Source organism: Balearica regulorum, chromosome 3 (genome assembly GCF_011004875.1).
Source record: "Balearica regulorum gibbericeps isolate bBalReg1 chromosome 3, bBalReg1.pri, whole genome shotgun sequence".
Lineage (NCBI taxonomy): Eukaryota > Metazoa > Chordata > Aves > Gruiformes > Gruidae > Balearica > Balearica regulorum.
The window spans coordinates 58,956,608-59,076,596 of record NC_046186.1 but is presented as its reverse complement, the minus strand read 5'-3'; the positions used below and the strand labels follow the sequence as shown (position 1 = coordinate 59,076,596).

At 41.3% G+C, this 119,989-nt stretch overlaps 2 protein-coding genes and 1 non-coding gene across 16 annotated transcripts; 1 reads left to right on the top strand and 2 right to left on the bottom strand.

The window, feature by feature from the left end:
- Nucleotides 1–7,312: 7,312 nt before the first annotated feature.
- On the bottom strand, nucleotides 7,313–14,375 carry HINT3 (histidine triad nucleotide binding protein 3). The gene is made up of 5 exons (XM_075748028.1): nucleotides 14,188–14,375; nucleotides 13,492–13,609; nucleotides 12,088–12,157; nucleotides 11,132–11,258; nucleotides 7,313–9,068 (listed from the first exon to the last, which is right to left on the bottom strand). The coding sequence occupies exons 1-5, from the start codon at nucleotides 14,320–14,322 to the stop codon at nucleotides 9,021–9,023; spliced, it is 498 nt and encodes a 165-aa protein (XP_075604143.1). The 5' UTR covers nucleotides 14,323–14,375; the 3' UTR covers nucleotides 7,313–9,020.
- Nucleotides 14,376–16,547: 2,172 nt separating this feature from the next.
- On the bottom strand, nucleotides 16,548–118,005 carry NCOA7 (nuclear receptor coactivator 7). Of its 14 annotated transcripts, XM_075748009.1 has the most exons (19): nucleotides 117,845–118,005; nucleotides 117,316–117,369; nucleotides 115,513–115,703; nucleotides 106,913–107,062; nucleotides 91,236–91,367; nucleotides 69,839–70,092; nucleotides 45,709–45,788; nucleotides 44,774–44,881; nucleotides 43,257–43,358; nucleotides 42,078–42,203; nucleotides 39,514–39,698; nucleotides 37,031–38,097; nucleotides 35,410–35,578; nucleotides 26,326–26,473; nucleotides 21,750–21,875; nucleotides 21,115–21,267; nucleotides 20,465–20,560; nucleotides 19,724–19,797; nucleotides 16,548–18,811 (listed from the first exon to the last, which is right to left on the bottom strand). In XM_075748009.1, exons 5-19 carry the CDS (start codon nucleotides 91,283–91,285, stop codon nucleotides 18,676–18,678), a joined length of 2,874 nt encoding a protein of 957 aa, XP_075604124.1. In that variant the 5' UTR covers nucleotides 91,286–91,367; nucleotides 106,913–107,062; nucleotides 115,513–115,703; nucleotides 117,316–117,369; nucleotides 117,845–118,005; the 3' UTR covers nucleotides 16,548–18,675. The 14 variants fall into 14 exon arrangements, with proteins under 14 accessions (XP_075604124.1, XP_075604122.1, XP_075604123.1 ...); XM_075748007.1 differs by lacking the exon at nucleotides 106,913–107,062 and having other exon boundaries at nucleotides 117,845–117,959; XM_075748008.1 differs by lacking the exons at nucleotides 115,513–115,703; nucleotides 117,316–117,369; nucleotides 117,845–118,005 and adding an exon at nucleotides 111,029–111,162.
- A 206-nt stretch (nucleotides 118,006–118,211) lies between these two features.
- TRNAE-CUC (transfer RNA glutamic acid (anticodon CUC)) lies at nucleotides 118,212–118,283 on the top strand. Its single transcript has one exon. It is a non-coding gene; the product is annotated as a tRNA-Glu (tRNA).
- Nucleotides 118,284–119,989: the final 1,706 nt, after the last annotated feature.

Genomic DNA, 119,989 nt, shown 5'->3' with positions numbered 1-119,989 from the left:
AGAACATTGCTGTCTCTTCTGAGAAGGTGCATACCTCAATTTTCCAGTGATACTGTTTTCTATAGAAGAATTTAACTAAAGCCCAGTTTCATCCTGCTTTTGACTTTTGGATCCATGCAAAGTCTCCGGCAGTCTCTATATGCGGCTCAGCATAGTTTGAAAGTATGTATATTATTAAGATTTACAGAGTATTTGATCCTGACATAAAAACAAAGTGCTTTGCCGATGCTGCGTTTGTAAACTTAGCATACATTCCTATACTGCCCCTGAGAAGCATCAAGCAGTTTGTTAGCGTGGATTTGGGGAGTCCTCTTACGTCGACAACCTTACATAACTATTTTAAGGAGGGAAAGGAAGAACAATTATCCTTTTTAGCTTTCAGGGGAATTTTAAGTACACAAAATGTAATTACTCAAATTGAAATTTATCCAGGAAGCTAGAATTAACCACCCTTCTCTCACAAAAAATATAACAACGGGATCGTCTGACAATCATGAGTTTCAATTTAAAAGTGAAAGACTAAATTAAAAGCCATTCTTCAGTGTGTGCTGCTGGTTTTCTTTCTCAGTTCTCTTTGGCAGCCATGGGGTTGCCATCCTCTGCTCGCCCCATGCACAGACGAGCAGATCCATATGTAACACAAGCTTTTTTGACCGTGACTTGCACATTCCGCTGGGGCATTCAGGGAGCTCTGTCGCTGCTCATGGGGTTCACATGCAACAGCATCAACGTATGTATATGGGCACATACCCATGAAACCTTACTTTAAAAAAACCCAGTGGTTTTAAAATATAGAAATGCCTAATCTATAATTCAGTTATTAAATTGTTCAGAACTTGCATTTCTATCCATTTCCCCATAGAAAAGCTAGCACTAATCCTCTGTTTTATCTCCAAATGTCTGTAAGAAAAGTATCAGCTCTATTAACGTGCTACATGGAAACTCTAGTTTGTGTATTTCCACAGGTGAAGGATATGATCCAAAGACATGGTTATAACACAGATCTCTATATGTATAAAAAGTATATCCCTAATTCATCAAAGTAATTACATGCTGCACAGCTAGTCCATAATCTAAGTACGTGTAATTTTATAAGTGGCAGGCAGCCTGTGTGCCCAGGGCCGCCGGGCAGTGAGTGCACGCTCTCTTGCCTGCAGCCTGCCTGTAGGTTTTAGCAGGCAGACATGGCTGTGCAGCACGGCCTTTTAAGGGAGAACTATCTATTTTGGTTTGGTCTTCTTCGCTAAATAGGGCATTGCAAGCAATGCTGCGCTCACTAACTGGATTTCTGCTTCTCTTTTCAGCGCCTGATGAGGTAAATCCCCCTGCTCCCACCACATATTGGCATTTCAACTCCAGAGAATGTTTTCTGTGCGTAATAACTTCCACAGTCTGTGGGCACCTCGTCGGCACAGCGTGGGTTTGTCCACCTTTAATCAGTGTGCAGGCAGGAGAAAGGCTGCCCACCCCCGCGTGTGGGTTGGTGCGCTGGCTCTCCGGGAATGTCAGTAAGCCTGTGCTGGACAGGTCAGCCAGCTCCGCATCCCAGGCTTTGGGAAGTCTCCAGGGCTGCCGAGTGTAAGGATAAAGTTCTGTAAAAGGAGTCATTGCACGAAGAGCAAGTACTGCACTACATTTGTGTTGCGCGGGGGGCTGCAGGGTATGTACGGTAAACCTGTATCCAAGAACTGCGGCACTGCTACGTCTTGTAACCTTGGAAGCGTAACTTGCTGCCCTGTTTTACAAAGTGACTTCTGAATTTCAGCTGAATCACTTTTACTTTCTTCATTGCTGTAGAGTTATGGGTAGACTTGACAAAATTTTCAGATATTTAACATCTGTTTCAGCAGCCCTGCCTCTCACTTGGGCAAAACTCTCCCAAAAATTATCAGGCTGATTTATTGTTGTTTTTCCTTCACAGCTGACAGTGCACCCAAGAACCACAGCTACAACCAGTCATTGATTTGTTTCCTGCTAGAGCGTTGTAAAACATTCTCAAGAAATGGAAGAAGATAAAGGGCAGAGTGCTAAAGCTACCAGTGTGGTAGGTGACTTGAGGAAAAGTTGGCAAACCTGGGCAGAGGATCACACTGAGTATCAGAGAAAGAACCCATTCAGCAATGACAACTGGCTTGCAGCTAAACTGGTGCATACTCACAGAGGAGACCCTACCTACGGGAGACCCCCTGAAGGCTCCCAGACGGAGCAGAGAGGGAAAGATGCTCACTCACATGTGGGAAAGGAAGTAGAAGAGCTGTGCTTGATCATTAGGAGCACTGGAGAGGTGGGAGAAGATGGACACGTGAGTGTGACATTTGGGCAGCTGTTCGAAACTTATGTGACTATTTCCAATAAAGTAGTGGGGATCCTGTTAAGAGCCAGAAAGCATGGTCTGGTTCATTTTGAAGGTGAAATGCTTTGGCAAGGAAAAGATGATGACGTGATCATCACTTTACTAGAATAAGGCTTTGTCATCTAATAAATTCTGCTGCATGGTTCCATTTGGAAAAACATATCTGGATACCGTCTTGAAAGAGGTTTTCATTACAGAATTTCAACTCAGCTACTTACCGGGACATGAGCAGGAAAGAAAATAGGCCAGAAGGATAAAAAATATTTTTGACAAAATGGTAGAGATTTGGACATAAATCACAAATGATGAACTAATCCATCATGCTGCCATTGGATTGTCCTTTCATTATTATTATCCACTACCAAGTATATCGCAGTTCTTCAAATAACTCCACTGGCTTACTACGAGAGGTTACTGAAAGTATAAATTACTAACTTGCTACCATTCAGCACATTCTTGCAGGTTGTGAAATACTCACTGTGTGTGGGATTTTGATTTGTAAAACATGGAATTGAAAACTTTTATGAGAATTCATATACTTCTTCAAAAAAAGAGCCTAGGATATAGCAAAAGTTTAGGTTATTTTCACATGGTGAAACTGAATAAATGGAAGTTACCTTGACTTTCATGAAGTATATGAAAATTCCTGAATTTACAGAAATATCACAGCAAGGATATTTGATGGTTACTAAATTAATTGCATCTTGCATGTGTTTTGGAGAGCTGCGCTAGTCCTAGTATTTAATAGTCTATTCTTATCTTCATATCTTCTCCAAACCTTCTGTGTCTCTTGTTCTTTTTCCTCTCTATATCACACCATTTTTACCTGTTCTGTTCTTCTAATGCTGTGTCATACCCTAGCAGATCACAAAACTCTGTAGCCGCCTTGGTGAATTCAGCTAATATCTCTTCATAGAAAGTAGGGTGCCTCAACATAAAGAAGTGAAAGACAACTGAAACTGTATATTGGGGCACTGTGCATTTGTGGCTCTTCTTTCACGAAAGTGCAGCAATGTTGTTTACAACAGAGGGAGGGTAGAGTTCCTGTAGTGGCAAATGCATAAATAAAAGTATAGCGGTGCAGTCCCATACCTCACTTAGCTGAGGCAGAGCTGTGATTTCAAAGCACAGTTGTGAGTTCTCTGAACTGAGAGAAAAAATGATCTGCTGGTTGAAAATGGGACTGAAAGATGAGCGATAATGATTTTCTTCATGGTTCTTCTTGAGGAACTTTTTCTATGTTTAAAAAAAGAAAGGATTGGTTATATACAATAGTTGTAGTAATGCTATTAAAAATAATCAGGAGCTGTATTTACAATAGTCTCCACCAAGAAAACTGTATAATTAGGAATACAAAATTCTATTTTTTACTAGTGCAAATAAAAGCTTTTATGTGGTGTTACCTACACCACTTGATGGGTCTTTAAAATAGAATATTCTCTTGCCTCAAAAGGATATTGAAACCTAATATAAATTATGAACTCGATCAAAGTGGTAGATTATTCTATTAATATAAAAGAACATTTTTTGCAAAAAGCCTAAAAGATTTTTTTTGTTTTGACATTTTCATCCAATAGGGATTTGCATCAAAATAAGCCTTTTGACTGAGCAAATAAAAATATGGATTTCATTATCCTTCTGCCTCTTTTTCCTAGTGAAGAGACAATGAAAATAGAAAACAGGGAAGAAACAAATGTGCTGAAATAAGAATATCTGGGAGATAGGGGAGCCAGATGCAGGTAGAGCATGGAGGGGGAAACAAAGGGTGAAGTTTAATCACCACATAATTTTACCAGGCTGGAAACTGGGCTATATGTGCTGCACCAGGCACTGCTGGTGTGTGTTCCATTAGTTTTCAAATCCACTCCTTCTTCCGAAACAAATCTATGTCTTGCAGCTGCAAACAAGACACATCATGATTTGTGATCTTAACACGTTTAACATGCTTTGTTTTTTGGAAAAGCATTTCTTGCCAAAATGATGTGAGCACACCTCAGTGGATCTCAGCTCCTGTTAGATAAAGCCTGGATATACATTTTAATTTCAAATGAATCAAGCTTTTTATAATACAGCTATGGAATGCAGTTTGTTTAATTCACAATTCTGAAATCCAGTCAGTTCTGGTGTAGCATTAGTTCATCGCTCGCAGGAAGCAGTATCAGGTGGTTCTAGTGTCACCAGCTGACTAACAGGATGGTAGTATCAGGAAGAATAATACATTACTAGACATTGTACAAATAATACGTTAAAAGACACACAGTTGAGGCAGTGTGTAGCCTGAGCACCCTAAGATGCAAGTCCAGCTCATGCAAACTTGCTAGTCCTTAATTAAGACTGACTCAATTAGTTATATGTCAGGAATCTAGGCTTACACTGCCATGTAAGTAGCTAGCAATAGATGCTTACATGGCCTCTGCTGCACTCTCTCCTGCTGCTGGTTGGTTTAAATAGCACTTGAGTACATCTACAAGGGCTTTAAGCACATCTCTGATCAAAACAGACAGAAGCAGAGTAAGCCTTAATGAAATGGTCTTACCAACTTTGTAACCAACTAAAAGAAGCTTGCCCTATTGTGGTATTTTGAATAAAACCAAGGATTATTATAAAAAAAGATTAGAGAGGGATGGATTTTTTTTAAACAATTATAGGGCCAAATTTCCTACCTGCCAGCTTTAGATGAGCATTCTCTAAAGAGCAACTGAAACGTCTACGTGCCCGTGCAATGATTATACACACCAACCTGCCAAAGTGGGTATCAACCATACAGGTTGACAAACCCAGGCTCCCACTTCCAGTAACAGCCAGTATTTCAAACGAAGTGTAAAAAATAGATAATACAGTTGGTCAGCTTGTCCACTGGAACACTCCAGAATAAAAAAAATTACTCCTGAAGCCTGTGTGGTCACAAATGCGTCGTATCTAATGCACATGACTCAATTTAGCTACTTATTTACAAGTTTTACAAAATTCTGCTTTCTCTTCTGTTATGTGGAGATTAGATTAGCATCTACAGATGAAACAGGAATTTAAACTTTTCAATAGGCAACTTTTTTTGCAACAGGCTCCCATTAGAGTAAATGGAGCAGAATTTATTAAATTATTTTTTCAAAAATTGTAGCGTGTGAAGTTTTTTAGTATTAAAGATTATTTGTAATAAGTAAACTCTGACCTTCCAAAAGGTCAGAGTAACTTTCAGCTCTTCAAATCTCTCCTAAACTTCACTTCTTTGTGGCAAGCTCCCTCAGTGCTCTTTCCTCTTCTTCCACTTGAAGCCTGTGAATTCTGCATCTGTGTTGGACTGTATGTTGTATAGGGATTAACTGTGTTTTGTCAGACACTGAAAGCACCTTCAGCACTTCAATGAATGTTGTACATCAGTTTGAAATGACAGCAAGTGAGTTTTTACACAGCATTTTCTTGTTTCCAAGTTTGTCAAATTTCAAATATGATTTTCACTGGTTTGCCCCCATTTTTATGCTCTTATTTACAACTCACACTTAAGAAGACTTCAGAATAGCTTGACGAGCTATTACCAATTTAATCACATTGAAAATGCTGTCCTTAGTCAAAACACAAACTATTTTTAAATTCTATGTTTAACAGCATTGTATGTGTACTGTTTCATTCTTTCAGAAGGGGCAGTAAGTACTTCAGCATAAGTGTCATTCTCTGGGTTCGCATTAGGTTGGGAGTTTATGTAAAACAATTGGGCAAAAGAGTACAAATAAAGCTTTGTCTTTCCTAAACTTTGTAGTCAAAAAAGCAGCTTTTCTCAGGATTGCTAATACTGGATCAAACAACAACGGAGCCATGGGCAGTGGCTAAGCAACTTCCCTTTGCTTCTCCAGGCTCTTGGAGAGCAAGAGCTGCCGAGTTGACTCTCCAAGAGTACTTTATTGATCCTTGCTCGTTGGAAAGTTCTACAGATGATTTTGGAAGTTTTAAAATGATGCTGTAATGCTGCTGTAGAAGAGGGTGACATAGTTAATGGCGTCTGCCCACTGCCTCTTCCAGGGGCCAGCCAGTAATTCTGAAACATATTCAAAGCATTAGGATAGGCTCTTCAGAAAGTATTTCTTTACCTAATTAAAAAAATTATCTGCTGAGTCCAAGAACGCTTGTCAATACAGAAGGAAAATGGAACGCAGTTCTATGCTGAAGAACACTAATGAGATACTGAGCATTCATCTCAATAATTAATGTGGCTCTGTTTAATGCTTTGTTGTTTGAGCTGCTGCTGTCGGAGACAAGTTGAATTCCCCATCTTGCTCATCAGCAGAAGTTTGGAAGCTAGATTACATCCTGATTCTTACCTTACCAGTCTTACTGTCATTAGTGGGACCCTTCTCAAATGCAAGCTGTAGAAGTTGAGCTTTGTGCTTCTGCGTACGTTTGACAATGTACTGGGTCTGGCTGGGATGGAGATCATTTTCTTCAGAGCAGCCCATGAGGTGCCACATTGGGGTTTGTGACTAAAGCGGTGGCAGCAGGACAGCAGCGTTCTGGCGGTTGCTGAGTGGCGCTTGCACAGCATCCAGGCTGCTCTTTTCCCTGCTCTGCCCCTCCCGTGGGCAAAGGACTGGGAAGGGACACAACCCACGCACCGGATACAAACTGATCTGCAGGGGTATTCCATGCCATATAACATCATGCTCAGCAATAAAAGCTGAGGAGAGGCGGTTCTGGGGTTTTTTCTGGGGTGGGGACAGCCATTGCTGCCGGCCTGCTTGTGGGAGGCCATGAGTAGTTACCTTTGCATCACATACCTTAGGTTTTTTTCTTTCTCTTTCCTTCATTTATTAAACCGTCTTTACCTCGACCTGTGAGTTTTCTCACTTTTGCTCTTCCCATTCTCTCTCCCATCCCACTGGGGTCAGGGGTGAAGAGCAAGCAAAGGGCAATCCAGGGTCAACCCCCCCAGTCCACTATTCCATTGCACTGGAAGATCATTCCAAGATCAGCATTTATTCTGTTTATTAGTCCTTTTTGACAACAGTTCATGTTGATACTTTAAATATTACATGTCACAGTTAAGTACAGTTACATAAATTAATTACAAATCAGAACACATACACAGTAGTAACTCTTGAAAGATCTTAATGTTCAGGTATTTCACAAAGCTAGGAGCCAGCTCAAACCTCCTAATCTATTGCACAGAGGCAAAGTTCAGTGGCTTTAATTCACACTTTTCCTACCTAATGTTACAAATTAAACCCCTAAAGGGCTGCAAATGACATGTGAGCGCCCACTAAAAACAATTACAAGACATTATGAACGAGATTTTACTGAAGAGCGAGGTGTGAACTCTTCCGGGTAGAAAATGTTCTTCAGAAGGGTGTGAACTTTCTGAAGTATTACGTATAGTTTACTGTAAGAATACTACAATACATCGTACCACTAAGGCAACAGGTGCTGGATCAGTGGAAAACACTGAGAAGATTACCTTTGGGGAAGCTTGCAAGTGCAACAGATCATCATCACCTCAGCTGCATGTGTATGCATCAGCCGAGGACGCTCGATTGGTGAGGCACCAAGAGAGAGGCTCTGTGAACCAAGAAAATCCACTCCATGTTTTCTGGAGCCTGAACTTTCCCAACAGTCTGCCTTAATATGGTATTGACAAACAGAGTGCTGGCAGTACTGCTTAGAGGCATACAGCAACGGTTCATACAGCAACCCGACACGTTCCAGTTTTGGGCTGAGTCCCCAAATTCAAATCACATTGCTGTTACGCAAGCCTGCCACAGACTCACTGCACTAAGGACCCATTTCTCTTATGACTTCATTTAGAAATCAAACTTAGCCAAGGCATTAGTAATCTCCAAGGGACTGCCAGTGAGAACACTATCAGAACCATCTAAAATTTTGGATTTTTTTTTCCTACTGTCATGCAGAAGAGCGGTATATTATATCAATTCCTCTGAACTCTCACATCATTTTTTGTAAACATACAATAACTAACTTAAAATGTTGTGCACGTAAGAGGGAAACAAGTCCAACATACAACCACTTATGCATACATTTAAACTATATTCTATGTTATATAGCATTATCACATCTTGGGCACCTATTGTATTAACATTTAAAAGACAGGTAATATATTAAAGTGGTTTAGCACCACAAAGTTAGTAGTGTACTTTCAGCAATGTGCCTACCAATAACTACGCATAACTAACATATACAAATACAGATGGAAACGTAAAAACGTTTTAAATGTTGCTTGCAATCCCAGAACAATGCAGCTTTAAAATAGAAGCTTGATTCCACAACAAATATTCCCTTTGGTACCATGTACGTGCCGTTAGTAGCAGCTTGTTGCCTTAGTTGCAATACATTCTGCTGCTATACCCTGCCTTTAAACTAGGAAAGGTCTCTGCATGTGTGCATATGCGTGTGTAGGTATTATGCATGTACATATATAGACACAAATATAAAATTGTAATTAAGATACAAGGCCTTATTGTCAGAGAAGTATACAGACTGAAGTATCCGAATGGGAGAATTAGGTTGGCAGGTACAAATTATGTGTGTATCTCCTCATAAGGAATGAAAGCTTTTTTTTTTTTTTTGTCCTGGTATATTATTGGCAACATCAAACTGTGCAACCCTATATCAGAGTTCAAAGACAAAGAACAAACTGGCTAGCGACACAAGGCTAAGAGCACTTTCAACTGGCAGCATTTTCAGTTTGCAGTCGCTCAATCAGTTGTTCAGCCTATGAAAGAGAGAAAGCAATGCATTAACTACACCATGGACCTTCAGTTTACTGAAAATCGCACTTTAAAATGTAAGTTACACTGACAGAGCATTTACTTTTCATTTTTACAGACAAAGCATACAACAGAAGCAGAAATCAACGATTTCTTTAAACAGCAGACATCTTTTCACATCAAACTCCCATTAGGTGATCAGAAGACAAACCAGAACCTAGGAAGGTCAGAGGTTTGAGCAAATAAATAGCAGATAAAGCAGCGTGGTTTCAAAGACCTCAGAAGACAACAGTGGTCAGAACAACCAAGCTGTGAGATCTGGAGTTCTTTGGGAGATGCTCCAAAACAGCGCGTTGTGGCCTCTCATCACCCAACAAGCTGCACACCAGCCATGTGTGCTGCTGAGGGATGGAGTGCGTTCAAGTATGTGGTTCATGCCACGAGATACACATCCATTCTTTGGTTATGTCACTATGCTCACACACACTTTTCTCATCATATGGCTATTTGCGCATCTATCGCATAGCTGGGACAGCTGTATTTTGTGTATCTAACAGCACCAGCCCACAGAGCCCTCAGAAAGGCTCAGGGCAGAAGGAAGCCTGCCAGCGATATTCCAGCAGGCCAAACCGGGCACATGGAAGCTGACAAGGGCACTTCTGAAACAAATCAGTTCACTGTCAGCCTTTTGGTTTTTTGCCAGTCCCACTGAATTAATCTTTTAATTTGAATTAGCGCTTGAGGTTTTACTGAGATCTCCAAAGGAACCATGTTGAAAGGTAAAAAGCTTAAGTTTGGCATACTTTAAATACATGCAGTAAAAATGCAGTCAGCTACTTAGGGTAGGAACAACTTAACAGGACTTTTGCTTTTGAAGTTTATTTGCAAATAAAGCTAGATAACTTCCTTTTCAGTTGCTCCATGCTTTATCTGAATCTTGTTTTGCACTCCTAAACAAGAATCACATTCAAGCCATTATAATTTAAAAAAGAAACAAAACCAAAACCAACTCAAGAACATTTTCCAACTTGACAACAGGGCAAAATATCTTTTGAAGTGCATCCATACTGGAGAGCCAAACGTGGTACAGATCTCCCTGAGCTAATCCAAGACAGCAAGTAGTAAAACTACACAGCCATATTTATTTGAGGGCCAAATATCTGTGTGCTGCTCTGCAATACAGCAGAGACACATTTGCTTTTTTTAAGCTAGGTGAGAACTCCAGCAACGTACCACTGTGAAGCAGCTGAGTTTTTTCTCTTTAAGTAAGAGGCTGTCTATATTCTTTAGATGAGACAGACCTTTTTCAGCATCTTTGTTTTGGGGCTGCACAGTGACACCAGGATGCTGTGGCTACACTGCAAGGATCAGTTCTCTGCTGTGTCAAAGCAGTGAGAGTAAGCTTTAGTCCTCGAGAGAGAGAGATCTTCAAACAGTGATTTAGTCAGTGCCAGTTCAGTCTCATTGCTTATCTCTACTGACACAAATCAGTACAAACAATGTTTTTATAAAGCAGACACTTGTTCTAGTCTAAAGGTGACGAGAAAAAACATGTGAACTGATAAAAGCAATGATTAGGCAGACGTGTTTTTCACCTAAATTGGATGAACCAGGGTATGTACAATACAGTCCATCACATTTGAATACATCCTTTTAAATTAAGGAACAAACACTTACAAAGTGTCCTCAGCAGCGTATCACATTAACATAAGCTACACATTAGGTCCAGAACTACTGTTTTGTTTGCTGTTAATGTTATTGGCACTCCATTTCCCTTTAGAAGCATAAACATTGAAGTTTTTACCATTATATTTTCTCTGGTCTAGTGGAAGGTGTCCCTGCCCATGGCAGGGGGGTTGGAACTAGATGGTCGTAAGATCCCTTCCAACCCAAACCATTCTATCATTCTATACAATAGTTAATGCAAAATACACATAATTAATAATTACAGCCATGATAAAAATAATTGCTCAAAGAATTTTTGGACATAATTAAAACGTTAGAAAGACATCACATTTTCAGCTTGCAATTGAAAACCTACCAAAAAGCTCACGTACATTACACTTACCGTGATAAACCAGTAGGAATTGATTCTGTACACGAGTCTGGATAAGAATCCTAGCTGACTGGCTGGGGCCAGGACATGAAGATGCAAGTGGGATATTGAGCAGAATGGAGGCCAGTGAAAACCCATTCTTCAGAAAAGGAAAATGAGTAAAAAAAATAATGGTGATGTTAGTTCAGGAAGAAGTGGAACATCACAAGTTATTTAACATGATCAACTGAATTAACAGCTCAACTCATCGCATTTTCCATGTACATAAAGGCAGGAACAAAAATATGCCCTTTCACTTCCATTATGCTCTCAGGGAACGTTTCCAAAATCCCATTAACCTCCTCCTTCACATCTCTGTATTTAATATACATTTTGTTAAAAAGGAGGGTTTAAAAACTAAAACATATCTTAAATGTATCATACCTAATTTTCAGCTGGAAACCTAACTGTTACTAGATGAATGTAGTTTGTACCTATTTTAATCATGAAGGGCCAGCTCCCTATACTGTACACTACCTTAATTATGTTACCATTTACTTTGGCTGTCAAAGGCACTGGCTTAAACTAAAGGTTGCAGCGCTAAAACCAAATGAATGCAGGTATGACTGAAATACAATGCAGTGCCCTGCTTGTACAGGACAAAGTTTATCCCTCTTCTGGAATGTGGGATTTAGAGAATATTTTCAGTACGTAATTAAAGAGTAGCTTTTTAGATAAGTTGTTTGAAGTGCCCTCTCTATCCCAAGATGTGGTCAAGAAAGAATCTCACAGTTGGAATACAACCTGCTCTGGAAGTTCATCAGAAAAAAACCGCTTATATTCAATGCCAGGACACTCTACTTGAGAAGTCATGTGATAAGTGAATGCAGATCTGATTTCTTCAATATTGCAGTTGTTGTCACCATCTCTAAAATAGCTTTCTGAAAAGTAAAAAACATACTCAAATGCAGAAGGTTTCCATTACATACCTTATATCATTCAAGTCACTAAAATTATTTCTCTGGAGGACGGCTTTTCCAACTTCCATCATCTTCTTCACTATTAAACACAAATAAATGTTTAAGTAATATTTTTACACATTATATGTCATCACGTCATTTAAAAATGTACTCTTCAGAATATTAGCTTCAACAAACTGATTACACTGGGATCACAAACATGAGCTTTTCAAAATAGAAATACTGCAACTACTCGTAATCAAACAAAAATTGTCAAGACAGTGTTGTGCAATGATTGACATGAACATTGGCACTGTTACCAATTTCCACATTAATGATGCTTTTAAGTGTTCTTATTCTAAGACCCTTGGCCAAAGCCATACCTTTATTAAGAAACCAGCAAATACTGACTGGTCAGAATGATGACGTTTACACTAATTCCAGTGTTCTATCTATCTCCACACAGCTACAGGACTTTGATCTCTAGGTCCTGTGCAGCCTGGCATAAGTTAGGAAGTTTCAGAGATGGTACACAAATTTAAAATAAAACTGTCAGTCCTATTTATTACTAGGACAAAGTTTTGTTACAGTATCACTGAGAAAAGAAACAACCCTAATACAAAAACTCAAGGCAAAAGTCTAAGGAATTGTCTTGAAGCCAAACACATACAGAAGTATTTTCTGGAGAAAACTACCCTACATTTAGAAGAGAAATACAGTGATGCAAGATTTACAATATGCAACTATAACTCCTTTCTTGCATCACCAGTAAATTTACCTAAGGTGGAATCTCTTCATGCATGTATGGCTGTCGTTTCTTCTGTTACTCAACACACTTAGCTAGGCATTTCTTGTGAAACAAATGCCAGGACAATGTTTCTTAATTAAAAAAAAAAAAGTCTATCAACAATAAATCATAGCATCAATATTTTAGCATTTTATCTTTTCAACAATTATTGAACCTTATTGGAACACTATTTCCCTCTTTCTTTTCTCATTTCCTTTTTTCCTGAAAAATAATGTAGCACCTATTTTAAAATACAAATTTTATAAAATTCTTCTGTAATTTTTCATGTAATTTAAAATTGCATATATATCTAAGAAAACACAATAAAGCAGCACATAAATGCTTTAAAAATAAAGATGCAGTTCCAACGAAGTGCTGAGGTATCTATACTCCATACAAACAAAAGAGATTTCATGCACTAGTGCAATGTTTTTCTAGAACTGCACAAAAAACCCGTGCTATTCTAGAATAGCACATGGAAGTTCCCAGGAAGAGTAAATCCCTATCTACTGTCACTCACACCACCTATTTCCATGTTTACATCCTCAATTAAATGGTGCTCAAAGGTGTAATTTACTTGACGACACAGTATTTAAGGCTGTACGAAATTATTTTCCTTTAGGTTAAACACACAGTAACAGCCTTACCTACAGGTATGTGTTCTGCCTTCAGTGTTTTGCAGTTTCCCATGTGCTCCACCGGCACCACCAGATAGTGGTGGGGGGCACCAGGTTTGATATCTCTAAAGCAAACAAGGTCGTCATACTAAAAAAGAATGCAAACATATTAAATCGATTAGGACGAGGATATTGGCAAAGAGGAGGTAACAAAGTCCATCTTCCCCGTGTCAATGTGATACCTAATGTTATATTTGAAGTAACTAGCAAAAATCTTAAGATTTTTGGAGCCAGCCTACAGAAAGGCTTGTTAAGCACGTTTGTGTCCTCAGCTGACCTTTGCAGTCAGGATTCCGTCTGCTTTAAGGTTTCTAGCTCTTGCGCCAACATTTAAGGATAGCAAGATCAGTGTTTCACTCCTATCTCCAGAAAACAGTGGAGGACCCTGAAGACTCCCCCGACGCGCCCTCAGCCCTTGAGCCCTGCCCTCTCCGCAGGCCCCGGTGCCCGCACAGGAGCTCTCACACCGGCATGGCGACGGCCAGGACGTGCCTCCTCCTTCAAAACCGGCAACCCACAACCGCCACCCGCCCAGGCCAACAAAAGCCAGCGGCTGCCAGCGGGGAGCTGACCGGACCCGCACCTGCGGGAGAGGACGAGGGTGGCGAAGGGCGGAAGCGGCCGCGGGAGCTCCGCGGCGGGACACCTGGGGAGGCCTTCACCCACCTGGCAGGGCAGCAGCGCCGTGCCCGGCTCCTCCCGGCGGGCGATCCTGCAGAACACACACTTGCCGTCATAGCTGCCGCCGTTACCGGCTTCTCTCCCCCCAGCAGCGGCGGCAGCGGCCTCCTCCCCCGCCATGGCCCCGGCCCTCCCCCGGCAGACACCGCCCGGCCGCCGGGACCGCGCACGCCCCCTACCGGCGCCTGGTGCTGGCCGCGAGCACCAATGGCGGACGCCGGGCCGGGGACCACTCACAGGCGCTCGCGGCAGCGCCCCGCCCGCCTCCTATGCCGCCAGGGGGCGCGCGCGGGCTGCGGGAGGGCCCCGCCCCCGCGCCTCGGCAAGGGCCGGCGCTCCCCGTCACTCCGACGTAAACCCGGTTATTTAACGGCGCCTTACGCAGCTCGAGCAGGGCCCTGCGTACACTTAGCGGCACCCCAGACACGGGCAGAATATGAAATTCCCTTGGGGCTGCGAAGGAAACCTCTAAGCCGCACGCTGAATTACACCCCTGGCGTCAGTAAGAATACATCGAGTCTGTCACCCTAAGTTTTCACTAAAAAAGGTACAATCTGGCAATAAAATTAAGTGAATGCACTCCGAGGTCATTCAAATCATAGAAACACAGAATGGTTTGGGTTGGAAGGGACCTGAAAGACGATCTAGTCCCAACCCCCCTGCCATGGGCAGGGACACCCTCCACTAGACCACGTTGCCCAAAGCCCCATCCAACCTGGCCTTGAACACTTCCAGGGAGGGGGCAGCCACAGCTTCTCTGGGCAACCTGTTCCAGTGCCTCACCACCCTCATCATATCAACTTCCAAAGCCAACAGAGGGTATTTCTAAGTGGTAGCTAACCTTCAATTTCTAAAAATGTTTCCTTAATAATTTGTATCTTAAATCCCTTGCACTATTAGACTTGAGCTGCAGAATCCCTAACCACAGAATTTCAATGTTTGTATTCTTTGTGCAGCCCAAACGGTACAAAGTACTTGCCCCACAGATGATAGGCCCTGGTGTTTAAAGAGGTAACAAGCTGAAAAATTTAGGATGAGACTTTTTAAAAATGCATTTCTTTCAGAGTGAGCGAGCTGTGCTTGTACAAATAGGACATGGTTAGCTATTCTACCTGAAGAAGTGCATTTGCCAGCAATTGCTGACCTGCAGAGCATGAGGCAATCCCTTTGCAATGAGCTAACCTGCTCCTCTTCTCAGCTACAAACAGGCAAGTGAAATCTTGAAAGTTTACACACGAGGATTATTCTGAAAGTAACTGGGTTGCACTTTGCTCCAAAGCCAGCTTTGTACAAAATACCCGGTGCAAAAACGGCACTGAAATCAGCACCACATTGAACAGCCACACTTACCTGGGTACTTACAAGCCCTATTGTGAATGAGCATTTCAACACTGTTCTGGATCAACAATCAGTACCACTAATGTACATATGCTTAACACTGCAAGAACAAGCTTTTGTACTCTGTGCTGGATTTGTGTGGCAAGGTTTTGGTAGCGGGTGGGGGCATGGGCTATAAGGGTGGCTCCTGTGAGGAGCTTCTAGAAGCTTCCACAGTGTCTGATAAAGCCAATGCCAGCCGGCTCCAAGATGGGCCCGCCCCTGGCCAAGGCCAAGCCAATCAGCCACACAAACCCAACACATAATCCGAGAGAAAATTTACTCATGACCATAATTTTCCTCTTACTTTACGTTAAGAAAATTCTTACCGCCATTGCACTCAAAGCAAGGTTCACAGACAGCATACTTGTTCTGTTTCATGCGCAATCATAGATTTGTTTTTTCTTATGCCACCTCTGTATACCATAAACCCAATAAAGCTGAAGTACTTTTAAGACATAGCATGCCTTTGTCTTGCTTGGACAGAAAGAAAAATACATCAACACTTTAGTAACCTAAGAAGGGTGCATACAAAAGTTATGTACACGGACTTTTGACTTCTGGGAGCAGGACGGTCTAAACCAATGAGGGAATGAATACATGTCATTCACTACAGCTGAGAGAAGCAACAAGAACTACTGGTTAAACTGCTGTTAATCTGGAACAGGATTACTGGTATTTCTTACCTCCTTGACACAGTCTGTCTTTGAGTAAACTCAAAACATGGCTCTATTTTAGGAGATGCCATACCACACAAGAAAAACAATCAAACAACACAACACAAAAGCAAAAGAAAACTAAAACAAAAGCCCCCAACTTAGCCATGTTTCTCAAATATATTGCTGGAATTCTCTTTTTGAGGGGAGGCACAGGCATTTGTCAGCGTAACCTGTAACTTAAACTGCATCCTTTCATCTTTAAAATGCACTAAAATTTGTGAATAAAAGAGAAAACATCTCTATAACAAGTTTCTGAATGCATAAATTCCTTTATTGAAAATATTGTGATAGCACTGCATTACATATATTCAATATTCATAGTTTCAAGGGTCACAGAATTTTGATTGAACAACACTGTTTCGAATATAGACCACAGCATTTAGATATGCTTTGACAAGGATAATATAATGGAGTAAGTTGTAGATAGCAATAGTGAAATGTATGTAAAATGTTGAACTTGGTTGGATTGTTGGTTTTGGTTTGTTTGGGTTTTTTAACGATTAAGTGGTCTGCCACCATTTAAAAGAGCAAACAGTATTAGATATTCCTGGTATCTCCAAAGCGTTATACTGTTAGCAACTTCCAAAATATTTTACAGCATTACCAATAAGACCTTTATTTATGGCTGTAGTAGACCACACAGAAGGGAAGTGTGAAAAGCTCACGTGCAGCATGTTACAGGCTTACTGTATATAGCATTGGCTTTTAGACTGTGAAATTTCTGTGCAGGATTAAGATTTAGTAATGCTTTTGAAAGAAAACCGCTTGGCTGCTTTTTTTTTTTTCCATCTATTCAAAATGGGAAGAAGAGTAACTAAATCGAGCTGTATTAGTTAATAATATTCCAAAATTAGACTGTACTGCTTAATGCATGGAAGTGCACTACCATTTCTAAAACCCACCTTTCTCGGGACCGTGACACATTCAGGTCTAAGGGCAGGACAGCGTCCTAATGTTGCTTGGGTCTGGATTGTGTAAACAACGCCACAGCGTAATGGGAAAGCAGAATTCTTCAGCCAATAGTGAAGATTGCCAGTCCTCTGTCACACCCCATTTACTGAAATTTTCATTTTGTAACATGCAGTCTTGTCTTTTCAGTGTTAAGGGGGGAGGGGAAAAAGTATCTGATTGTTTCATGAAAAACAAGATTATTTAGTTGCCTGTCAAATCCTAAGCTAGCCTGTTGCTTCAAGTCTTTTTCAGGAAGGAAATCATATATATAATTACTAAGAAAACAAGTATTACACTAACATGACCTGGCCTGTTAGGGAAATAGCATTCTTTAAATCTCAATTGTATTTCCTCTTTAACAAAGCAGTTATTCTTCAATTTGTAGAGCAGTGCTCATAAAAGCACAGTGGGTGGCTTATTTTGAATCATTTGGTGGTGATACAGAAAAGCAATCCTCTCTTAGAGATGTCCTTTGTAAACAGTCAAATAACACTGGGGCAGATGCTCCGAGCATACTGTCCCAGTTCTGTTGACTGCAGCAGAGCTGATACAGTCTATACCAGGTGGCAGTTTGCCCAGTGTCCCCAGACACCACCAAAATAATAATCTATTAACAGGAATGTGACAGCAGAGTTAATAAGAAGCACTATTCACCTTCTCCCGCATCTCAGAAGAAAAACAAAACAAAACAGAATTATGCACTCAAGTGTTTCTGGCAGAAAACGAACCCTCTAATTAGGGTAAAAAGAAAACCAAATCTCATTTACAAAATAAAAATATAAAAATTAACTTCAGAAATCAAATAAATTGATTCAGAATGCATGAAACCTACCTGAATAGCAATTATTTATCAAATTGAGATTCGAAACATTAAGAGAAAAAACCCATAGCTAATACATTTACAAAAAAAAAAACTGCTATGCAATAACAATAAATAAAAAGTTTTAAAAAACCATGTTCCCTTAAGTGCTGTGTACACCTATTTCTGATTCTTTTCCATGGCAAACAGTATGCTGTAGATTTTGGTAAAGTAACCTTTTATTTTTGGTTAGCATTTGTACGTTGAACATAAATACACATGGAATGTACTAGATAGTTATAGTTTTCCCACAGGATCTTTTTCACAGTTACAGAAAAAGTTTTCAACTTACACACCGTGAATGATTTCATAAGTGTCATATCTTTGATGGAAGAGTGTTGGAGGAGGAAGTAAAAAACACTTCAGACTGATCTCTTACTGTTCTGTCTCCTACTGCCTCTCAAAAACAGCTCTGTTTTTTCTTGGGTTGGTTGCTTAGGGTTTTTTTTGCGTAGTCATGCTCTGGTACAAACTTGAGGAAAAAGCGTGTAACATTGTGAGGCAGCCTGCACCTTCTAGTTAGCATTTAAGTGCCTAATGGATCCAGTCCTTAAGGCAGTCCGTATTTCATTCAAATGTCCATACTTCTACATCTTGTATTATGAAATCTTCTTTTTTAGATAAGATGTCATTATTGAAGGTGCTGCAGGAGTTGCTTCGCCCATGATACAAATCTGCATCTAACCATAAGCCAAACCGGCCACTAAAAAGGAAATATATGGCAAATTTCAGGTTATATATAATAGTAAAAATACTGGAAGTTTTAGAAACAACCAGAGGAGCAATACAGAGGAATCTAGGTAATTCTGAGGATCTGTTTGAACAAATGTGAAGAGCTTAATCCTAGCAAAGCACTTGCCAAGAAGCTCATGGAGCAGTCCCCTCACTTTTGTTCGTGCCAGCGAGTGGGGCACAGCGCAGGAATGAGCGTGCGCCCACGGCCCCCCGTGCCATTTGGCTGTTCCCACCGCTGGCTGTGGCTGTGACTGACACCAGGATGTTGATGTCAGGGTCCCTTCCTCGGCTGTTTGGATGTGAACACGGCCCCTTCTAGTTTAGGGGGAGGAAGAGGGGTGCTTATACACTCCCAATGCAACACCATGCCCAGATGTCTGTGGTGCAGCTCGCAGTCAGCTTTAGTTACTCGTATAGCCTTAGCTCTTGATTTCACACCCACTGACCTTTGAAATTTAGGACTTCATTAAGCACTGTCTGTATCCTTGCTTTGCATAGCAACAGAATAATGACAATTTAACAAGGACCATGTAAGAAACCTTAAAAGCTGACGGCAAAACTGCCATTAAAAATTATCTTCCAGTGGCAAACCACTTCAGCAATGAGATGTGTATCTACCCAAAACATCTGGGGTTTTTCCAATCTCAAAAACAAAAAAAAAAAAAAAAAAAAGACATGAATTGCCCAACATCAGTCACTCTAAGCAGTGGAAATTGCTCTGGGACTGTAACAGAAATCAGATTGCTGAGGTATCTGCACTAAACAGCTTACTAAAAGTTCAGCATTTTACTGATTAGTTTTTCTTGAAACTACCATTGTCCCTATTCTCATTAAAAAAAAAAAATCAGCTACATGATTAGAAAAGCAGACATTCACTCACCCTCCACCTCCGAGCTCCAGAGAGCTGGTGTCTCCGTTGATGAAGTAGGTGTTCTCTCCACTCCATTTGAATACCTGAGTGGGGTAAAAACCCAAATATATTTGGACTGTGAGGATTCTTGTACTCTAAAACTACTGGGGAACTGAGTCTGCAGGTATTTTTTGAGGTGGTCATATTTTATTCTTTTTTTTTTTTTTCTTGAAGGGAGTGAGGAAGAGGTAATAGGTAGAAAGTAAAGGAACAATACATATTGAAAACTATGAACAAGGCACCCTAATCGTTTTTAAAATTCTGCTTGCATCTCTGAATCAACAGGCATTCTGTTAAAAAAGAAAATGTGTTCAATACTGAAAAATGCATAAGCCATGAACATTATTTCAGTAGCACTCTTATCTCTGGTTTGTTGTCACTGTGACCCTAAGCACGTGTGAAATTATACCCTATTCTTTATATCGCTGCCTGCCAAGATGAGTCTTTGACAGTCCACTTCTTGTTCCTCCTGCTTCCCCCTTCAATCCACTTTAAAACCTCTCCTCACCCTTACAGACTGTCCTCTTGGCACTTTGGATAATTACAGCTACTTTTCTTTAAAGCACTGCATTGAGGCAATGAGTGATTAACTGCATTCATCAACAGCCGGCACATATTCTAAAGTCAAGTGTGCTGTCGTCATAAAAATCTCATAAATGTTTCAGAAGTGGAACCTAAAAATCTTATTTGAGAAAGTGAACACCCACTTACCTTGAAATTTGGACTAAATGTGTAGAGGAATGTTTCACCAGTGCCATAGTAATGGTCACTAAACCTGAAAGGATGTGTAGCATATGCTCCAAATATCTGTTAGAATGAAATGATTAAACTACTTTTGAGAACAGAGTAAAATTCAAGAGAAAAAAAACCAAGACATTTCAAACTACTTTCTAAAGAACAACTGAGCTGGAGTTTCATATCAGAACTACCAACTAGTGAAGTACATCAGATGAGCAAGTACTCCTGCAAATCTTTTGTACCCTGCAAGTTAAAAGCCAGATGACAACAATGGCAGCAGGAATGCCGACTCTAGGAGCTACTGAAGTACTAGACCTCCACAGAGGGATTATTTGTTGTGACAGCTTGTTAACTGAGATACCTGAGGAAGATACTCCCATGGGCACTACTAAAAGGGGCACTCACTGCAATTATGAAGTGGGAGGGGGAGAGGTGGTATTTCTATTAGTGCTGATGTACTTTCCTGCCTCTAAGTTTAGTTTAAGCAGTAGAAAATATAAAAGAAAACACCAATGTCTTATTTTGGTACGATGTCACTTCACGCTATGACTAGTACTTCATAATGATCACTCTTTATAATGTTGCCCTTTTAGTCCAATCCCTGCAGAACAAGCACTCCTTACCTGGTTGTCCATGTCCTTGATGACAAGGAGAACTGGACTGTCGAGAGATGCTGATTTACGGTACAAAGTCTTCAGGCTAGTCCCGTGCTCCAGCGTACTGTACGCAAGCCGCCAGGGATATCCCTGCACTCGTGCGGGCAAGCGCCGGGCAAGCTGGGCAATGAACAGAGGGAAATGGTTACATATTCAGCAGGCTGGGTCACAGGTGGTGCCCCAGACTATTCCCTTTCTGAGGGGCTTCTGAGCCAAAAAAATGGCTGTCAAGGGAGCAGCTGATGCCAGCAGCTTAACATCTCTGCCACATGCATGTGGCCTTGTACTCTGAGGCCAACCACCTGTATTCACATCACCTGCGAAAGAGATTTGAAAACTGGCAGCCCCTCTCCGAGCACTAAAAAGAGTTGCCAGTCCTCAATATCACAACTCAAACTCCAGAGTTGCAAAACATAAAAATAAGCTTTCCGGCTGAGCCAGCGCTGCAGCAAACAGGACCTTGCACAAGGATGCTCCAACATCCTAAGTACTTTCCAAATTCTTAAAAAACATTGGGATTGCCTCCAGAAGGCAGAATGTCCCCCACTCAGCAGAGACAGCACCACAGCTAACAAGGAGACTTGAGGTTTTTCCAGCCATACCTGCTCTATGTGCATATTCTCCAGGAGGGCGCTGTGATGCTTTAAGACAGGCAAAGTATCATCATCATCATCTTCATAGTAACTGCAAACGCTCTTTCGTCGTTTTGCTTCTTCTACAGTAATGATCTGAGGCAAGAGAACAAATGTCCAACCTAAGCATAGCTCTTACACTGTCAATCCTCTGTTGAAGCAAATTAATTTAAAACAACATACTCCTCAGCTGTTACACTGTGTGGAACAAAACCACTGTATGGGATGGTTCTATCAAGTACAATAACCAAATGGGGAAAATCTGAACTGGCAAGGTGTCTTTGAGACAGCATGACCAGAATTTCTTGATGCCCTGGTAACCCCCCACAACTGTAGAGTCTTTGGCTTAATCAACATTGAGGTAACCAGGTGACATCGTGTGGTCAGTCTCAGGCATACTTGGTCGCAAGTCAGAAGGCTAAAGTGCACCTACTTCTTCCGAGGCACACTACACACATCTGAACTAGATGTCTTGTGGGAATCTAAATGAGGAGGACACAGAAGCTTCTTTGTGTGTTTCTCTCATGCAGCTAGTTGAGCACATTAATTATTTTCTCAGGTGCTAATGCATGAGAATATAAAAAAGTTTAAAATTTTACTTCTTTTTATTAAAACAGCAGCTTTTTTCTGGTTTTCTTTACTGACTCAGACATGGGTTTGTGCATACAAACTGAAATAGAATGAATATAGCAAAGAAGTAAAAACGTAAATCAACTTGAACAGTTAGTTCTGTATTGTAGGAAAGGTACTGAGTAAGATTCTGAGCATCCAGTTTATGTAAGTTCTTGAAAATACTCATTCTGAGAGTCAAGGTCTTTATAAAATATATTCTAAGTTGAAAATGATCAAACAACTCTTTGGAAACTTCTATTTATTCCTTTGCTTAAGACTTTATAAAGAGAGTACACTTTAATATTTTATAAGGTGAGTCCATATAAATATTTCTAATGTCAGGTTTGAATTTAAATACTGATAAAACGAAGCACAGACTTCTCCCCAGCAACTACAGGTAAGCCACACTACCTTTTCCCATAAAGTTGGAGACAAAGCAAGAATGCCAGTCGATGCATTTAATGCTTGTCTATAAAAGGACTCAGCAGTTTAGAAGGTGAGAGAGACAGGGGACAAACTCTGAACCCCACGTGGCACGGGCAGCAAACAGAAATCCAAAGGCGGTGCGGGACAGGATCTCCCATGGGGGCAACACCCAACGGTGCCCGGAGCTCACCGCAGAGGGGGGGACGCCGCCTCGCCTCTCAGCAGCAGTGGTCCGAGTGTCCTGGCTCCCGACGAGCTGTGCTGGGGTGATCGGCCTCCTGGCTGGCAGAAAGCATCATCTGGCACAGCTGGAAAGCCACTAACCCTTCAGTGCACCTTGGGGCGCCTAGCACGCAACAGGAGCCTGGGCTCTGCACAGCAGTGGCAGGTCAGGTGAGACACACTGTGCCCAGCAGCGGGGTGTTAGCTGGGGCTCGGTGCCACCACGGCAAAGAGGAAGCAAGTGAGAGCTCAGAGACAGGGCTGATGAGAAAGAAAAAGGGAAGCAAGGAGGCCTAAGTACAAAACAAATGGGAAACTGTAAACCGCCATCTTTCCATGAGCGTATCACCATAGAGGTCTTATCTTGGAGCAGGAACATCAAGATGTGGCTGCAGAGCACACTGCGCCACTGCCACACATCTTCCTGCAAATATGCCTTCTAAAGGGCTTTCACGTTACACATGGATAAAGTTTTGCATAAGTCCTCCACACCTTCATGATCACTGCTTGAACTTGCAGAAGCTGTCAACAGTCAAGACAATTGCCAAGAAGTGCCTGGAGGTCCTACACACACCTACCCCACATGCGAGAAAACAAATCCACTGGACTGACTCCAGGTGCAGACTAAACCACACCACAAAGCACAGAGCAGGAGTTTTTCGTGAAGATCAGGTCTGGTGAGGAGCTCACCATGGGCAGGACAAAGCCCTGATACTGTCAGTCACACCTGGCATCTCCAGTGGGACCTGAGGAACATGTCCACTACATGCACTCACGTCCAGCCCATGTTCGCCTGCAGCCGCCCCGAGCAGGGCACCCGGGCACCGGCACTCCAACATGCACAGTGGGATTAGGAAAAGACGGGAAGGACCACCACAAATCAAAATCCAGCCTGCAGAATTAACGTTGTTACGTGCCCCCACACGCCCAGGCAGTACCGGTATTCCTGTCGGTGATACTGGAAGAGCTGTACAGCTGCGTTCTGCCCCTCCAGCCCAGGCTCAGTGGGATCTAGTCCTGGGTCTTCTGAGACTGGAGGGAATCCTGTGCTGGAAAATTTTCCTACAGCCAATTTCAGGGAAGGTTTGCATTGCAAAATTAAGATCACTTTTAAAAAACCCAACAAATTGTTAAAGGAAAATGTTTTTTCTGCTTTTATCCTTGTTCTTTTTCTACCTCCTGAATGGTTTTCCTTCCCTCCTCATCTCCCAGGCCACTATTTTTTTAAATTTTTTTACTGTTCCCATCTTATATCAAAAGTGCCCAACTCCTCTTTCAAACACTCTTTTCTAGGAATAGTCTACCCACCCAGGGAGGGGACGTATCACAGTAAATCAAACGGTAACAGGTATCTGTAGCAAAATGCAACCAAACTCAGAGACATAAGCCACCACAGAAAATCTATTAACACAGCTGTAAATTGCAAACACAGAGAGACAAGCCTGCCTCTTCACTGCATAGATACCTATTCAGTCTATAACTGAAGTGCACATTTGAATGAAGTTCTGAGTCAACAATTGGAAAAAAAAAGGAACTGCATAGATAGATATTTTCAGATAATTACAGACCACACATAAGCAGAAACAGATTAAAAGAATCAACCACTACAGAAACTGGATCTACAAAAATCTTTTAAAGATTTTATGGAACTGAGAAAGCAAACTACCTGGGGTGGGAATACCCTACCCAGGTAGTTCATCTAAGTATGAAGCACATTTTTTACTAGGACAGAAGTGCTGTATCAGATCCACGCTGTTCAAAACAGCGATATAGTTCCACATACCTCCACAAAAGTTTCCTCCTGGTTGGGTCTGGCATGGTAAAGAATTCGAACATTCAAAGGCATTTGTTTCCCTTTCATCATCTACCAGTTTATTTTGCAGTATCCACTACACTTCTCTGCTCCAGCGGCAGGAGCTCTTGCCCACAAGTACGACAGACAGCTACTGCCAGTGGCACACTGTCATAAAATTGTTCATACGCTTCTCTACACTCACACTTTCTGTTTCCCTGCAAGGGAGAGTGAAACTTTCACTGTAATCATGCCCAAATTTGGACTTCCAATAGAGACTTCCTGGCAGACCTACTTTCAGTTTATAAAGTTTGAATGTATTACAAACGAAAGAAGCTGTTTCCAGCTAATTCTTCTCCCAATACATACTTTAATAAAACAATGAGAGAAAAGCTCCCAGTGTGGCCAGATCTCTCCCACCTCTGTTCTTCAGATCACTGGCCCTCCTCCTTCGTTTTGGTTTTATGGAAGTGGCATGCAAATACAGTGAAATCTAGTGCAATATATGACTGCACTCAACTCTGAGCAAACCAAGGAATGAACACACTTTTTTTTTTTTTTCATCTTGCAGTTCACAAAGCGCCAACATTAAGAAACTGAAAAACTGCAAAAATAAAAGCTATTTGGGATTAGAGATGCTGCTGCTAAATTTCAAATGGCAAGCTCCACTTCAGAATAGGACAACATACTTTGAAGATAGAAATGCTTGGGGGGCAGGAAGAGGGCAGTAGAATTTTAAAGACAAGTTTATGTTTAAGACAAAGAATCAGATCACTTTTTAAATCACCATCAAGATATTTCCCACTTAGGGATTGATTTTTAATTGAACCGCACAGGAGTGCTTCAGCATTCAGAAACATCATTAAAAATGTGTGCGAGCTTATTTCCCTTAGAAACTAGGCTTTGTATGCACAAGAGACAGAGAGATAACACACACAGGCATGCCAAGTAGTTAAAACAGATTGCAAAAGCCCCCATATGAAAAAGCCAAAGTCCCAGTCTAAAACCTATTGATCTTACAACCAATATTCAAACAGCATTGTTGCGTGCCCCTGAGAAGCAAGGGTATGTCACATCACATACCAATCTATTTCAACCAGCACACAGGAGTCTCTGTTGGTGTTTACATGTACATATACATTTTGGAGGTTTTGTTTGTGGTATATAAATACAACATGAGTTTAGCAACCATACACCTGTATAGTTTTGCAAAAGGCTAATATCACATAACCAAAATATTTACACAACTTCTGCTGGTTGCATGCCACAGAGCTCCCAGTTGTTTGCTCTTTCTAGGGAGAGAAGAAAGGAGGACTGAAAGGAATATGACTACATTTGTGAGACAGGTACAAGCCTTGAGGAGACTTCTCTATGAAGCACCAAGCATTCTAAAGAAACACCATAAAAATAATCAAAGGAGCAAGTGCTGAGATTCTTATCAGGGGGTGCACACTTGATATGCCCATGCTTCATACAATGGCAGAAAGCACTCACCTCCCAGCTTTTAGTTGTGGGCTCACTGAAGAAGTTGTCTATCATGTCAAGCTCCTCCTTTTCTACCACGACAAAACCTTGCTCTTTTGCATCTTTCCCATATATTTCTGGTGACCACTGAACAAAAAACGTGTACAAGTGATCCACCCTGTAAACAGAAGCGGAGACAATCGTTGTGCAGTGGTCCACGAACATGGCACTGTTGTGTAGCACTGAGGTGTTGCCCAATGACAAAGAAAGGACAGCCATACAAATAGGTTACCCGTGTACTTCCATGCTTGCATACCGCACAAGGCAATAGCTCCTTCCACCTGGCAGTCCGAAGCATTTCAAGGTTTCTCTGCTTTCTGTCCCCACAATGTTTTTTTCTTCCCTTTGCTATTGGTACAGCCAAAACATCATGGAGAAACTAAATGGTTTATCCAGTCCCACACAATTCATAATTAAAACGACAAATTGCTTGGTATTAGATCACGCTCACAAAAGTTAACTCCATTAAAAAACCCCTCACTTTAATTATTTAGTCTGACCTCCTGCATAAACCAAGCCATAAGATATCACCAGTAAAGTCTACATCACGTTTCTAGTTGCCCTCTAAAAGTTAGAGACTATAATCACAAAACAATTCTTCATTCTGTTAGCATAATGACAATAAGCAGTTACTGACAGCTTTGCTAATGATATATCACCAGCACTATATGCACTTCTATAAACGTGGCCAGCTCTCAATCACTGTCTTTACGAATGTTGTCGAAGAACACCTCTTTAACAAACAGTAAAACAATTTCAAGAAAGACTTTATGTAGTATATTAAAATTAGAATGAATGCATGCAATTTCAAGCAGGAATACAATAGTGGATCTACTGTACAAGAATTTGAATTGCCAGCAAAAAAAATAAAACCCTAATTAAAGAGGGCAGATAAAAAGAAGAACTTATGGCACTGGATGTTTCTCCAGTTATTCACCAGAAAGTTTTGTCTGGCAATTCCTTGATCAATACAAACCAAGAAAAATCTTACAGAAATTTAGAAATTTCCCCCTTTTATTTCAAGTTACTTGGATTTATATATATACATGTGTGTGTGTGTGCACAAATAATCTTAAAACACCATTTCAGCACTGTTGGGTTCTGTTCAGGGTCACTAGTATAATTCCAGAGATTTTTCCAATCAAGTCTACTTTTTTTGTTCTACACTCCTACCAACGAGGGCTAGAGTCTGATGTCAGTTCTAGCAGCATAAACTGGCAGCTCTGCAATTGTTGCCCACTCATGACAGCCACACTAATTCACAATCTAAGTGAGATATTTGGAGGTGCCTGACTCACTTTGGCCTCAAGAAATCTGGGTCCAATTTCCACCACCCTCAGAAAGGATGAAGGATTGACTTTGCTTCATCATGGAAATATCCTCTTAACCATGAAAAAGGAACATATTAGCATTGCCATCAATTTTTTCTCTTCTCCTTTGCATTCACAAACATTTCTGTGGAGCATGGCAAACATGTTCTAGCAGAGTTTAAATTTCTGTTATCAAATAAGAACTGTACCTGTGAAACATTTTTAATATATACAACCAAATATGGTTTTAGTACAATTGTGCTAAATTTGTGAACACCCAACACTAGTTCATGAGGCATCAGCAGCCTCCCTTCATCAAGGACAAGTAAGGTACCTAATGTTGATATCAAAGTACAAATTTTAGCTGCTGTTGATCCTCTGCAGCAACACACACACACGAGATCAAGGTAGTACTGTGCAAACAATCAGTCTTTGTGATAGTTCTCACCAATGATTGCCTGGAAAAGGCTAAAAGAGAGTCACACTCCCATTGCCAAGGGTTGCCCCCTTCTTTGTGAGAAGCCACGTGATTGCTTACGAGTTTGCATAGATCTAAAACCAGTGAACTATGGAAGGCACTTCTAAAAGCCCTATCATCTCGTTTTAGTCAAGACCTTTTCTTCTAACTGCAAAAGTTTTCTGACATCAGTAGGTGCCACTCAGCATGCCCCATTCCTCTTCACTTGCTCACAGAGGCTTCAGAAAGAGCAGTATGATCATCTCTTTGCTAACTAATGTGAGTTTTAATGGAAAGAGACATTTAACTTGAGCACCGTGTATTTTATGTGCAGTACTCCTAGTCTGGAAAGCTAACTAATTCCTACAAATCCCTATGAAAAAACAATAAAACTAGTGATTGCTGCTGTCTGGCTAAGATCAGTTTGAAAGTACATTCATGCAGGTGGGTGGAGGAGACCAGCCTATTCTCATTTCAGAACTGCAGAACATGTTTAGGTTGTAAGGCACCTCTGGAGATCATCTAGGCCAACTTCTGTTTATAGTAGAGCTAACTTCCAAGTTAGAGGAGGTTGCAGAGTCTTGTCCATTTGCAGTTGTGAAAATCTCCAACAGAGATTCCACAACCTGTCCAAGCAACCTGTTCCACGCACAACCAGTCTCATGTTGTTTTTCTCTTCTATGTAATCACAATTTCCTGTGACGCATACAGCATGTGATCTGAAAAGGGTCTGGTGCCATCCTACTTCACCTCTCCACACCCCTCTTTTTTTTTTTAACCACATGTCCAAAAGGAAGAGGGGAATAACCACCACCCAAGCTGTTGGCTATGCTCTTCCTTACGCAGGCCAGCAAGAAGTGAAGCCTCCATTACTGCAAAGACACACCACTGACTTATGTTGAGTTTGCTCTCAACTTCCCCAGCTCCTTTCTGCAGAGCTGCTCCCCAGGCAACCTGTTCCCAGACTGTACCTCTGCTCCATCCCAGGTGCACAACTTTGCATTTGCCTTCTCTGAACTTTCTGATGTTTCTGTCAGCCCATTCCTCCATGTTGAGGTCCCTCTGAAGAGCAGCCCTGCTCTCCAATGTATGAACACTCCCCAAAATTGGCATCGTTGCCCAAAATGACAAAGATGTATTCTGTCCCAATGTCCATGTCGCTGCCAAAGGCATTAAACAGTATCAGTCCCCAAAAAATACCACTTGCACCTGGCTGCCACTCAGACTAGCTATCAACCCTTTGAGCCCAATGGTCCAGTCAGTTTTTCACCCACCTGGCAGTCTATCTGTCCAGGTCACATCTCTCCAATTTGGCTCTAAGGATAGTATGGGAGATTATGTTGAAAGCCTTACTGAGGTCATGGTAAACCAACAATCCCTTGTTCACAGACCTAGCCATCTCAAACAGAAAAGTTATCTTGTTGGTCGAAAAACAATTTGCCCTTGGAAAGTCTACAACAGCTGTTCCTGATCACTTCTTGCCCTCCATGTGCTTGGAAATGGCATCCATAAGGACGTGCTTCATAATCTTCCCAGGGACTGAGGTGAAGCTGACTGCCCTGTGCTCCCACAGATCCTCTTCAATTTTTCTGAAGATGGTTGCAGTATTTGTTTTTCCAATTATTAAGGACCTCTCCTAATAATCATAACCTTTGAAATGATGATAGAAAGCAGTTTTGCAATAACATCTACCAACTTCCTCAGCACACTCAGAATATTTCCTGTCAAGCCCCATGCACCTCTATATGCTCAGTTTATTTAAGCAGTCCTTAACTAAGTTTTCCTCTACCATGGACAGATGCTAAATAAATCCAGACACTCCAGATTTAAGCAGCAGCAGCATAAAATGAGAAATAGGTGACTATAGAAGTGAGGTCATTCTGAAGGCAATGCAGAACATCCCTTCTCTGATAATAAAATTGTAACGTTATGCTATGGTGGTATTTGTAAGCTACCAAATTGAAAAAAATTCAGACAATTTTAAAATTGAAAAACCACTGCTTGAAGAACACTCTTACAGCCAACTTGACAGCTGCAAGGAAATTTATCCTAGAACTCAATAGTTGTTTTGGTGATCACATACTTATGACTATGTCATGCACAAACAGAGGAATGTAAATAAAACATAAAATACTTGGAAAGGAACAATTTCAGAAACCTAAAATTAATCACTCCAGAAAGAAACTATTCAAAAGGAAAAGATGGTAACAGGAAACTTTAAAAAAAAAAAACCCAACAAAAACCCACAATCAAACCCAACAAAACCTAGGAGGCACAAATCAAAAATGAAAGGTGGAACACTGGTTAAAGAGGGACTCCTCCCACTTACAGCCAGATTAAAAGGAAAGTGAATATGCTTACAAATGTGTTCATAGTAACACACACACAGAGGGCACAAAACAAATATAAAAAGTTTATAGTGAAGGATATAAATTCAGTAGAAAACTAATTTTGGAGAACAAAACATGACATAAAGATCATGACAGTAACATGATAAAATCAGTGTAAGATGAAAGCTTTGTGGAGTATTTATGCCACTGCATTGCTTAGTAAACTGGGCACAATCAGCTGTGGGTGTGAATGCATCCGGACAGAGGAGCACATACTGAAGAACAGTGAGCAGAGGCTGTGCTTGCAGGATGGTACTTGACCCTCAGCAGAAAGACCCCAGAGACCTGGGATAACGGCTCTGAAGTTTGGAGCAAGAGCTCCGCACCAGCACACTGATGACAATACTTGGTGTCATCCTTGAATGTGCGAAGAAAGTAACATTCAGCGGAAGGAACGAGATTGTATTTAGTTTGGTGTTTGACACCTTGATGACCACTGCTGGAATACTGTGCCCATCCCTGGTGCACCCTTCCCAAGTCATGCTCAAGCGTTGCAGCTTAGAGATGCAAAACCAACCGCAGTACAGCAACAGGCAAAAAGATTTACTTAGCTTACAGAAGCGATACTCAGTGATAGTCTACATTAAGAGGAATTGCATCCTGGTAATACAGATACAACCACAACCAGGGACCGGAAGCCAAAAAAAATCAAAGTAGTTATATAGTGCACTGAAAAAGAGCAAAGACAATTATCAATAAAACACACCAGACAACTTGTCAAGTTACAGTTGATGCTTGAGGGGGAACCATAAATTATTTGGCTTCTAAAAGACATACTTTAATTTAGGAGGTCCCGAACTGACATCATCACCACCACCATTTCTGTTGATATGGCAACGATAGTGGACTTTTGAGGGCAGCAAACCAGTTTTCCAGAAATGAATGTCTTCAAATGAGTCTCAGGTGGGAGGGGGGCTACAAATTTGTGTGTTTCAGTAGTGGGAGAGGGTTTGTGCATCTTGTGCTCCACGTCCAACCACAGCTACTGGCCTAGAAACAGGAATTAATTCAGAGGGGTCCTACAACTTTGCTATAAACACACCTGACTAGATGATGATCCTTCATGAATCTTACGAGGGCTAAGGTATTGTAAGTCCTCATAAGCTTATATGACCTTATATAAACTTATATGAGCCCTCATTATAAAATATTAAGCTACAGATCCAAACAGGTTTTCATAGGTTTCATCTGTATAGTTTGATATCTTATTTATCAGGAGTCTAGGAGTACTCTATTTGTAGAAGGCTAAAAAAGGAGTTTAAATCTAAGTTTTATGCTATCTATTCCATTTCATTAACAGGAGCATGGAAGAATGATCCTTCAGCATCAGGACCATCTTAATCATCGTTTCTTTATACAAAGCCCTGCCTAAGTGCACAGAAGCACCACGGAGGTATTGACTCCAGCTAGTTGTGCTGCAAGTTCTTCCAGATCTCAGCTTTAACCATATTAAATACACACACTAGATACTATCAGGAGTCACAACCAAGAAACATCTTGTTCTCCAAAAGGAAACCGCACAGAAACACTAACAAAAAACAACCAAATACTCACCCAACTCCCCACACCAAACCAAAAAAACCCATGGGGCAGGAAGCTAAGATTGAAAAATAGAAGCAAGGCTCAACCCTGTTAACCTTCCTCTGCCTGCTCTCAAAAAAGAAACTTCAAAACAGCGGAGGCCCTCTCAGCACCATTATCTCAGTATAATGTCTTTTACATCGACATCAATGCAAATTTTACATTTATAAACCAAATCTGTCTGCCAAATTTATATTATAGATGATCAATGCGATTTACTTCTTGACTAGGAACTAGTCAATGCTAAAATGACTAAATTATTTGTTAGGACACATGTTTATAAACAAAGAAATTCTGCATTACCGTATCTGTCCCAGTGCAAGGCATTTTCCTCTGCAAAACCTTGAGGAAATCTGTGACATAATTACTGACCTACTACTACTGAAAATCCAGTAGGGTGGAAAAATCTACATACCATTTAAACATAAATCTACCTAACATTTAAACCATAAAACCATGTAGTAAGAGCATGCACAGACTTACCCTCTAATACTGTAAGCTATACCCATTACAAGACTTCTCAGCAAAAGAATCAATCTCTCTAATGGTGTCCAAAAGCATGGGTGTGTCTCTGCTCAGCTGAACCCAGCAAGAAGCTGCCCTAGACCGAATAATCTGTACATAAGGCAACTCAAGAAGCCAATCTCCCCCTTTACGTGCTAAGGCGAGCACCACTGTGATGAAGCAGCAGCGCAATGCAGCCCTATAGTCACTGATTAACTCAGCTGTGTTGCGCGGGTCATGGGGCGACGCATGCCGGGACACTCTCAACACCTGGGAAGCCACGTAGGAAGAGAGAAGACCTACAACAGTTGCAAAAGGCAAATGAGACTTAAAGCTTATTGACAGCCTTTATAAAGAATATCAACCTAACAGTCTTCCCTCTGTATTAATGATGTTTCCAGAGGTTGCCGTTAAAAAAAAAAAAAAAAAAAAAGAAAAAATTTAAAAGGTAAGTATGTCTGCCCCCAATGCAGCTTTCCCACAGCCTGCCACAGCCAGGAAAGCAGCAGCCGTCTGCAGATGGAAGAGCAGTTCTGATGGGAATGGTGGGCTACAGGGCCCAGGCTGAAAATTGACCCATTTTCACAACTGATGGCAGAAGCTGTTTTAACAGCAAACACTAAGAGACCGTGGAAAAATGTAATTAAATGCAAATCAGAGGAAGATTTAACTTACACAATGATTATAGTCATGCATGCCAATTTCCTCACAATCTAAATCCAGATTTGGGTTGTTGTGGGTTTTGGGTTTTTTTTTTTGTTTGGTTGGATGTTGTTCATTTTTTTTAATTACCATGAAACATTAAGATGTTGCACAAGCTACTGTGACTGCACTGGATGGAAAGTATTTTATTTATGTTGCTTTATGGCCAACAAGATGAGAGTGGTATTCTTGATATTTTCATACATGAATATAAATTGCATTCCCAATGTTTTTAAATTTAGTAAATTATTTTGATACATTGTATCAAAAATACATTGCAAAGCTATCCCAAATGACCTCATGTCCATTGCACTCTCAAGATGCAACACTGATAATTATATACTATGCAATACCGGTGCAAAAGTATCACCACAGGGTAGGAAGCGATGTATTTTGCTTTGGGAACACATCCGAGAGTTTGGAGAAAACACTGACTTGTTAGGCAAAGACATGTCTTGCATTAATATGAAGGAGTGTGTCTTGCATTTAAATTTTGTCCCAAGTTCTACCTGATCTTTTATGCACCTCTGTGGTGTTAAAATAGGCGTGCATAAACAGCACCAAAATGACCCAACCTTATACTACATTCACCGCTAATTTTGACCAAGATCTGAACAGCAGCCTCGACAGCAAGGATCTAGCCTGCACAACCAAGTGCTGCTGCAACAGCTCATTGCAGAAATTACTTTTTCCTCATTCTAAAAACAGAAGTATAAACCAGTTGTCAACACTTTGGTTTATATATGGGTTAGGTCCCCTCACTATTCAGAAAATGATGAGTAGAGAAGCTGTTTTCCAAATTTGTGGGAAGAAGCTCAATAGATTTACCTGTTGCACAAAGCAATAATCAGGGACTGCCTCAGTTCAGCTCAGCAGCTTTATTCAACATTAGATACACTATCCTCAAAGCAATAACTGACCTTGTGTTTATTACAGCATCATTCCAACTCCTTGAAGTATTTACTCACGCTTCAACCTAGAATTTTCTGAACCCACCCTTTTGCAATCCCTGAGGAGCCAAGGACTGGGTTCAGCAGATAGCAAGCAAACCAAAAGCTATCTTCAGCTACACCCCTGATGGCCACATTCCAGCTGGATTAAATCTCTCCCCCTCCCTCCCCTGGGTCAGCAGCAACTTTCACACTACTGGTCTGCTCAAAACACTCATTTTTAAAATACAGAAAATAAACACTTAAATCAATACACATGCTAAAAATTCGAAAATAAAATTAAATATTCTGAAAAATTATTTAAAAAAAAAAAAAGAAAAAATTGACCGCATCTTAAAGACACATCTCTGAGATTGATCATAAATTCAGATTCTTCCTTCCTGGTATCTAATTCGCCAGAAATATGATCACCAATTTCCCTATTTTGGTTCATCAACAGACCGGAGAGTTACTCTAGCTGCCTTCTAGCAAGAGAAGGAGCAGGGACTTGATTCCTCACAGCCAGTGAAAATTGTAAATTCTTGGGCCATTTATGTGGAAAAATCACAGGTCTTCACCTTTTTATTTTTGGTGCACTACAGTACTATTTATGCATACATACACACCTACAGGTACATAAAACATTTCAATGGATTTTATCGCAAAGGAAGGTTTGTTGGGTTTTTTTTTATGGGCCTGAAGGCATAAATAGCCACACTCACTCAGTTAGAAGCATCGGAGTGTCTCCCTTTTCCACACGATGCCCTTTGCTCATGTGAAATACCTGGTTTTAAGCACTGGCACCTTCATGGATTCTTTGCCTCTCTTGCCATTGCTCCCCTTTTTCCCTCTTCCTGGACTACAGCTGTAACCCAGATCATCCCCCGGAGCTTTTATTGTATGTTAGCTGCATGTATATCCCTCTCTTCATCTTCCAAGTGGCACCTGATCCTTCCTTCCTTCCCACTGGGAGCCATATTAGACCAGCAACAAACACTGCTTTATCTCTCTGGCATGCAATGAAACGAGAGCACCCCTCTCATCACGGCATCCTTGCTGCATTTCACACCTTGGACCACGTAGGAAAACTCAGATTCAACTCTAGAAAGCACTACACATTTGAAAAAGAAAAAAAAAAAAAAAGAGACAAACATGTTTTTGTGCTATGTGCTGCAGCTTACCTTTCCCGAGGAACAGCAAACCAGTACTCTGGTTGCTTTATCTTTTTACTGTACTGTTGAGACATGGTGGTGCTCTGAGACACAAAGGACTTTCTCATGGGCTTGCCTACTTTAATGCACAGAAACATTGGAGGAGTCTTGCTCTTCTCCTCTTTTGAAGGAAGCATATCTGAATGAGAGACAAAAGAAATGGGCTCCTTACAGGAAAGTACAAATACTGCAGCTGACAAAACATTGTCACAAAGATTAATAATCTTGTGCAAAGGAATGCTCAGAGGCACCATACACAGAATGAAATCGGACATGTCATTCAATAGCAAAACTAGTTTAATAAATCCTTGTTCATCCTAAACTGTGGCCATTTATTCCAATTTCATCACTGCCTGCATCCCCCTCAGCTGCACAGCTATATACAGAAGAGCCCTGTAAAGCAAATCAGTAAGATGATCAGGCTGAGTGCAAACTGCAACACGAAGCAGGCAAGCAAAGGGAACCGTGTTTGACTGGCTCCAGGAGCCCTTCGACTGGATAGGTTAACTCTGTGCACACACACAAAGCCCAATCAGTTCCTCAGCTCTGACAGCCATATAAACGTCTTTTGTCTGCACAAGATGGGGTCAAGCATAAGAGTGGTTTAAGTTCCTTAAATTGCACGTGCAACAAAAAAATTGCTTATTAAAATAGAGCCTCAGTCATTTTAGGGGTACACGTACAGCCTTTTTTTCTTTCTCTCCCAATGAGAACGATCACCAAATACAACTAGCGAGATATAAACCCTTCCAAAAAGAAGGAAAAATCATTTTAAGAACAACTGTTTCAAAAAAAAAAATACTTCCACTCTAATTATCCTCCACAACCTGATATGAATCAAGGGTATGTCCACTGGTTCATTAAACTACCAAGAGAGGAGCATCAGTGCTCCAGGATGGATTACTGCTTAGAGGCACCAGGCTGTAGTAGAAATAGTAACATGTGTACACACTATCTAAACTGAGATTTCATTTTGTTACATGCTTTCCAGTAACAGTCTGAATTTTATTTATGATAACCCAATGACCAATTAGGACAAAATGATCAATCAGTAAGACTCTACATATATTCCTGTTTATCACTTCTTTAAGGGTTTCCATAGCATTAAATACACTAGACAGATGCAAATAGTGGCAAAAACACATTGGTGTGCCCCTTTACAGCAATGCAGTACTACCGTGGATACTAGCAGAAATACATCGACAGACTTCACTGAGGCAACAACAGTTCCCAATACAGAGTGACAATTCCTAGGTCATGAAGTGTCCCTGTCAATACTGCAACTGGATGACATTTCACTGCCCTTCTTAAAGTCAGTAAACAGAGGTGAAGATTAGATAAACAGTGATCACTGAATGTGGAAAGAGCACACAAGCTACTTATGAAACCAGAAGCTTAGGGAATTTGAAGGTTTTTTTTTTCTTCTAAATAGCAATTAATATAGAAATATAACATACAGAGTGAAAAAAAAAAAAAAAAAAGACCAGGTATTCTAGAAAGAGGAAATTTAGAGCAGAAAGCTACCAATTCAAAGGTTACCGTCATAATGCTGTCCAAGTCTCAGAGGAAACAAGGATAACCAGAGACCTACCTTCAATTGGCACTTGAATTTTCTGCAGCAGCCACAGTCTGATTTCTGATTGATTGTCTAACTGTGTTTCTTGACAGGTCTTGTCTATAGCTGGTACTAATGAAGAGTCCACAGACTCTTTCAGATCCTTTTCCTCTGCTGCTGCTGAGCTGATTTCTAATGGAGGTGCTTTCCTTTCAACACAGCAGGAATCAAGCTCCATACTTTTAACTGTATGGACTTCATTAGCTTGGGACTTTGAACAGCTAAGTGTAAGGTCTAGGCCAATTGCTTTATTGTTTTCACCTTTCTGGATTTCAGCCTTGTGTAAGTCTTCAGATGACTGAGACCCATTCCCATCTTTATTGAGGTAAAATTCAATAAGTTTATCTTTCTCTAGCTCTTTCTTAGTGTCCAATGCAGTCTCCACCTTACCTGTCGGGGAACTGACACATTTGTTTACTTCTGGAATAACATCTTGCTTTTCACACAGCTCTAAGTCTAAGTCAGCTTTAGGTTCAACACTGTCCTTTTTTTCCAAGGAATCAACTGTCAAGTGCTCCTGGACTTCTGTAGTGGGTTTGGTTACCTGCTGCTTAGTTCTCCCCAACTCCCTGGGGTCAGCCAGCAAGCCTTCCATTACTGAGATTTTCCTGTCCAACCCTCTATCCACACGAGATGATGTCTTTTCCAGCTCAATGAAGTCATCCTCTCCTTCTCCTAAAAGAGATTTTTCTTTGGTTTTGACATCCGAAACATTTTTTTCTCCAGAAGGCTCCTTGGCACATGGATCCGCAGCAAACTTTTCCAAATGTTCAGTGGCAGTGATGTTGTTGGGAAACTCCAGCGACTTTGATTTGATTGAGCCTGTACTCTCAGATGACTGAAGAACTTCAAAATCACCAGACTTTTCCTTATCTGAAGGCTTTATCTGCTTGGCACCCAGAGCAATGGATGGATCCCCATTCTGTTGCCTCTTTTCCTTGCTAAGGGATTTGAATTTGCTGAAAGGATTGATATCTTTCTCAGAGGATAGGTCTTCCCATTCTCCTGGCCTGTACAGAGGACAAAGATCCTTTGGTATGTCACTGTCAGGGAAAATGATGGATGTACATAGGATGTTAAAAGCAAAATGGAAACAGAAAAAAAAACGGAAAAGAAAAAACTAAATAATATATCAACTTAAGCTCTGAAACTTAACAAAAATTACTTTCTCCAAAATAAACACATCAGTGGAAATAAGTGATTTTAAAAAAAATGGAGAAAAATGCAGAAAGGATAATACCAAAATAAAATTAGTAAACCACTTGGCAGAATATGCCACATGAGTGAAGAAATGGTACACATGTAATAACAATGTGCAAGTCATCAGAAGTTCAGCAACCAAAAAACCACAGGACATGTATTTAGCTCCTAGAATTTCATCTGTCCCATATTAATATTGCTATTTCCTACACCTGACAATGAGACAACCTCTACAACCATCCATGCTTCCCTAGTCAGTGCAAATGTATTTTTGAGAAGAAAGCAAATAGGAGATAAGCTGCACCCTGTTTGCACATGTTTACTGCAAAACAGTACAGAGTTGTTTTTTTTTATTTTTCTCCGTTACTCAAATGTACTGCTTGAATGCAGACTTCCACAAAGATTTCTTTTTAAAGCAGGACAATCATAAAACATTTCAAAATGGAAAATTCTTAGAAACTCAAGCATACAACTTGACCTCTACATCACTGCTAAAAAGTCTGAGGTAAATGAGAATACAAGATTCCCATCACTTAAAAGTTACTAAGAAGTTACTAAACACTCTAGTAATGAATATATCAAATATGTGGAAAGTTTTTCTTGAAATGAGAAAATGGAGGGAAATAGATGCATTTGGCTGATCAAACAGGTGTCCTATAAAGGACAAAGGACAAAACCTTGCTTAGAACAAATACATAAGCAGTACCTAGACTAAGCATAAATGAAAGTAGCCCACCTCAGAAAGTCTATTATGTATTAGAAATGATAACTATCAATGCATTTCTGGTTCTGAAATGGAAGTATTCCACAGACTGGTATGCCTGTAAGTCCTGAAGATGGCAGTTAAGGTGCTGTTATCTTCAAAAGTTTTTAATACTCCTCTCAGAACAGACCTGGTAACACAACAAATTGTCCAAATCTAACACTCTTTACTTCCACTGAAATAACCGTAGATATGGGTCAGTGCAAGAGCCCAACCATGGCATCCCACCAATGCTTTTAATTACTGATTTTTACTGGTCTCCTTTGCACGTTGGTTCTCATATTCATGACCCATTTCCCTTTAATGCCACTGAAGTGTTCTAAAAAGAAAGCGGAACACCACCACAAGTGAATCATTCCTTTGCTGGCACTTTCCTCCCCGATTTGTTTTATTCTGTTGCATTAAAACTCCTTCCTTCCATTTCCTCCCCACCTCTTTTTTCCATGACCCTTACTGAAAATCTGTAAATGTAAGTTCAGGGAAGAACACTCCTTACGATGGCAATGCGTCTTTAATCTTCATGTGAGAGATATCATTGTAGAGAGCTATTGAGACAACCTCCTCCATGGGGCAGATGAGCCCATATTCTTCACAGCCATTCTCAATTACCAGAGGATCAGACTTATGTGGGTCAAACATGATATTGTTTGGAGTTACTATCATGACTCCTCCGACTACGCCCTAAAATACGAGAAAGAAGAGTTAGCACATCACATGCAATTCACTTATCATTTGGTATTGGATTTTAGGCTACTATCCTAAAAAGAAACACCTGTCTCCTGCTTCTTTATACCCCATCACGCAGTGTTTGCTAACAAAACATTTTGGTTTCCAATTGCATCAAGTCAGACACTGTAAGGAGAGCAAAGCAAAAAAATTTCTTAGTAACACCCAAGTTCCTGGCTGGTAAGGAAGAGCGTCCAAACTATTCAACTTTCAGTGCTGGCTGCTACCTGCTAAAACTGCGGGTTGTTAATCAAGTCTCAGACAAAACAGATTAGTGGATTTTTAAAAAAAATTTAAAAAATACTGTTTTATTCTAGATGCAGTCACCTTCATTTGATACATTAATTTATAGGCAACCAGCATAACTGAATGCAGTCTAACTATGGAAATGTCAAGGTTACTATGCTAAGCTACATTATAGGTCCCCTTGATCTACTCTCCCAGAGGTTCTATATATAGGGAACTGATATGAAACAGCTTCTCCCCAATCTAGAAGCAGCTTCCACCACTGATCCAAGCATATTTTGCACAGCTGTAAGAAGACACATTTAACTCTTCAAAACGTGCTCTAGCCATAGATTTGATAAAAGGCTACATCAGCCATTATTCAACATCCAACCCATTGTAACTGACCGTTTTTCAAGGTTTACAAAGGAGATTTCCAATGTCTTGCTCCTGCACCCTCTCTTCCAGACAAGCTACAAAATTGACCAGACCAACTCAGAAGCTGTGCATAAATCATGACATCTGACATATAGGAGCCACAGATCAACAGGAATGACCTACACTGTAGGTACTACTAATTATCCAAGGTCATCTGCAAGACAAGCCAAGGAAGGCTAACAAATAGGCAGGTAAAGGACCACAAGCTTCGTTGTGGTCCTTCGTTTGTGTTTCTTTTGTTGTTTGTTTGGTTTTTTTGTTTTTTTTTTTTAAATCGGAGAGATGCCAAGCTGATGGCTTAGCAATGGCAAGTGAGTACATGTGTGCCTGCTCCTTTGTAAAGCAAAGTCTGTATGTATTTCCTGTTTGCTTCTCCTGTACGACTCACGTACACATGCCTGGTTTGTGTTTGGATGAAAGAATCAAAATCAAGTGCAGAGGCTTTTCCCACAGGTATGTAACTCTAGTCCACCAGAAGAGCAATACATCAGTAGGCTGTACTTCCTACCCAGCCACTGCAGGAAGCAAGGCAACAAGGGATTTTAGCTACACTGGCAAAGAAGCTGTCAGATTTTTGAGTGTTCTGGCTGCAAATTACTTTTTCAGGCCTGCAGCCATGAAGTCGGCAATCTGTATCCTCTGCAACTCGCAAGCATCACATAACAAAGCAACAGTATGCCCTAATTTACATGCGAGACATCAAGTAGCCCTCTCTTACTTTCTACAAAATAGCAGACTGAAAAATTGCAGCGTGTTTAAATACAGTCTACATCCACTTGATGTGAAAAAAAGCCCAGAACTTTTGGTGTAAACACATCCATCTTACAAAGGTCAGGACTAAGGGAAAAATATGTTTAGATTACAATGGTTAGCATCTCCAGTGTTATAAATTCCAGAGAACTTGAAAACCCAAACATGCAGACATCTAACTGAAACCAGAGTCAATAAGAGTAGATACATCAAAGCAGACAGTTCAAGAAGACAGTGTCTTACAACCTTGAGAAGAAAAGATGGTTAAAATACTCCCCAAGCTTTGTGCCTTCACTTCTAAAACAGCTGCTGTAAAATTTAGGGTTGCAGTCCCAGTTGGCACACCTATGTTACAAGAATGCTCGTAAGAAAAAGAAAGAAAAGGTTGTGTCGTGCAATATTTATCTTTTTATTAGGGTTTGTATGACATCCATTAGCAAGTGCAGAAGCAACATGGACGTATTTGGAAACACTGCTCTGGAAACAGTTAAAATTTAGCTTAAAGTCATAAATGAAATAGATAGGCATGTGCTCATTTTATAAAACTGTTGCACAATTTGATGGAACCGGACAACTAATCCTGACACATCATAACTCTAAAGTGCAGATTTCTCTGTGTATCTAGCAATACACTCTTAAACAGATAATTCTGTTAAGACACGGTAAGGGAATGAAGATGAGTAAAAGAGCTATTCTTTCAGAAAGCATTATCGTAACAGATTAAACAACTGGAAGAACAAAATGATACCGCATATTACCATGCTAGCAATAAACACAGCAGTGATAAAGCCACCGTAACATTTACACTCTTGACAAATGTGGAGCACATTTGACTCCCCTCAATATTCATCTCTCACTTATCCAAACAGATTTTGCTTTTAAAGAATTTCAAACAATACTCAAAAGCCAGGTTCTACCTACCTTACCATCTGTGAAGTAACGACAATTCATTTTTAAAAATTTGACAACCACAGGCTCATCCTCTTCTGAAGTAGAGGACAGGACTCTCTCAACTGGTTTGAAAGCCTTTCTTGCCAAATCAGCATCCTTAAAAAAGAAAAAGTTCAGCGCAGAGCAACAGGACCAGAATCATGTACTTTGAGATTCTGGGCAACTAAAAAGCCCAAGTTCAACCAACTATTTTCCTTTGCTTAAGGAAGAAAAGTGGTGGTTGTGTATGCATGTATGCTTCCTGCAGTACCCTGCATGGAAGAAAAACCTCGTAGCATTACAAAAAACCTCCATACAAATAATAGGCAAGATATTAAAAAATGGCAAGGCCAGTCAGCTCACTAAATTTCAGTGAAGTACTCTCAATTAAGAAAGGGCCAGTCCTGCCACCTCACCTACACTGCAGACCTCTGCACACAGTGCACTGGTGTGATTCCCCATGCAGGTAGCACAGAGGTATAAGACTAAGGTTAAACACAGTTATTCACTCCAGGCTTCTCTCCACTTTCCTTTTTCATTAATTATGGATTTGACATGTCTAATTGCTTTAACATCAGCAGGTGGACAGTCAAACTGCCTAAAACTATCATCTAAAATCATCCAGGGCAATCACCCTTCTAAGAAGAATGAAAGATCAGCTATGCCAAGGCCTTTCACAATGATTAAATCCAGCAGTCTTGTCTATATAAGACAAATCTACGTATGGGTACCACCACAATACGCTTAACTAGAAAGAAACTGACTGTCAGACTAAACTAACAGCCTCTGTGCTCAAGGATCCCAATGCAGGATCAAGGCTCTGGACTGCAGAGCAGAATAGAAATCTTCCAGGGTGAAATACTAAGTAATTCCTCATATTTCTCTTCTTTAAAAGCTATACACTACACCATTTTCAATTGCTTTGATAGACTCTGGGCCCAACTGAACTTGTACTGGGTTTCTACACTCAGACATAATCCCCCTAATTTGGAATACTTTCAAGAGATGGTAAATTTTGTAGTACAGCAAATAAAAACTAACGTTACTCAATGCACTACACACAAGGTCTGAACTGTAACCTCAAAACCCTGCTATTTAGCCTTGAATCTCACGTTCACAATCAGAAATTATTTTGTGAGTTTAAGACCAGCGAACCAATGTTTGACTTACAGGGAGTTTATCATATTCAGCATCTGACGATGAAGGAGAAACGGGAGCACCAGGACTGAAAGAAGACAGCCTCGCAGCACTTGTTTCTGGCACAAAGAGAATCTAAATACAAACACATACGCCAAACCAGTAAGACACAAGCTTTAAAAAGTTATTCACTACAAATGCTACATTCTACTGGAAAGATAACCCGATATTCATCACTCGTGATTGCAATGCACTCCTTAACAACTACTTATTCTAGAGTGTTTCACAGGTGGTGATGGTGGGGCACATGCAGGTCTAATTAATTACAGGATCTAGCTCTGCATTTTGTTTTGCAGCACAGGCAAGAAAATAAAACATTTTCCACAGAATGAGAACCTCCTTTTTTCCCCCAAATTTAGAATCCCAGGTTGTCTTGCAACTATCGCAACTACAAAACAAGTAACTGTAAAATGACTACTAATAGTCATTAACTTGTAACAGCAAACCCTGATTCAAAGAGAAGGTCATTGACGAAGATGGGGGATTTTTAGTGCTAGAAGTTTGTAACACTTCACTAGAGGTTGTCTGTTTCCAAAAACATACTTGCATCTCCAAATTTAATATTCTTTATATGAACCAGCATTTTAGCATCATGTACTACATTTAAAAGAAAAAAACCCAACAACCTTACACTAATACAAGTGTATATAAAAATATAATGCTTTGTTTGAATTTTCACATTTCCTTACAGTGAACATCCTAGATTTTTAGTACAGCAGTACTAAAATTGCAGTACAGCTTTGGACCTCCACCCCAAATAAAAACACACAGTCATTGCAAGTGTCAGAGTAAAGATAGATACTTCTAAAGCTAAAAAAAAAATAAAAATCCACCGATTAGTTTTAAACTAAAAATGTTCAGAAAAATAAAACCATTTTGCTTATCCCAGCTTTTGTCTGCTGGGTATTCTTAGGCAAGTCATGCCATCTCTTTATGCCTCAGTTTCCCCATCTGCAAATCAGGACACTTCTATCTCTTCGTGTCCATGAAGCAGAAGTAGAGATCTGCTCTTCATGAACCAGGTCTTAGCCTTCACATTTGCATTTCCATCACTTGACTCTCCCCAAAACAGTCTATCTCCACTTATTTCTAATCTTACAGGAGACTGACTCATCCAGAACATAACGGCAAAGAGTCATTTCAATTACTATATCTAACTCTCAAATCTTTACTGTATTATATATAGCATTTATCTAGGCTTTCCAAGAATTCAACTCTCTTGCAACAGCCACATTACCTTCTTAAGCTTCAGAGTCATCTTTAAGCTTTAGTGACAGCAAATAAATAACAAAAGTCAGATATGGCAGTTACAAAGCTTCCCTCCCCCAACTCCAGGTAATGATCTAGTGAGTTCCCCTTTGAGGGATTTAAATTACTGTCCATTATCCTTGTATCCATGTACCTAAAAGATATGTGAAAATCGTAAAACGCTTTTAAATACACAGCAAATAATCAGGTTTCAGGTATTAAAAAAAAGCTAAAAGATTTACCTGGCCTGGCACAATCGTCTGTGTGAAAAGCTTATTGAGCTCCACAAGCTTGTTCGGGGTGATGTTAAACTTTAATGCTATGCTGTTTATGGTGTCCTGATTGCCAGCCTGAAGAAAGAGTTGAAGCTTAAGATACCATAGTGAACACACTTGGCACAGCAGCTGAACTAAAAGCATCTAACAGACTTTTTGCAGGGAATAGATTTGATGATCTCAATACACCCTCTGTTTAATAGCTTACGTGATAAGCTAATATCAATAAAAAGGAAAAAAAAATCTCTTGTACTATACAGTAGATAAAATGGAGAGGTGTTACAGACGTCCTTCTCCTTTTCTCATAAAACTTTAAAGCAGCAGCACCTTATTTAGAGCTGGTCTGGCAAGCAGGGAAAGGACACGCACTGGAAAGTTCATTACACCTTCAGCAGTCGCAGAACGTCAGGCACTTGTGCTGTTCCCAGCTGGGACACCTGCCTCCCACAGTTGCCCTGTGTGATGGAGGGTAGGGATCAGGGACCTGGCCAGCTCACACAGAGACTTTCCGGACAGAGCCAGTCCTCTGCACCACCGCAGCAGCACACTGCCACCCTGCTCCGGCTTAAAGAAGTCTCACCTCATCTCAGGACCCAGCACAGGCCAACCATTCGGTGACACTGTGGTACGGAAGTATTTTGCAGAATAACAAAGTCAATTACTAAAGAGCCATGGTGCCGAAGTAAAAATAGAACTGGCAGCTGTGAGAAGAGGCAGAGGACCTGGGTTGAGCAGTGGTTCAGGATGTGAGCCTAGCTCTTCCACACAATGACATTCGGAACAAACCCTATTGAGACAGGTATTCATTTAGTGCTTTCAGTTTTGTGCCACTAGCTCCCTCTCGACCTCAACGACTCCACTTTCAAAAAGCAGACATGAACAAAGCACACGCCAATACTTACAGTATATTCTATGGTACCATGGGGTTTCTGAGAAACCATTTTTTTCTCTTTCTTTTCATTGGTTTTGTTTTGATTGTCATCTAAAAGGAAAAAAAAAATATTCAAGCAACTGACTTTCAAGATGCTTGCCTATCAACATATTTTGAAAGAGATCTACATATGTGCAAATTGCAGCTGTGAACGGGAACAAGAGGGCACATCTAAAATATCTATTAGGCCTTAAAGCTGCATTGCAAAGCAAGCAAAACTTCATCAAGTACAGCAGGTTTAGTAATCATTCAGAAACTCTGCAAGAGTAATGTATACATGATACCGTATCAATACAGAACTGCTCCCATGTTTTTCTCTGTGATTCCTACACAATTCAGCTGTTGGATACAATTACTTTGTGTGATGAGCAGCTATCAAGGCTGAGGTAGAAACCAGCAGATGAACGCACGCAGCGATACTGCATCCGTATGACCACAACAAATGCATGTTGTATACCACCAGTACATCATATTTAAATACTATTTTAAACTCTGAAGGTAGAAGTATGCCAAGAGTCCTGCAAAACATGCATGCATACAGTCAAGTATCAGAAAGCATAAAGCTCACTCAGAAGACATTTTCCATCAGCTACAGTACACAAAACTCACTGCACCTGCAGAAACCCCTGCAAGACCCGAAAGGCACACATGAGCTCTCGGGAGAGCTGAGTAGCCATTCCCAATTCTTAACACAGCAGAGGGCAGGCAAAGCCGAGGATCAGGGAAGACGCCTACTGCCCAGCCAACCCCAGCTTCCTGAAAGCGACGCCAGCCCCAAGGGCTCACCCTCTGCACCCTGAGCCCAGACCCGCATACCTGGGGGACACGAGGGCTGCACGCAGCTCCAGCTCCAGGAGCGGGGCCGGGTCACGGAGAGGCCGCCCATGGCTGCCCCACTGGGCCAGCCTGCTCGTCCCCAGCCCCTCGGAAAGGTCCTGCTGCCTCCCACAGGGTCCTGCGGCCCGGCCAAGACTGGGAGAGGCAAGAGGGCAAGGCAGGGCTGGGCCCGGCAAAACCAGCAGCCAGGGCCAGGAACGGGGAGACGCTGCCCTCCTGGGGGGACTGTTCCCATGGTCCAAGCTGGCAGCTCCGGAAGGAAGTCTGGGAGGAAAGGATGGTGAATGGCAGCACAGGGCTTCTGGCTCGCATTCAGGCTTTGCTGCAACCTTTGCTATTTCCAGAGAGCAAGAGGCAGATAGTAAAAAGAAGGGCGAGGACTCGCCTGCCCCACTGTAATGTACACAAGAAAAAAGGAGGGGCTCAGAAGCGTGTGCACCTGACCCTTCTGCCAGCACAATTCCACAGTGAGATTAATGCTGGGGGCTGCCTCAGCGTCTTCCAGAGGCTACACGGCCAGAACTGTCTCCTTCAGTCAACAGAGACTCGCACAAGCCCAGCCCGTGTACATAGCTGAACATACATCCAGGCGTTACGGCAGGGGTACCCCACCCGCTACCTGCCAGGGATGCAGTCATGAGAAGCGCCACAGTTAGCGATGCAACAGATAGCAAATCATTTTTCCTACAACGTAACAGAGGCAGAAAGCATGCAGAGACTAAACACAATTTAAGTACATGTGGATAGTACATGTGGCATGAGGGACAGAGGTAGGAAGAGGAAGACCAGCATGATGCTGGCTTTTCCCTGATAGTATTTTGGAACAGAGCATCACCCAATGATCTCAGACATTTCATTTCTGAGACTGGAGACCCACAGTAAAACTTTTAAAATTAGCATTCTTGCTGCCTTTTTCTGACCATTTGTATTTCCACTATTGTCACACCATCTTCCTCTGATCAAAGTCAGAGCAGTCTATGGTGAAGGATGGAAAAACAAGTAATGACAATGTTAGCAAAGCACAGTATTAAACCATCAGAAACAGTGCCAATACGACAGACAAACAAATGGCAAACACTGGATGTTTCCTTAATCCATTATTTAGGTACAACTTCTGATATGGACATCATCCTGCCTGAAAAAACTCCCCCAACTAACAATGAGTGAGTTCACACTATTTTATGCTACTCAGGAGATACCACTTCAGTTACTCCAGAATAATTAGAACTATGTATCACACTCATGCAGGCAAACTATCTAAGTTGCCTGTGATCTGTCACTGGAGAGAGACAAGAAAGGTGTCTAGGTAGACTTCATCTTCTAATAAATCATTTTGTCTAGCTGGAAAAAGTAGACAAGTTTTCAGATATATTAACTCTTGCTCAGCTCTGAAACAGCACACAAAGTACGAAACAGTTAAGAACAATTATGTCATACTAACTAGACATGCATCAGTAAGACCTGGGCAGGAGGAATATAAAAATAGAGTAGCCCAGAGAGATGGGGGGTGGGGAGATTTTGTACCTGCTGAATGTGAATGTACCTGCTGTGTGTGGATGGAAGGAATAACAATATGCAATAAAAGCAGTTTCTTTGCAGAGCTTATGATATCTGGTATTAGGTAAACATTTTTGTTCCAAAACTTTGTCTTTGGAAGGTGGGATGGTGACTGAGCTGACCATGACAGCAACCACTGTGCCACAGGACCACAAAATACTCTAGCAATACAGATAACTCTTCTCTACAGCTTTCTACCTGGGAGGAGATGTTCTTCTCTCACACACCTCTCTCTCCTCCTGTAAAATACACTGTATTTTTCAGGTCCTCCTAATTGGATTAAAAAAAATTAAAAATCATAGAATGTTTTGAGTTGGAAGGAACTTTAAAGATCATCTAGTTCCAACCCCCCTGCCATGGGCAGGGACACCCTCCACTAGACCACGTTGCCCAAAGCCCCATCCAACCTGGCCTTGAACACTTCCAGGGAGGGGGGCAGCCACAACCTCTCTGGGCAACCTGTTCCAGTGCCTCACCACCCTCACAGTGAAGAATTTCTTCCTAATATCTAATATAAATTTACCCTCCTTCAGCTTAAGGCCATTACCCCTTGTCCTATCACTGTCTTGTAAAAAGTCCCAGCTTTCCTGTAGGCTCCCTGAAAAGTTACAACCTGAAATACTGTGTTGCAAGGAGACATATAATACACTCTAGCTCTTGGTCCACAGGACCGTGGGTCTATGTATTTAGTAGAGTCTTCAACAGAACTGCAACAGGCACAATACAGAAGAGTGAGCGAGATACTCACACATAGCTGAAAACCCAAAACTGTACAGACAAATAAAAGAGTTCAAAGGACAAGCTGAGTTTAGACTAAACGGAATACAGTCTCTTCTTTTGCCAATAAAGGTTAATAAAACCTAAGTAAGACCAACAATTAGACAGCTTGCTTTTCTTTCACATCTACATGCAAGAATGTATGCTCTATGGCCTATTTAGCTACAGGCCATAAGAAGTCACAGTCTGTGAACCTACCTGCCATCTGAAACCAAAATCTGACACTTCTGGTTTGGATACTTTTTTCTCCCTCTCTGCCCCCCTCACCCCCTTCCTGTTTTTGTGGTGTTTTGGTTTTTTTTAAATCCCACCAACAAGGAGTTCTGGACACCATCCTTGCACCGAGCACAACTTCTTGGCAGGCTTTGGCAATTACAAACCACATTCTGAATAGTGGAAAGTCTTAACTAGGCAATATTTTTAATTGTACATATGAAAATTTAAAATCATAAATTGAAAAATTCAGACCTTCAGAAGAAAAAATTGCAATGAATCCATTAAGTCTTCCAGGTACTGCTAACCTGCTTATTGTACACATAGCAAGGAGAAGGTCACATATTATGCTCTGTGTGAATAGTTACAGTGAAGGGGGTGGCAAGCCTGGCAAAGAAAGCAAAACACCACAATACACTATTTCTCCAGTTCCCTTATCCTCTCTTATTTCTACTTCAGGAAGCCAAATGTTTTCTGATGTGATCCAAAGGCAGCAAGCTCTAGTAGTAGTCCCAAAGGCATGCAGAGCACATGCAGGTGAGATGACACTCCTCAGTAACCACATTTCTTTCAGACAGAACCAGATGGAAAAGCTGCACCTCTCGACAATTTTTAAAATAAAAGCCACTGACTACTTTTTGAACTTGGACATTTGCTTAGTGGTGAAGTGACTCATGGTTCTGCCTCCCAAGTCTTCCAGCTTTGCACATACAATGAAGATGGGATCGTACAGCCATGAGAACTGACTAGGTGTTAATGTAAAGTTGAACACACTGCATTTTTAAGAAAAGGGTGGAGTGGGTGGACTGAACCTGTGATTTCAGGAAACATGTAAAATAAGAATTATGCAAAAACAATAAAATTAATGAGCAATGAAAAGAAGAATGCCAAGTGAGAACAGGCAGGAAAAAGGCCTACTCAAAATGAATAGGTCTAGAATGGAAATTTTTCTATCCTTATTGATATATTTATACCTAATTCAGTTTCCTAGCAGACTGTTCATATTTCATTTTGCAGTACTATAGGAAGCCTAACTAAAAAGAGTTACCTAGGAATAATTTGGAAAACAACTATTGAAGGAGTATGACAAAAAGGTCAATCAGTTTATCGTCCAAAAGACCTTGACACGCGATAGGAGAATTACACCTCTGCAACTATGTAAATAGCTGTGTAAGTAAATCAGATAAGTCAAGAAGCAGCAACAGAATCTCAGGTTGCTCACACTGACACATGACGTGCCACTGCAAGATGATACCACGAACACCAATGTTACGGACTAACCTGCTGCCGGACGAAATCAGTGCAAGGTTTCGCAGTGCTGGCAGTCACAGCTGAACCTGCCCAGCAGTTTCTGAGCCATCAGTTTGGCTGATGTCTGGTAATGCTAGCAGGAATGCCGAAGCAAACAAGGGGCCAAAGGACTGACCACTTCCCACACCAGGTAAACAAACTCAGTAGCCTGAGAGAATAGAGGCAATGGCATACTTGGACCAAAAGTCCATTTTACTCATTAATCTCTGTCTTACCAAACACTTAGGCAGCATGTAAATAGAGAAATCTTTCCCCTGACTAACCCCCTTGGCTTTTAGAAATCATGGATTTCCCAGTGTAGAGAAGCAGCATCCACTACACTGCCCAGTCCCATGCCAATGAACTCCACAGTACCATGATGTGCTACATAGAGTACTGCTTCCTTTCTTGTATTTTATATCTGATTGATTTCACTGAGCATCCTAATTAATGTTATTTTAAGGGTGAATAAATAAATATATATTCCTTATTCACCTTCTGCACATCATTCACGATGTCACAGATTTCCAACATCATCTCTTAGTTATTTCATTTTTTTCCGGTTGACTAATACTATCATACTTTAAACTCCTTCCTATTTCTCTGATCACACAGACTGTCCTCAATTTTTTTTCTCCTCCTATATCCTTTTTGAGATGGAGGAAGGCAACCCAAATGCAGATTTTACGATGCAAAAAACCCGTTCATTTATGCAATGACATAGTGAGGGTTTCCTTAAAACTGTAAGATACTAGTCGTATTTTTCCACATCACTGAGTACATCACTGCTGGTTTAGGACATTCCCACCCTATGTCTCTATGACAGATTTGCTACAAGAAATAAAACTATATTACTACAGTCTAGTCAAGCACCAGGACCAAGGAGTGAAAACCTGAAGGTAGCTTACAAGAATCTGAAACACAATAAATTCAGGGGAGAACAGTTATCACTTGGAGTAACCTAATCAGAGGACTGATGAGAAATTAAGCAAACAAAGCTTCCTGGGGTAGTTCCCTTATCAGTGAATGAGGCCTGATACCAACTATCTTGACAGAGATGGAGTACAATAAGTATCGCTTAAGTCATTCTAGAGAGACACAGAGACATGAAGAATATGAAAGTCCTGCTTGGACTGGTAGAGGAGGAAGGGAAGACAAATCAGTTTATCTGAACAATTTTTTCCATTTCTACTTTCTAGACTAACATTTTAATAACTCCCCAGCAATGCTGTTACGTGCAGAGTTGTGTATAGGATGATTTAATCGTGTCTCCACAAACACCCTTCTGGCTCTTCGCATGGCTCTCAACTGAACAGTGTTCACATTACAATTATTGATTTTAAGAAGCCTTTCTTTCAGCTCATGACAAGCATCGGTGAACCCCACGACCACAGGGGCCGGGTCCCTATTTTGGGACACCGTCCGCACACTCTGACATCCCAGCACTTCCCAGAGGCCACAGCAGCCTTCTAGGAAGTGGCATTATCCCAGACCCAGCCCCTCCTTTAGCCAGCTGCAGCTGCTGGGGTGCACATCCATAAAAAAGTTTTTAGGCATCTGATCAGATCTATCTCACTGAGGAAAAGGCAGCAAGTTAGACAGAAACATTCGCTGCTCAGATTTGGGTAGTGAACTGCTACCGTGTTAAAAGAGGAGGAGAAAAAAAAACCCCAAACCAAACAAAAACACCGCACAATATCCCACCATCTTCGGTGTCTGATTGTCTGTTCTGCTCCCTACTTTTCCCACATCAATCATCATAATATGATTTTACTAAATCATGTTATTATTTGGCTTCCACCTTCTCTACGGATGAAGTTACCTGGGGAAAAAAAAAAGGCAGCTGTCACCCATCACAACCACACTTGTGCTCCTTCGTTAGCAAAACTTCTTCTGCCATAGGAGAAAGAATAGCAATTCCCTGATCAATACCAAATCCAGGCACACCAGATGTAGATATTCTGAAATATCTACATCTTGAACAACTTTCCTGTTATCAATGAAAATTGATTGCAATTCTCGACTAGTTATTTTCCAAGAAAGTCTTTCAAAGGAATAGAGAGATCACTAGAAAATACAGGGCCTGAACAAAAATGACAAGCAGTTCAAAGAACTGCTATAAAAAAGGTAGTAACTCCTGCTATAAATTGAGACGGTATTTTAAGGCACACTTAAATAAGAATTTGGCTATTGATATTCATGCAATATTCATATCCTGCAGCTTCTACATGAAAAACTGCAAATATTTCCAAGGAACTTAAATTCCCTCTTTATTTACTCCTCCCTCCTCAAAATGTGGCTTTAGATCCTCTGCAGAGGCACAAAGCAATGCCACATGTTTAACAGTTTACTACCACCTGAATGTGCTGCACTAAAATGTGAAGCGACCCTTTCCCATCACAGTCAAAGCAAGAGAGGACCCACTGCCATCCTTCCCCCCGCACTGTGCACAGGGCTGGAGGACAGACAGCACCCACCCTTGGGCAACAGGGTAGTTTTGGGCAATGGGACACACAGAGGTGCCTGCACACCCAGAAAACCGTCCAGCTGAGTGAGGGTGAAGAGCCTCCCCGCAGCAGGTTCTTCCCACCAGGAGCCTTGCAAGGAGATTTCGTCCACGGCAGCATCGCTACCACTTTTTTTGCTGGCACTTGAACAAGGTGGACACAGAGCAGGAGACAAAAGCCCCGCAAGGACAGCGCAAGGGGGATGAGCGCTCACCAAGAGTGCCAAGCTCCAGGCAGGTAAGCGGTTCTCGTGTTTAAGATGGCAAGACATGTGCTGCTGTATTCAAAGTTTCCTTTATGAGGATCTGCTTGAAAAGTGAGAGAAGGAAAGATCTAGTTTAAAAGGTCACTGAGGTTTAGGAAAAGGGAAAATCCCCCAAAAACCCCACCACTCAATTTCAGAGGGAGGCACTGTCAAGAGGAAAGTTTGACACATTATTGTAAAGAAACAGTGAGATGCAGCCAACAGCCCAGTGCTTTAGCTCTAAATCTTAGCTAGAAAATAATATGCCAGCAGTTGAAATGTACTGAAACTAGAGTATTACTGAAGCAGCGTGTTGCTGGGCACCCAGAAAGAACCACTGAAGAGGGGTGACTAGAAGACGCTTTATACTGAATGCTACAGTCAGAAGGGAAGCTTAAAGGGAAGGATGTGCAGCACTGTGAGTGGGGAGGATGTGCAGAGGATGTCCAGTAAAGGCACAGGGTTCCTGGCATTCGCTCTAGGTACTGTCTGAAGACACAGCAAGGATTCAGATCAACTGATAACCTCGTATCAGACAGAAAACAGACATACTTCTGCCAGTAGAGATCAGTATTTAAATAGGTCACGGTGATGTTTGCCAAAGCGCAGCAAGCCTGTAGAGAAAGCCATTCTAGATGCACGTGCCTTGTTGATGGAGACTGCACAACCAAACCTCTGCTAACAGGGGATGCTGATGGGCAGGACAGCCTCTGCCTCCAGGTCCTGTGAAACTTATGCTGGGAAAAGGGAGATAAGTGACTCCCAGGGAGGAGAGCACACAAAGATGGGGTGGGGGTGTCCTCGTAGCCAAAATAGGCAAGACAAGGTTACTGAGAGAGGTAACAAGTTTCTGACAGAGCAGTGAATATAGGAAGAAAAATGAGAAAAGTCTTTGGGACCACGAGCACGCTTTTCAGGTGTGAAAAGGATCCAGTTTTGCTGCTAAATACACATTAGGAACAAGTTAAGATATGTATCAGCTAGACAGGAGAATAGGTCCCAGCCACAATGACTGTATCTGTCTGTCTTTACCTTTAAGTAAACTGGTTACACATGCTTTTCTTTTGTGCTGAGGAAAATGTCCTACATGGTGCAAATGTTTTGTGTCCTCTCTCTTGGAGACAGACTGGGTGCATGAGCAAACATAATCTTCAGCTGTCTGTGGATCAAAACAAAGATGACATTTCCTTTTGGGTCTGAGGCAGAACCGTAACACACACTGAGACTCTTTTTAAACAGCTGATTAGATTTCAAGAAATAATTTTCTATGTCCTAAGGGAATGTAATGTGCAGAAATGTAATTATCCTGACCATCTCTCCAAAGGTGAAAGTGGTTTGTGTTTCAAGTTGTGCAAGGAAAACAGGTACAAGAAAACGATCTCATTTCTGCTAGTCACATTTTGGGGAACAGTTCATACAATTTTTAAACCAAGTCCCCACAATGCAACTGGAATGCTTCTGTAAGCAGAGTTCTTGCAGACACAACTGAACACCTCCACACACAAGCATGAAACACATTGAGACTGAGCAAAAAAAAAAAAAAAAAAAGAAAAAAAGAGTTGTTAATTGTATTATTAAACCATACATGGCTTTACTCTTGGAGGAGATGTAACTGATGTTAAGATACCAATCACTGCTTCATTTTGGGTAGGCTTTGCATAAGCACTGGGTCAGGTTTTCCAAAAGCAATTTAGGGGTCCGAATTAACTGCATCCCTCTTGAAGATTTTACACTAGAGCACTCTGAAGTTTTCTTAGTTTATTGGAATTGACAGTTCACACTGCCATACTGTAATACTGGAAAGTGTTTGTCAAAAACATCAAATTCAGGTAAAGAGTAGTGTCAAAACCAAAAGGGACTGCTCAGATGCCTAAATTCAACACAAGGTGTGTATCTGTAGACCTCTGTGAGTTGTCCAAGACTGTATAATGGCAGCTGGGCAAAGAACTTCACTGCACAGGTAGTCTTACTTCATATTATAAATCATGTTAGTATTTTTAAATTTGTAGGAGATGTATCATTCCCAAATTTATATGTGTTCAAGGAAGCTATACAAATGAAAGGCAGAAACAAAAGTGGTACAGGAATTAAAAACCTAAACTGGGTAATTTTTCTTACACAAGAGGACAATACTTTGGAGAAAAGGGAAGGAAAAAAAAAGTGAACAGCTCTTAAATGAGAGGGTATTTAGAGCATATTAAAAAGGTAAAAGTAAACATACAACACCTTGAGCTCAAAAACAGAGTCAATACTGCTTACGTAGAGGAAAGCATTTACAGGATGAACCAAATTCCCCCATATGCAAATACTTGAAAGAAAATGAAAGAATCATTTGATTTGGGTTTAAGGGATGACAATAGGAACAAAATGCACACAGCCACTGAACTGATGGTGTAGTGGCCTAGAAAAACAGTTCAGTAGCTTACTTCTAAGGATAGCTTACTTAAGGCAGAAAAAAGTTTGTGTAATGCAGTACATTTATACAAAGATATCGAGGATTGAAGTTTCAAAAGATTTATAAGGTTAGACCACAAAGAAGTGTATTGCTTTTGTGCTCTGGATTCCTTCAATTTCACATTATTCAGTAGTGACAGTGACACCCAATTCTTCTTTGGGGCAGACAGAGAGGTATGATTTCATAAGCCAAATTAATAACTCCTTAGAGGACAGGAGCTGTTCTCTCCTCACATCTCTTTCTACCTTGGACTCCGGCTCTCATCTGATCCCACAAAAAGACTACTCAAATGATTAAAATAATCAATTATCTAAGGTTTTTTTCTTTGTTGGTCTAGTGAATGGACTCATCTTACCTTGTAGTCAGATAACTGGCAGTGCCAGTTCAGAGGGAGGGAAAAAAAATGTAGTTCCAAGCAGGGGGAGGAAGCCCAAGACCTCCCCGCTCAGTGGCAGCAAGGTGTTAATTCACATTGTGGAACATCAGGCTCTTCAGAGCACTCAGCTGTACTTTGAAACTATTGCCTAAGAAAACTATAGTCACCAGATATACAGACATAGTCTAAATCTAGTCTGGGCCGCTTTAAGGAAGAAATTTGAAAAATAAAACCATTTTTGACATATGAAACTTATTTATTACTCTTAAAGATTGCGAGGGACAACCAGAAAGATTCAGATGGCATAAAATCAGTAAGTCTTAGCAACAAGTAAGTTGCTTAATAGAGAACAGTAAGGAGGAGTAACAGATGTGAAAGGGAAGGAAGCCCTCATTAATTTTAAAATGGAGCTTGACCAGTTTAGTCTCTATAAGGAATTATACAACAATTACTGTCTCTAAGGAACTATAGAACTGTTACTATAGCAGAGAACAAGATCCAAGATACAAGCAGCTCCTCTAGTACCATGAACAAACCAGCAATACAAGCATCACAAAATTAATTGCAAGTTATACATCCTAACAGCAGAGTTAATCTTGCTCCTATTACCCTTTCATGCATTTTATAGAGTGCTCTTCACCGTGAATCACATTCGCATGTGAGGTTTTAGCCTGAGCAACACTATTTCAACATGCAACAATGTACAATTTGGATCTATCCATATTACTGTATAAAAACAAGTTTTCAGTTCCTCACTTCTGGGGAGCTTAATTTTTTGGATTATGCTTTAAAACAGTAAATAGTTTCCCAGCTTTAGTTTCCTCTCATCCTACACTCATTTGTTAACTCTCACCCCATCCCAACCTGCCTAATCCTCCCAGGGCAAGGTGGCATTTATCCAAGCTTCATGTCAGCCCTGAGGATGAGAGAGGGAAGCGGGGGGACAGGGCAGGGGGAGAATGAGGAGATGGGAATGAGGAAGGGTAGGAGTGTCCAAAAAAACCCCAGTTTCATCACAGCTGAAGCAGTCAGATGGTAGATCCAGGTCCTAACTATTCTTTCCTTTAGAAAAGGACAATTAAATGTTTTCTCTCTTCATTATCAGTCCTATGTCTGATATATCTTATTACGAAACTTTTTCTCAAGGTTGTCTTTAGTTCCCACTGATGCTGTCTGGATACAAAAGATATGTGTGATAATCTTAGCCTTCCATTCCACAGCTAGATGTCCTTCTGCGCACTCCCATGTATAGACAAAGGGGTGGTGAAACAAAAGGAGATCTTGTTACACAAAGTTTTAAGCATGACATTCAAAAGGAAATCCACAGAAAATTCCAGATGGGAAAATATTTGCAAATGCTCTCCTGTACTTTGCATACATGATTGAACTATACTTACTGTGGAAGTACTTGTAACCATGTACTTATTCTGGCCCTGGATAGTCGCAGTGAAATACTGACATGCCTGCAACAACAGGAAGTGATCATCATTTCTGTGACAGGACCTTGTTCCCATGTGCTCTGGGTAAATACTTTGTGGTGTCATCAAAACTGTGGACTCTTCCTGACCTACTTTTCATTTCATAACTGTCTCTCCCCACTGCTATTTCACCAACCTGCAACAGCCTATGTAAGATGGACTTGGGAGCACCTTGTTCACCTAAGCTATGCACAAGACAGACCAAAGTCCTACTTTACATCAACACCACCTTAGATTAACCGTTGTCAGCAGCCAAATAGAATCATAGAATGGCTTGGGTTGGAAGGGACCTCAAAGATCATCTAGTTCCAACCCCCCTGCTGCGGGCAGGGATACCACATCTTCAGCTAAGTGCTTTATCCTCCTTCAGAGCAAAAGTTTATGAACCACATTTATCAGCCACACAAAGGACAGCCTGCAAGCAATAGATGTCCACCACCTAAGGACAGATTAAATAGCTACCATCCATGAAGTTTACAGCTATCAGGGAGTTTATTGCACAGCATGCAGGTACACATGCTGTCTTCAACCTAAGAAGTGCAAGTAACAGCCAAAGGAAAGATGCAGCAATAGAAACTTCAGCATGGGCTGCTACCAACTTGCTGGGTACACTGAGTATGTACACAAGAACCCCAAAACTGAACTATTATATCCTCCAGAATGTTTGGCAACAGTACGGTCTAGCTTCCCACTAGCATGATTAGCATTATACAAATACTTAATGTTAAGTCAACATTCTGCAGAAATACCAACTTGCATAAGACAATTCAGGCTCAGCATCCAGAAACCTCCTCCCCAGAGTTCAGCTTTACTCATAAAAGAAATGTGCAGATTCAAGATTAGAAGCTGTTCATACCATCTGTCATTGCTTCTTCCACTTTCTAGTTCAAGACCACTCAATCTACCCCAAGATTCTTGTGTTTGACAGTCTACCTCTAAAATATCCTTCTCTCCTCCTGTATTTGTGCAGGAAGAAAGGCTCTCTTGGGTGCACTGATAAAGCCAGGTGGAGCTGCAGGACAAAATTAATTTTGTGCTTTGACAGATTTATCAGCCAGTGGGGTCTTAGCTGCCTTACCACATTGCAAACAGTAACCACACACTTGGAAGTAGTCTACACCCCAAAAAATAGCAGGGTGAACTACATGGGAAAAAAAATAGAATTACTTTCCCTGGTTTTCTTTAAAATCAGGGGGGAAACCCCCCTACATTTTCAGTTTGATAATGACAGTAATACAGTATCTGGTAAGTGCTCCCTTGGATAGCATTTCCCCCCATTATTCACTGCACGTGAAAGAGCTTTTCTGGCTAGTTGGTCACCTGCAGATGTATACTCCATGCAGGTGTTTGTGCTATCAACTCATAAGCCAGATCAAACCGCACAGCATAGTTAAAGTACGTCCATCTTTGAACACACTACAGAAATACGCTGTGTTACTGGGAACTGTGAGAAGCAAGCCACACATATCCTTAGATCAGATAGAGAAAGTTGTTCTTACTTTCTGTCGCTTGCCTGGACGAGCTGTTCAGACACTTGGCTTTGTGGTGGTGCAGCATCCCCCAGGCCACTTCGCGAACCCCTCAGTGGGTTCTTGTTTTAGTTACAGGTACAGTGATTTGAGACGATCAGGCACTCCCTAATCGTACGTGAAACTCCTGCTGCCTGGATTGTAGCCCTATCTCGTAGCCTGATCTGGAAGGTACCAGAATTACCTGACAAGAACTATGGCCCAAATGAAACATTGACCAAAGTCAATTATCTCGCAATCGTATAAACAGTGATCCTATGTGAGACCCTTTGAGCTCTCCAGGATCGCAGCAGGCTGTGACCCAGTATCTCCCATTGAGCTGGGGCGCCGCTCAGGGCAGATTTCGCGAGGATTCGAAGATCCGCTGACATATGCTGACGTAGGAAAAAGTGAGTAATTCACTACAACGTGAAGAAACAAAAACTATCATAGGTGAACCTCTGTATTTGTGTCCGTATCTGTGTTTGTATCCATAACTGTGTGTGTGTGTTTATGTATACGTGATCTGATTTAGGAAACTGTTGTAAGTTTCATGTGAACCTTGCCGTTTTCAAATTTTTAACTAAGTTGCAAAATTCTGGATATAACAAATTGTGTTAATTTTTTTAATTGGCTGATAATCGAGTGTCATTAAGTATCATACAATCTAATTCCGTGATTAACCACAATAACTCTTAAATTGGTGCTCCCTCAAAATTGTATAAAGTCGTTTTGTGACAAATTACAGGATCCTAAATCACTATTTGCAACACGTATCAAGCTGTGTGGTCAGGAACTCAATTCTTATGCATATTCTACATCCTGTTTTCAGTTACTGAAGAAAATTCAGTTACAGGAAGGAAAGCTTTCACACTGCCTTTCTCAGGCCTCTGCTGGATGGAAATCATTCAGGTTAAGTTAAGAAATAAAATGGTGGGAATGAGAAAAAGCAAAGACTTCCATTAGGAAACCCTAAAAATCCCCAACATATAATTTAAACTGCACATTTTAAATTTTTTTCTTTTTTAAGAAAAGACAAGATACACTTCTCAGATTAAGTAATGCTAAAAAATTAAGCCTTTCACATATCTAACTTCAATTTCTTGAATGCATTTACCTTGACAGTGACAAAGGCTTAGCGCACATGACTCTGTACAACTCCCCCTAAAAGCAGACCCAACATCAGTCCATCTGGAGCAGTACTGGATTTGGGCAATGCTCCATGAGCAGCTTAAACCTATCTACAATGAAGCTGCTACCCACCTTCTTCCTCCACACGTTCCTGCCACCAACCCTGCACTGGCTGAGGTCACTAGATGCCAGCCTGGGGAAAGCAGCTCCTGACTCTCTGGGCTGGTGACGGCTGAAGGCTGGGACTGGGACCACCCAGCTGGGCTCAGGAAGAGGACAGGCAGTACATCATCTTTTAGCAGTAACATGGACACCTTAGATTGGGTTAAATTGTTTATGAAAGCGCACCCTGGGATATGGTCACAATCAGAGCTAGCTCCAGGTTTCTTATACAAAGGTGGAGGTAAAAAGGGTCGGTGATTATTTCACGAGATGAGGGGATGCAGAAAAAGAAGGTTCAGTGAATTTTTACTCACTTTGGATGTAGGTAGGCTCAGGAGCATTTTGCAGATGTGTGGAAGAGAAGCTGCCCACTGTTTTTTCTGTGGTCTGACAGACAACAATGCTTGTGAGCTCCATTCAGGTAAGTGTCAGTGACTAAATGCATCTATCGCAACACTACCACCATAAAATTTCTGACTATCCACTACATCAGGGACTCAAATGCAATAGAGTGAGGAAAATCAGCCTGTCAACAGAACAGAGCTGAGGAAACCTACACTTAAGCATCACAAAAGACGACATGCACATTTTAGAAAACTTAACACTGCACATACTGTTTTCCTTCATTTATTTTACTTCTTGAACACACAGCAGCTTGCCTGGGAAGGCTATGCCACGTAAGTCGACCAGGACAACATCTCTTCAAAACACATGCTGTACTGCCTTATCTATTGGTTGGTGATTACAAGGTCACAGGTCAAAAATATAGCAAAAACATGACGACTATAAAGATATGGGACACATGCCCTATTTTTGTCTACAGAGATGATATCAGCATCTGATGTGTTGCTGACTGCCAGCACTTCATCACACAGATCCTCAGGAGCCATAGAAAAGGGCAACACAGTTTATACACGTTACTGATCCCAAGCATGACCTGACGAGTTGTATCACAGACACCATGACAGCCTGACGAGACATGAGAAAACGTCACTGTGGAAAGCTGGGAGCGAGAGTGTTACAAAATATAAGAGATTTGGCTTAACGTTGTATTATTATTTAAATGCAGGTAAAAGGAATTTTGCTTCTTAAGAGCATTTAGGTTAACTTTTAGGTTAACTTTCAACAGTGTATTTCAAGCACAATATGGGGTGTTGTTGAAGAAGAGAAATTAAAAGCCTGCCTTGAGGACACCAGGCTTGAATTATACAAACTGCCTGAGAATGACTCCCTCACACCTCTGCCTGGAGACTAAAAGACTTGCAGTATGATCTCAAATGCACTCTCCTGTGCTTCTTACGTACTTGACTTATGAATATTCCTGCCTTAAAGAGATAAAAATCTTACAAGTGTAAACCTTATGCCTGAAACTACAAAGAGAATATTCTGTCTCTTCCCTGCAGGCCTCTTCCACTTGTTTCTCTCCATCTCCTAGCCTGCTCAGCCTGCCAAAACTCTTTGCTACAATATTTCAATTACTTACACAAGTAATTTAGGATAAGGCTCTGGTTTTTTTCCCCTCAAGAGCAGTTGGAACTGAAAGAGTCTTTCACAACTCCCTCTTGTCCCCAAACATTTGCTTCCTCCCTGAGCTGTGCTAAACAGAGCTCCCAGTAAATCAAGTCAGAGAATCTGAGTTAAGAGCAAAAACATTCCCTGTCCCAGCATCCTAGGTCCTGGAGGTTCAGAGCATAACAAGGACAAGCAAAGCCATTGAACAGCTTACACGTAAGGAACACCAAAGTTCTCCAGCCTGGAAATTATGGATGAGGGGTATTGTATAGAGAGAACATTACACACACACAGAGAAAAAAAAGTCGTAGGAGGCTTGGAGATGGTGAGTAGGGATTGTCTGTTCATTTTCTCCTACAAGAACCAGTGGCCACCAAACAAAGCCAGCAGGAGCAAGACTGCTCTTCATGCAAATGGTAGCAAACCTGGACGCTCTTTACCAAAAGATATCATAAAAACCTGCACAGGCCCAGGGAGAGACAAGCTCCCTGGGCCTGTATGGAAGAACAATTCCTAAATGAACAAACTACAAGCAGGTCAGAAGATCACCAACAGCTGAAAGTCATCAGAAGACTGGAGAACATTAGTACTGATAATTTTACAGAATGCACTGTGTTCTTAATCTTCTCCAGGCATCCAGGTGTGGCCTTTGTGGGAGAACAAATGCTGCACTAAAACAGGCCCTGGTCTGAAACAGCACGGCCATTCTCATGGTCACTCTAGCATGTCTTCGCCCTAGAATCACAGACACCAGGCTGGGACGTAGTAGTTCAGCAGCAGTCACACCATAATTCCCATTACTCTCTTGCATAAAACTTTCAAGTACCTGTAAGATTTTTTTTCTCTAAAGTAACATTCTGCAAGTTTATGCTCAGGTAAATATGCACACCAAGTACCCCAAGTAATTCTTCAGCGTTAACAGGCCCCTCATCCTGGAAATCCTTGTTCTACAACCTACCTTTAAAACATGTAATTTGCCCATGCTCAAATTACCAATCAATTCACATAACTCAGCATTGGTAACCTGCGCTGCTTACAATTTTTACAACTTTGTACAAATGTGATAGGTACTTTTTTTTTCTTCCCACCTATAAAAGTATTACATCACACACAGCAAGCAACCTATCCCTTCAGAGCTACACACTTGTTCAGTCATCCCACTGGAGGGAGATACTGTCCAAATTTAAAACTCCTCATGTTTTAGAATATAAACTCAAGGGCCTCACAAAATACCAGTATGTAACATCAGGAACATAATTCTTACAAATGCAATTGGCCTTGGTCACTATTTGAAAAGTAAAGGAAGGAATATAAAACCTTTGTATCAACCCTTTTTAAAGGCTTACTGAAGAAAAGCCACATCAGTGATCAAGAAGGTTCATCAATAAGCTCTTAAGACTCCTACATGAAAAGCAGCTCTGCCAGTTAAAAAAAGATGTTACATCTATTAAGCTAATATTTACCTGAATTTCTAACTGAGTGGACAGAATTACACTAGAGGATACAAATACATCAATTCTCCTTTTACATCCTTTCTTCCTCCCTGCTGCCCAGATGCACACCAGAAAATTACTGAAAATTCAGCCGATAACATCACATAATGAGCTAAAATTAGTTTCTCTTTTGTTCTTAACACAGTTAAGAAATCTCTTTATTTTTATGTTTATGTTACTGGACATCATTTTCATGTTCTGTCCTTTACTTTCCCATTTCAATTCCCTTGCTTCCCACTTGAAAGGTACATTAGTTTACTGACTATCAATGGCCAAGTTTACAATTGGGTTTTATATATCCATATAGCTTCATTTCTATCTAACAGTGGACTTAAAACCAGCTCAGTCTTCTGTCTTAACTATAGGCTTTGAGGCAACTTGTCGTGCATTGCTAGGCAATACCTAAGGATTAGATACAAAACACCAAGTTTCACTTATTTGTGTCTTTTACTTAGTTTTACAATAAACAGGAGCTTATCCATCAAGATGAGAATTAGAAGAGTATTCCACACATGGGGGGCTCAAGCAGTGTTAAGATGTTAGCACTTCTGAAAATTTGGATGGAAACAGCATTATTTCTGATACTTACTGCTTAGATCAAATTCCCCTGCCTGTGGACAAGGCATCCCTTCTGTGTGCAACAGTTTCTAGGAAACACCAATTAACAACCCAGCTTGAATATAACCTGGTGGCCTTAACGCTGATCCCCTGGGACTCGAGATAATTTGTTCTTATTCCAAAACAAGTGATGTGAAACTGGCTGCCTTTCAGTCATTTGGCCACCTCATTCTTTCCACGCGGCTTCAGCAGCCAATGCCATTATACCAGCTGCCTGAAGCTTTCCAACCGGCCACTGCCTGCTACATCCAGTTTACACTCATATGTATGTTATTCCAAACCCCTTGTTATTCTACACAGGCAATTACAACTAAATAAACTTCTTCCTATGCCACTTTAATTTTGAGATCTTGATTCTGAAAGAAAAACATTATTTCCCTTTTCACCCCTCCTTATATCTACTCTCATTTTTGCTATCTGAAGCCAACCTGAAACACACAGGCTAAAGCAAGGTCTCAGAACTTGGGAAAATTCAGATCCTGTTTCTCTTACTGTTGTATTAAGCAACTGAGTAGCCCAGTTTGTAAATCACTTGTATTACTCAGAATACAAAGTACTTTGCTACACAAATAGGGCTGAACAAATCGAGCCCCCAGAGATTAGGGCTGATTACAGTTAGCTAATTACCAGCAAGAACTTATATTGATTTTCTTATTTTCTGAAATGCACTCCACCTTTTTATCACTAGCACCTTAATTAGGTCTTCAGCTGCATCCAACTGTTGAATAACTGTACCAGGTAGTACAAAAGACAAAACCAGGACTCATTAGCAGATGGAAATTTCAATTTTCAACTTTATATATACTGAAAAAGTCCATTTCAGATTAAGCCCATTTAGCAAATGACCTATTAGAAACCATTACACAAAGAAGGTTCAGTAAGTGTCCCACCTTTTTATTAAATTTAAATTCTCTATAAATTTTCACTGTATCGCAAGCAACTTTCAACTTGGAACAGATTAAATACTGCTGGTATCATGGGAGCTGCCTCTCCTGGTTCTGTGCCAGTCAGGGCAAATCTCACCACATTATGAGCGATGAAAATTACTATGCCCTCTCAGATTTATTTACCAACATTTGTTCTTGGCCAGCTACCCAGAAACATTCAGAGGCTTGGTAACCACACATGTGCCGTGCTGCTCCCGTATCGCCCCCTGCCCAAGCGATGGCAGGGAGGATAAGTCAAAAAGGCATTCATTTTTGCACTCTGGGGAGATACTCTGGCACCTCCTGTTCAACATACAATATACTATCTCATTAAATGGCCACAGAACATTTTCCCTCCCATAGCATCTAGGACTCCTACTTGTTTTAGACAGAAATCAGACCTACAGTAAGAGGAGGTTTTGTTAGTCTCACCTCCCACTTGCTGCAGAAATTGCACACCATACAGTGACTGAGAAAGGATAGCTTTACGGTTAGAGAGCACAATGATAAGCTAGTCAATTGGATTTATTTTGCTGATAAAAGTAACTGTGTGACGTAAGACAAATCACCTAAACCGAACTTTTCTTTATGATGCATTCTTTAACGGAGACCAACTCCTCACATTCACTGACCACTTATGTTTTCAAGCAAAACCAGTGGAATCTAAGAATATTCTGCACATCTGGTAGAAAGACACATTATATCATGCTGGAATAAATATATGGATGAAATTCAACCCTAATTTACACCACTTTTACACTGCTTGCTTTCAGAAGGTCACATTTTTTTCCTGTTTCAGTGTCTTCAGTGGCAAATTCAATCAATCATCTTCATCCATCTTAGCAATTCCTGACTGGAATCCTGGTTTCCTAATCTCACAGGAGTCCACCTAACCGGTCTATCCCAGAGATGTACATTACAGCCAATAAACTGGTGCTTCCAGGCTGTTACAGTTTCACTGCTGGGTTCCTGCAACTCACCTTGTGTTTGTGAAAGTGTTTTAGAGCCTGTGACACATGGCGGGGGGGAAAGCAAAACAATTAGATAGGAAAGAAAAAAGAGAAAAAAAAAATTTATTGAAGCTTAGCAAATGTTCCAACATAAACAGGTTTCCCACAGAAAGTGTATCTGAACCAAGCAGCCAAGCTGCAGAAGTAGGTCAACTAGGTTATCCGAAGAAGGGGAGAGCCTCCTGGACACTGGCTATAGCGGCCACGGTGCCTACCCAACCACCACACTGTGCCAGACACTTCCTTGGAAGTCTGAAAGCAGATTACTGCAGCAACAGCAGGAGAAAGGGTAAGACAAAGTTAAGAAGCCAATTACCACATAAGCTAAGAGATGAGCCAAAAATAAAGAGAAAGGAATGTTATTTCCATTGGTCCTCAGGAAAGAACATCAAGCAATATTGGCACCTGTGATATTTTAAGGGAAGAAAACAAGAGGTATATCTGCAAAACAATGTCTTACAGGGTTAGATTGGGAGACAGAATGGTACACATTATTCCAGAACTATAGAGCCAGTGAAGAATAGTACAAGTGCTAAGAGAAAAGGAAAATATGAGGCTACACTGGATAAACCTTCTGGCAGCTGGACCTGTTCAGCCATTTAGCAGTGCCTCAAGAGAAACGATCAATACCTCATACTATAGGTTATTTCTAACGGTGCCACCACAGTGATGCAGATATGCTGTACAGAACTATCTTGGCTGCGGAAAGCGATGCTGCAGGATCCTTTTCTAGAGGATGCCAGAGTTGCAACTCCTCCTCCTAGGCTCGGCGATGCCACCCGTCGGCTGCAGGCATTAATGCAACACGGCACTTGGATACCAAGCAAGGAGCTCCGCTTCAATCTTCTTCAAGTAAGAAAAGTCTTAAGTCTTTTAACGACTCTCTTTTCTATGAAGTGCGGCAGGGAGCACCACCACCTCCAGTTCTCCACAGCCTTCAGAAACTGTGTTACAGTCTCCACCAGAGAAGAGGGATTTACTGAGACAACAAAATCCTTCTGACAATCAGCCCTTGCCAAAGTCTATTAAAAGGCATCACATTCAAAGTGAAAGATGTCACTGTCAGCAATTACAAATTCATAAAGGCAAACATATTCACAAACTTCTAAGGAAGGGACATGGTGTGCAAGGAACCAATTATAGTGAGATATGATGTTCCTTCCCTGATCTCTTAGAACAATAAATAAAGAAGGATTTATAGTCCTGTAAAATATGAAAGGGAGATTATTCAGGGGACAGGGTCTTGATTCTGTTAGACTGACAGACACGACCCTTCTAGGCTCAAAGCATCTTATGACAAGACCTCCATTAAGCCACAAAATGAAGCATCATCTTAGCAACACAGATGAGAACATGCAAGACTTGCTATATTTAATGTATTTTTCTTTTGACTAGGAAAACTAAGCATTTTGGCAAAGTGCAGAAAGCATTTAGAAAAAGAATTAGTATTTCCTGTATCAGATTTTCTTAAAGTTCCAGACATTAAGACAAAGCTGGGTATTTGGGAAGAAATGACCATCAAACAAAACCTCCAAGCCCCTGTGCAAACACACCTAGAAAAATGGTTAACTAAGTAAGACAGAGACACTATATAGACAGAGCACCTCAGAAACATCAATAAAGGGACAACTCAGAGGGGAGGAAAAAAAGAAATCACATGGAAGGAAAAAAAATTTGAGGTATATGCATTCATAATGTTAAATAATGAAGACAGATGTATATGCATAGATAATCCCTCTCAGCCAGTTTCATATGAAAATGTATCAACAGTTAAAAATTAAAGTCTTCACAGGTTTGGCAGTACCTTCCCACCACTGCAGCTAACACATCTTCTGGTAGAACTCAGCTCAGGAAGACAGACGGTTTTGTCCTCTGTCGCATGCAGGTAAAGGCTAACTATTTAAACACGTCCAGTTTGTACGGGCTGCTACGGGTGTAGGCAGAGCTCTCGGAAATTGCTGGGGATGTTAGCAAAGGCGGTAGCTTTCAGGAGAGCAGCAGTAACAAATGGCTAAGCAGGTAACCACTGCCAGCTATAGCTGCAATGGGTGAAGGCAGGTATAAGACATGCAGACTAATACTATGGCAACTAACAATTCCACTGATATTACCTCATTTTGAGACTTGCATGGGGAATGTGGAGCTATTGCACTTGTTTCACAATCAACTGTTTTCCATCTCTCTTTAAACTTTCACTTCCACAATTTTGATGCTCCAGTTGGGTAAAAGTCTTTATTTCGGAACAACCGAAAGCAGGCATTTGAACAACAAAGGGGTTAAGGGGTTTTTCTCTCTCTCTGGATTTTGTCAGTTGGGCCTGTGCTCAGCTCAACAGCAACATTAACTTATTGCATTTCTCAGCAGAAATTCTGTATTTCTGCAGAACCCAGAGGCTCTGCACACGCGCATGATAGCCAGTAGCATTTCAAGTCACCCCCTCAACGATGCCAGTCCACGTGAAAAACAGGAACACTTATGAAACAAACATTAGTAAAACCTGAGTTTGTTTTGACTGTTGGATCACAAGCCAAAGACCTGGGGAGCTTTACCTTCTCCCCTGCCAGCCCTGCCACACTCTTCGTGAGACAGAGGGATGCCATCGTCTCCCTTCTCCCCCATCTCACCACCACACGTGCCAACTGTCACAGCATTTTTCACAAAACTACTGAAACACTAGAGAAACAACATTCAGCTACTTCACGAAACCCCAAATTTGTCTAGGTACAAACCAACAATAAATCACTGCTTTCAGCAAAAGCACTTTACCAGGAATGCAACAGAAGTTTAGATTTTGGTGTGTTTGTTTTTTTTTAAAAAAATTAGCATGCTACCAAAACAGAAAATGTTCATAGGTTCATTCATTAACAATTTTCCAGTTTTCCTTCTACAGATTTTATTTCAAGAACAGTGTGGTCAGAACTTCAGGCAAAGAGAAATAAGGTTTGCTTTCATTTCCAAATTATTGATCTCATCAGATTTAAACCTGCCAAAAATTATGGCCTGAACAATAAATCACTGTAAACTCTTGAGCTTCCCAGGAAACATTACTCCAAGATTTATCTTCTTTTTGGCAAAGCCTGCGTTGCCTCATAAAAGACAATCTTCAGGTGTGGACTAGTCTGTATGCGCCAGTCAACACATAACATTTTTACTGTGGATTCATTTCTTTCTCCTAAAGGGGACGACAACTCCCTCATGCACACACTGCACAAGCAGGAAAGAAGTCTGCTTTGAGGATAACTACAATTTTCTGTTCCCTTCCTGCTCTTTAAAAAAGGATTCCTTAACAAGACAGAACCAGAGTTCTCTTAATCTAAGAGCTCATTCCAACAAAACATCAAGATAAAATATGGCAAGAGAAGTATTTCATAAATCATATCTAAAATTACTTAGAGTATCTAACAGATTACAATCCAGAACTGCAAACAGATGTGTGTATGACTCATCTCACATATATTTATTCAAACTGATTTTTTCTGAATTAATTGCAAGAGTAAATCTAAAAAAGGTATTTGTGATTAACTGAGGTACTGATACAGCTGGGGGGGTGAGGGGTAAACAAGCTTGTTTAAAAATACGTAGTTAATTTACTTACTCGTTCACACTTCAGACATAATGAGTATGAATTAAGACTGAAATCTTAAACAGTATACATCAATTTATGAAACAAATAACCCCACCAAAAAAACCTGAATCCCAATGCCATTAAACATTGAGGACAAATCTTAAAAATAATTAAAATAAAATGCAATAATACACTTAACTGTTGTCTATAACAACACTGAGTTTTATAAGTGAGAAACAAGAAATACGTGGTTTTTGAGAACTGCAAGGTTAAAGTTAGAAGTAGATGATATTCAGAACTACATAATTTTGTTTGGTTTTATGGGAAAGATATCCAAGGTCAATTGTCCTTTTAAGGAAGGCCTACAGAATATGAGAAAAGTACATTAACAAGCTATCAAAACAAACATATTTCAAAATAGTATAGCATTAACATAACTCACCAGTATTATAGTATCTTTTAAGTTCTGTGCGTCTGATGTCTTTCAGTTGATTGTATTTTTTCTTTTTCTTTTCTTTGTCTGGAGCAGTTTCCTTTTTCCCAGCAAATTTACGGTTGTCTTCAGACGAACTGATTTGCTCCAAAATAACTCTACTTTCATCATCTTTCTCAGAAGGTGTTTTGGAAACAGGAGATCCAGGGGAATTGGCAGAGACAGTCTCGGTGTTTTGTTTGGCTTGCCTTTTCTTTTTCAAACTATGCATAAAGAAAAAATGCAAAACATTAAGATGTAGCCAACCTCTACAGATAAGTTAACTGACTTGCTAACTTGATTTTTTTAAAAATTAATTTAATACCAGAATTCCTTACAACTCAGTAAAACCCACCCACTTTGCATCAGTAACTTGGTAACTAAGACTATCCCACAGCATACTCTTCAATCATATCACCACCTGAAGGATATCTTCTCAAGAATAACAAAAAAGGTAATAAAATTTTTACTGTTGTTTCCTGAGGAGGAGGAATGGGGAAAAAGAAACAAAAAACATGGAAAAGTTGTTTTGTTTTGAACCACCATACATGTAAATGTAGAAACAAGATACTGAATCATGTTTTCAAGATGAAGCTTAGGATAAAATAAAACCGCAGATCATAATGTAATGTAATGCAACAGCTAACATAATTTCACAGTCAACTGCTCCTGCTTTATAAAGCATCTTGTTTTGATATAAACTTGTTATTTATTGCCATTTTGTCCAAGGTTATCTCCCAGCGGCCACCCATGCTCTCCACATCTGTTCTTGCACAACCCACACCACCTGGTACTCCAGGCACCACCCAGCAGCTCCTTCCACAACACGACCAATGTGGCCGCACACGGCTTGTGAGGGAACATTTCCCAGCTGCTAGAGCTCTTCTGAGAGAAACCTTAACAAGCTGCCTATAAATCATCCAACTTATCACTATAGCAACAAGAATATTTTCTTTTTAGAAGACGCCTTAAAGCACAGCTCAAGTGAGAAAGATGCTTCAGGAATGCTACCAAGGAATTTTCTGCTTAATCACCATCTTTAGCACTGACTTTGCTTAGCGAGAGCGAAGGCTGACTTTATGAGCTGAGGGTCAGTGTCACTCAGATAGTCCTCAGTTAAGAATAAGTGACACATACCACACAAAATAAAAAAACCTAATCTACCTAGTGGTCCTTCTCTCTAGTGCATTAACTTCTTAGTTACAAGGTACCTAAGGAAGGCAGTAGTATATTAATTTTGTTGATGCTAAAAACTTTGTTACGTGCACAGGAAGAATTATGCATAGAAAATACAAAAAAATCAATGAGTCACCACAAATAGGAAAAGGTTACATGATCTCACAGTAGTAGTTCATGTAAGAGAAAACTTAATACATTAAGTTATTAATATAATGCAGGAATTTAAGAGATTCTTCCTTCCACCTTTTATATTTATATGTTATCCATACATTTTTTTCAGGCTACAACATAAAAATTAATTCTCAAATGCTCTGTGCATTTTAGTAAGGCATTTCAGGCTACACACCTCTTTTTTCTTTTTAATAGAACACTAATATCATTTCCCAAGTTTAGAATATCCAGCTTGAGATCTCTGAGAAGGGTCAGTTTCTCAGACCACATGTGATCAACACTGTCAGTGAAACATTTCAAAAGACTGTCTTGCAAAAGCTGTGCCTATCACACATGTACGTATACATATTCCTTAAATGCTTCCCAAAATATGGTAGCAGGAAATTCACCTTCTGCAGCCAACTCAGTGAGGATGCTGTGGTTCCCCATTCATTCAAACCCACTGATTTGTAAGATAACCAGTAGTTGTTCTTGCTCTGCACAGCAAAAGAGATTTAGTGTGTGCAAAACTTTACAGATCAGGTCCTGATTACACATGAAAACAACCTACAGAGATTTATAAGAGACAAAAGTGAATACATTTATATAACAAATGAAGTGTTTTGTTTAGACTAATGAAAATTTGCATATGCAAAGGAAGCTTATTTTTGACTAATAAGCCACAGTCCTGATCAAAGGCTGTTGTAGCAACCGCCAAACATTACAGTCACATTGCATACAAAACATCTATATTTAGCCCTGGTAGAAATCTTTGCAAAGCAGCCCTCTACACTGAAATGGCATAGCCTTACTATGGTTGTACTTGATTCCACACTTGTAAATGAGACACATCCCTGACTTTTTACTCTACTCAACCACCTTCCTGTACATGTGCACATGTACACAGGTACCCAAATCATCTGCTCCAGTAGACAAGAACTGGCAAGCACCCACCAGCAGCTCCATTTCTACTCATATTGCATCAGAGACTTTTGTCCTCAATTCCTAGTCTATTTGTTTTGATCACAAACTCTGTTAAGTAAGCTTTCTGTAAATATAGTATCTCAAAACAACCAAAAATCTGCTAATGAAAACATAGAGCCCTTTTTTTGAGGGGAAAAAAGGAATAAAGACAAAAACCTCTCTAGAGGTCAACAGTCCTCGTGACGATACTAACAGCTTCCGTCAGTACTTTCCTTAAAACATATTAATTTGAACTAGTTTTCAAAGTTGCCTCAGGCAAGTTTAAGAATGAAGAGCTAAACCAGAACTGGTCCCTTAGTGATAGAAAAGAGGAAAGCAGAAACAACCATCTGAACCGATTCCAGCATAACTGACTGATGCTTCTCCCCATAGTGTTTAATCTTTGCTGATTCCCACATACTACAGCCCACCAAGAGCTCATCACACAACCTACAGCATCACAAGCTCACAGCCACTGCTGTGAATGGACAGTGCCATGGGCACTTTTCTGGTAAGAGCGATCAAGAATCTTGAGCACTACATAATTTCTATTCCATCCTCATGGTAGGCATGAGATTTTCGGATAGTGCCAAGCCTAGTCCTCCTATCCACTGCTCCATTTCAAGGCAATTACTACCCAATTCTCAAAGCAGCAACCTTGGCACTAGAAAAAATACCAGATGAGGACTGAGTAACCATGACATTCATCACAGGACTCTGAGTTACTGCAACTCTGCCTAGGGTTATGATCTCTGCTTGGATGATGCTGCTTTTAGAGGTCTCTGAAGCCTGGCCAAAATTAACCAAAATCACTCACTTTTGAAAAACCTCGACTATGATATTCCAAGGAACCAAAACAAGCCTTCAACAGCATTTGAAACCGTAACAGCAGCCTCAAATTTACTGTGCCTTTTGACATTACATGTACCCTCGTAGTAAAGCAAATTGTCCTGGTTTCAGGAGAGATATAGTTAATTTTCTTCCTAGCAGCTGGTGTAGTGCTGTGTTTTGGATTTAGGATGAGAATAATGTTGATAACACACTGATGTTTTTAGTTGTTGCCAAGCAGTCAAGGGCTTTTCAGCTTCTCATACTGGCCTGCCAATGACAAGGCAGGAGGGGGCAAAAAGCTGGGAGGGGACAGCTGACCCAAGCTGGCCAAAGGGATATTCCATACCATATGATGTCATACTCAATATTTAACTGGGCGGTGGGCCGGGAGGCGGTTCGGCTCAAGATCTAGCTGAGCATCAGTGTGTTGTGCATCACTTGTTTTGTATAGTCTTTTACATTACTGTCTTCCTTTTCTGTCCTATTAAACTGTCTTTATCTCAACCCACAACTTTTTCTTTTTTTCTTTTCGATTCTCTTCCTCATCCCACTGTGAGGGAGGGAGGAAGCTGTGAGGAACGGCTGTATGGTTGTTTTAGCTGCTGACCAGGTTAAACCACGACACAAATATGAAGTCCTGAATACACACAAGGCAATTCATTATCAGCACGTGCTGGTACGGTGCAGCAGAGATTGAGGTGTGAAGAGCACAGCTGGAGGGTTTACTGCATCTTAAACACAACTCCATTCCCTTGAGGCACCCCCTCTGGCCTACACCCACCCTTCTTTCAGACTGACCTGCACATCCCAGCAAGGCAGACTGGGGACCCACACAACCTGCCAGCCCCTCTCCTGCTCAGATTTCAAACCCATCACCTCCTGGACAAGTTGGAGACTGAAGGTCTCATCCACTCTTCTCCCAGCTCTCTGGTACTTCCCAGCTGCCATGGAAGATGGATTTAAGAACATTATTTGTCAAATTATTTCCTTTTTCAACTACTTTGGAAGATTTTGAGTGGTTTTGTTCAGTTTTAAAGGGGATTTCTCTGAATAAAACCAACATTCAGTCTTGTCCTAATGGTTATGAGAGCAAAAGGGACCTGCAGGCCAAATAAATAAATAAATGAAACCCCTCAGTTTGACCAGTGTCAGGTTTTGCACTTACATCAGCCTTTCAGACAAAACAATATACATCTTTTCCTGAGAATGGATAAGGTGTTATTGCAGAAGATGTTTATTTTTCAGTATCAGAGTCAACGGAGATGTTGTGCTTCACTAGGAAAATTGCTGGGAGAAGGAAGACGCAGAGAGAAAAAGGGAGGGCAGGAGGAACAAACAGCTTATCTGCAAAAACACCCCAGTTTCTAAGGAAAGTCTTACACATCTGCAATTTCATTTAGACACCAGATAATGTTTTTCAAGCTAATTGGTTCTGACAGGCAAAACATTTTTTCCACACTTATAGAGAGGCATCCTTTTACAGCTCCTCAAAATGTTTTCTGAGTGACAACTGATAAGCCATTTTCTAAGTCTGTCCAAATATAGGGAGTTTCCCAGTAAAAGTTTTCAGTCTGTTCCTGTGCACAGCGGACGGCATGGGGGCTTTTCCACTGAGTCCCATGAGAATCAGAGGAACTAGTTCTTAATGGGCACTGCGAGCTGGCTACAGAGATCTTTCAGGCATCTATTCTACAGAAGGAACTGGGGTCAGAAACCTTCTGCAACACAAAGACCATTCTCATACCATTTAATAAAGACTAACGATCTGAAATGGACGTAATGTCAGAATAGGCAGGTAAAAATACAAGGCTAGCAGTGCTCACTTAATTTGCAACTGACTGCTTAACAGCTTGGGCACTGACTTGCGGGAAAAGAGCTATGAAAGTTTTCAAGAAATGGCCTACTTCATCTTCCAGACCCAAGTCTATTTGACTGCCTATGAATGGTAAATAAATTTGCATTTTTAGAATAAAACAGCCTGAATTTCCCATTACACTAACAAGGTAGGTGGTTAACGTAAAACCAAAACTGATCAGAGAAAGGAGGGATGATGTTATCTGCACAATTTCACCAGAAGACTACAAGCAACCAGTAAAGCTATGCAACTCTGACACTGAGGCAAAGAAGTGGAAATTTGACAGTATTTTTTTGAGAAATTCCATTTGGTTTTGGTTAACACTTATTCAACAGAAATGCCTAACAAACAATTGAATAGGTCCTCATTTGATATATAATAATTAATCACAGAAAACCAGCACTAGGTCCACATCATAGGATGTTCTAAAAACCTCCTAGGATAATAAGGCATGATTTTTATCATGTATTAGACTAATAAAAATCATACAACATGGACAACTCTCACTTTAGAAACAAAAGCATCTAACAAAGTGGCCTTCCAAAAAATATAAAAGAGAAGGGGGAGGGGAGGGGAGGGAGAAGAAATCTTCATTTTATCTTGAAGCTGACACAGTTTTCCTTTGGGGAAATTTTGCACAATGTGCATCCTCTAAAACATGCCTTGATATCTGGCACACAATCAGCTTAACATCCTGCACAGCACAAACAGATCATGTTCTACAAATGATGGGGTTCTTAATCCATTTATGCATATATGCAATAAGATTAACAGAACTTGTAAAAAAGAACTTTAAAACACTTCAAACTTCTTAATCTGTTTTGTTCTCATCAAGATTCCTGTTAATTTACTTTGTATATAAATGATATACACCCCAATTATTTCATTCAAAATTAACTATTTTCATCTTAATTTAAATCTCTGCACTCAATATAATACATACTAATCTCTTTGTACTCTACATGCCTTTCTCCACCCATCCAGAACAGCTAAATAAATCAGATTTATTAAAAGAACCCCTAAGTACAGAAACCTTACAATAAAAATCCCTGTTAGGCACCCACTGGTCTGATCCCAGTCAGCTATTCTATTCCAGCTCGCACAGATCATCCATCTCCCCTTCACCCAGCTCGGTGCCAGTATGACTCGGCCAGCTCCGGGCACGGCTGTGCTCTCATCCCATCTGACATAACCTGGTGAATAAACCACCTCAGGCAAAATAAATCATTACTGCCTGCAAAGCCAAAAGAAGTCAGACTGCTTGCCAGACTGTAACACTTCACTTCCAACTTCCTCAGTGTAGCTACTTTCACTTCATAACACAAATGAACAGAAAACCCTTCATCCTCAGTGAGAAGTCTTCCTAAAACTAAACAGCACCCACCACACAAGAAAGCACGCTCCATGAAACACCAGCCATTTCAGGCTGGTATGCATCCTGGTTTGGAAATCAGCAAGCCACAGGGCTGCACCTTTACCATTAAAACAGCATTGCCTATTAAGGCAAAAATAAGAGCACACTTTTTTGAGAGATTTAAACAATTAACTGCAGGGGGGGGGGAAAAACCACAACAAAACTACAAAAAAAAGTAACTCTGGAATAGTTATCAAGGACAACAGCATGGTTGCAGTATGGTGGTTCCAGACACTGAAAAGTATCCATACGCTGAGCATTCCAAATGACACACAGCAACTACAGAAACCTCTGATATTAGTAGCACAGGACAAAGCTGGAAATTTCCACCTTTATTGGAACTCCTGTTGCTAATTTACAATAAATACCAGCATCAGGTTTCACACATGGTCAGTCATCAGCAAGGCGCTCAAGAAAAGGTGGCATGCTCCAAAGAGTAAAGCGCTGTACTGACAGTCAGGGTATGTCTGTTTTCTTCCCAATACTGCCATTAGCTTACAAAATCAAGTCATTCTACCTTTTTTTTCCATCATCTGTGGCATGGATGGAAGGATTTGTAGTAAAGTAGTTCTGATATTTTAAGACAAATATTATTTACAAAGACATTGTACCTTCTGATAGTAAAAAGTTCTTAGATTAAACGAAAATATGTTCATTTTCCCCCCAGCCTTCTGACCGATACCAGGAAATTTTAAATATCCCACTTAAGGTCTCATGGGGTTTTTGGTTGGTTTTTTTTTTGGGGGGGGAGGCAAATAATCACAATTTCCCAGGGTAAAACTCAAGAGCGTTCTGAGCTGTCAGAAACTATTTATTTCCTTAAATTTAAGAATACAATGTTCCCACACAGCTTAATAAACTTTCTATTTTCAAAGGCAAAAAGTATCCCCATCTTTTCTGTTTACTTAGCAAAAGAGGTTAGGATGTGTTCAGCATTTCATTACCATAACAACAATTTAATAAAATCTTTTCCACAGGGAAAGGATTTTGGAAAGCTGTTTTGTTTGATTTGTTACTGCAAGCTCTCAAAGAACAGCTTTAGGCAAAAGGCAAAATGAAGAAATCCCTCCCTTCAGATGACTCCTTTAACTTTGCCTCAAGTTCCCATAACAGGCTTGTTCAACTAAACCCTCACCACAAACGTATCTTGTCACAAATACCAACTTGACTCTTACCACACTCCCATCCTGCTCCTCCACTTCTCCTCTGCTGACGATGCCAGATACTTTCTCTGGCTGTGGTGTTCATTAATCACCCCAAACCGCTCCTACACATGCAACGAATTCTTCCCAAAGTGGCTCAGCAAGACACTCTCTCCCTGCACCGAAGCCCTGGCCAGGGAGGAACAGCCTTGCCCTGCCACCTCCAGCCAGTGCTGGGCTCCAGCTGCTCTCCCATGCTCAGCGCCAGCTCCCTGAGCCACCACTCCCCTTGGCAGCAGCTGGCTGAAACTGTAAGAAAAAGGGAACTGCAGTTACATGGCAAAGGAGGATGTTACAGGGAAGCTGCACGGATTCTGCACAGGAGAGTGATACCATCTTAAAACTATTAAGATTATTCGATGAGGACAACAAGCACGTGGTAATCGGGCTGGCTGAAACACATCTCAAGTTCTCCCTGAAACTCTGACAAACTCTTCCCTCCCTGCCTCAATTGAACACACTTCAACAAACTCAAATTCCATGAAACAAAGGGGAAGGCCCTTTTAAATTAGTAATTGATTAACATAGGGAAACAAAGTGCAAGAATTGCGAATGACCCAGAAGAAGAAAGACGACGACAGGGTACACGGACAGCTGTGGGGAGATGTGTAGTACCGCTCCATAAAGTCATTGCTGCATACCCACCTTCTCAGATCAGGTAAGTACCAAACTTTGCTGATAATACAGAACCAGTTTTAGTATTGATTAAACTGGCTTTAGTATTGATAAAACAGTTGGAAGGAAATTTAGCACTCAATGACTCAAACAGCAATAAACATTTACAATGAAGCAATAAAACTGTAGATGAAAATCAATGGTTAGTTAAAGCAAAATCCATGGGAAACATGCCATACATCATGCAGCGGTAACACAGCTGGAACCCACCTACAGGAAAAAAACCTCAGAGAATGGTATTTTAGTATTTCTTATATGAGAAATACCAAGGGCACCACACTAAATTCTTTCAAGAAATACTTTCAGATAAGGTGAAAAGCTGCTAAATATAAATAGCTTAGGCATGCTGTGTTTGCCAAAGATGTAATCAGGTACAAAAAGCAACTATGAAAATTCATCATGGCAGGGCAGACCTATGAAGGGCGATGGAGAACAGAGTCACAGGGATACAGCCTTTCCTTTTTTATTGCTTAGCAAGTGCCTACACCACAATCTCCTAGAAGCCTGTACACCTGTGGGCACGCTCTTGAAGGATCCCTGCATACGCTCACCTTTTTATTTTTTCCTTCTTAAGCATCCCCAACTGGCCTCCAGCAGAGAGAAAGCATGCTGACTGCAATGGTATCGGGACAAAAAAGCACAGCAAAACCCTAGGACTCAGGAGGAGCACAGCACAGCACTATTGAAGGAAAAGTTTGTGTCTTAAAAGCTTCTTGAGCTACTTTTGTCAGCAAAAGAAGGCACCTCTCTCTCTGCTCACCACTAATCCTGTCCCCAGGAGTTGTCTCCATTCTTGCACACAAGTGTTTGTTGCGGCTCCACAGGGACCAGATCTGGGAAATTATCTATGTTAAACATAACCCAGCAAAAGTGCCAATACATAAATTACTTTTTCAAAATCAGATGACTCCCCCATTAGACCCCACTTGGCTGTGCAAACATTTGTATCAACGCAAAGGAGAAGGCCAAAAGAGGAGACAAAACTGCTCCTCCAAGCAGCAGTGCCAGTTCAAAGGCACTTTGCCAGACCGAGGGGCTGGTCAAGCTACAGCCTTGCTTGTTCTCTGTAACATTAGGCTGAGTTTAGCAAAAAGAGGAAGCCAGAAAGTCAAACCAGACACAGGCCACGCCATGCCCAACAGACCTCTGGACAGGAGCACTGAAGCAGTTGTGGCAGCTTCTTCCCACTTATCCAGAAAAGGTGCTTTGACGTTGGGAAATTTTCATGAAGGTTTGTGTTGTGAGGGCTGGGAGACAGGCAGCTTCCCCTGCTGCAAAAAGCAAGGAAACAGTGACTCTGCTTCTCTGACAGCAGCAGGGAAGAAAAGAAATCATTGTTTTCTTCATAAAAAGGATCTTAATATTATGTAAGTTGACTCAACTAGGTAAGTAAAGTCACCTGGCTAACTCTGCTGACCAGCAAGGTTGGAGGGATCTGAAAGTAACCATGCTCAAGAAGTCAGTGGTCAAAGTCAAGTCAAAAATTCAATTATTTCTTTATTTAAATGACCACTAAAATGGATATCTTAGGGAGAGCACTGAGATGTACAACATCTGTCTGCATTGGCTTTTGCTTTTATTTAAAAAGTTACTTTGTAAATTGACATTTAAATGTCAAGGCTCCCTGCATCATCGCACCATTCTATAGATGTAATACAGATGTAAATAAAAGTAGTCTGGGGAAAAAAAAAAAAAAGAGAGAAAAAAACCCATACGGCTTCTTCTTTTCTTATTATTAATAGAGAAGACCAGGACGAAAAAAAAACAAACAAAATCCCACTAAAAAGTAAGCCAAACTAATGGTTTTAAATGCTAACTTTCAAGATTATGCAATTACCCAAACGCCACCATGTATTTCTCAGGGATTCTGTGAATCACATCTGGAGCTCATAACGTAAGAGATGCTGTACACATGCTTACAAACAGGTTGCAAACTCATTTGTTCAGGAACAAAATTTACAGAAAAAAGCGTCGTGACACAAGTGGAGAAAGGTTCTATTTAAAGTATTTCAGAGTAATTGTTAAAAAACCCCTTGATCTACCCACTTCTTGTCTCAGTTCTATGTTTGCATTCATTGTCCCCAAACAACTTGTAATCTATTTTGCATGTTGAGCAGTTTAATTGGCTTCCTGAATAGTGTACCCATTAACTGACACTCACCCAGCACAGAAGAGGAAATGCCCAAGTGCACTGAAGATCTTGTTACATGGATTAAAGTTCAAAGAAACACCCAGCAATGCTGACAATGGGTGGGAAAATGAGGAATCTGTAGCTTTAGTATTTGGAATAATAAGCGATATTGTGTCCTACAATGGATATTTCATAAGTGAGAATGATAATCCCCCTCCACCCAGAGGTGTTTGCATCAGTGCTTCTATACAAAAGATATGATATAATATGGCACCACCTTTTTAATACAATGGTCAAAAGATCATTAACCATGAGTATAAAGATGACATGACAGGGTAGGGCTTGTCTACAGGGACAGTTACATGGCATGCATGTACCAATGCAACTTCCCATATGCGTATACCTTATGCTAAAATGAGTATTTGACATGGTCTGGTATTTTTCAGCAGCCATATCATTATACTAGTGTAGGTCGTCCTCCATTATGTTTATACTTGTAAGAGACAAAGTGTGTGTTAATTACTATGGCTTAAAATGTCTCTGTGGTTTTTAAATCAAATATTTAATTATTTATGCTTTTATTTTTGACAGAAAAATAGTTTGGATTTTGAAATTTACTCTTCAGCTGAAACTTTAAACATGCCATCACAATGTTTATGATTGGAAGGGGAAAAAGCAGTTACAGCAGGGGAAAAATAAAAGGTAAAAAGTAAATCTTGCCCTCCATCAGCACTATGGAAGAAGACATGACAGGAGGACACAAGAGGTTCTGCTTCATCTCCACATTCTCCAGACGGTCCCACACTTCAGGCAGACACCAAACTAGAATAATAAGCTGAGGAAACGAGAAAGTTACAATGCTCTTGAATTTGATCTTACAAGGCAGTCCCTCTGCTTAACACAGAGTGGCCTTGCTCCTGGCAGCAACCACACACACCCAGGCTGCAGCACGGCTGGGGAGGGTTAAGCGCTGCCTCCTCCCTGCAGAGCCGGAGCAGGAGGGTGGCGAGGAGAAGCAGGCCAGCTATCTTCAATCCCCTGCTGCGTTCAAGGACAAGGGCCTCCTAGCAAACCCGGCTGGCCAGAGCCAGATAAGGCAGGTGCTCTGCAACGTCCCGTCCTGCCACCTGCCACTGTCCCCCCTTGCACATTCCCTTCTGGCCAGGAAAGAAGAGCTTCCTGGCCTGCGGGGTCCTACCCCTGCTACGGCAGGTGGGTGGGGAGCTGCCAGCCTCCCCTCCTCTCCCGTGCCCTGGCACTGCACCCTGCAGCAGCAGTGCCTTGGACCTGCTCCCACCACCCTTGCTACACTATGCTCCGGCAAGCAACTTTCACGGTTCTATTAAACCTAAGAGTATGATTCTTCATATGCATAAAATTGCTCAAATGAATCAGTTCACATGACCAGAGTCATATGTTGAAGTTTTAAGACACGCTGTGGGATTGCCAAAAAAACCAAAAAAAGTGTGTGTGGGAGGCGCATTTGGCAGCATTTGCAACACAAAACACTTCTATAATAACAGAAAACTCTTCTCACCCTCAGGCAAGCAGAACTGCTACATGCAGCACCTGCTGTAGTCCAGGTGTAAAGTGTAGCATCATGTTTTTAACACTGATATTGAACATACAGATAAATCTTCTGCTTAAGGAGATTTGATTTTCAAAGACTGATTGAAATGTGATTAACACTTTGAAGTCATGTATTTATAGCAGCATTACTGAAAGCAAAAATCCAGCAGCTGACAGAAATGCACTGTTATGTCAGATACAGAAAATATAATTTAAACTAAGTTTACCTGTGATTGGCTAGATGTTAAGTTTACTCCTACTGAAATAAAAACAGCCACTCCAGAAAAATAGTGGTAGAAACCAGGAGTTATTATCAGTATATTAAGTGCTATACAAGACAAGTTCTCTGTGCCAGAGGCTGCTGTCTGACAGGAAAATACTCAGTGCATTAAGACACTTAGAGAGCTGATTTATGGCTCATTTACATTACAAAGGTTTTGCAGCATAAGGACAATTCTTCCCCTCCTCTCTAAATTCCCAACCAGTTCTGCTCCCTGGGATTTTCTCTCACACAAGTCAACAGGACGAATGCCACAGACCTCAATGGAATAGCATGAAAGACTTAGAGCATAGCTATCATACATGCTTACGTTTCAGATGATCCTAGGAAACACTCCCTGCCCAGACTACAGAGTAGGACAGAAAAAACCACCACAAACCTACACTTACAACCCACCTCCCCGTAATCAGATCGGCAGGAGTGAGGCAGGGAGAAACCCCTTCCAAACTCAGGCTGGAAGCTGGATTAATGCTGAATGCATGAGAGCTTACCAGTCTGTCACCATGGGGAACCTAATGCCATCAGGAATATCCACACAGCATCTTACTCTGGTCCAAAGCCCCAGAGAAGAGAGAAAAAGCTTCATTTCCTGGGGGAGGCAGGAATGGGGAGCCCAGTGCCCACAGAAGAAACTGTGGAACATGCAATTAATAGTTCAAATACAGTGCAAGCAGTCATCCATTGTCCCCACACAGGATTCACAGCATTCCTTCTCTTACCGACATAATTCCTTTAGTTACCTAGATAATGCTTTCCAATCCCTCAGAGGGGAAAAAACCTGCCTCTCTCCAAAGCACATTCCTGCAGGTATCATTCATATCTTTCCCTTTAAACATGCAGCACCACTACCAGAAACAGACCACACCACCATCCAAATCAATAATCCAATGTAGCATGGCACATGCCAGAAGCAAACAGGCAAAAGTCTTGAATCACAGCAGCAGATAAAGGCAGGCAATTTCATCTGTGGGCCAGGAACACCAGTAACCATCCCTGAAGGGTTTTCTTCAATCCAGCAAACTCTAACATGATGCTAACTCTTCTTCTTCTCAAACTACCCTACACACCACTCCCTACTACCATATGGTACAAAGCACAGGAGAGCTGAACAGAACTGCTGCCACAAGGGGATGAGACAGCTGGGATTTCTCAGAGAACAAGATGATTAACAGCACCACCAAAAAGTCAGTACCATTAGGCATCTCTTTAGGAGTGTGCCTCCATGCCACTTAAAAAAAAACCTGTAGTTGCTTCTGGAAGGGGGCCTTCATGCCACAGCAGCTCTGCCATCCATAAGAGACATTGTGAAACTAGAAGACTGAGTGGGACCACCTCTTTCAGTAGCATCTTACACAGCATCACTTTAAAATTGACTATGGAACCACACATCTGCCAAGTATTAATGCTAAATTTCCTCCAGTGTTTAAGCTAGGCTTAGTTTTAAAACAGTTCACTGCAATAAAGCAGAATTTTATGGAATAAGTCCTAAGAGCAGGAGAGAAGACACGTCTGGGAGGCTGAAGGGACAAGACCATGCCTGCAGACACTACAGAAACAGTGTAGTTTAAAAACATAGTTATATCAGTTTCCTACAGACAACAGTAAAAAGTCTGTATCTCACCTATCCAGAAAGTCATCTTTTGAAGCCCCCAAATTTTATAGCCTTTAAGATACAACACCTTTACATCCCTCTAAGAGCAAAAAAGTAAACAGCCAGGCCCATCACGAGCCTCCAGCACACCCCTCATGCCCAACATACGCAGCTGCAGGGAAGGGGAGGCAGTCAAAATGCATTACAACTATGTTAATAGCAACTCTTATCAAAACTGCACAGACTCCTACATCAGAAGGCCTAGCGTGCCACTATTTATGTTCTAAAAAGAAGGCTAAATAAGTTTCTTTTTTTTGCAGTGTCTTTTTAAAGGCTGATAAGAGACACCCAAAGGTCCCTTTGAGAAAAGCGGATATAAGGTCATTGTATGCTTGCTGCCTAACAAGCCAGCCTTATACCTATCTTGCAAGGTGATTAGTGAAAATTCTGAAATTGCTGGTGTGAGACAGCATGTTTGAAGATTAAATAAACAGAAACTATTTTCTCTGTATATTCTGTGATATAGCTCTCAAAGAATCAAGAACATCATGAAACTCTGCCTTTCTTCTCTTTCCTAAAAAAAAAAAGCCTCTTTATACAGAGCCCACACTGTTACCAAGTCTCACTTCACATGCAGAGGGAAGCGAACGGGTGAGGAGATTAACCATGCTTTCCATCTTATGCAAGCTTTGTATCTCCATAAATAGCAGTTCTGGTACTGGAAAATTTTGAAAAACCCTGAAGAAAGCCTCAGGGCCCCATTAGATACTTCCACTAATTCTGTTACCCAATAACAAAATTATTTTTCAATTCTAAATGACTCCACTACTCTTGAGGATAAAAGCACTGGAAAGAACCGAGGCTGCAGAAACCACTGCCTTGTTTATGCTTCCCAGAGGAAGCACTCACGTTGGGAATAGTTCTGTGATTCACAGGCTAAGTAGAGGACGGTAATTCATGCTCTTCTGCTGACTCTCATTCTGCACCACAGAATTACAAGACCACTAATATAAAAACCTCAGAGTCCAGAAAGCAACAGCAATGAAAGATGAGGAAACAGTTCCCAAGCTGTTGAACATACTTCTGTCTTGCACTGCAACACTCTTCAGAAAAAGCAGATTCAATTCCCCCCAACTCTCATGCTCCAGGTTTATATCTATGATAAAAAGAAAACTTTTTTTTTATATATATATATATACACATACAACAGTGAATTTATGAGCAATGTCTCTCAATCATCTGAAGGATCTGACCAACCTCCCAAAGCTCTACTCAAAAGCTCCTGGTGCTGCTGTCTGTGAAAGTCTAGACATTCTTTAACGTCTGAAAACTACAACGGTTGCAAAGGACAGCTGAAATACTAACCTACACAGCAGCAGGCAGAAAGTCTGCTAAAAACATTGAAACCTCTCCATTTTAAGTAACTGAAAGGCAAATCACAATATTGTATGTTTCGGAAAAAATTTTTATGGCTTCTCGCAGCATCAACCATAGCAAATTGACTATCCCACACATATACCCCTAAATTAGAGAGCAAATAATATCCATTGCACCCCATAAATGTGAAGTAGTGATATCGTCAGCCTTTTCTTAGAAAATAAAATGTCTCAGGCATACATGTTATTGGTCAAAACAATACAAGTAAAATGCAATACTGTTTTTAGTTTCAGTAACAGGATTATGAGGTAATGTTTATATGTCTGGAAGCAGAGCTAAGAAATTTCCATTATACAGATGAGCTGAAATGATGTATTATTTCCTAGAGTCATTTAAAAAAAATTAAACATCTCCAGGATCTTGGCTTGACTATTCTTCACGCCCAAGATAAACCTCCACAATGGTTTGTTTTAAAAACAATGTGTGGAAACTTTTCCTTCTAAAAGCAAAAAAGAAATTATGGGTGCTACAGGAAACCTGAATAAACATCAACACTTTAGCTCAGTAGAGCAAGAACAATTGTGAGGAGACGATTGCTAGAGAACCAACGATCTGAGGAGCACCCAACATTTGAAGCTTGTTGCATGGATATAATAAGCCTGGCCAACAAGAAAAGCACCTAACAGAAGAACCTATGACAAAGTCTCACATATAGGAGAAGCCCTCAAGAAAGTATGTTTGCGCATATATTCTTATCTGGGTTTCCCTCCTTCCTAGCTACCACTGATATCGTCCTTTTCCATACATTCCCTCTGTGTTCGCTGCGTTTTCCTCATTTCATCACCTTCCTATGTCTTAATAGTCTCAGGAATGAAAAGCATGAACAGTACAAAAATCTGAACATGGGAATAAAACAGAACAAAGCCAGAAAAATTCCAAATGAGATGCTAATAAATGTGTCAGTTTGTAATATGCAAAAGACTGACCAAAGAAGTGACCATAGTGTGTCAGACCAAGGGTCCGTGCAAGCCAACACCCTGCCTCCCACAGGAGGCAAAGAGCAAGGACCAGGGAAAGACCATAACAGTAAGACAGGTATATCCGACTCCTTCTCCAGCTAAGCCTTCCAGACTCTAGCTGTTTACAGCTCAGCAACTATGTATTAATGATTCCCACTGCCATGGGTTGTGAATGTTTAAAAGGAAAGCTAAGGTTAGGTCGTAAACAACTAATGTGATTGGAATACCGTATACTATTTGTTATACCGTTTACTTATTTTCAGGTATTAAAAATAATTAGGAGAAAAAAAGCTGTAGAGCATGGTAACAAGTAAATTATAACTGTGCTAAACACTCATATATATCTTTTTAAAATCTTAGTTTTAATGTACAAATCTTAATTCTTAGGAACGTAAATTTAGGTATCTAAGGCAAGAGTCTAAATTAAATTAAAACATGCTGTGAATTCCTTTATTTCCCTTAAATATTCATGTCTTAAGGCAACAAGAGGTAAACATCAGGTTGTACAACCAGCTTCAGGTTCTGACAAGAGTATTAGCAATCTGGATCTAAAGGGAGTCTCTGCCTAATCAGATCGGCTTTGGACTAGGTCCCAGACATTGATGTAGTTTTTTCAAAAGAATGATGGTAACAAAACCAATGTAAATTCAATAAATACAAAAGCACCCAAATCCAGTGAGAATATTTCCCTAATACAAGCACTTCATATTTGACTTCAGAAACCTGGCGCTCAGATGGTGACCAAAAAGAGACTGAGAACTAAAATCCGTAATTCCCCTGGAAACTATTAAAAAAATCATTCAATTTAAATTTTACAGTTTTACAGTTCATCTCCATACAGCATTCTTCAGATTTAGGTCACCACAAGTTGGAGACATAACTATTAATGTAAGCATCTCGGTTGACTTGTTGAAAAGTAACATTTTTTCAAATAAAGTACTACTTATTTGTTGTTCTCTGCTAAGAAAGTAGTAGAGAGCTACTTGACACAGATTATATAAAGCATCGAAAATGCTGAGTAACTCACAGTGAGGAAGGTTAAGAGACACAGAAAACTTGAAACTAAAAGCCCCTTTTGTCATTCTCTCAGAAAACTACTCAAACTCTTCCCATCAAGTTCTCATCTCCTAGAACTTCTTGTCCAAATATATGCAGCATCACACAACAGCACATGCAAAGCAAATCCAGTTTCAAGCTGTGCATTCAGCGTTCCAGACTACTAATTGATATCCAAGGCAATTCTTTCCATGTGACATACTCACTCATGTTGGTAATTTCTTTTTAAATTAAGTTAAAATTTTAATAGCTATTCATTTCACGAGGTGAAATACCTCTGAACATGACCCTGTGCAATGGGTGGGGGAAACCTGAGAGGTTCTCCATTCTGTAAGGACAGAGGGAAGATAAAGGAAGCACAAGCAGAGGGAAATGGTAAGTTGTACCACAGTTCAAGGACACATAATCACAATAAAAAGCACCAAACATCACAGTTGTCAGGGACCCAATACACCTAGATGTGCCATTGTACATCTATATTACACTGCTGTACCATTTATTTTTGGACTTGCTGGACACCAGGGCAGACTTCACAGCAAGAAGAGACAGAGTTCTTTGCAAGAGCTGGCATAATATTGGTCCATTTGGGAGCTAATGACACAGAAGGCCACAGAAGTGCTTAAAAACAAGGTTTGAAGAATTAGGCAAGAAAACTCAACTACACAGAATAGTCTTTCAGTAGGAGTAGCAGTCTTAAATAACTACCTATTGCATAAGAGAATTTTATGCTTGCATGTTGCTTTTATACTGCTACTTCGTCTGTTGAACTCCCACGAGCTCGAACATCTTATCTGCACAAGGAATCTAAATTGGTCTTTTAAAAGTTTGTAGAGATTTCTATTTTGTTTGAAAAGTTACTTGTTTCATTTCTTGCCAACTAAGGCAAAAAAAATAAGCTCTTTATCACAACACACAGTGGGTAAGTAGCAAAAATGGATGATGAGGGTTTTATTTCAGCTCCACTTGCCATAGGGAGAGGAAGAGACCAGGGAAAACTGAGGCACTCAGACCATGAAGATCTGTAGAGGAAAGATACAATGGCTAGGTGCTCTCTTCTACAGAGAATTTTTAAATATTTTAAAGGATAAATGTTTATTTAGAAGACTAAATTTGGGGGACAGAGATGCAGGCAGTTATTTCATGTTAATCTTGCTTCCCCTCTGGCAGTTCAGGAGCTGGTTTGTCAGCACATAACCACCACCATGCTAACCACTTCAAATATTTTGGGGTTCTCAAGCTAACCTTTCCAACGACTGCTAACGTAACCAGTCAGACACTGAGCACCACCCCTACCAAAAGCTGTCCAGGAGGGCCCAAGATTACACCAGCCTGAAGACCAAAAGCTGCCTTCTGATGGGAAGTCAGAATGAGATGCTGGCAGGGCAGTGAGGCTGCTGCTCATCCTGGTGTTCATGCTCACATGCTCCCTTGCTCTGCCAACAGAGAATTTGGGTTTCTGTTAGCAGGAGCTTAAAAGAAAGAGCTATTATGTCCCATTTTTCAGTTAATGCTTTTGTCCTTCTTAATAACAACGACCCTTCCCCTCACATTAAAGAGTGAGGTTTTCTATTAAAATGTGTAATTTTCATTAATATAGTCCACAAGGTAGCTACAAAACATTGTATTTCATCAGCATTGGATACATTTTCTCCTTTCTAACCAGGATATAAGCAGGATCCTTCTCAGCCCTGGGTGGAGCAGAGCCCTTTTCCCCACCCTCCTGACAGGGAGGACAGTTTTGCCTCCTGCTGACAAAAAATCTAACCCTTTTCCCATTCTCTTCCTTGGTAAGCAGCAGAGTCTTCTCCCATGAACATCTGATCACAGGCCAAAATAACAAGATTCAGGTAAAGGGGGGGGGGGGGGGGTAATAAGAGATAAGAGGGAAAAAAAACCCCAATAATGGAAGTAGAGGGGTGCACGCATTGGGGAATCAGCTGAGGTTGCTCTTAGCTTAATAAATATGAGCCCAAACTGGCAGGGAAAGCAGGGTGTTTGAAGTAGCACACAGAACAGTACAAGGGCCAAAACTTATTAAACTTGGGTGCTTAAATTTAAGGACAGAACAGGTGTCCACAGATTCTAAGATATGAAATAACCAAAACTGACAGCAACATCAAAGCATGCACGTGATTGAATCATCTTGGTGTCCCAACATCAGGCACCTAAGCTGGGAACTTCTGTCTACATCAAGTCAAAACCTAAATTTTAAGAAGTTTTTAAAGAAAAAAAAAACAACAAGTAGGGACATTGTTAGAATTGCCATTGTACTAAAGGCACTAGAAGCTGCTTATTATTTCCAGGTACTCATATGACATTTACCTGGGTCATCATATAAAGCTTTCAAACCATTCATTTGCAAGATGCTGGGACACCTGTTTGCTAGAGGAAGCATAACTGACTTAAGATGCTAGACTAAAATCAAAGACATGTAAATTCAGTTCTGCTTCTGTCCCTGACTGTAGATGCAGACACTATGTGAAGGCAAACTGGGCATGTCACCTTCTGCCCTACTTTAGCTTCTATTAAAATATGATTTGAGGGTCTGCAAGAACATTCTTGTAGAAATTATACATGGGTTTGCTTAGAATGGGAACTTCATTTAAGGGCCTACAAGCTACATAAAGAAAAAAGATGCAAGCCAGGAGGGAAAGAGACAGATGACCACTCCCCACCCCCCCAAAGTTAGACAGAAGGTAAGTGCTAGAACTAAGAATTTATCTCAGGTCTTTTTGATCCTTCCCTCATGTCCTGTGCCCATACAGGACACACTGCCCCTGTGAATTTTTAAGAGAATAGCCACAGATGACACAAGAAAACTGCAAAACAGATTAAATAAAATGTCAAGGACTTTGCTGAAAGCCTCTTGTGGCTTTTTGTTTAGCCTCTTGTTTAGCAGACAACATTTAGAAAGTACTCAAAACATTCTCTTCAATACTAAAGCATCTTACTCAGACATCTCTCTCAAAGCCTGGGTCTTCCTTGACAAGAAATGACTTGTTCCTTTGTACAATCTCTTTAGCTACTTTTGCTTTCTCCTACTCGATACCTTCTCTGCTGTAGGTGCCGTTGGTATTTCCTCTTCTCAAAATCCAAAACTGCAACATTTCTTTCTGTCAACATCAACATAATTGCATTTCTCCAAATGGAAAGCAAGTTACCTGGCATTAACAGATGTCCTTCACCACAAAACTTCATGTCTTTAGCCACTGCTACCTACCACCTGAACAGCAGTAAAGAAATGCTGCAACTTTTTTTCCCCCCACATTACTACTCCTAAGTGGAACAACAGGCATGTCTCTAGATGTCTGTAATGCACTAAGGCCAGTGTTTCAGTGTAGTTTCAATAACAGTTACTTAGTATAGAGTGGAGAGAGTATACACTTTTCCTCTTCAACAGTGTAGAAAGTATCTTTGAGTCAAAGATGGGTTTTATACTGATTTCCTCCCCGTCCCATCCCCCCAAGAGTAAGTAAGCTTTGATTCTTCTTGTACATCAGAGCTCAGAGATGATTACAGACTTTCTAAATTAACAAAGAGAAGTTATTAGGGAATCAATGTCATCTATTTCTTAAATCACCAATCATGAATTCCAAATGATAAAAATGATTGACTGAAAAAAACATTGCTTTTATTTATAAAGATGATACAGTCTAGGCAGCTTAACCTTTCTTAGCTGATCTATCCTATGAGATAATACTACTTAGTCTGTGCTTTATTTGAAATCAGATAAACTTTAAGTTTAGACATGTTTATGTTTTAGATGTGCTTGTTTTTATAAACACTGTTCAGGAATGATGCTGGAAGCTCAAATGTAGTGCAATTTGCAGTTGAGTACCCAAAACCAGTTTTGTGTTACAAATAACAATTATAATTCAAGTTTATCTCCACTACCTAAAAGGAAAAAAATCACCACTCCAACATTAAGGACACAGTAAGGAAAGCACTTTCTGGATACATAACTCAGCATGGGTTTCATTTTTATACATAGTTGAAAAATCATAAAGCCTTGTGAAAAAGGCAGAATGAGGAGTTCCATATTTTAATAACATTGAAATAAACCCTGTAACCTTACCGAGCAAAATAGCCTTGTCTTCGTTCTTTCTTCTCTTCCTTGGTCTCCATTATGTACAGTCAAATAGGCAAGGTGAGTGGCCAGGCGTGATGCTCTTTTTCCCCTCAGTATCTCATATCCAGGCAGAGTCCCCTGTACATAACATTTAAAATTAGGAAGTTCATAAATCAATACGCCAACAACACCTACAAAAACTAACAGGGTTGCAGACATGCAATCGACCCAGTGACAAGGCAAAGTAAAACTTTAACCAGTCAATGCTTGCCATGTGATATCCATTTAGTATACGAGACAAAAAACAATAAATGCACTCTGGCCAGCTTCTCCAGCAGAGGAAGAGAGATACTGCAAAGCAGGTAACCCAAAGAGCAGTAGCAAGTTTTAAAACCCTGGATTAAAATCTTTTGCAAGCTGTTAAATAGTTTATACCAAAACATCTTCCTGGTTTCATGTGTTTTATAGACAGGAAGATCAAGAGAAGCTTTGGAAACATCCAGTACAAACAAACAGTATAACCAGCAAGACACACACTGTTCACTTTATAAAAATTCTGTAAAAGAGTGAGAAAAAGAGCGATCTACATTCTTTACACAGGCTTGACTGTTGTGAAACAGTACAGAAATTCAAACAAGTATAAAGGGAGAAACATAATGGACCTCCTGCTCTCCAGATGAATTGCAGTCACCTTGAGATAGACAGCAGTACGGAAGGTTTTCTGAGAAGTTTTAAAAAAAAAAAAAAAAAAGGAGACCAGTAATACTGCCTTATGCCATGGAAATCACCACCATTTCACACAATGCCACACTGAGGCACTTGGAAACCAAAAGTTGGGAGTTTCAGAACTGCTTGGTAATTACTGCAATTAACAATATGCCACATTAATTGCTCTCCAAGAATCCTACCAAGATGTTTTACCCTCTTCCCCTCTCCAACCCACCCCAATGGAGGCATTCAACCTATCCCAATGGCTTGTGCACATGAACAAAGTAAATTAACTTCTGAAGGGTTATCAGTATTCCAGATTAAAGTTCAAACCAGAAGTTACTACAAAATATTTTAATCTAATGGGCTGTATAACAAAGAAATGATGATTCGTAGTAAAAGAAAAATTCCTCTGGGATCTAATCAGTTCCCACTATTTTTCCCTACATTAAAAGATCATAAACTACAAACTGCCAGATGTCAACAAAAGAGAAAATGTAGTGAAAATAGACTAATCTACTAAAAAAGCCCAAGAACATACCATGCTAGATTCTACCAGAAAGACTTGCCATAATTTTCTGTCCATATTTATGGAGCACCAGTTCACAGCAATTAAAGTCCATTGTTTCAAAATCCACTTTTTCTTACTCATTAATCTTGAATACATCCAGTGCATCAAAAAGAATCTAGTCTCTCTGATCTTTATACATCAGGTAGAGCCTTACACTTTAAATGGCAAATTTACTCACTCTTTAAATGGCAAATTTGCCTATGACATCTTTGGCTTTTTATAAAGAGAATACTGTTTTATCTCTGCAACTTAATGCCTATTGCAGTCTTCAGCTGGACACAGAAACCTACTTGACAGTAGCACAAGAACAGCATCAAAACAAATTGTCCTGCTCAGATGTCCAGTCTGTATGAAGATACCACATACTTCCTAAGAATTTTGATGCATCCTTATATTCCCTGTTAGGGCAGGTCCTTAGATCTTCAGAAGACCAAAAATGGTGGCTTTGTTAGCACTGCATTTAGAGTTACAATAAATCTTCCAAAGCATACAACTACAACCTTTATAGCAAACTACAAAAGAGTTCAAAGAAAGAGGAACCACTCTTTCCCCTTTGGCTGCTTTGACTTCACTACATGCTGTGACGTGTGCACAAGGGCGCTGATGGGTCAGAGCTGAGGCTCACGTTGGCACCAAGAACTATCAAATAACCGCGGGAGCACCAAGATAATATTAAACCCACGACCACAAGGACAGTGGGACCCATGGGAACAAGAAGAGGGAATCAGGAAGAGCCCCTTTCACCTCACTGAAACATGATCATCTGGGATGGACAGAGGGAAGTGAGAGCTGTCCTCAGGGCCTCACTCTGTGCAAGAGTCAACAGCACGCTCCCGCCATTCATTCTCTTCCTCTCCCATGATCTACCGCACCCCACCCCGGGGAGTACCAGCCGCGCTCTGGCACTGTGCTGACAAATGACGGCAGCGTCACTGCCCAGGGAGCCAGGAGGAGAAAATTCCGCCTGCTCACAGCCATGTCTTGCCCAGTGGCAGAGCAGCCACCCCCTGCTTCGGCAAAGGGGGCACGAAGAGAGAGGAGATAGGGTTTAGGCCTAGACCTAACCACAGATGCTGCAGGAGGTGCCAGCACCAAACCAGCATGGCGTTGCTCAGCTCGCCAAGTCTAAAGTTTGCTGCTTGCTTTCATCCTCGCTAAACAAAGCTAGCAATGAAAACGTGGGTATGGAGCCTGTTCTTCCCACATCAACTAAAAGTAACTCCAAGTCCTTTCACACAGTGGGGCAATAAATCAAGAACTTGAAAAAAAAAATTATTAAAAATATTCGGAACAGATGGGCACTCAGAAAATTGGAACGCTGTCCATAGAACAGAAGTAACAAAGGCATTCAGGTGAAATACTTTTTTACCTTTTGCTGATAAAAATACACAGAGATCTCATATCCAGTCACTGATTAATGAAAATTTTCACAATAAAATAATTTAATATCAGGTCCCATACTGTTGACTTAAAACTTGTTTAGCTCACCTTCTTAGAAGAATCATAGAATCACAAAATGGTATGGGTTGGAAGGGACCTTAAAGACCATCTAGTCCCAACCCCCTTGCCATGGGCAGGGACACCCTCCACTAGGCCACGTTGCCCAAAGCCCCATCCAACCTGGCCTTGAACACTTCCAGGGAGGGGGCAGCCACTGCTTCTCTGGGCAACCTGTTCCAGTGCCTCACTACTCTAACAGTAAAGAATTTCTTCCCTGTATCTAATCTAAATCAACCCTCCTTCAGCTTAAGGTTGTTACCCCTTGTCCTGTCACTACATGTCCTTGTAAACAGTCCCTCACCGTCTTTCTTGTAGGCCCCTTCAGGTACTGGAAGGCCACAATTAGATCTCCCTGGAGCCTTCTTTTCTCCAGGCTGAACAATCCCAACTCTCTCAGCCTGTCCTCATAGGAGAGGTGCTCCAGCCCTCTGATCATCTTTGTGGCCCTCCTCTGGACTTGCTCCAACAGCTCCATGTAGAAACAAAGGCAGTGTTCTAGGAAGGCATATCTAAGGCTGAAAATTATATTTTGAAAATGTAGTACTAGGAAAAGCAAACTGATTAGGAGTGCAGACTTCACAACTTCTGTGTTCACTTTTGTTGTTGAGAATTTTTCATGTACTAGTTGGCTTTAAGAAGAAAAAAAAAACCCAAAAACCTGAAAACTAGGAGGACCACAGCATAACCTGCAGTAATTGCTACTGAAAACTAGTATTTCTGAAAGGTCCTTTTCAATTTTTAGTTCTTTAAGTAGTAATAGTACAAAAGCCACGTTTACTTTATAGGTTATCACTGATGTTTTAAAGTTCCATCAATAAAAGTAAACCTACTCCACACTTCCCCCCTACCTGTCCTTTGATATCTCCCAAGAAGGAAATCTCAGCTATTCTTTATTAATATGAACTGCTTAAAATGTTATTAAGGATAAATGATTAAAATGAGCCTTGTTTTCCTGGTAGCTCCTTTCTGGTAGAGACAAAGGCTGAATCAGGCAGACTACTAAAAATGTACATATGTGAGGGATATTTATATACTGGGAGAAAGACACTTTACTCATATATCATGAGTACAGTCCAAACTCAAATGATGACAAAGCTGGTTTTATAGAAATTTCAGGCTCAGTTTAACCCTTTCTACACTGAAATGGAAATAAGACACTGAAAAGCTTATACTATATGTCTACAGCAATGTAATCTTTTATGAGATAACTTCAAAAGAAAGATATTCCTGACAAACAAACAATGCATTTAAGTAAGGAACCTGTTAAAAATTTGATGGTCTCCAAATTTAGCCAATGTCAGCACCTGATAATTACATGAAGAAAAGAAAAAAAACATAAAAATATAACGGACCTTTCACTGTTAGTCCTATTGCTCTGGATTTTTTAAATTTATATTACTATATTTTTGGACACTTGGTTTGTTTCTTTAGGCTTGCTGTCAGGGAGTTTTGGGGATGCTACTGGGAGTTTGTAACAAGAGTGGGAATGCTCCAGCAAGGCCACAAAATAAAAAGTTTAAAAAAAAAAACTAAAAAAAAAAAAAATAAAAAATCACAGGACCAGACTGAACTCCTGACTGTGGGTACCAACATCACTGCAACTGCCACCACCTCCTCAAGACCTCCAGAAATGCTGCTCCCAGCTCCTGCTCTGCCACTTGGCACTACAGGACAGCAGCCTCCTGTCACAGTACATTCAAAGCAGCAGAAGAGAAACATGCTTTAAGTGTGAGGATAAACAAAGGGGAAGGGAACTGGATTTTTGGGGGGAACATTAAAAATAAATATGTGAATAGAGCATCCCAAGTCCTCTAAAGACTTCGATAAATTTACCAATTCTTTTCTAATTATTTTTCCTCTCTTTTCCCTCCCTTCTCAAGCATGAAGAATACCTTGCTACTTGTGGTTCAGGCAGTTTACATTTCCATAAGACAACAGAAGGACCTGCTTGCTGCAGAGGTAAGCACCCAGAAATCCTGTTTGCTGGCTCTAAAGCATCAACGATCAATCCTCCAACTGTGAGCATTACTTTCCAAAAGCGTGCACATGAACAGAACATCCAACAGCACTAGCAATGCAGAAACCAGTGAAGTATCTGATTATTTTTAGAACATTCAATGGACTTGATAGCTTGTCTCTGGCCATCTGTGCCCACCCCAAGTCCTGCAAAGACATACAGAAAAAAAACCAAAAAACATTCAAGATCATGCAATTGTTTAGATATATTTTCATGACCCTGTAGAATCAATATCTCTCAATCTTTCATGAGGTAGGAAAACGCTGCAATCCCCTACTTTGCAAATGGAAAACTGAACTACATAAAGTACCTCCACAGGCTCAAATAAGAGCAGAAAAGCAACGTGTGCAAGTACCTTCCACTAGCTTTAATCCAACCAGCCTCAATAACCAGCAGCAACGAGAACAAGGGAGGAGACTACTTGGACAAGGAACCAGGTATTATATTCTGTGTAAAATTTAAACTGACAAACTTTGAGCACAGTCTCACCTTTATTTGGATCTGCAGGCACACACATAGAAATTAAAGCTCAGATCCACAAAAGGAAATAAAATGCCTAACTCCTCTGAGGATCTAGGTTTAAATGGTGGTCTCAGCTCCCTCAGGAAATATGTAAAAAAAGCGATGAATTGACTTTAGGGAAACCAAGTCGAGGGTATGTGCCTTAGCAGGGGCCCTACAAGGTAAGCAATACTGGCAGCAATCGTACTGTGAAAAACAAGCAGGAGAGGCGAGAGGCCTAAGCAGAAATTTTCCGCAGTTAGGAAGACAGAGCAGATTGAGGTAGAAGGCTTCCAGGGAGAGAGCCAAGCGGACATGGTCACACCAAGGATGTAATAGGGACACCCCACAGTGCCGTGGGAACAGGATGCTGCCCAGACACACCACGTAGCTCTCACCTGCTCTCTGGTGCATTATCCCATGCAACATTAGTTTTTTTATTTTTGCTTCTCTATTTTACCTCTGCCCCTGAGACCACAGACAAACGCTGCACACATCTGTTCATAGCACTGCACGCTTCCTTGCCATCATCTGCTACAATACAATTCAAATGTTGTCACCAGTCATTTTTAGACACGAAGCATTACTAACAATTCTGCTTAAGATTGGCAACTCTGCATCAGAGTGTCTCCTTACAAATAACGAGTCTTCTGGGTACATGTGCCAATTCTGACCCCTAAAAAAATGCACCATGAGAGATGACAAGGATTACACCTTGGACAATATTAAGACTAAAAAAAGGAAAGCTATATATGTAGTACTTCAAGAACAATATTAAAAATGTCTATCAAGCTGGCAGAATAAGAAATTGTAGAACAAATCACAGATAGAGAAGAAGCATTTTCATTGTATTAGAGATCTGAAACTGAACCCTTGGGGGTTGCTATCTGTGCCTCTGGTGAGCCCAAAGCAGTTACCAGGGCACTGTGGAGACGCAAATAGATACAGATACACACCAACAAGGCTGCAGCATAGGGTCTCACACAACACCTTTAAGGGTAAGGCAACAGAAACAAGTTAACACAGAAGAGGAGATGCATTATAATTTGCTACTGGGTCATATAAATGCATATGATTAAGCTTCACAAGCCAAAGCATTAATATCAACTCTAGCATTCATTTCAAGAGACATTCCATTTTTAAGAACAGGAAGGTGGAAAGAACATCAGCACTTTAGGAGAAACGCTAAACTTTGCAGTATTTCATTAATGCCTCACTGACAGGACTAACCAGGTTGATTTTTATTGCTTTCATATTCTGCTAGTGTATTTTATTCAGTGTAACAGTAAGATAAAAGTTTCAGAATAAACACTACAGCATCTCAAGATGAAAAGTAACAGAAATGCACAGCCAGCAAAGAAGAGAGTAAGCCACAACTTTTTTAGTCTTTTCTTCGGGCAGAATGACCTAGCTAAAAGTGAGATTGGAAGCTTTCAGGAAAGCACTAGCACAAGCCAATAAAACACAACATAGACTAATTGTGTTAAGTTAGATTCAGTAGAATGGACAAATAGACTTCATTCTAAAGCTATCTTAAGATAAATATGGAATTATTTTAATACAATTATACAGTTACATTATAATTACCATGTAAAGTGTAATGTTATTTCCAAAACATTAATAAGCTCTATGAAGAAGTTCCAGTTCATTACACATAACTGAAGGGTGCTAAACTAACCTAAGAGAGCTTCTCCACCTCAGTGAAGTTCAGGCTGATGACTCAACCCTTGCTCGGGTGAATAACCCTTATTTACGCACACAACCCTACTGACCTTTCAAGTATTAAGCCTGTCACATTTCTTGTAACACTTTTGATTTTTGCATTTTAATTATTTGGGGATTTTAAGAGACTGAAAATAAATTTGTATGCAAAAGCGATCTCCGGACTTCTTGTCCAGATCAAACACAGACCAGTTCTACAATTCCTCTATCTCCAAATGGAGAGAGAGACATGTTCCACATGGCTATTGCACCCTGTGGACTCTCAAGGGCAGTGAAGGTAAGACCTGAAGACAGGCAAAGGAAACAAACACCCTTGCTCTTGAGGAACTGGGTGCAATGTTTAGGAGCTTATTATCCCCTCTACAGAGGTGTAGTATGCTAATGGTCCAAGTATTTTCATTCCCTACTAATGCAGTAAGAACAGGCTAAGCTTAGATCACCTTCAACTTGTCAACTGGATCTGCAACAGCCTGTCCACACAAACAAAGTTCAAGTAAAATAAATTAGAATCAATGTAACAAATATTTCTGATTCAGAAACAGAACAACAACAACAAAACTTGATTCAGCTCCAATCGATTCCCCAGCCGAATTATTTCTACCTTGCTTGTGAGGAGACTTTTACCCACTAACTCAGGCTGTCAAGTTTCACACAGAATAAGGGGAAGCAAAAGAGCTACCAGAAATTCCACATCACCGGTGACGGCTGTCAAGAGAGAAAAACATTCAGATTTAATCTTCCCTCATTGGCAGCTGAACATCACCAGATGCATTTTCCATAAGGAACACTTACTGTGTAATTCAGCTGCGGTTGCTAGACAGAAACCAGTTACAAAACACAGTGTAAACTATTAACAGGTAGAGCGCTATGCCATACCAAATGTAAAAGTATAGTGCTCTTTGAAATTAGGCCACTTGGGAAGATTTTCATTTTAAAGTCAACAAGAACATTGCTGCAGAAGTTTTAAAAGAAATAACACCTTTGTTTTCTGGTATCCTTTTTTTTAACCCGCTCCGGTTCAAGTAAGTGTCAAGCTGAAGCCTTCTGAACCCTGCAGCCTCCCAAGCTCACGTTGTACAGGTATACACAGTATGTGCAGTCTAAATGCCAAATCCTGCATCTTTATAGACTGTTGACAGAAAACACTGGTCTCTTCCTACCAAATACTGTAACAAAAGGTACAAGGCAGCAGAAAAACAATAGCATTTGGATAAACAGAATGAATTCTGTAGCCACTGAAATAGAGAACCTCATACATGTAAACAACAGAAACACCCAAGAATTTGCAGGCTGCTGATTCCAGTTAATTGTGACTCCAGTAAATTTTAGCTACTTTTATTTAACAAGCTAAACCTTTTAAACATTCCTCATCAAGAACTTTGCTTTCATTTTATAGGTGAGAGAGTGAGATCCAGAAGGACCGCGTGCTCACTCTGCAAAGTTATTACAAAACCACAGATCTTGTAACTGCAAGGCAAATGGCTTACCCTTCGTGCCTTTCTTTCCTGGGACACCTGCTGAATGAAAACAAGTCTGTGCTTATGCCACATACTAAGGTATTTCTATTGCAGCTTATGTTGCATTTCTGAGTCAGATCCTAAATTGATGTACAGCATCATAGTTCCACCACCACAGAACAGGAAGAGGATGCAGCTTCCCATATCCAGAGAGGGTAAGACAGATGTCACTGTTCTCTTACCTCTCCCTGGAGCACGCAGGCACACACACAGAGGACTTTTATGTATGTGCTTAGCAGTGTTCAACTAAAACACCAAATACTTGCAGTTTTCTATAAAATGCAAATTGATGAACATTCAATACATCAATTAGCATTTAGACAATTCCCTTAGGACTACCTTGCTGCTTTGGCAGTTGACACCAGCACTTACTTGCTCCTAACAGCTGCTTGTTTCATGATCTGTTTAGAAACATTTCAAAGAAAGCCTGCACATCTGTTTTGATAAGGTCAAAGCATATGCATACAGATAACCACATCACTCCCAGAGCCAATGAGTTACAGGTTCTCTACCACATTTTTAAGGGACATGACCAAGTTCTCCTTAGATTCCCCTCTCTGAACCAAGCAAAGAGACAGAAGCAGCAAAGTCACTTCATCCTCACCACTCCTATGCAGCAAGGTGTTACAAAAGCAAGTCGGGTACCAAACAAAATCAGTCAACTGCCTGGTGACACCTCCATGCCAGGTGAGCACTCAGAAGAACTGTCCTACATCCCATACACAGAATGCTGGTAAAGGCCAGTGTCACCAGACCCGGCCATATACCAGAGTTGCTCCTATGACTAAGCTTACATAGGGCACAAGAAAAACAGTAGCACCACTGCAGATAGGTAAGATAGCAAAAGTCCTTTGATGATCAAGGGTACCTCAGCCAGTCGAAGTGCCAAGCCAAAGAAACTGGGCTTTTGCTCACCTCTCTCAGGCTGTTAAAATACGTCCACGCAGCAAGCGGCTTCCAGTTTGAAATATTACTGCCCTTCACCTTCCTCCCTTTCACCTACTTCAGCTGTTTGCTACCACTCCTCCACCGAAAATTACCTGCAGCAGAGTCAGCAGAAGCAGCTCTGTATCTGCAGTTCAGTTTATATCCTGGCATGCCAGCTCACACCCGCTTCCAACGGGCTCTGCTGCACACAGCTGAACTGCAAGCACGCCCTTACTTCTGCCACACAGGGCAGACCTGCAGGAGAAAGCTCAGGCAGACAACCGTCGGTGTAACTCCTTGAGCAGCGACTTCGTTCAGTAGGCCTCAGCAACCACACACTTTGAAAGACGAGTGCTGAGGAGACCTGTGGCCAGCATTCATGAGATGAAAAACAGCCTACGAAAGACAAACGCGTGTTCTCAGCTTCACAGCAAACCTGCTCTCTTGCTTCTTGGCTCTCTTCTCACCAACCCTATAAAGGCATTTATACCAGAGGTAAATAAAGTAGAAGTAGAGCAGAAAGAGACAGGTGTTTGAGGAGTCACTTAAACCACAAACATGCAGCTTGATCCTCGGCACAAATAACCTGTACCGTAAATCACAGGTACCACAAATCACCTTCTACTTACAATTAGTTTAGGCCCCAAAATGCTTAAGCATAAAGGTAGGTTTATATTTGTACATATTCCCATTGTACTAAACGAAGCTTGGTTAATGTGTTCTCAATGCTTTACAGAGTAAGGCCAGGCAATACAAAAGTGTTAAAATATTAATAAACTCATCAATACAACAGGAAGTATTAGAACTGGTCACTATTTTTTAGGTCAAGTACATTTCCAACAATATTCATAATCATGCTGTGAAAATTAGTGGAAACTTTTCTTTAGAAAGTACCCATCATTTTCAAGTTTTTAGAAAAAGACCCTCAAATTAATAGCCCACTGACACTACACTGTGAAAGATTAACATTTAAATACTTCCTCACTTAAAAAAAGCAACTCAAGACACAAGAGCTACTTGAAGGGAAAATTATAATTTTTACGTTTCAGCTCAACATCCCTTTTTTCAATTGACCCTGACTCATGCAACTTCAAGGCCATGGCTTTTTCTCTGTCACCTCCCTCCCAACTGAGAAGGAAAGGAGCTGAGGAGTGGGGCGAGAAAGGAGTCGCACAGTAATGCAATGCAAATGTTTTCCTATCTGAAACACCACTAACAGAACCAAAATGCCAAGTTTCCATAGCAACCTTTACTGTGTCACATTGCATACACTGTACATTAAGTAACATATTGAACAGTTTAATTGTAACAGATAATCCTGTAATTTGTAATGTACAAAATTAACACTGGGAAACCTTCATTGTCTCTTTTTCAGTTACTTAAGCTGCAACATTTATTGCATTACAGTCTGTTGAGCGTGACCTTGATTTACACCAGCATATGCAGCTTCACAGGTGCTGAGATGCTGGCAACGTTAGGTGCATTAAAATTACTTCGCCAGTAAATCGTACCCTCTACCCACTGCATAGTCTGAAGCGTGTTTTAAAAGCAGCAATGTTTCTAATTATTTCCGTCCTCTTTGCAAAATTCCTTTAGGTATCGTGTAACTGAGAATGATTTAGTTCTCTTGCTCTTCTGAAACATCCTTAAAACCTTTATCATCTTACCATTTTTCCTTCCTCCATCTCCGGATTCCTATACAAAACTACACACAGTTTCTGGCCTTGTACTGAGAGCAACCTTGCACTACATACAAAGCAAAAACTCCCCTCTCAAACCGAATTCCCTTTGCTATATACCACAGCACAGTTATATTTACCTACCTAATTAGAGAATCTCTCTGAATAGCTGCTTACTTCTTCCCAAAAACAGTAAAACAAGTTTTCTCTACTTTTCTGTGTTCTAATTATTTGTGCACAGTAAGTGTCTGCTCAAAATTATTCAGCTAAATAAAGTTATCAACCTATTTCTATGTATACAGGAAAGACAGAACAACAGAATGGTTCATACAAAACAGCTATATGTTATCCTTTTTTTCAGTTTATCTAATCTGGACTTTAATTGCTCAACTCTGGATGTGTTCAGTCAGTGAGATGATTCAGGGCTTAGTTAAAAAAACACCAAAAAGTTAAAAATATGCTTGAATTAAGGTTGAGTACTGTTGCATAAAAACAGAAGTGTAGAAATTTTCTGGTAAAACTATAGCAGTATATATTTTACTTTCAGATTACTCAAGTGTATTAAACATTATTATTGAACCGAGGTGTTCTAGTTGAACAAAACGGGTTGATTTTGAAACTAAAATTCAAACATCTTACACTGACAAGATTGACAATGTAACTCAGCATTTCTGAAGCTAGATTTTTTTTTTTTGCTAGGAAAAAAAGCTCCACAAAATTTGACCTAATTTCACAAATAGCTTCAATTCCTCCAGCGCTGCATTTTCACAGAAGCCATCTCAGCCACATCACCAGGTACCACAACGCTGCGGAGCTCTCTACTCATGTACCAAATGCATTCAGAGGGACTAGTCACTTACTCGTGTTATGCCTGTAATACCTAAGCACCCATTTGCAGAATTGGGGCCCAAAGATGAAAGCTGTTAACTTTGCATCCACCGCGAGTTATGGCTGACACAGCTGGCAACGGCGAGTGTTTCAGATTGCCCAGCACATTTCAAACAAAACACCTTCTTCACTTGTTTACAGCTACATCAAAGTAACTGCTTGCCCTTCCCCAAGTTGAAGACAGCCAAAACAGTTAATGTGTTAATGAGTTTTGGAAGTTTTTTTGGTCCATGTTAAAGCCTCTTTTTTTTGAAGGGCTGTAGTGCTTCCAGTTTTGGTGTTCAAATTTGGCAGAGAGCAATTCATAGCTTTTCACAGTTGCTCTGAAAAATCTGTCCAAACTGGGTAGAGACGTACACCTTTGAAAAAATAGGAAAAGCAGCTTACACTTACCCCATCTGGGTGCATTAGTGATTTGTAGTTAAAAAGGACTGAAGTATTAACCCAGAGTTAGATTCACATTCTTATCAATAACTATTACAAGACCTAGGAGAAAAATGCATACTTCCAATCCCAAACACATGGCTGGGCTAACCTAATGAATAGGTTAATATCTGGCACTAGCTTCCACGGGTCAAAATTGCTTTTCTGAGCTGTCTGCTCGGTGGACTCAGTGAAGTAAAAATGAAAAAAAAAATGAAGAGAATCACAGAAGCAGGAAGAAAGATATTTCAAGGTCAGATAAAGCAAACTCCAATTTATAACACAGTATACTGTCATCCTAGAGCTTTTCACTGAGAAAATAATCATCCACAGCTCTTTCATCACAGAATCCACAACAAATAGTACGTGGGATGAAGAAGAAATCAAAACTTAAACAGCGGTTACAAAACTCAGTACCAGGTAAAACTTTTATTTTAAATGCAATGTAATGCTGACTGTAAAGCAGTAAAGAGTTGAAAACTGTACTCAGTACTGAAAGTGAAGTCCGGATTTCAGTGACCTCCATGGAAGTCTGATTGTTTACAAAGTTTCTAGATACTATAAAAAAAACCACCCCAAAACCCACAAAAAAACACAGCCAGAAGAGAGGCTTTTAAAGGCCTGTTAGCGTTTACTGGGGGATGACAATAATTTTGCTCAAGGAATACATTTTCTAACTTGAAGCCCTTACATCCCAAATCCTGCATGGGTCCTCATGACAAAATGAACACATTACAGTTACCAAGTACAAAGAAATACACATTTCTTCAGAAGCACCTTTCAATCAGGTTTGGTGCTACAGGTGGCCCCTCCAGCTCCGCCAGCTTTCCTTTTGCAAGCCTCCTTGGCTTTCCACTGGCATTTGCGCAGACTGCCCACAGCACTCTTCAATCATGGCTCGCTCCCAGGGGAGCGGAGCCCCATTCTGCAAGGAGCAGCATGCCCCCGCTCTGCCAGGTCTGGGTCTGCACTTCCTTCCCAGGAGGAAAACAAGGGGAAAGGAACACACCTTCCTTGGTCTTCTCACAGGCTTAATCCGAAGGGCTCTCAGAGTTAAGCAGAAGGGCTAGGAGCCACTCTTCTAGGTGCAGTGTTTTTTCAACAGCTCGCCATCCACGGAGCCCAGGAGAACTCGCCAACACATGCAACTGCATATGGTCTAGTTGTTTTCCGAAACTCGTGTTACTTGCTCTTCCTTCCGAGAATCCAGAAGATTCTGGATTTCTTGTACTTACCGTAGGATTGTGGTCTCAAGTCCCCTTCCTGTAAGACCTGCTTGTTACCTGCCAGGCTCAACCTGAGACTGGGAACTACCAGAGTAGGGCTCAGGAAAGGACACAACTAGTTGACAAAACACTGAAACTTACTACTCACACACTAGCATCAAGTGCATAGTGTCAACAGAGCAGGAGAAAAGAAAACTCGTCTGCAGATCCTTAATCTCTTTTTGTGACAACCAATGTGTTACTTGTACTAACAGAAAATATGCATTACAAAGGGAAATCCCATTTTCAAAACAAATAATCCACTTAAAAATTTATCCACTGACTGATCAGTTAGCAGCAGGGCTCAATTTTAAGGAATCCAGAATTCCTGCATATAAGGAAACAAGTGTGTCCCAATCAGCAACCACATTGGCACTAGCCCAATACAGGAAATTTTACTTTCCATCCTGCAAGCATGACCATAGCAGGACACAAACGTAGATGCCACTGCAAGTTCCTGCCTAGCCTCTGTACAGAGATGTGATGATGCCAGCCACCTCCCACCATCTACTCATCCCTAACAACAAGGCATACCTAGCCAACACAGGTCAGCATCATACAATTAAAAACCAACCAAACAAAACACACCAAACACCAAAAAAACACCAAAACAAATTACTTGTAAATCAAATGAACTTTCTTCAGCTGATACCTAAGCACAAGGGCTGGAGAATGACTCACCTGCACTGGTAGAAAGCCACCCTTGTCATTCCTTTGTGGTTCTCAATTCACCTCCTAAGTGCTCTGATGACTACTCAGACTGCTTGCTACTTGACCCCATGCAGCTGGGTGGCAAGGGGGCTTTCCTGTTCATCGTTACATAGCTGTTAATCATTTGGGCCATATCTGCGCAAGTGACTGGCTTACAGCGGGCAAAGTCAATCTTTCCCCACATACCTGGACACTTTTCAGCACACTACTCCCTAACAAAGTAAGAGTCAAAGTTTTATCTCCTTGGTTCTCCACCATTGTCACTAGGATATCACCACTCACACCACGCATCTACCAGACAACACTCGCATTTCAGAAGTTTTTGGAGCCAGGACAGATGGAATTGCCTGGATTTTACATCATGGGTTATCACAGCTGCTAGCTTTAGCCATCAGTCTTCAGCAGTTTCACTGCAACAGGTTTGATTGGCAACCAGGATGGGAAAAAAGGGAGTACAAAAAAAATAATAATCAAACATTGCTTATAAGTTACAAGGGAAGAATTTCTTTTTAATATATATTCTAAATATCACACAAATAATCTTAATGTGTAAAATTACTTTATTATAGTCTTCAATGCTTCTCTGAATTATCTGAACCTTTGTGAGAAAGCATGAAGGAAAAACTCAAGCCACTCTCTGGCCTACAAAGCTTTGCTGAGTTTTGTACAGCTAGCAAAACCTGCATACAGTATTATACCTAGCTTTATCGGAAGTGCCCAGGTCTTTAGCATCAGTATAGCTACTTAAAAGCATTATAGAAATGCTGCTACTTAAGCTGATGGTGAAATAAAGCCCTTGCCAACAGACTAGGGCATTACTTGACCACCAGACAGTTAACTACAGCAACAGACTAGTGCTACCTACTAGGTTATTTGTGCACAGCGACTATTGACACAGCATGCAAGCACTGCTGAGCCACTGATGGTACCGTTGTTCCTTGTAGCATGCCCTTCACATAACAACCCAGGCAGATCCCAATTAGTTTCTGCAATCACAGCGTCACCTGACCCGGCAGGTCATCATCCACATCTCTTCCCCTCTGAACCATCAGTGATGGTTCAGAAATAACCATACTTCTTGTTTTATCTGCTGCATTAGCTTAGAGTATTTCAAAAGAAAACAAACCAGAAAATAAGACAGATGGCATGTGGGACAGAAAGCAGAAAAAAATCAGACAGGAGTAGTGGTAAATAGAGAGAGCACTGTCAGAAAAGGTTAAATTTACTTGAAAAATGAGTCAGGGAATAAATTACCTTTTCTTAAGATAATGTCGAGTTCAAGGAAGCAGTAACTCTCACTGTGAACTTCTGCAAAATAAAGTTGTTATTTCCTCTAACTGGTGCACTGGGACAGCTCTTTGTCTGCCTGGGGGGTCTTCGATTTTGGGGAAATGGCTCAGGTATCTACGGAAACACTATGGGAAGATCCCAAAATTAGTCACTAATGAGTAAGACTACTATAAGAAAATTTCCTTTCTAGATGCTGGTAGCTATTAATAAAAGGCTTTTAAATCCTGCTAAGCAGATAGAGAATGAAACATAAACAATCCTAATTTGACACTAACCAAAAGGTAAACACAAATCTTGCCTGTATAAACAGGCATAAACTTCTCTACTCAGCTCCAATGTTTTCTGTTCCTGTAAACCAGGTTGATATTACCATTACTTAAACATGATGGGTAGTCACAGAGCCTGCATTTCAGACAGGATACTGAAAAGAAACCCCATAAAACATACAGATTAGCCATAACAAAGGCAACAAAAGAAAAAAAAATGGCATCTCAGTGGGATCTACATGTAGGTTATCAAACAGGAGACCTAAAGCTTAATTACAACATATGAGTACTACAGGGGACAGAATAACTGAGAGCAGGGAACAGCTTCATCTAGCTGTCAAGGCCGTAGGACCACACAACACATGGAATTTGAGGCATGCAACTGAAAGCACAGCTCGCATCTTAAAAACAAGACAAATAGCAATCAGAAAGGCTTATTAAGATTACAATGAGTACTCTACATTGAGAGCTCCAAATCTAAGCCAGAAGTCTTCTGAAAGGATAAGCTGTGGTTCCATATCAAGTCATTAAGTCTCAGGTAAGTACAGGCATGTCACTAGGATGCTCTAACAGTACCAAGCTGAAGTACTGGTATTATTTCTCCAAGCTTGGTCAGAGATTGGGAGTAGCACAGGTCCAAGACCAAAGCACTGCACCTAGGGTAATTCAACTTTCTTGGTACTTACTGCTACCTTCTGCATTGCAACCCATCGGGACAGACCCCACGAAGCCTGCCTGCACTCTGCCTTCGCAGGCAAGCAGAGGAGAGACTACAGATACACAACCACAGGCCCCTGCCCCGCTATAGCACACTGCCCACCCCAAAACTGAACAAACAGTTCATAATAGACACCTTCCAGCAGTGGCACAGCCGTTCACATCTGCCTGACATTTTGATCAAGAACAAAGTAGTACAGCCTTCTGCCTACAATCAGAAGGGTTTGCAATGAAAAGAGGGGAAAAAAAGAGACTACTCCAGTATGTGTCTTTAATGTATCAATCTGAAACATTATGTTTGTGGGGGGGAAGATAATTCCTCTAGCTTGCTGTGAATTTTGTCACTGCCTCACTATTTCATGAACTGGGTTAGGAAAAATGACATGGGAATAAAGAAACCAGTCAGATTAATAAAAAAAAAAAATAAAATCTGAAAACATGTTTCTCCTACCCTGCTTTTCGTTCTCTTAATGCTGACTTCTCTCCTCAACCATAGCATTAGGTTTCCTCTTTTTGGGAAAGCGATCTTAACCCCCAGGACAAACCCACGGCGGCAGCAGCAGCATGACTCGTGCATTTTTCTCCCTGAGGGTGCAGATCCTGAGGCCCAGCTCCCCCACAGCAGGTAGCAGGAAACCACGAAGTCCATGGCAGGCGGCCATCCCCACCATCAATAACTACACCATTGAGTGGATACCTCACTAAAACAAGAGCTGCACCCATAAAGCCTTAGACTTTTTTGACTTATTGATCACAAGGAGGAAGAGATTTGTCAGTCTGCTGCTTCTTGGGTGATGACACTAGATTCACCTCGCCAGTAGAGCTGAGGACCACTGCCTGCTGCTGCATCCGCCACCTGCAGAGACACAGAGCACAAACCACGTGCCAAAAAGGAAGTTTTAGCATTTTTCTTGGTGCTGGTTATGGTTCCAGCTTTCCTTCAATGCCTAGTGGAAAGCAAAGGGAAACTGAGTCCTTTGTCCCTCATTTCCAACATAATTATTGTTTGTGAACATCTCCAGCTGCCTGGAACAGCAAATTCTTGTGCCAGATCATGCTCCAGAAGCTCACGCTAATTTCCCACCTTTGAAATACTCACCCAGATGGGTGACTGCAGGGAGCCACTCTGGCTGCAGTACCCATCTATAAGATTCTCACAATTTTGTTACTAACCTTTTTGAAGAAGTGTTATTTTCTAATCCAAATCACAGTCCAATGAATTGAGGGACTTATTCCCTGACACTGTAAGGGATCTGCAAGCCGTCCACTGAAGTCAGGACTGCAAGCTAGCCAAATAATCACTAAAGCCAATCCCCAGCCAGTTTTACTCTTCTTTTTCGAAATCCTGGATACACAAAGCAACAAAGCCGTATTCCTATACAATGAGACAAGGACTGTTCCAAACAATTCTAAGTCACTTCAAAGGCAATCACTCATCATTTCGGCAGTAGATCTGATGAATCCAAGCAGGAGCGTGGCTGCTGGCGAAGCGAGAACAGAACACTGGGCAAAGGCAAGGAGCGAGACTCAGGGATTGTGCTTCACAACTGACTTAGATCAGGTTTTCTAGAAGCGTTTCCTTTTCATAACATAACACACAACAAGGAAAAAAAGGTACTGAATTTAACTGAAGTACAGAATTTCCTTCCAAGCCCAAGATTTTGATTATTTAAAAAAAAAAAAAAATTACAAAAGGGGGGGAAGGAAAGCCATCAACAGCTTTCTGTCTACAAGCAGTCCTATCAGCTTTAGCACAACTCTTCACAGGACCAACATTACTTGCCTGTTTAGATCCTTAAAATATTTTGTGTCTATGGCCATTTTACAAGTAAAAGAATGAAAGAGAAAGCAGTCTAAAATGCACTAGAACTTACATACATTTAACTACCACTTACATTTAAAGATATATAATCCTGATAAAGCAATTTTCATTCACATAGTATGTATGCATGCATACTTTTCTTGGCATTTTCTATTGCCTTCTTCATTAATTTTCTGAAGCCTGCGTGTGTATACATACACATCCAAAACAACAACATTGGCAAAACATGATTTCCACACTATGTAAACATTTGCTGATACAATATGCTGGTAGAGTTCACCGATATGCATTTTAAGTACCATCCAAACACAGGCCCTTAGTCTGGGTCACAGCATTTGAGGCAAACCATAATCGATTAATGGGCACCTACCCATCTTAAAAGTCCATCATTATGCATTAATACAAGAAATGCATGACTACTTGGAGAGAGAACAGTAATTGTGGCATGTAAAGTAAACGCATGGTAAAAGCCTGTTATTGAGTATAGAGGTGTTCATCATCTTATTCCATCACCTAGAGGACAAACAGTTACTGCATCCTTTAGCATCATAATACTGCAAACACATCACCAGCACACAGGAAAGCCCCTCCAGCCCGAAAAAAACAACTCTGAAGTAGTGTACGATGAGGTACAGGGAGGAAAGTCCTTTGCACAGATTAACAGACAAAAACCAGTTACTAACACACCTTTGGCACCCGGCAGCACTTCTTAATCATGACAATCTGAGACTATAAATTTAGAGAGAGACAGCCTGGAACATTCCAGTAAATCATCCAAGATCTGGGGAGGGAGGAAACAACTACGGTGTGAAGCCCTGAAAGCCAACAAAGCAATCCGCTCAGCTCTATCGCTGGTTCAAGGCGAAAGCCGGGGCTGACAGGAATAGCACCGCCGGCCGGGCCCGCCCAGAGCCGCCGCTGAGCGGGCTGGTCCCGCAGCCGCCCCGCGCAGCCCAGCCACACACGCACCGGGAGAAACACACCGGCACCGCGGGGCCGCCCCTCACCTCCCGCGCTGCGATGCTGGGCTGGCTCTGGAAACAAGCGAGCAGGCAAACAGCTCCTCCGGTACCACAACACCGGCCGCGCCGGGCCGGACCCCGCCCCGCCGGACCCCGGCTCGGCTCGGCTCACCTCCCGGCCCGGCCGCGCCCCGCCGACCCCCGCCAGGGAACAAGGCCGTGGCGGAGCAGACGCGCTCACTCGCCCACCCCCCGCCCTCCACTCGGCACGGCGTAAACAGGAAAATAACGCGCCCTCCCCCGCGGCGCGCACCTGCAGGGCGGGCGGGCGGCATGGCGGCCCCGCGGCGCTGCGCCCAGGCCCCGCTGCCGAGCGGCGGCAGGAGGTCGCTGCGGGAGCGTCGGCTGCGGCGCTCCCCGCTCGGCCAGAGCAGCGCCGGCCTCGCCGCTCCCCCACGGCACGGCCCGCGGCCCCGCCCCGGCGATTCCGCCTCCCGCTCGGCCCCGCCCCGGCCCCCGCAGATGACGGTCGCCCCGCGGCCGGCGGGCTGCAGCTGGGCGCTCCGGGAGCGGGCCCGTACCGGAGCACTGGGCGGGCGAGAGAAGGGAGCGCTCTACCCGAGCCGCTTCATGGGCCCCTGCAGCCACTCACCCACCCACCCACTCACCCGCCCGCCGCGGTACCGGCAAGCCCTGTCCTGGGGAAAGGGGTCTGTCTTTGGGGACAAAAAAAGCCGAGTGTGGCGTATCTCTTCATAAAGCCCAAGCGCCCACCGGGCTCTGCCTCCGGAGAGGAATTCTCTCAAGGGCAATGCTAAAACAAAACAACCAATTTTGGAAACTGAGGTTAACCAAAGCCTTTAGATCCATGGGAAACTGAAAAGCCTGCAAACTTTATCTGCTGTTTCCACACTGCCATCACGCAGGTTTCTTCACCCAACCCCCAAAAACCAAAAACCTGCTATAGTTACCAGAGACTCCATTCCCTTCCCTAACTCCAGGTAACCCTTCTAGATGTTTGTAGCTAGCCTAAACGAGATCTAGCTTCCTATTCCCTCCTTTGGCCAGTAACCAGCTCTGAAAGTCTGGAAAGCTCAGGAAGAGGCCTACAGTATTGTAGCACCATTAAATCCCCTATTCTGCAGTTCAAAAGCCTGAAGATAGGCAGATACGTGCATAAATAAAACCACAAAATGCATACATACACATGCTGAAAGAATGTGCAAAAATAAAATAGCAAGTGGTGGGCAAGTGTCTCAGGATAAGAATCCTTCTTCTTAGTAGTTGCAATGTTACAAATCCAGCAAGTTTTAGTTTTAAGTAAGAGAGGTATCTGTCAACAGCCTATTTTTTAACCTAACAGCTGCTTAACGATCCATTTCAAAACCGTACTGTCGATTCCAGGACCGAATGCAACTCTAATATGGACAGGCGGCCATCTCCCCCCACTACGATTACCCTACTCGCAGCATATCTTTCTACCACTCAGTGTCAGTACTGGGACAGTAACTGTATCAACTCCTCCACTAAACTTGCTGCTGTACTTCCAGCTAAAATTGGTTTGCATCTGTTTGGTTTGGTTTGGGGTTTTTTTCTCCAAAACAGTTTATTTTACAAGACATATATTTTCTTTAAAACATAATCTCCTGCTTAGAGGATACATTTTGATACCATACTGCAGTTACTACATCTTATATCTATATTATTACCCAGGAAAAAGATGGGCAAACCCAAAGTTACATTGGTTAAAATCTCGAAGACCTCATTGGCACAAGAGTTTTGTAGCAGAGCACAGTAGAACAGGACCCTGTTCTCCCTTACTCTCTGGATCTGCTGAGATAACAAAAATTGGGGGGAAAAAGAGGAAGAAAACTTCAGACCTAAAATATTACCATTACCTGACTTTTTTTGCCAAATCGCAAGATACACAGGCCTATCCATCAAAGTGGTGGAAACTCTCCTTCTCTCTTAGCTGAACTTGCAGCACAATGACAATGACCTTATTTTAGGTCCAGGAAAAGTTGTCACTATCCTAATGTACCAATTCACTGTCCATCATCATTCCAAGCATGGTCATCTCTACTGTATTGTGTAGAAAGCTCTATGAGGACAATGCATAGATTCCATAGAGCAAAGAAAGTAGAGAGGTTCTACAGTATTTACATTGCCCCAAGCATTTCAAATATATATTCTAGCCTACTGGCATGGGGAAGAAATCACTCAAACTCCTGTCAGAGCAGCAGAATAAGCAGGCTAGGACTGCAACAGAAGCATCATACAAGTTCTGGTTACGACACTGTGGGTCATTGCCTGGAGCTCAACGCGCAGAGTTCGTGTCGCTGGAAGAAAATGCATGAGTGGGATGTAATATACCATTTTATTTTACTGAGTCTGGAAGTAAGAGGTAATGCCTGACTACCTGTTACAGCAATGAACATGACAGAGAGAGACATACAGACATCAACTTTGAAATAAAATTTAGTTTGGGGCTCCCTACAGCATAGAAAACAGTCTGAGTGGTTTGCTTTTTCCCATGGCAGTATGTTCCATGGCAATTCATTTGAATACAAATGATCTAACATATTTTAGTTGTCTTTGTGATATCAATGCTTAGAATATCTTTGCGCAAGAAAATCTTAAATTCATGTCACTCATTCATTTCAGGATTGGGCAAATTTGTTTTATCACTGATTGCACTATTTTGATGGAAATAAAATACAAGTTTGCTATTTTAATCACTTCCAAATTGTGAATTTTTACCCTAGAAAAGAATTTCTCACAGAAACTCACATGCATAATAATACATGGAAGACAGAATAGACTTGGGATACTTAAGTACAATGTTTTTGAATGGGTTTTGATCTTCCACAATACAAACTTCACTGTATATTAATAGAGCTGCATACATTACAGAGAAAAAATTGTCACAGGTACTGTATGTTTGTGGCCTGCACTCAGATCAGCTTACACTAATATCAGAAAGAAATATTGTATTGCTCGTGTGGTTCACGTAATTTTTTTTTAACATCTGGAACTGTTAGCTTACAGCTCATTTATTTAAGAAAGACAATCTTCCATAAAGAATTACACTGATGAACTTGAATACCATGACAGTCCAGTTTTGAAAAGGTATAAAAATAAAGGTGACACCAATCTCGTCTTTTTCCATTAGCAGTCATCCTGCTTTCCCCAATTACTCTTACAATTATTCACCATGAAGGAGTCGCAAAATAGGTTTCATACAGGCAGACTTTTATGCATAATTGAGGCTCTGCTTGATCCTACCATGCACTGGGGGTTGACTTCTGTAATAATACATTGCTATTTTTAGCCTGGTTTCTTTAGTTTATGTAATGATGAATTTTCTGAGTGTCCCTAACTAACCCTGTAACATTGAATTAATTGTCTAAATATAACTCAATTTAACAGAGGTATCGAAAATTTCTGCAAGTTTCACAAAAATGAACTACACTAGAGCTTGGAACTTGTATAAGAAGTTCTCCCCTAATAACTGATTCTGTGCACCCATTTCTACTCTCTAGTAGAGCAAACCAGAAGTTGCTTCCAAAATGCTCTGCAGAAGAAAGACTGTAAAAGAAAAGGAATTTGCTGAGATACATGAGGACATGGTAAAAAAAAGGTCATATTTGTTTCAGGTAAGGTTGTTGAGCTCAGTGGGACACTGGATGACGCACCTCACTGCCACACCTTATCCCAAACCCCAGAATCACATGCATTTTAACACAGGCTAAGAGAAAAAAAGCTGACACAGGTTTTTCTGGATCAAATACGGTGTCAGGGAAAAAAGGGAAGATCAAGGAAAACAATGGAAGAACTTGTAAAAGTATTTAGAAAAACATTGCTGATGAGTTACTGCCCCATTTTTCTTCAGGATCTTTAAAATATTTTCTGTAAAGAGTAAATGACTAGTCTGCACAGTATTGAGAGATGACACTGCAAATTCTCACAGACTGCCCCCTAGCTCTAATTAAATTGAACTACAAGAAGATAGAGCAAGTCACTGTACGGCTTGGAAGATGATCTTGGAGCTAGGAGTATCAGAACTGCTGTAGCATTTGGACAATGCCTTTTGAGATTTTCCTTAGATTATTTCCATAAAAACACTATTATGGTGAACATAGAAGAAAAATAAACTACAATAGTAATTTCCCCCCAGAAAAGCACTATAACAGTTAAGTAACTATTCTGATCATACATGGAAATTAAAAATAAAATGGCAAAAGACTGTGCATCATCTTTTCCTTCCCTCTCCTCTCCACCTCCCTGAAACTGGGATGATGTGCATTTTAAATCAGGCTAACTTAAAGAAGAAAAGCTGATGTCAAGACTGTCCAGATCAAATTCACAGTTGAGAAAAGAGAGCGATAAATGCACACATTGCGCATAGCTGTAAGTATCATTTACAGCTTCTGTGCAAATCAAGAATTTTCCCTACTCCTGAAGCATGTACCACAGGTACCAAAGACAATTTGTACTTACCATTATATATAGTGGAAACATTCCCAAATAACATACTTTTAGTAAATTAGCACATTACTTTGATGTTATTCTTACTCATTTTTACATAGTAAGCCTACTGTCACACATCAATTAACATGGCAAATTAAAGTAGTAATAATAGGTAATATATTCATATGGAACAGACAAGTTAATTGCATGCTGCTTTACAGCTTGCATTTAAAGTAATTGCTCCAATTTTTCAGGTCCAAAATTCAGCTGTGCATACCAAACTCTGAAAGCTGGGGTACAGTACCTCTAACATTGAATGTTACTCACTTGGCTTTATTGACACACCGCTGTTCCGTTGTGTTAAGTGAAAAGAAACATCGGCCTCTGACATTCCTTCCCTGGCGCTTTTGGGAAGATCATTCTTCTCCAGCTAGCATCGCAGGGGTGCAGGCACAGGCACTGGCTGCTTCTGTGCTGGCAGGAGGCTGAATCGCTGGCAGTTTCACTGATGCATTTCTCTATCGGATACAGGAAGCCAGAGAAAAGGCATAATCTTTTGTCAGTGCACATGACTTGTACAGAAAAGAAAGCTATTTCTAAAAATAACTGGAGAGCATATGACTCTCAATGCTACTTTCCTGATGGTCTAGTGGTCAGCCCCCGTCCCCCACAACTTGGGTGCACATCCAGGAAAAGATTTCTTATTTCATTAAAATCTCTCTAGTACATACATGAGAGTTTTCACTACTCTTACAGCTGTAATCAACAATCCTTTCACTGCTCAACAGCAATTTAGTATGATATATTAAACATCTTGAAAATAACGTGCTAATTTTCAAGCATAACACAGCAAGAATTATTTGTTTCTACATCTAACAGTTTCCTAAGGCATGGATAAAACATGTTCGCCTGCCATCGGCCATGATATCCCATCTTTCATAGGCTCAGCTACTTTTCTGAAATTGTCCAGGGGAGTATTTTGTCTGTCACTCAGGCAGCTTAAGAATCAGGGGCTCACCCCTGCCTTCCTCTGAGCTGTCACACAACAGAGGCACTCTAAGAACAAACAGTGGCAACAACCCTTTCGTAACACACGTCTTCAATACCGCAAATGCAGCTGATGTGGACCTACCCTAGTTTTAACCTAGCTGTCTCAAGTGCTGCTAGCATCACACCCACACAAGCACAGAAATCAGTACCCCTCCAAAACCCACCTGAGAGGCACCCAGGGTGGGGAAGCCTATGCTTTTAACCACGACACTGAGGACTCAGTGAAGCATACAAACTCCTTTAAAGCTAGGTCAGTTCCTGCAGTATAGAACTACCTTAAAATTTGGTTGGTGTTACTTGCACATCCTGAGTTGCAGGAAACCAGGTCCCACTTTGCCTTTCTCTTCATTCAACAAGAGGCACGGACTACCTGCTGAGACCGGGTGACCTCTCTCACCTAAGGATGAACCCATCCTTGCAGTGGCACCTCAGTCTGAGCTGTGCTCTGCCTCTAGCGCTCCACAGCTCTGTCTCCTCAAGGCCTGGCGTGCCTTGGTCTTAACCAAAGAAGCTGCTATCCCTATACACATGTGAAATGCAGTTCTTGCGGTGTCTAAGACATCAGACTGTACCTAACAGGGCCTGATTGCAACCTGTAATTTTATAAGTTATCTACTTCACTGTACAATACAATTGCTCAATTTGGACAAAAGAAAGCTCCACCACAATCAACACATTTTGTTCAAGCCTGCTACTGTGAAGGGTTTGGTATGAAATGAACCACTGGCTGAACAGGGACTCTGGTGAGACAGAAACCAAACACCCAACCCCCCTGAGTACATCCCTGGGGAAAGTGGTCTCTGTAAGTTTGTTTTCAGACTCTAAAGCTTTTAAAGATAAGCTAATGTATATTTGCAGAGTCCACAAGCACATAGTCTGAAGCTTATCCATCTTAATACGGAAAAGGTTTCTTACATAATGCATTTCAGAGGCAGAGGGTTTGAGAACCAGAGAAATTTGGTTGTGTAGAGCAAACCCTCTCATATTACAGATGCTGCTTAAAGAGAGAAAATTACTTTTGCTAGGACAGCTTGCAGATCTACTTTGCTCATGAAATCAATATGCCAGAAGAAAAAGCACTTATGCAGATGTCAGCTGCATTGATAGCAGAGTTTTCACTGCTCTCATAGAAACCTTACCAAAAAAAAGCAAAGTCACATATTCCTATCTATCGTGTAAGAAGGCACTGGAAGCACAAGTGAACTGACAATCTGTTTTCCCTCTGTGCCGCCACAGACTTCCACTCAAAGTAGACCTTTTAATCAGCTCCCCCCTGCAGACCAAAAACCGGAGAAGCTGTGGTCTTTTTGTATCCACAGCCCGCCTGAAGAGCAATTAAGACGGGGGGGGGGGAAGTGCCACCAGTACTCACGCCCCTCCCCTCCCGGGAGCCGCTGTCAGAGCGCTTGACTGATGAGGTCCCGCCTGAAGATGTTACAGCAACGCCCCGTAGAGACACTATTGTGAACAAGCAACGCGAAACGAGGAAAAATAATCCCGCTCGGCGCCGCTCCCGCCGGAGGCTGCCACCCAGCCAGCGGCCTGAGGCGGCGGGAGGAGGGAGACCCTGTCCGCCCCGCCCTACGGCGCCTTCCTCCTAACGACTCGCCTTCTGCCCCGGCCGCGCAGTTCTTGGCCGTAGCGCTGTGCGGGGGGCGCTTGCTCCCGCTCCATTGCCGGGCTGACAAGGTCGGAGGCTGTGTCCAGCCCGGCCTCCCACCGCCATCCCGCCTCCCACCCGCCTCGCCCGATGCGCCTGCTCTCCTCCCCACCCCGCAGCCCCCCACCCCCCCTACCGTAGGGTGGAATGGAACGTCTCTGCCTACACACAGCTGCGTCGGGGACTTGGTACTGGCCGGAAGGGGGGAACACAAAGAAGAGAAACCAGCAGGGCGGTGTGGCGCGACGGCACGGGGGGAGTGTGATGCGGGGATGTGAGTTAGGTCTTCAGAAAGGGCGTATAGAGTTCACACAGATCCCTGGTGGTCTAGTGGTTAGGATTCGGCGCTCTCACCGCCGCGGCCCGGGTTCGATTCCCGGTCAGGGAAATTAGATTTTTCTGAGCACACTCCCCATTCTTTTGCTTTTTGGGTTTCTCTCCGACCCTCTCCTGGTTTTACAATTCAGTGGACATCCGGTCGGCTGCTGTGCGAGCCCGAGGCGTCGGCGTTGCTGCCCAGCAGCGAATTTTAAGAGGCACTTGGCAGTTTGGAGTCGTGCATAAAGGGAGTCTGCAAAGTCCCACCTCCCTGTGTAGGTGCCGGCAGGCAGGGGAAGCCTGCTCAGGGGTAGCATCTGTCTGGAAGTTTTTCCTTCACAAAACTGCCTATGGACGCCCCATGCCCACCCACAGAGTTTCTAGAAGTCAGCAGAGGGCTGCTGAGCAACGTCTGCATAGAGGGGCACAGGCAGGGCTCTTGGCCAGCACTTAGAAATACTATATTTTCTTTTTTGTTTTTTTGGGGGTTTTTTATGGGTCTCACAGCTAAGGGTGTTTCCACACCTTTCCCCCCACATATAAAGGGTCACTTGGTGCCATCATGAATCCACACCCCTGCTGTGCATGCCTCTCCAAACCAGTGCCGCCTCCCCCACAGAAGGAAGGTGCCTTGCCTGGCAGGAGAGGGGCTGCAGTGCTCCATAGTGTCTCCTCACCTGAGGAACAGACTGTCTCTTCGCAGTATATTTGCACAGCCCTCACCATGCAGAGTTGTTAGGGGGACAAGCAAGATCCCAGAGATTCTTTGGGAGGTGGAAAGACATAAACAGGGACAGTAAAGTGAGTTTTAATACCTGCCTGTCATTAGCATGTCTCACTCCCTCCTGCAAGGAAGCCCCCAGCACACCTTCTCAGCTCCTAAAAATGGTGCAGGTGCCTTGGAAGGTGAGGAGGAGAGAGGTGATGAGAACAGAGTAAAGCCTCTTCCAGTTCTGCAGCAGTGGGGTACCTCCCCTCCTCCTCCCAGAGCTCCCCAGCAGCCACCAGCTCAGTCCCATAGCAGAGCACATCACCTGCACACTCAAACCTGCATCCAGGGCTCCAGGGAGAGCCGCTCTTTTTCCCCTCATAGTCCCCCACCTCTCACCCCTGCCCCTGATTTGTGGGGTGAGAGAGTAGGCAGTGGGAGGACCTCTCCTTTCATGTTGGAGTGGTGCCTTGCCTGTGGTGGGCTGACCTTGGCTGGCTACCAGCTGCCACCCAGCCGCTCTCTTGCTCCCCCTCCTCAGCAGGACAGAGGGAGAAAATAAGATAAAAACCTCATAGGCTGAGATGAAGGCAGTTTAATGAAAGAAAGCAATGGCCGTGCATGGTAGCAAAGCAAAAAAGGAAGATTTATTCTCTTCTTCGCATCAGCAGGCGATGTCCAGCCACTTCCTGGGAAGCAGGGCCCCAGGTAGCAGTTGCTTTGGAAGACAAATGCCTTAATAACTAATGTCATCATGCATCTGTCTCCCCTTCTCTTAGCTTTTATTGCTTAGCATGACTGTCATATGGTATGGAATATCCTCTTTGGTCAGTTTGGGTCATCTGTCCCGGCTGTGTCCCCTCCAAACTCTTACCCCTCCCCAGCCGACTGGCCTTTGGAGGGGGGAATGTTGGAGAGACAGCACTGCTCAGCAGTAGCCAAAACACAGGTGTGTTACCAACACCCCTCTAGCAACGAATACACAGCACAGCACTATGAGGGCTGCTACAGGGGAAGTTAACTCCATCCCATCCAGGCCTAATACACTGTTGCAGGTAAAACAAGAA

Bases quoted from the DNA above. Each gene is read 5' to 3' on its own strand.
- HINT3 (XM_075748028.1), bottom strand. From the start codon at position 14,322: ATGGCGGGGGAGGAGGCCGCTGCCGCCGCTGCTGGGGGGAGAGAAGCC. The intron at 13,610-14,187 runs GTGGGTGAAGGC...ATTCTTTTTTAG, and splicing joins CGGCGCTGCTGCCCTGCCAG to TATGACGACCTTGTTTGCTT. The intron at 9,069-11,131 runs GTAAGTGTAATG...TCTCTTTCATAG, and splicing joins ATTCCTACTGGTTTATCACG to GCTGAACAACTGATTGAGCG.
- NCOA7 (XM_075748009.1), bottom strand. From the start codon at position 91,285: ATGGAGACCAAGGAAGAGAAGAAAGAACGAAGACAAGGCTATTTTGCT. The intron at 39,699-42,077 runs GTAGGTAGAACC...CTCGTATTTTAG, and splicing joins GTTACTTCACAGATGGTAAG to GGCGTAGTCGGAGGAGTCAT. The intron at 20,561-21,114 runs GTAAGGAGTGCT...TCATTCTAACAG, and splicing joins TCAAGGACATGGACAACCAG to ATATTTGGAGCATATGCTAC.